Source organism: Phoenix dactylifera, chromosome 5 (genome assembly GCF_051530095.1).
Source record: "Phoenix dactylifera cultivar Ajwa chromosome 5, Ajwa_hap1_PhDact_Kaust_v1.1, whole genome shotgun sequence".
In the NCBI taxonomy this organism is placed as follows: Eukaryota; Viridiplantae; Streptophyta; class Magnoliopsida; order Arecales; family Arecaceae; genus Phoenix; species Phoenix dactylifera.
The window spans coordinates 5,238,120-5,382,298 of NC_143194.1; the positions used below are offsets into that span (position 1 = coordinate 5,238,120).

Here is a 144,179-nt window from a genome sequence, read left to right on the forward strand (position 1 = left end):
GGATGGTTTTATCATTGCCAACACTGTCAGTTATATTTTTATGCTCTGTTTATAGCATCAAGTCGGGCGTTCAACCAATCAATGATATCTTTTGCTATGTGATCCCTTTCAGGTTCAAAGAGGAGATCATGCAAGAAGCCTTCATATAGTTTGATGGACTTATCTGTCGATGAGGCTTCATTGTAGAGTCTTTGGGAGGCTTCAGGATCAGTTACCGTATCGGCTGTGCCATGAAGGACTAGAAATGGGACTGCAACTTTGCTCAGGTTCTGCTGCAAGTAGGATGTTATGCGGAGAATCTCATGACCAGTCCTCACTCTGAGAGAACCAGTGAACACAAGTGGGTCGGAATACTTGGCCCTCACGGCCTCGGGGTCACGGGAAACAGGCGGTCCACTCCTATAGGAACCACTAAATTGGTATTTTGGAACCAATAGGGAGAATATTGGAGCAATGACCTGCCATTCAGAACAAAATAAAACCAATAATAAAAATCACATTCATATAGGTAGATGCAATCTTTCATTTGCAGCAGCAACAGATGTGATTGCCCAATGAGACTATTAATATGAAAGAGGTATTTTAACATTGAAATTGAGCAGCTATAAAATTTTTCTCACCAAAAATGAAGGTGTATTCCATTTATATATTACCATATTCCCATTGAAAATGCAGCATTATCTCTACTAACCTAATCTAAATCACCAGTGGCCTTTCCATGGATTTATATTATTCAAGGATAAGCTTTCCTTTGACTCATGATTATTAATGAATAATTAATAATGACACAAGCAAATACAAACTAGGCATTCCCCAGGCTCATATATCTATCTAGTGCTTTTGAAGACATCAGCCACTCTTTAGTGTAAGAGGCATGCAGAATGACAATGAATTATTTAATAATTCCAAAGGGCCTGTTTTTTGGATTCTCAAGATTTAAGCTTGCATGATATCTGATAGCGCTGGAAAGGGCTTCGAAATGAACTGAATCAGGAAGACCGCTGATCCCATAGTCCCAAGAGTTCAGGAATATGAGAACTTCATGTGATTTTCGGCATCATAGAAATCTTGGGATTATGGAACAGGTGGCCTCCTTAATTCGGCCAATTTTATCCTGAATCTCTCTGCTCTTTTCAGCCCTTCAGACTCAGGTATACCCCACAAAAAGGAAAGTTGAGCATCCACATGGCCAATAAATAATTCAGTCCTCATCTCAAGTGCAGCATAACAATAATATAGAATTGTTCCTAATCCACAAAACTAGGTGTAAGGAAGAGCACAAAAAGTCCAAGAAACATATTACGATGTCCAGCTAACTGGAAAGAAATTTCAGATTCAAAAATTAATACAGGCATCAAACAGCATCTTATTAATTATTTTTCATAATGCCTATTCTTTCCTATTCAAATGAGCATATAATAGGAAAACGTTTTGTGGCAATGTTACCGGGAATATCTTTTTATAAATTAGTAGCTAAAATTGAGAATTTCCTTTAAGATTAAAACTCTAAAATAACAAAGAGTAAACGTTTAAAGCTTCATCAATTTATCATGTGGTTCACAGGAGCACATTGCCGTATGTTTATTTATATACCTTAACATAGTTTAGAAACCCAAGAAACAACCTGTGAAAATTTGACATAAGAAAATCTTAAAAGCATGATGTATACAAACAAAAGATTCTTTATGCTATAAAACTGTGATATCGGGAATCATAAGAAGGTCAAATTTCCAGCCATGGTGACTGGGGGATCTTCCACTTGATATAAATTTGGCAAGGTTTTGAGGATTGGCACCACCCTTTTCCACTTCAAGTCATTCCTTATTCATAACAGCATAAGAGTTTACTGGTAAACAAAATTAATTCAGCTTTATATTGCAAAAACTCTGGAAATCACATTGTTAATATCTATTGCACTAACACCCACAGTGGCGTCAACACCCATTGCAGCCACTCATTGGACATTTGAGGATAACGCAGTCTAGAACATGTGCCTGTGACCTTCTGATTTCCAAAGAGAGCAATATACTTACAGCAACAATTGGATGAGATGGCTGAACCCCAATGGCAGGTGATGTCAAGACCACACCTTCAACACAAACTTTTACCTTTGGATCCAATGCTGCCTTCAAATATTCAGAAAACAGCAAAGCAGCTCAATGTAAATGCACAGCACACATGGCAACATAAGGTGTAACATTAGGCATAATGACTAGATGCAAAACTTAACATAGAAGAATCTGAATGCTAACCAATATAATAATCCTGAATGTGTCATACCTTCAGAACAATAGCACCACCAGTAGAGTGACCAAAGCAAAAGCATGGCAACCCAGGATTCTCCAACAATATCTTTTCCAAGAATGCTTTCTGTATACACAAGAACTGTCAGCTGGAGAATTCATACAGTACAAATGTATTTTGTGCTTCATTATCACAAGTTGATCAAGTGACAATACCAGATCATCAACTGCATAATTGAGAGAATGAACATAACCATGCAGCCAATCACTTCCTCCATGTCCTGTGGAGAAAACAAAGAATGCAAAAAATAATATTAGAACGGTAGAAGACTTTTACCCAGACATTGAAAAATAAATTGTCATCTCTTTTATATTTTTTTCTTTTTTTGGACTAAACAAATTCTGCCTTTCTGCTCTGCCCAAATGAATAGTCACAGATCCACTGTTTAATAGTTCAGACAGTTTGCATTTTAACCAGTGAAGAAAACCTCACATCTGACCAATTCAATATAGAACCTTCCAGGTTGGCCTTATTATCAGAAGTTTCAAGACCGTCCATAGAGGGACTATTTGTTGATAGACATAAAACTGTCAGATGTGACGGTCAAAAACTTATATTATATTTCAGTGATGTTCAACCTGACAAAGGCCTTCCAAATTAACCAGTCCAGAATGGTGGATCAGCACAAGGATGATGATCAGAAAAAGAAACGAACAAGCATTTTTTTGGAATATAACAGCAATCTTCCTATCTCAAAAACTAAAAAAACAGCTAAGCAAGCAGGATGTTTCTGCTATACAAAACTTATTCAAAATTCAGTAGTATGCAGACAACTAGCAGCCTTGCCTTGTCTCAATGAAGATCGAGGACAATATTTTTCAGTCATGGTTAGCAATCAGGTCAGTGTATATATGTCGGTTTGAAAAATTGATTATCCATTTTTTTTGGCAATAAAATAACCACTCATTACTAGTAATCCGTGTCGCTCTCACTATATTCCATATCCATGTGGATATTCAGTATATCTCCATGAAATAAACGGTCAGACCACATTATAAGTCTGAGCTTCCAATATTATTATTAGGACATGCAGAAAGAACAAGTGAATCTAGCTACAAGTTTTTATTATATATTGGCAAACTTCGATATTCAACTGTATTCACAAATGACTAGCTGACCTGACTTGTCTCAATCAAGATAAGGAATCTTAATCCAAGTCATGGGTGATACAGTACTTTGAAAACCTGAAAACAAATTGAATCAAGTACTCCTGAAAGTCAATCAACAGCAATACTCAAACAAGAGTTTCCAAACCAACACAGAATCAAGGAAGTCATGCATGGAATGTTTCAAAATTCAAGTTCTTAAGACATAACATTTCATCAAAAAGCTATATAAGCAGAAAATGGAAAATAAGAAATTTAGAAAGTGAATTGTCAAAAGATAGAAATTGTAAACTTTATTGCAGGGACCTTCGCATTAATGAACATCATAATTGCCTTACATTCAGTAAAAGGAAAACATACATGATAACTACACATGATTTGGAACTCTTGTCCGAGTGAAGATATTCTTAGACAAGTGAAATGTTGGAAAAGAGTGATCATCAGACAAAGTCATTTCCAAAATGTGCTTTCCTAGGCTCAGGAATTCATCTCAATTATTTCTTAGTGGAGACCTACAAATCCTTAGAAGCCTCATCAAAGTTTGTAGTAGGCTAGTGTGAGCTACACAATGCAGGCAGCTTTCTACAAAAACAGGCCACGTGGACCAGGACAAACAGACAAATACGCCAAATTTCTACTTTATCCACATGAGATCCTGCACAAACCACTTCATGTCATACATGTCCACCAAACCCACAACTTCTTGAAAAACACTGGGGCTTCAAACATAGGTTACGCACTAATCTGTGGAATTGTAAGGCAGTCTCATCCCATGAATAGATTGTGAAGATGATATTTTGCAAATAGCAGGACAGAACTTTCTTAAAAGATGAACACGAATGTAATTTTGACTGAATAAGTGATTCTCCAGGCTAAATTTCCAACCAACAGTTCTTGATGCATCAGGCATCCTAAATTCCCATGAATATTAATTTCTGACAAGCCCTGATAATTATAAAATAATAATTGTTGGACAGAAAACTTTATGCTTAAGTAGGATACGATCCAAAAGAAATATAAGCAGTTGATTAAAATATTTCATCCATAAAGTAAAAAAAGATTGACCACATATCGGGAAACTCATTAAGGAAACTTTGGGTCCTTCACCACCCGTAATTTTTCCAATACCAAGGGACATAAAGATTGAACATATTCAGTATAATCATTCAACAGAATTTCTAATGAGATGGTGCTATATAAAATTTTGTCTTAGTGCTGAAGATTGGACAGGAGTCTTGTAAGAAAGGCTAGTTTAGTATGTGTTGAAGAGTGTAACAGAAAGGGAAGAACTAAAGTAACCTGAACAAAGGTTGGTAGAAAAGAAAATGGAAGTACTTGAAATAACACTAGAGGTAGCCCTGAATAAGATACTTGGTTAATGAAGATTAACAAAGCTGATCCTAATTGTGGAGATGATGCTGAATATGGTTATCTAGAAGTGAGAAAGACTGACTAAAAATTAGATTTTTTTTGCATATCACACCTAGGATTTTGCCAATATTGCATATTAAACCTTCCCTTATCCCAATTTGCAAATCAACCAAGATAAAGTTGTATTTATTTGTAAAATGGCCCTTGGGTTAGGTTCTGTTAGTAGAACCCGGAGAAAGCATTACTATTGGCATTTGCAGGAATTAGGGCTTCTTCCCCTCTTCCTCTCTACTTTTATTTTTCCTTTATTCCCTCCTATTAGTGCTTCTTTAATTTTTTTCTTTCAATGAAAGTTTTGAGTTTTAGAGCACTTTCATTTGTAGAGAAGGGAGTAAGGGTGTGATGTTTCATAGGCAAATTGCCCATGTTTGAAATAAGAGTTATGTACTAGGGAAAAAAACAAGAACTCAAAGTTGCTCTCAAGAGGGCACATGTATTGGCTCCCAGATAGACATTTTACCCCAATTTCTGATAATTATGCATAGAGTTTGAAATTGGGTTTCAATTGTAAATACTTTTAATTGAACTTCATAAAGTTTTCTTATATGAGTACTCTTCCACCTTCTTTACACGTGGCATTACGAGACATCAAAAAGATTGACAAACCCTACTAAAGCCACATGTCATATGCTCAATCAAAGCGATGCTCAATTGTTAGTTCTAGGAGTCTAGCATCAAGACCTACATGACAATTCGAGTATGGGTAAGGAGGGCTGAATACACCATGGTGCACCATACCGGCCTGAACCGGATGGGACGGAGCATACCATACCGTACTAGTTTGGTATCGGTATCCGATACGGATGGCATACCGATACTCGTACACTAAAAAAAATTTCGTACCATACCGTACCGACACTGTGCTAGTGTGGCACCAGTACGGGGTCCGGCACCGAGACGGCGAACCTATACACTATAAATAATCAGGCTAAATATGTATATAGATAATGCAGCCATGTAGCCTTTCCAGGTTCAAAATGCTTAAACTTTAAGGCTTGTGATTCACACATTTATTAAGTATTACTATATTTAATTCTTCAAACTTGGTATTATCATTAGAACTCAATTTATTTGTATTTAAATTTTAGTGCTTGTTTGCACAAAGCCATATTTTGGTGGCCTAAATTTGGTTCCTTGAGAAGCTTGGCGATAGTCTAGAGGATGTTGGTGGGGCAGGGCTCGGCACTACAAATGCAGAGAAGCTCGACGCCAAAGATACAGTCAAGGTGGTGGCTAAGGTAGGTGATGGACCAACAAAGGATGACAGGAGAAGGATCCTAGTGGAGGGGGCTCGTAGAGGGAGGTGATGGGGCGCTTGGAAAGGATGAAGTAGAAGTGAACCATCATTGCCAATGGTTAGCGATGACATCGGCGATGGTGATAAGAGTGAGGAGGCGGGGGGAGTTATCAAGGAACCATAACTAAATTAGGGAAATGGGAAAGTAACAACAATGGAGTGAAGTTTTTTTTTTAACTTTACTGTAAGTGGACCCTAATTGAGAGTAACTAGGGGTACAACTATCTTTTAGCACCCTTGGTTTAGTTAACCAGGATCAACATTTCAAATCAGAGAGGGTAGCCTAACAACAAGCACTTCTTGCAAATAAATATAACTTTGCCTGGATTAATTGGCAAATAGGGATAAGGGGAGGTTTAGGATGCCATATTGGCAAAATCCTGGGTGTGGTATACAAATAAACTCTAAAAGTCAAACATTCTTGTGGGAGATCGCAGAAGAATTTTATGGTTGTAAGTTGTTGGAGAGCAGATATCCTAGCTGTCATTTAGTAATCTATACAATTCACCAGATTTAATATGATGTGAGAATATCTCTCACCTTGCATACTTCAAATGCCACCATCACCATTTGTGTCAACCACTAGACGTCCAAAACTTAAGCTATTAGGAAAGAGGTCAATAATGTATAACGGGTCTTAACACCCCCCCTCCTCACGTGCGGCATGGACCATGCACTTGAAGGCATAAATGAGTCAAGAATGACTTAGAAAGAACAAGTCAAGAATGACTCAATCAGGAACAAGGTTAAGAAAAGAAAAGAACAAGGTCAATCGGACCGGCTCCGGCCGCGCCACTGTCTGTTGGAGGCTCTGGACTGCTATGGCTAGTGCCTGCACCTTTAGAGTGAGCAGGTTTAATTGCTCATTGTCCACAGGCGTGGCGGGTTGTTCCGACGTAGCAGGTTTCGGGCTCTATGACAACCCTCGAGAGGTTTAAGCGCGGCATTGCGAAGCGCGTGATGCGTCGCAAGCTCCTTGTGACTTCATACTAACTGTCTTTCCCTTCGATGAATGTTGATGTTCCGAGGATTGGTACCCTTCCTCTAGAGCTAAATTATTGCCGCCAAATCTGAGCTGAGGTCGAAGTGCAGCTCAAATGACCCTGAGGTTGGTTGGAGATGAGCTGAGCAGGCTGGCCAAGGGGTGAGGAGTTGAATCTCCTCCGGATGTGGCCTGCAAAATGTCCTTTTGTCAGAGAGTTTCCGGCGAAGAACCCTCCGATGCCCAAATCAAAATAGCTAGGCAACAACATATAAGTAAGAGAATTTCAACAGAGTGTGGTCTTTGTGAATAATATTGTGTGCGTACCTGAAGTCCCCCAAGCTGCCTCTTTATATAGGAGAGCCTATTTTGTCATTACCTGATCTGACGTGGCGTGTAATGATGAACAAGTAACGGCCTGTAGTACGGCCGAGGCGTGGGTGCTAATCCACATAGGCGGCAGGCAGCACTAGTGGGATGCAGACCGTGGCGTTGCCACGGCTATGGGCTGCTAGAGCTGTTGATTGTTAGGACTGTCAGTTCTTGTCGATACGTTCTAATTGTTCTCTTTGGCTGATACCAAGGAGCTCACTTCGGTTGATGCCGAGGAGCTCCCTTCGGTTGGTCGGTTGCTTGGCTAGGATCGAGGTTGTTCTCCTCGGCTTATATCCCACATAAAAGGGGTAGGTCTAGCCCAAGATCGAGGTATCCAATATTTTTTCCAACACCACCCACTTCTTGAATCTAATATAAAATCTAGCCCAATCCTACTGAATTTTCTAAACAGACCCTTACTCTGATAAAGATTCTAGAAGAATGCCAAAATGGTGACCATATGTCTATTGCCAAAGATAAAAGATGATATATGACATATCAAAAATTACATATTTATCTAAGTAAAGCATAGAATTGACCAACTTCTAGAGAGAACTATCCAAATAATAGAAGATGATGCCCTGTCAATAACTTACCAATCCAATCCATTGCATACACTTTAAATCCATTATCATTCAGTTGCTTCGCGAAATAATTATATCTTCCACTGTTGAACATAAAATAGTTGCCTTCAGCAGAATTTGAAATTTTTTACACAAGCTCCTACAGCTGCCTTAGTAAATTTCCATGGAGAGAGATATTTACACACCTGTGCTCATTCAGGCCATGCAAAAGAACCACCAGTCCCCTACACCAGAAAAACAAAAATCAGCAGGTGACTTTAACAGAGAGGTTTTGAAATCCTGAATCTGTAACTTAGAAAGAAAAAAAGGATAAACCATTGGTGCAAGCCACAATGGACATGTACAAGGATTCTACATCATTCCTCCTCTATGACATAGAGTCATAAAATTTAACTTCTGATGGTTATTTACACCAAAAATCATGGTATGTCATATCGTACCGAACCAGACAGTATGAGGCATACCGTATCGTACCAGTTTGGTACCGATATATGATACGGAAGGCATACCAACACTTAGTACGCCAAATTGGCCTCATACCATACTGTACCGATATAGTGATAGTGTGACACTATGACATGTCAAATATATTTTCTGTCACATGAATTGTACATGTCAAATACATGAATGCAAGCCCATGACAACATACAATTTTACTAGAGGCACAATTTAAGGTTCCATCAATGCATGCTTTGTGGGCCAAGAAGCAAATCCGATGGCCTAACAAGTCCTGATGCCCTTAACATGCATGCTGGTTGGTGCATGATTCACTAATCACTAGGGCCATCGGACACTCCAAGGCCCACAATATATGCATTGCCTATTACATGTAGGACCTATGAAAGCAGGTATCAGCAAGGTAAGCCACATCTCTTCAATTACCACCACTAATCTGTTGGGCTGCTCATGTGGAATGAGATGCAGTAGAATCTCTAACTTGCAAATGACCCCAAGAGAATAAGTAATAACTCTTATAAATGAGGATGCTCATAGCAATTGATTGCTTTATCCAAAATGCCTACATGATGATGCCATATTCCTTGCATCTACTTCCTTTTCCCCAAGTCAAATAATTCCTATGTAAAGGATTGGCATAAGAAATAGCCAGCAAGGAATCACCCCACTCTTATATGCAACAGAAAAATAATTGATGCTCAAGGAATCAAGCTTTAGGTGCTCAATTCTTAAATAATGATAACAACAAAAGCATCTTTTGATGCCTCATAAACCTACTGCCCAATCTACAACGGTCACAAAACCAAACAAATTAATAACATCAACTACTAGGTCGCCAGAAAAAAGCCACCCCCTGACAGCTTTCAGTCTTCTATCTTTTATGTTAAAATAAAAAAAGAAAAAAGAGGACCACAGCTTTGGTTTTTCAACCATACCGTGCCAATAGAAGAATGTTCTCTTGGCAGAAGGGATTATTAACGGCACGATTAGAAAAGCCAAAATGGATGGTGTGGGCGAGTGAGGACAAAACGTACCGTTGGTAAATATAAGAAAGAGAAAGATAAAAGATTTCACATTACGGTATCTATAACCATATGGGACCAAAAACCTTCGAGCTAGACGGGGCACCGTGGATTATAAATAGGATGAGATTGCTTTCCAAGACGATCTGCTGACTCTAGCTGAGTTTACCATCTGTTGTACATCACTTTTAAATTTTCTTATTTTCAAAAAATAAAAACAAAAACACTATTTTTATATACTTTTTTTAATTTTCAAAATATAAATATATTTATCTTATTATTTATTTTTAAAATAATAATAGCGGCAGAAATAATAGGCAGCAAAAAACGCGCCAATAATATGCCGGAGCTGATAATGGTGTAGGCACCGTTATGGTGGCAGCAAAAGTAATGAAGTTATAAGACCGAGGCTATAACGGTAATGGTAAATGGAGAGCTAGCAGAGATAGCAACGAAATTTATGGTGCGACCATGAAAACGGCGAAGATGTTGACAAGTTGATAACGATGGAAGGAGAAAGTGTTTGAAAAAAGTATTTTTATTCTAAAAATAATTTTAAAAAAATATCATATATCTTTAAAAATAAAAACAAGATCAGGTACAAAAAGCAGGTTCTCACCGTTTGACATCACCTGTGTCGCTCTGACCGTAACATATATTTACAGTTAGTAAAACATTTAAATATAAATGAAAGAAAGAAAACACTAGAAGCCCGAAAAAAGTATACCGAAAAATATTCTAGTGGAACCCACAATGTGACACGGAGAAAGCGACCGCCTTCTACGGGCTTCTCGTTCTGGAAATAGTATTTTTTTCAGTTGAGCGCAACCCCAAAACATCCGCAATTCTAAACTGCGCAGTGATGCAATAAGCCCAGACTGTGAGACGGGTCCGGATTCCTGTTTCTTTTTTTGGTGCCGTTTACAGAAATCGATAATAATACGTTGAAATAAATAAATAGATAACAAAATTCCTATCAAATAATCTTAAGTAAAGTAATATAGTAAATTTAGAAACTTTAAGTAATATTTTTTCGGAAAGCGAGAGGGAGTGCGTACTTGGTTTGAACGGAAACGGGCGCCCACGACTGGGTGAAGAGCGTATCCCCTCTCGCCGTCGTGAACAGCGCAAACCCCCGCTCGCTCCTCCGGCCCTCGTCCTCCTCCTCCTCCACCCCCATCCGCCGGATCGCCATCCCCCGCCTCGCCGCCGCCTCCTGGGATTCCCTTGGCCACCACGGCAGCATAGCCGCCGGAACCGTCAACACCATCGCCCCTCCACTCCCTGCCCCCTTCCTCGCCCCGCTCACCACCTCCCCCGCCACCGCCACCGTCGCCGGCGGCCTATCCGCCGCCGACACCACCACAGTCCGCCGCCGGAACGGGAGGAGCAGCAGCAGAATAAAGCCGTTCAGGAGCTGCAGCAGGCTCCGGAGGGCGTGGAGCGAGACGAGCGACAGTAGCGCGTTCACGCGCCCGCTCGACCCCGACGTCATGATCAGGGGCCGCGGCGGCGCGATCGCTGTGGCCGGCTTGATCGCGGAATCCATTTCGATCGACGATCGCCGCCGCTGAATCCCCAAGCTCCGGCTCCTCTCCTCGTGAAACTGGCGCTGCTGGGGGATCCTCGTAACCGCAAGGCTCGCCCCGATACAAAGCATATACGCCGATGTAGAGGTGCACAATTCAATCTTTTCCCTGAATTCGTCCTCTTTCCCCCCGGGAATCAGAGGAAATGCAATAATTCTCGAAGAAACGAGAGATTCCCAGAAGAATTTTAGAGCTAGGGTTTGAGATGGAAGGATTTGATTACCTCGCCCTCCTTTGGTTTTATATGGGAGGAGGGAGAGAAACGAGGGCGAGGGGAGCCGAAGGAAGAACCTGGGAGGGCTCCCCTGTCCTCTTTCGTCATGATATCGAACGGAGGGCCATGAGGGCGCCAGGTGTCCTGTTTACGTCCGTGTGATCACCTGGCCCGTTGCGGCGCCTGGCCGCGTGACGTTGGGAAGTAGCCTCGCGTTTGGCTCCCCCGGTTGATGTGCGCCACGTGGCACTCGCTGTCGTGAGGTCCACCGGGTACGTTGGACCGGTCGGGTTTATTCTCTTTTCTCCGGTCCGGTCTGGCCTGGTCAACCGTACTTCCGTTTCCTTTGCGTCAACTTACTCGTCCGGCAAGGAGAGGATTAGTAGCTGTCTTTGGACAGCTATGAACCTTACTGCATGGTTGGGAACTGGTGGAAGCGGGACCCACGAGACATGCATGCGCCAATTATAGCTTGACACATCATCATAAAAAACGATGGATGCTGTCTTCAAGATGTGAAATTATTGGACCAGGTCCAAACTAGATGTGGTGTGTTCCTTGTGCCGTTTGGGTTGATTTAACAGCCAGCTTGAGTCCAAGAAGACCATGAAAACAGGGATCTAATTTAATCCAAATTAACCAATACGAAAACAAGCTTGATCATCCAAAACTCAACTAGGCCCAACTTCAAAATTTTTGACCAAAAAAGTTAGATAAGTTAGATTGAGTTTGATGCTCTTTGATCAGGTTGGTTCGATTTAAGGCCTAGGTTACGTCGAGCCAACAATTATATATTTATATTATATGTACATAGGTTTTCTTAGAATTGACTGTGATTGGAATATCAGCAGCAAATATGGGTTAGTCTCAGGTCCGAACATGCGCAAGCTCTATTATGAAAACCTAAATGGATTTTTGGTTGTGTTAAATAACCCAAACTTTCAACCTAAATCAAGCTCAACTTAAATTTGGATGGACTTATATCGATCCTAGACTAATCCAGGTTTGGTAACTGTTGATTGCCTAACCCAATCCAAGCAATGAGTTGGTTAGGTTCAGTCATGTCAAACTGTCCTAAGTTGCAGCCTGAATATGGGTTCTAAGAGAAATCGATTGTTAAGGAAATGCAACAATCGTCACAAAGTATGTAAGTTTAACCGCGCTGCAATAATATGTTGATTGATGCAAATTCTAGGCAAACTCTGCCCATGGTAATCTTGATCAAATCAATATTTGTCCGGCTTATCAACAGTCATAGACAAACAAGCAAAGAATCAAAAGAAGAGAAGCATTTTTGTTTTTATATAAATAAAACTAGTTAGTTGTTTTTTAAATTAGTGTAGACTATATGCAGCCTTCTTCAGACAAATAAAACTGGATAGATAGTCTATTGAGGTTGAACACCTTTTCCATAGAAAATTTTCTGATACTATATTCAAGAATTTATACTGTCAAAGAAATTAGTGGGATACAGTAAACAATAACTTGTGAAGACCCTTTATACAATGACTTTTATTAGAACAAGATAGATAGTTGGTTGCAAGACAATAGGTCAAATTAACCATAACCCACTTTAATTCAGTAGTAGATTGTTTTGCCTCTGTTTGGAGAAATGATGCCGATTTTAAAAAAGGTCCCTTCGTCCTCTGCAAAAATAGTCTGCGAGTGTTTGGCAAGATAATTTGTAATAAGTCAAGTCTTCTCATTTTGTTCCATTTTAATCTAAAACCAAACAGGATCAGTAAGTGTTGTTTCATGTTAATGGAATGTCAAGATAAGTTCTTTGACAGCATGGAACGGACGCATGGATCATGATGAAATATGGAAAGCGATTTGGTTATGAAGTTGATCACCGTGACTTGAAAAATATTTCAGTACAAGCACATCATGTTGGATCATAAGCATAGCTAGTGGCCAGAAGCAAGATAGCTTTCACTTTCACTTGTGCTCCTCGATGTGATATATTATGTGTTTTGGCAAAGTGAACAGCACTAGCAATAACTGCCAAATTGAAGATAGCGAGGCCTTAGCTCTATACAAGGCAAACTTTGCATGTACATTCTTCAAGATGATTTTCTCACACCATCATCTTAGCAATATATATATTTGGTGGATAAAAAAAAACAGTTAAAACAATATAAGAATACGTTTTACTATGATTTAAACTTTAAAATTTATTAATTTTTAATTTTTATATATATTGATGTATCTGGATTAGGATTAATAAGCTAGATTCTTAATTTAAATGTATTAATTTATATTTTAATATAATAGTACTATGAAAATCGCCCATTTTATATCCACTTGATGCAAAAAATATATAATTTTTGATTTCTAAATATTTTTAATGGTATAGATTATGGTTAATAATGCAAATCTACAATTTGGATCTTTTATTAATAATTTTGGACTTAAAAAGAAATAGATTAGTTCTTCTTCTAGGTTTTTTTAATATATATATATATATATATATATATATATATATATATATATATATATATATATATATATGTTGTGGCTCAAATTTGGCCTGAGGGTGACCACGCCGGAGGAGTCGAGGAACTGCCGAAATATTGGGAAAGAAGGTGAGCCATCTTCCGTGCGACGGCGTACCTGCACAAAGCCTCACCGGTGAGGGCTCTCTGACGCTCCAGTTAGGATGGAGTTTAGTTGATCAAAAAAGTCCTTTAGGTATTACCTGATGGGGCTATTTATAGTCCCCGTAGAGGTGCCAAGGTGGCGGAGGTATGACCCATCTTCATCATGGGAGGAGATAGCTTTTAGCCAGATAGCGCGCAGTTAAAGTTTGCTTGAGGCACACGACATAGGCCGTTCTTGTGAACGGTAACGTTGGTAGATGTGGCAGGGCATAGCAGAGGAAGCAGGGCACGGTCCCTGATTGATATGTCGTGGTGTGGCCAGCAAGTAAAGTATGGTGCGATGAGGCTGCTGCAGGGCATGGTCGCAGCATGTGGACGACGAGATCGACCTTCTGAGGTCGGTTCAGTCTTCTGAGGTCGGTTCGGCTAGAATTGGATGACTTCATACCGAAAATAAGACGGTCCATTTTGCTCCCACATATATATATATATATATATATATATATATATATATATATATATATATATATATATATATATATATATATATATATATATATATACAGGTTGTCCTCTTCTCACCTACTATCGGTATACCGTCTTTCTTACCGAGCATCATGTTGGGTCCAAGAGGTGATGCTATTAGCCACTGAAGATTGTTTTGGGCGGCATCTGAACGGTTGATGTGATAGGTTTTTAGTGGTCCATGAATGTTTGATTTTTAGTAGTGAAATGAGGTCGAATCACCAATACTGTGTACCCATCCTCGTGGAAAATTGCTTAATATGTCACTTCTATAAAGGAAAAGAAAGGTACATTTCCTATTTCTCTAGAATTGTTCATGAATGGGCTTAGAATGGTGAATCAACCTAACTTGCTAAATGGTAAACTTGTGAAATCTATCCACGAGCGTAAGTAACTATCATGCAAAATTATATGCTTTAGGATCATTTAAAATGAGCCATTCATAATAAGAAATGGATTAAACAATTTTCTTTTACTTATGTCCAATGCCTAATTAAATATTGCCTTCAACTCAAGTTTAAATATATTCCACCTTTTAACCTGAATTCTAGAGTTGAGCATTGGTGAAGCTCCCCCAGTTCCACGGCTCTTCAGGATGTAAGCATCACATGTTTTATATTTTAATATGATATTGTAATAACCCCAAATTTTTTTTTTTTATATATAAAAAGGGATAGAATAGTTCTTTAAAATTGATATAAGGGGTAAAATTGGAAAGAATCAAAAGATAATGGCATAGTTGTAGATGCATTGAAGTGGTAAGGGTAAAATTGGAAGGAATCAAAAGTTAATGGCATAACGGTAGATATGTTGAAGTGTTAGGGGCAAAATAGGAATTTAATAATATTAAACAAAGGGTGAATAGTGTTTTGATGTGATTTAATTGGAGGGTTTGAGCTGGTGAAACCGAGAGAAAGAGGGAGGGGGTTCTCAGGCGTGAAACAGAGGAAAGAAAGAAAGAAAAAGAGAAGAAGAAGAAGAAGAAAGAAAAAGAGGAAGGGGATTCGAGGAGGAAAGAGATCCCGGTTGCACTTCCAGCTGAAGGGAAAAACGTAGATCTCCTTCCCCTCTACGCAAGGACCTCGATTTCCAAAAAGAAAAAGGTAAATATCCATCCCTATCTAGTCTTTTGATGACATTAGGCTATACAAAGGGTGGATATAGTCTAGAGGGGTCGGATAAGGGTTGTAGAGGCGGTTAAAAGAGGAAGAATCGGATTTTGACAAATTTTTCCGGCACTACGGAAAAACTGTGTCGAAGTCCCAACTTCGGCGAATTATTTAGGGGGTCAAACGGCCTCCGATGATGATGCATGTTATCTCTTTGGAATTCTCTATGAGTGTAGAATGTTAGGTAAAAATTTCATCAAATTTGGAGTCCTGAAAGTGGATCAAAACCGGGATGAAGTAACCCACTGTCAGTTCGGATTACTGTTCATCCGGGTGGAAAATAGGGGATTTCATGCTATAATAGATATTAAGCCCAGATTAAGCTAAGGGGACCTTGTACTCGTGCAAGGGAGTCCCTAATACACATAAATGATGAGTTAATTAATAGAAAAAGAAAAAGAGAAAGAAAAGGAAAGATTTAGGGACCGGGGGAGTTGAATTAATTAAAGTTCTCTATATTATAATTGGCACGTAGATTATAGCCCTTGATACAAAACTAAATGTATTGTAAATGCATGTTACAGTTGGGCAAGAAGCTAGGGAACAAGAGGAAGAAGTTTCCTACTGCCAGCTGTAGATTTTTGGAGGCATATCAGGGCTGTGCCAGATTGACAGGTGAGTGGGAGTCATGTACTTTGCACTATGAGCATCCTTAATTCATTTTCATGAATGTCGCCAAGTGTGAATTGATTCCACTTGAGCATATTGATTGATATTGTAGTAGATTCCTCTATAATCTTGATTCTCCATGCTTGATTATTCTGTACATGCATTTGAGGGAACATTGAGAGGAATTACGAGGGGTTGATGAGTAATCAAATTGATTCCGAATTGTGAAATGATTTCTTTTGTAAATTGATTTCATTTCCTCTATTTCAAAGATTTGTAGAGCCCATTTCAGTGGTATATTGAGTTGCATTGTACATCCTTGACCCCTCACTCCCAACTCTGATGTTAGTTTATGATTGGGTCGGAGTCGAGTGAGCGGTAGTCTTGATCATACTCCTTTTTAGTAGAGTATTGGGAGGGTGCATTATGGCATTTATGCATGGCTTGGCAGTATCTGCAGGACACCTATAGTCGATGGGGGTTGAACATCGGCCTTTGTGCACATAGTAGCCTTCTGGGTGGGCGGAGCCCAGTCCCTTCCTAGGGGGGACACGGCCCTAGGCGTAGGATCGGCCGGTCCTACGACTTATATTCTGCTTGCCGCCGGGCATAGTAAGACCCCGCGAGGTGCAGTATGGCTTTCCGCGGATGTAGAATTCCCGCGAGGTGCCGTTTAGTATGTAGATGTGAGATGGATTTCTGTTCTGGATACTGGCCAGCATTTATATGATCAGTGTGGTGTCTTATCCTCCATATGCATGTGACAGTAGGGAGTTGTTGCTGGTTCGCCTGGGGCGTAAAACCCACCTCCCGATAGCTGTCTAGCATTTATGTTATCGGTATGGTGTCTTATCCTGCATATGCATGTGACAGTAGGGAGTTGTTGCTGGTTCGCCTGGGGCGTAAAACCCACCTTCCGACAGCTGTCTAGTGATGATTTACATATTGGTGTGGTGTCATATTCGATGTATGCATATGGCAGTAAGGAGTTGTTGCTGGTTCGCCTGGGGCGTAAAACCCACCTCCCGATAGCTGTCTTGTTGATGATTCAGCCTATTGACACCTGATTTATATGATTCAGTACTATGACCTGTTGAGCATATTCATGAGTAGCATATATGTTGACTTGATTATTCCATATATGCTTCAGATGAGTTGATATTGATTGTGGTGATATTGATGACTTACTCCATATTCTCTATGTTGAGATCATGTTCATCTTATTATTGATCTTGAGATTTCACCTCGAGCCATGATTATATCTGGTCTCATGTGCATAGTACTCTCTACTCCACTCACTGAGTATTTATATACTCACTCCCCAGTTTTGTGTTTTTGATTGCAGGAAAGGTATTGTATAGAGAGGAGCAGGATTAGTGGTTGCCTGCTAGCTGTGCCGCTCCATAGTATAGTATAGTATAATGTAGATAGAGGTTTATCCCCTTTTGGTGTATTATAAACCTTCTATTATATATAGTGCATAGTTACAGTCATAGATCCTGTTGTGGATATGGGTTTGACCATGGATGGATTGGGAAGCAGGTATATATATGTGTGCAGATCAGTTGTGTGCCTGTGATAATGTATTGCTATATATTGTCCAGGTTTATATGTGACAGATTATGTGATTGCTGCTCTGACAGGTAGTGTGTTGTATGTATTGAGATAATCCTGACAGGTCACTATAGGAAAAGTGATCATTTTGTGCATGCATCATGCCAAATTTTTCAAGATTTATTGATGATTGATAGGTAGTAGGGTTCTACGCGGTGGCTGGTGGCCTTATGCCTACCCGCACCCTAGGACCGTCGCGGCGGCCCGCCGGGAACGGGGCGGGGGTCGTGACAGATATGATTAAGGCTAGCCTAATATTACAATCCAGAATCTCACCAAAAAGACCAGTGAGAAAGTGTTTTTAAATTCCTTGCCCTTGTATAAACACCCAAGATCTACCCACTATATAGTCAATATGGAACTACATGCATACCAGCGCAAGTCCTCATATAATGTAAGGACGATATGGGCATGTATTTAGTCCCATGTCGGCTACACATTGGGCAGACTTTGGGTATTTATACAGGGCTAAGGAATCCTATAGCACTTTCTTGTTGGTGTTTTTGGGTGAGATACCTTCTGGCTAGTCTTTTTTGGGTAAGGTCCTAAATTGTTACAAATAATATTAGAGCTTGGGTTTATGAACACTAAGGATCGTGACAGAAAAAATCCAATCCATGGCCCATGTGGACTAGTCGCCGCCGGTCGTCTATTGGCCGGTCGTGAGTCTTCTGACTCCAAGCACCACCACACTATCCTTTTCCTCTCCTTTCTTCTACCTTGGCTAGAAAGAGATTTTGTTCTCTCTTCCTCTCTCCTTTCTCTCTTCTCCATATGCTCTCTCTTATTTCTCTCTCCAATGGACTTTCTCTGTACTCTCTATAGAGATGATAGATCCAGTAAAATACTCTTCTTAGTGATTTTTGAATCAACTTTGGTGAATGGCCCTGATTCATGGTCGTCGAGCGGCGCGCCAGTCCCACCTTGGCCCTTCATGGACATTGCTATAATTGGTCATCCCTTATCTCTGTTGAACCATCTGTACCCTAGTCCGAGCATGGTTCGATGAAATCACCTTGATCGGACCGACCTGGATGTCAGACACCTCTACTTCGTCATTCCTATGAGAATGTTAGAATTTAGAAGTTTGATTTTTAAAATAATTATAATAAAATTTTAAGAAAATATAATTTTCGAATATTGGGCTCTGAGAGAGATTTTTATGATTAATTTGATCTATTAGTTGGATTGCATTTGCAAGATAAGTAATATAATTCTTTTTCTAAATTTACTGGCAAACTATAAATATTTTCTAAATCAAATTATTCTCGATTTTTGAATTTGATGCATGGTGTTTTATTATTATATATACCTCTTCCTACAATAGTATAGAATTCTTGATGGAACGTATTGGTTTTGATATGAATTATATTTGACTAATTTTGATATTACATCTTATGATGTGGAACACAAAGTATGTTTTGAGAAAAAGAGTTTTGAATCAAAATAGATTTGGACTCCCTTATCAATTTGTAACTTATCTTGTCGACCACTTGCAAGCATTAAACATCTCTCATGCATAACCTAAATTAGTTGCAATTTGCTAATGCAACGAAATCAAAGCTAGATATTCCCAACTTGCTAACTACAAAAGGTACAAATCAAGCATAAATCCCAGAGCATCTGATGGCAGAGCCTTCACTGTCCCAACCAATCTAATGGTACCACCCTCTCCATTGGATCAAAAACTAGTTAGTATAGCCCACAAAAATTGATGGCAGCCCCAGCATCATTAAATCTTATCAATAACGGTTTTCATACCATTTGATCATATTCGATAGCACTCTGTCCACTATTTGATCAAGGAGGCCATGTACACTTAATTGATGCTATGATGAACTGCAAGGATTAATAGGTTGGGCAACATAACATAAATAGGACCATTAGATTTATTTTGCAATGGATGTGACATGCATCACTAGATACACTTGAATGAAAGGGTGACTAAGGTATAAAACATCAACACCATACAAGTTTGCCACATGGCGGCATGTTACAGGATTCAAATAGCAGTGATCACACCCATGCAAGCTTAAGCCACATTTGCAAAGTTAGGAATAAACAAGAAAAAATGGTAAATGGTAAGAAATTTTCCTTAATAAAGCTTTTTTTTGGTGGTAAACTTCCTTGATAAAGCTTTACTTAATTAGGTTTTATTTCATTTTGTTGTAAGGAACTAAGCAGCTTATGCATATTGGCTATATGGCTATAATTTGCTTGTTTCCATGTCAATATAAGACATTAAGTAAGAGATTGGTGGTTTTTATGAAAAGAGGCAAATTATCTCAAGTATCTATTGATATGAGATAATTTGTAATACAAGGGGCAATGCCATAAGATGCTTATCTATTGATATGAATGTGTTCCCCTTCTATTCCTTGCATCCTATTATCTCAAGTATCCAAGCATGCTTGATGCAACAACACTATAATGGACTTGCATTGGCCTGCAGATCGTCATCATTACTGTGGTATGAGGGCCCTGATGAGTAAACTAATGACATGCAGGGAATGAGAAGGGGAACACACCTCTAAAAACAATCCACATTCAAAATTATATACTGAGTAGGTTGCGTGGGCTCCAACTTGATCTTCAATGTAAGATAGAGTCATCATATCCTGATCAATAGAATGTATGTTTATTTTGTCTTTTAATTTTATTTATTTTCTTTTTTTGGTAAGGAAACACTTTATTAAGATCCCAAATAATATTAGTAGTGTAGCGAAACTATGTTACTTTAGCATTACTTATGCTCATAGACAAGTAAAGAAATTACTAAAGTTCTAAAAAAAAGATTTTTTTTTGGGTCTATAAGAATTACATGAATACCTTCATAAAATTATATGTATACCCTTAAAATCTTTTTGCTAATCTACCCATTATTGAGATGAAATTGGAAACGAAATGGGTTGCACAGGATCAGTTCACAAAACTGCCTGTGCACCCATAACCATATTGTGATTGCTAGCTCAAGGATATGCATTATTTAGGGAAGCCTAGAGGAAGATGCTAGGATATCTCTTAGATCAATTCCAACAACAAAAGCAATCACCTAACTATCATCTTTTTCTCTTAGTTTATTTAAGGAGTAGCTTAATTCTTGTAGTGCTCTCAGCTCTCTATAGATTAGGAGGAGCCTATCCTCAATTGAACAAGCGATAACCATTTATGCTATTTGATTAGTAAGGAGTAATGGAGGTGCTAGTTTAATTTTTTTGTTTTATATTATCTTAGAAGTAGTTGTAACTTAATCTCTCTATTTGTTTGGGAATGTGCCTCCAAATATATCCATCGTTGCTTGCCTTTCAGCCAATCCTTGCTTGCCATCCGAGCTATTAGACTACCTCTTGTGCATTATGTGAGCGGGCTTTGACCTTGTTAAGGGAGCACTAGCCTCCTGCGCAAAATAGAGGGTCAACAACAACACTTACATGTGAGCCCTAGCACGTGGAAACTTCTTTTTGGAACCTAGATTTTTGGATTATCTATAAGTGCTAGTAAATCTCTCAAAGTGATGTAATTCAATCCCCAAAACTCTAGACTTAGAATGGTGCTCAGCATACGGCATAGAAACCACCTAGTCTTTCCCTATTAGGCATAATTATGCATGGTTCCATCAAAAATTAAGTTTTTCTTATTTTATGACGGTGAAGCATGCGAGTGATGATAAGTTAAATTAATTCACACCTTAAAGAATTCTATGCCCAACCAAACTCAACTCTCTATTTCTATCAAAATATTTGATATAGAAAACTTCATAAACTACTGTACTTATTGAAATTATGACATTGTTTGTCGTATTTTTGGTTCCTCATAATTTGAACAACTTATTTATGAAGCCGATGATTGGAGGTCCATGTTCAATGAAATCATATCAAAACTAACATATTCGTCACACTCCATAGTTCTAGGCTTTCACAAAACCTAATCTAATATCCGGCAACAACTATAACTCCGGGAGGAGAGGGATGTCAAGGGATTGTTCAGACCTCAGGTAGCAGAACAAGACACTGTGGAAGCAGCAGCTCTGAAGAAGATGAAGATGAGGAAGAGAGAGACGAAGGCAAAGTACTGGCAATCGATGATTGGAGGTCCATGTTCAATGAAATCATACCAAAACTAACGTATTCGTCACACTCCATAGTTCTAGGTTTTATGGCTTTCACAAAACCTAATCTGATATCCGGCAACAACAGATTTTATAACTACCATGTAGAAACATTTTAAGAAAAGAAACTATTTATCTATTTAAGAAGTTAACAATTAGAGGTCCATATTTAATGAAATCACACCATTGAAACAATATATTTTCTGCACCTATGCCTTTAGTTTTTTCCGAATTGTAGTCCAATTTTTATCAATAAATTTTACAATCACATGTATGAATATATCAAGAAAAGGTACAACTTGTGAAGCTAATGAATGGACGTTCACATTCAATGAAACCATGCTAAAGAAAGTAGCTAATGATTGGATATTCGAATTTAACGAAGCCATGCCAAAGAACGATATGTTGGCTGAACTCAATGATTCTAAACTTTCACAAATTCCAATCCAACATTCGCTAATACATCCCATAAACCATAAATACGAGAAAATCTCAGTAAAATTAAAAATCTTCTATTTAAATAATCAACTAAATTTTCACCGTATAATATTTTCTAGCTAGCAAGCCCTAGCATATCAAAACCTACCTAAACTTTTGCTCTCGCGAAAATACTAGCAAATCTTATATATTCACTCTTTCTTATTTACTTTTCAAACCTCACTTAATTATATTTATTTATAAATTATTTTTTATTTTAAAAATTAAAGTGATATCAATTCTCACCTATGCAGTCCTAAGTGATCCAGTGAAGTGGAGCCAGCCCATGGTAAAAGTGGCCCATCCATCGTGGTGGTTACGCAAGCCTACAAAATCACACTCCACTGAATGCCGTCCGGGTGGAGGGGATTCACTGCTTCTCGTCCCCCGAGCCGCCCTCCCCATGCCACCCCCGTTCGCGTCCCCCGGTTTGGGCGTTTAATCCCTTCCCCTTTTGCCACACGATTTTTTCGCGTCTCTCCTCCCCTTATACACCACCTGTGCCCCGTCCATTCGCATCCGTCACAGGTGAAGTATTAGCGCCCGAGCAGCGAGAGAGAGAGAGAGAGAGAGAGAGAGAGATCGAGGCCCATAGGAATCCTTCGGTGATCGACCCCATTTCTCTCTTTCTTCCGATTTTCTGATGTGAGCCCTCCCTGAATCGCTACTTTTTCTCCTTTTTTTTCCCAAGAATTTTCTGGTTTTTTTGGTTTTCTTTGTGGTGTTTGGATCGATGGGTTTGCTTTTTTTTTTTTTTTTTTTAATAGTGGAAGGGGTTGTTTTGGTGGTGGATTAAAATTCTTTCGCTAGTTTATGGATTCTAGATTTCTTCGTTTTATTTGAGTTTATTCGGTGGATTTTGATGGATATTCGATTAGTTTCGCAGTTTTAGGTTTTATTGCATGCCTTGTGCTGTCAAATTGGCCTTCTCTTTTTTTTTTTGGGGGGGGGGGGGGAACCTTGTTAAAGGATTTGGAATCTGTGGGCAGAAACCGAGTTGAAGGAGCTGGCAAAATGGAGTAGATTAGTGAAAGGCCCATTTGGCATCGCTTTTGTTTTCTGTTTTTTTGTTTCTAAAAACCCAAGCAGAAAAGTGAACTAGATTGAGCAACTTGTATGAGGAAACCCTTCTGTCTTTTAAAATTTCTTGCAAAATTTTTAGAGCTTTTTGTAGCATGGTTTTCAAAAAGTATTTTACGCAAATACTGTTTTCGACATCAATATTTGTGGGGGTATTTCACTAATTTGTAGAGAAGAAAGCACAAAAAACAAGAGCTATACCTAACGAGCCCTTACGTTTTTTTTTGCTTGGTTGCATGTTTTTGAATTATTCTTTTGCTGTTTTGTCTATTAAATTTGCTTCCTTTTGTTTTGCCCTTTTTTCGAACGGTTTGATTTTCATCCATTATTCATGAAATCACTCCCTTTCTCGGCGAACTTTGTTCTGCAATCCCAAACCCAGTTTTAAGAAACTCATATACTCCTTTTGGGGCTTACTTTGCCTTCTTGTTTGTAGAGTATATTTTTATATATCTTTGCTGATACTTAATTTTGCCATATCCATGCATGCTTTTGGAGTTTCTTTTCATCCTTTTCTCGTGCTATTTTGTCCAGTTTAATTGAATATCAAGGAATCCTATTTTAATTTCACATTGTTTATGTTTCTATGTTATCGAGTGTTTGTATAATGATTGCTACTCTACCAAATTCTTGTTAAAGGATTTTTTATCGAGACAATTGCGAAAACACAAGAATGAATCAAAACTATCCTAATTTTAGAAATCTATTTTGAGGTTTTCTAGTTGAACTCAAATAAACCATTAACTTAATAGGAAAGACAATGCAACTATTTGTATTTTGTCTTAGGAAAATAATAATGTTTGCTAGTGCTTGTGAGACTCAATGGGCTGGTTTGCTATTGGCAGGATTATTGAATCTGCTGCTCTCAAGGGGAAGATGGTGGGAGGTCTCTAAATTCCTGTTCTATACTAGGGACTTTCCTTTCTTTTGTTGCTTTCTTGCCAAGCCATCTATCAATGGCGTCACCCAGTGAACCCTGTGGTTCTGCTTTGAAGCGCAAGCTAGCTGAAAGTTCTGGATTAAGAGATAGTAAGATTCCCCGTGTCGGGGTAGAACATGGACCATCCTCCCGTTCTAGTGTCTGTAGCTGCCACTGCTGTCGCATGCAGCCCAACCTTACTGAGACTTGCTTCAACTATCTCAACAGTGGCTTGCCGCGCCGTGTGATGTTCTACAACCGGGGCGACTGGTCTGACTTTCCAGAACCAGTGAAACAGTCTCTTATAGAAGGGTTCCGGGATGATAAGTCATGCGTAATGGTCATGGTGAATGGCCAGTCTCTTCTTGTTGATTTTGTGTCAATGGTCCTGGTCAACTTGAGAACTAGGAAACAGTGCTCTGTGGCATGGATTGATGATTCTGACAAGTGCTTCTTTCCTTCCCTTTTTTTTGATGATATGGGTGAAGAATTCCCTGAGTTGGGTTCTGGCATCAGGAACAGCAGTTTCCACAGACCAATGCTGGCAAGGGCGTTATGTCCTCCAGCTGAGGTGGTAAAGCGTGTTGTTATGGAAAATGCAGCTTCTGTTTCACAGCAGCCTTTAACTGCAGAGACATTACGCTTAAAGATTGAAAACGTGGAAAGGGACAGTGAAAGCTTTCTTTTTGTACAAAACCTTTTTCTCTCAGGAATGGGTCCTTTTGCTATACCCCAAAACATATTGCAGATTCACCGCTATGCCCCAAAGGATCTTCCCACACAGATTAGATGTGAGGCCTTTGAGAGACAGATACGGTCTACTAGAGTGCAGCGTGGGGATGCAAATGTACGTTATGGATGGTTTGGTTCAAAGAAGATAGAGATAGCTGAAATTCTGATTCGTGGTTTTGGCATGGGCGGGAAGCCTACTGAGGGAGTTTTAGGCACTGGTGTTTATCTCACACCAGATAACCGTGCCTTTGCCAGGTGCCTAGTATAGTTTTGACATGTTTTTTATTTAATACCTATAGCACTTGCCTTTTCTGTTCAAACATTTCCAGTTAGTTCATGTTGCTTTGATTATATATTTCATCTTCAGTTGTGTGAGCAGAGCAGATGTTACTTTCCATAGTTGAGAAGTATAGAGGAATAAACAAGTTCTGGCCTGCACACTTATATTATTTAACCTTGTGAAAAACCTGCAGTGTTAATCTTTGTGATGTTGACGAAAAAGGTGTACAGTGCATGCTGTTATGCCGAGCAATCCTGGGAAATATGGAGCGAGTCCAGCCTGGGTCCAGACAGTGCTTTCCCAGTAGTAGGGATAACGATTCGGGTGTAGATGATTGCCTGAGTCCAACATGTCATGTTTTGTGGTCTACCCACTTGGGCAGTTATATTCATCCAGAGTATGTTGTTAGTTTCAAGCTGTCCCCAAACATCCGAGGTAATTAGAACTAAGAGGGCTGATATAGTCATCTATGCTGTTGAGTCATATAGAGATTGACAGACAATTTGGTTCCTTTAAATATTTCTTTCTTAGAGTACTTATTTGGACTGAAGGATGTACGGTTCCAAGTTGCAGCAACAAAAGTTGTACAAGACTTTTCCTCTCTTCATCCTGTGAGTCAACCTATCCTTCTTTTTGCATCGTTGTACCTTTAGAATCATTCTGCTTGTTCTGTGTTTATTTGCTACATGAGATGCTTGTTCCGTGTTTATTTGCTACATGAGATGCTTGTTCCGCAACTGCAGCTGACAAATGGAAGTTTCCCTTACAGAGGCTGTGCTTTACATCTAAACTATACTTATTTGTTTTTTTTTCTTTCCTGCTGAAAAAAAGACTTTGGATTTGTCATATAGGTAATATTATTCTTATTTTTACTTAATCTTTTTGTTCAGATAAGATGTGAGCCAACAAGGGGCCCAACCTCACCATGGATACCCTTTACTGTGCTGTTTGCTGAAATACAAAATCATGTATCTCCATTAGCAAAGGAGTTGCTGCTTCGCCATTATGAAGAGTTGAAGGTATTGCTTGACAGAATTTAGGTGTTATAACTGACCAAGTATTTAGTCATTCAGTTTCCTTGTTCAGTTGGATTAACATGCTAGTTGGGCTATCTCTTAGAGTAAAGCAATAACTCGAGAAGAGTTAGTGAAGAAGATGAAAGCAATTGTTGGAGAACAGCTGCTGATGTGTACACTGACAAGACTTCAGCGCAGTGTAAGTTGTTTTTTTGATTTAACACAATCTTCAGAATTTGTAATTTAAAATAATCAGTGAGTGGAATACTTTGTTAATTGATGAAATCTGCATTTGGATTTTATTAGGAGTGTGCATGGTTCAGGTCGGGTTCGTTTAGAGGTATTCTTGAAAGTTGAAACCGAACTGATTTAAATCGGTTTTCTAAAATCGAAACTGAAACCAAGGCAATCGTCTACAAAAATCGGTTCAAACCAACCTGAGAAATCTGGTTTGGTTCGATTTATCGGGTTGAATAGGGCTGGGCCAAATGGGTTTCTTTCAAATGGGCTAGGGCCATTTAAAATACAAATTTCCTATGACTAGTTCAAAATGATGCTAGGTGGTGGAGCTGTCAAGTGCATTTTAGGCTAGGCCTCGTGCAAAGCAAAAATTGTTCACCCTGCACGAGCACCATCCGGTGATCGACTTTAGCATAGAGGAACAATTGCTATGGGATGGAGCAAGGTCTGTCATACCTGCAGTTGCCATATGTACAATAGCCATCGGAATGATTGGACACCAACCAGCCCCACCACAGCCATAGTCCCCATGAAATATCCAAAAAGAAACGGAAAATTAGAACATTAATCTCTAATAAGGACCAAATAACGCCGTTATGTTGCTATAGCATCATTGATCACAATATTGGCCATTAGTTAAATGCCCGTTGAGGTATCTACAAGCCCCTGGATCCATTACGATGCTAGTCTTAATATTCCTTTTTTAGTTAAGATTTCAATTCCATGAATTAAGGAATACAATTAATAAAAATAAATAAAGGTTAATCAGGTAAAGAGGTCGCACTCAGATTGGAGGGCTGGTGGAGCTGGATGAAGCAAGATCAAGGGCCTCCTCTTCTTTGTTGTCTTCCTCGTTCTGATCATTTCCTTTATCCTCCACCTTTTTTCTTTGTCGATCCCATCGGCATCCTCCACGTCTTCTCATCGTTGCTTGCCTTGTAGCGGAGCGGTGACGGCAACAGCTATGTTGGTGGTCAGGGAGGGGCTAGGAGCAAAGATGATGGGGGGAAGAAGTATGGTGGAGTGTGTGTGTCCATGGTTCCATGGATCTATGATTTTATGAGTAGAAGCTAGGGTTTTGAACTTTTAAGCCAAAGTTTGCAATTTCGGTACTGGACCTCGTATGATACCATCTTTTTACAGTGTTGGTATGTGGTACGTTACGAGAAGACGAGGCTACCAAATGTCGGTACGGTACGAGAATGCATGTTGGTTCGGTTCTGGTACCGATATGGTATGGTACAATACCGACCGGTACGGCGAACCTTGTTTTAATCTATTTTTGGAAGAAGAAGAGAAGAAGAGAGGAGAAGAGATCTCACCTGAGTTGCTGAGCAAGGGGTTGGAGGAGGGAGGCAAGAGAGAGTGGGCAGCTTTGGCACAGAGAGTGGTGAAGAGCAATTCGAGTGGCAGAGTGGGATGAGACATAGGAAAGCATGAAAAGAGGGCCGCTGCGGCTGCTGAATCCCTGAACCGGCCATCGAATCAGTGAACCCATAAGTGTATGTGTATAGATGGGTTGTTTTGATTTAAATTGGTTTTTTAAAACTTAAGCCAAAACCAAACCGATTTTTCTGGTTCGAAAATTTTTCAAACTGAAATCAGGCTGGATATGAAAAAATGTGACCCAAACTGAATCGAAATAGCCGGTTCGGGTCAGTTTTGTGGTTTGGTTGGTTTTCTTGCACACCACTAATTTCTATAGCATCAGACTTTTGCTTTTTTGTTTTTCAAAACAGCAACTCATACACAGGCTTAAGCATTTGGTTGCATGACAAAAAATACTGAGCATAAGCTTTCTGAGAATTGGTATTCTGTCTGTTGAGGTGGAATTACAATTTTCATGTCCTAGACTTTGTTCTCACTATTCGGTTCCTTGTTCCATGCTTATCTACCTCTAGTATTATAAATGAACAAATCTCTGATTATCTCTAGTATTATAATGTCAAGGCTTGGGGGTTGGTCTCCACCCGATGTTGGACTCTGCTGTCTTTTTTCCCTCCCCCTCATTCCATCTTTCTGCCCATCTTTTCTCCATTTCTAGGCCTACATGAAATTATTTTCAAGCAGAAAATCTCTAAAATTGGCTGCTTGGGAAGGTTTTTAAAGACAGAGATCTCGGTTATCTTGGCAGGTGTTGAGATTGAGATGAACCAAGATTTTGGTTTATATTGGCCAATATGGAAAGCGGTCAATTTTCAAAGAAACCTAGGTCTTCCAAGATCCCGGCTGATATTTTAGGACCGAGATATCGAAATCTTGTCCAATATGGTAAATCCAAAATCTACAACTCTATAAAGCTACTAATTTTGAAATTTATTCTTTGTAAAACTATATAAAAAGGGTAACAAGGTGCTTAAAAAAATATCGGCCAATATGTTTATATTGCATTGGCTGATATTTCTCGATTTCTTGGTTTATATGGCCGAGATGTTTAGGCCTGAGATCTGTTCTATATCATATCAGAAGGTGCCGTACCAATACAAATGAAGATTGCGGTTGAATCTTGGCCAAGATGAGAACTTTGGTGCCTGGCTGATTTTATTGGCTTTGAACTCTAGGTCTCATCTGATACTTTAGGTAAATATAGAAACTTCATCTGGATATGTTTTGGGTTGAACTACGACTCCAAACTTCTCTAGTCTTTATCCTTAATTTATTGTTAGCATTAAGTCTTTTTTCGGATTACAACATAAAGTTTAGACTTTTGCCAGTCACCTGAATTGCACATGCTATACTCTAGAAATATCATAATGGTAAAATCCTCTTAATATCAATATTATATTGTTAGTTTTCAAGACCAGCTTTATAGTAAATTTGAGTGACAGTTCCATGCTTCTGAACCTACCTTTTATATTTCTTATCTGCAAAGCTATTGATCAAGATCATCCATTTTCATGGTTATTACTTGAAGTTGTTAGGCACGTACGGGGAAACTTGAGTGATTCTATATTTATTGTGTCTACCCGATGGATCCACGTTTGTTGTGGTTCCAGCACACTGACCACTGCTACATTCTTATATTTTGGCATTTGAAAAATTGCACTCTTGGCATACAAATATCATTTATGACTCATGAACTTTTTTGATGATAAATTAGTTAGCCTTTATTTGTCAGGTCGAACAAACTTGGTTTTTGAGCTATCCCACTTTATTTGTAAGTTGATTTGTTTAATTTTCTTAATTAAGCTATTTTTTTTTAGTACGACAGTCAAATCATGTTGTTGTTTGATATGATTTTTGTACAATATTCAAGAAGTAGGTTGTCGAATTTGTTATAACTCAATTCTTTTAGGGTTTTTTTTTTCGTTGCAATTTTCAGTTTTTAGTTTGATGGTTGGATGAGATTAAATCATCTAATGGACAATGGGAAGCTAACTTAGGCCCCGTTTGGGGGAGCTTTTAAAGGGCCACAAAGTACTTTCTGGCCATCTAAAAGCACTTTTAGATAAAATAGGGATGTTTGGTAACATTTTTCGGAAGCTGTTTTAGCTTTCTTAGAAAGCTAAAATTGCTTTTTCGGATCCGATAAAGCACTTTTAGGAATTGTTGGAAAAGCTGTTTTGAGTTATAATTTTTGTTCTTTTTGAACTAAACTACCCATAATAAAATAGAATAATTACACAAAATGTCCTCTTATATTATAATACATTAATATGTTATGTTAAATAATTTAATATTATGTTATATTATACCACAGTCATCGAGAGGATGAAAAATTAATTTAAGCTTATAATTATAATATTTTATACTTTTATTATTGTATTATGCTATAAATATAATATTATATTACATTATATCATAATACATTGATATGTTATGTTAAATAACTTAATATTATATTAAATTATTATGCTATAGTATACAATATTATATTACTATATTATAATGATATTATATTACATTACATTTATATTATACTATATCATATATTTATGTATTAATACATATTATATTTTATTATGCTATGTTGTATAATACTATGCAACGTTCTTTATGGTCATTTTGTCATACTAAAAGTACTTTCTCAGTTTGTTTACAAACGCATGTTAAAGTGCCGCAGCACTTTAAAAATGTAGTTATCGAACAACAAACAACTTTTTATAAAAGCTTTATTTTAAAAAGCTCTACTTCCAAAAATTCCACTGCCAACAGCTCCTCCAAACAAGGCCTTATTTTTTCATCCATAACCAAAGATTTATAATAGCTTCACTTAGTAAAAGAAGAAAGGTTGGTGGAGACGGTCAATAATTCTGGGCCTCACCTCTTAAGAAAGGAAAGAAAAGGCTATTGGAAGTCTTAAGAATGGAGGAGGAGGGGTTGCTTGGAAGAATCAGCAGATTCTGTGGTGGAACTTTTAGAGGGAGAAATATGGCTGCTAGAAAGAGTTTGCTGTTTGTGATAGCAGAAATGCTATATCAAATATCTTTTTCCCTTTTAAAAATTTTCACCTCCATCCCAAGGTTGGGTGTTAGAATGACCCTTCCAATCATTGCGAACTTGATTTACTGCATTGTTTCTGTTACTTTTAAATTTTAGACTTTTTTTTTAATGGAAAAATAACGGACTGTCAAAGGAACACAACTTCCAATGTGTTTATACCGTCAACTTTGTAGTAGACCTAGCGTCATGGGGAAGGACTCGACCGACAGTTTTATATTTCTTTTTCAGCTAGCATTTCACCGTTATATTCAAAATATTAGAATTAGCATGTGACACCCTCTTATAGTCTTCCATACATTTTGCAACTTACAATTTCTTGTTATCATCTGTTGTAACTTTATTTGTAATTATGTATGACATCAAGAATTTACTTGGGAAAAAAGGAAAGTTCTCAAGCATATTACACCAATTTTTAATTTTTTAATCATGATTCTTATGTATTTTGGAATTCTATGTCTTGCAATTTAACTAAAATTACTTTTTCTATTTTTTGATTCTTGGCAACTTTTTGAATATCTATCATGCATTTTAACTAAAACTCGAAAACGGCATTTGTTTGGGCTTAAACTTTATTTGATAGCTTCACATCTTAGAAGCTCCTATGTGGAAGCTGGTCTATTTTTATATTTGATTGTCATGTTGTTTCTTTTTGACTTTAAGCTTCATTTTGTTTTTTGTGCTTAATATAATAACTTTACTTGATGGCTACTGATCTTAAAAGCTTCTATTTGAAACATTTTACTTTTTAATATTTCTATGTTGATCTATATGTTGATTTTGTTTCTAACATTGAGCTTTCACAACCTACTTATCAAAATCTTTTTTAGCTTGCTTACAATAGTTGAGGCGTAGAAACTACTTATTATCTATGGTAAGGTTTGCTGAACTGGTATCGAGGCTCATATTGGCCAGTGACCGAGCCTTGCTATTCTCAAGTGTATTGAAACAAGGAGAGGGAAGGGGAGAGACTTTTGAGTTTTGAGATTAGAGAGAGAGAGAGAGAGAGAGAGAGAGAGAGAGAGAGAGAGAGAGAGAAGGGGGGAGACTTACCAACGATGGTTGGCATCGAAGAGTAGGGAGCGAGCGACATCTGGCAGCATCAGTGCCATCGAAGGCAGAGTCCGGGGAGTGAGCAAAAAGAGAGACCTCGAAGGCTCTCAAAGCAGGGAGGATTTCATATATAAACCAACCCTAGCGACTGAACTTTCCTAGGTTCGTGTTGGTACAATTTAGTACGGGCCGAATTGCCCGGTTTGCGTCGGTTCTATGATCACTGATTTAGTGTTTTGTTTCTATTTGTAGAGTCTCATTATTTGAAAGGAGTTTTAGAGAAAAAGGTTTGGATTCTATGTGTTATTTCTTTGAATGAGGATTTAAGTACCAGTGCATAGTTTTCAGTTTCTTTAAAGTATTGATACCAAATATACCCTGATCCCCCACCTTGTATGTCACCTCTGTTTTTCTGTCGATACTAAGAGGTGTATAGTTCATCAATCGTACTGATATGTTATTGGGATGGGTACCGGTACTGATACTTCAACCCTTGGCTTCAAATATATTGACTTCATAGTTTCTTTTGGAAATTGGCAGGTTTCTTTTACTTGCTGATGTGTTTAGATGCTTTTAATTTGTTCTCTGGTTTGGCTTTTTGGGCTTATAATATGTGGCAAGAAGATGGATATATGCTCCTTACATCAGAACCATGGTTTGCCGTACCAGTCCGAATCGGACGGTATAGAGTATACCGTACCATACCAGTTCAGTACCGGTACTCGGTACGGGTGGCGCATCGACACTCGGTATGCCAAAAGGACTCTGTACCATGCCGTACCGACACAGTGCTAGTGTGGCACTGGTATGGGGTCCGGTACTGAGATGGTGAACCTTGATTAGATCTCACCTTCTTTCCTTTTCATAATGTTTTTTCTAGTTGCGCTCTTTAAATGCAGTGATTTCTATCTGTCTGGGCTAGCTAGTCTTTCAGAGTCCATTATGGACTCCTTTTTGCCCAAGTTTCTTTGGTTAGGAAGTTGGTTCCAAACACGAAAGTGTTGGTGTGTTGAGAGCTAATTGTAAAATACTTGAAATTTCTATTTTATCATGTGTTGATGTATGTTTATAAATAGTATGAGGCTCGACGATTTTTAGGGACATATTGGCAGCCTGCTCTTATCGTCCATCTCTGTCTGTCTGGCTGCTTCTCACTCTCTCACACACACCCTCTCTCATAGTAATTGTGAAATTCTCAACAATTTGTAGAAGGTGTTATGTTTTTCATCTTATGCTCAAATGAGAGTAAATCGATTTAAGTTCAATAACAGAAAACCTTTTATGGTTTTCGCCTTAATATTCATAGAAGATCCAGTTGAACCTGATGTAACTTTTGTCCCGTACTTCTGAAAAGAGGATTGGATTACTGACATAACTTCTCTTCAGTTCATTTTGCTTGTTATACGACCATTTTCCCTTTGAAGTTATTAGCTATTTTAAATATGGATTCTCATTAACTTGCTAACACACCTGTTGATGTTTCAGTTAGACACGTATTACCAAAATATGATGATTCTATCAAAGGTATTCAGAGCATCCACCGCTTATGTGCTCATCATATGACAACTTAAACAATGTGGTGCATAACATAGTGATATGGCTGATATGACATAATGAAAGCGATAAAACTTCATCATAAAATAATAAAATTCAAGATATGGAGGGCTCACAGATCTTCACTCAAGTTAAAAAAACTGATGTGGCACTTGTGTATTCTTTTACTTTTTCCATCACTTGTGCATCCCTCGACCTCCTTAACCATGTGGGAAATGTAGTCTGGGGCCTTTCGCCTGTCATTTTTCCTCATGTACGTCTCTTGCTTTTCTGCCTTTTTTTGTTGTATTGTCTTCTCTTCCCTTTTCTTTACCTATGTGATTCACATTATCAATCTTGCTCCATATCCTTTTTCTATGCCTTAATTGCCCTTGAAAACATTGAGCACTGTAAAAGTCTTTGAGGCTGAAAATTGCACAGATTTGTCAATTTGATTGAAACATAAATGCTGGCTATACACCCTTATATTATTTTTTCATACTACTGCTCTTCAGAGCTTGGTGGTTGGGTATTTGAGCCCAGTAATAGTGTTTTCTAAGTAGCAACGATCTCTTTTGAATTTCATTTGTCTTTTGTAGCATTATCTTTTGTTTTCCTACCCATCTTACTTCAGCTTGTACATATATTGCACTTACATTTCAAATGCGAACTTGTTAAGACATTTCTTGTTATCTCTATGCTTACCTTAGCGCTTATGCTGTATTGCCCCCTAGTTCATATTGTCATCTTATTATCTGGCTGTAGCTTTTTTCCTATTCTTTGAATAATTTTTAGTTAATATATGGTTTAAGTTCTTAAGTTAGAATTTTACTTGCTAGTATCCTGTAGCTTGGTTTGCTGAAGTTTTGGGACAGTCTTGCTAATCTGAAAATTTATATGTAATTTTTGATTGCAAAGTTCATTTTTAATGTTTGCAACGTGGCTCTTGGACCATAGGAATCATCTTATGGCATCAAAACTGCATAAGCTTTTGTCTTTTGAGCTATAAATGTTATATATTTCAATCAACAATGAGAGAACATGCTAATTTGATCATCGATGAAACCAATCAGGTTATAGTGACTCGTGTATTTAATTAAAATGCTTCTGAATTTTAATTGTAAGTCCTTCTATGACATTTTATACTATTTTATGCTTTTCAGCAAATCTCATGTGTTGACATTACCATGCTTAAGGCTATGGATATTGGAAAATAATATAGGTTCTACCAAGGTCTGCTGAACCGACTGGTACAGGTCGGTTCAGCCCGTACTAGACCGACTGGCACCGGTCCGATACGAAGGTGGAAATCGGTTTCGGCCCAATCTAGGTCGAAACCGGTTGGTACGGGGCTCGAACCGATGCGAACCGCTCGGTTCGCACCGATAGGGGGAGTGGGGGTGATTGATCATACTGTGATACGAAGATCTTCTTCCACAAGTCAGTTGATGCTTCGGATAAGGTGCACAATGCCTCATACATCCTCAGACTTATGGAGGAGGTGATTGATCAGATTGGAGAGGAGAATGCGTGCAGGTCGTCACTGATAATGGGCCGCAATATAAGTTGGCCGAGGAGATCTTGATGGAGCGGCGACCACAAATTTTTTGGACCCCATGTGTTGCACATTGCATCGACTTCATCCTGATGAACATTGAAAAAGCTCCGTAGGGTGCAACATATGGTGGAGATAGCCCAACGCATTACCAGGTATATTTATAGCCATACTTGGGTTCTTTCATTGATGAAAAAGTATACAGGGGAAGAGATTCTGAAACTAGGAGTCACACGGTTTGCTACGAACTACATTGCATTTGATAGCCTTATCGAGAAAAAAGGAGCCCTATGTCAGATGTTTGTCAGTCCCGAGTAGCAGAAAAGTAGATATGCCCAGGCTGGCACTGAAGGAAGTAGGATGGAAGACTTGGTAAGCAGGCAGTCATTTTGGCAGCGAGCCAATGCGATAGTCAAGGTTATCAAACTATTATATGAAGTGCTGCGGGCCGTGGATAGCGAGAGGTACCCCCAGATGGGCTTTTTGTATCACATGATGGAGAAGGCAAAGGTTTAGATCACGGAAGCAGATGTAGCCCATGCCCACGAGTACATCGACATCATTGAGCGGCTGTGAGGAGCCCAAATGGGTAGAAAATTACATCTAGCAAGTAAGCGATAATATTGATAATTATACTGATGGATATATTTGTATAATTATAGTAAGATGGTGTCGTCTATGTGCAACATACTACCTGAATCCCCAGTTCCAGTACGAGAGTGAAATTGGTATGGATGATAAACTTCTTGATGCTCTGCGTAATGTTATTTATAAGATGGAGCCTGATCCAGAAGTCGCCGCGTCATGTATAGAAGAGGTAACTATGATTTAGCAGCATATGTAAATATATCGGATCTTATATTATTAACATACTACAACAAGATTCTTTTTACAGACCAAATTATTTAGAGAGGGCAGCCAAAGCTTTGGACAGCGACTAGCTGTCGTGAGCAAGACAACTATGAATCCAGGTACAATACAAATCTGCAAGACATTTTTGCAGCTGAATTATCTTCAACTATGAGGCCATCATATATGTAAAATGTAATTATCTTCAATATTTTTGCAGTTTAATGGTAGATTTATTTTGGCGGATCCGCAAAAAATTATAAGCAGATAGCTATCCGGATTCTCTCCCAAACAATCTCCTCGAGTGGCTGTGAGCGCAACTGGTCCACCTTCGCCCTCATCCATAGCAAACAGAGGAACTGTTTGACACAAAAGCGCCACAACGACCTAGTTTATGTGCATTACGATGTGCAGTTGAGGCTAAAATGTATTCAGGAGGAAGTAGAGCTCAAGTATGCAGATCCCATCTATAGAAGATGATGATGATAATCCTATGCTCGACTGGCTTGCAGCCCAGCAGTAGGAGCCCGAGCTTGATGAGCCAGGATCGCCTCGACGACCAGCCAGCATCATAGCCACCGAGGCTATGGTCGGTCCACAGCAATGGGCTGAGCGCAACATTCCACGTACTCGTACAGTTGATAGGACGTGGCTAGAGGGGAGCCAGTCACCACATGACTGGTACGACGTTCTCGTTCAGAGAGATGATCCTCTCATGTGAGAACGAGGATACTCTAGTACCCAGTCGACTCGATCAGGAGGACGTCAATCCCAGCAAACGAGAAAAGAAAAGAAAAGGGCCCTAATGGAGAGTGTCGAGGAGACTTGGACCAGCAGCGATGAAGGTTCTAGTGGTGATGGATCTACTAGCCATGGAGGGAGTGGAGGACAGTATAGTACTACTTATGAGACACAGCTGGAGGAAGATTTTCGATACACCGGTGAGCCCCAGTTTACGCATGCTACACAAGATACGGATCATGGTAGGCCGTCTAATATAGGCCAGTTGGATACCATTGCATATCGAAGATGGGCTCCTCGAGGTCGTTCAGGAGGCCAGGATGCAGCTGCAGATGACCTTCCATGTGGAGTAGTATTCATTGATGTATCAAGTTCCGAGTCTTTCTATTATTCGCGGCCTCAGCCAGCCTATGGATATGGTGCATCGGAGTCATCTTCCGGTGGCTACTACCCTGCGCAGACCGGAGGCTCTTACGGGTCGGATTTTGGTGCCGGCATATTCGGACGAGCCCCTTCACAGCTATATTGTCAAGACACCTCTCAGAGCCAGAGTTTCAGCGAGAGATCCGAGAGTTCTTATGACCCGACGTGCATTCCTCGGGGATTGAGCATACAAGACTATAACATCGCTTGGTTAGAGGGATGGGTTGATCTGTCTCCGTATTATGCTGATGATTCAGATATCGACGAGAAGGATCGCCACTCGACCCCGTTTTAGATATCCGAGAGTGCTTTAAATGTATGTAATTGATCGTATCTTAATTTGAAGATATTTTATGCTCTTCATCTCATTATTTGAATCATTTGGAAGTAATAAGATGCATCATCTAGTTTAAACCTTAAACATAAACATAGAAACATCAAAAAAATATCCAAAAGTGAGAGAACTCCCCCCCCAAAAAAAACGACGACGGGGTCGAAACCAGGCCGAACCAGCCCCATCGGTACGGTATCAGTTCGGCTCGGTTCGGCACTGGTACCGTATCGGTACCGAATCCAACCGGTACATCGGTATGCTCGGTACTGCGTACCTTGGGTCCTACAGTGAGCACACTTAAAAATTCTAGAACAAGGTACACTGTCTTGGTACCAAGCTCTATATTGATGCCATCTTGTTACTATGTCGGTATGCCGGGTATGGGAGCTACTTTGGTGTGCTGAGTGTCAGTATGACTCTGTATTGCATACCGATTTGGTACAGGTACGTATGGTATGTGCTGTACCACCCGGGATGGTATGGCATCTTGTTCTAGAAAGCTAATACTTAATGATTCTCAAAAAATATTATCATTTGCTATCTGTTTTGTGTTGTTTTCTTCATTCTTTTAGAAAGAGGCCATGATCAAACAAGATTTATGTTTTGTTCTGTCATAGCCTTTTGTGTTTCTTTGAGGACATAGGCTTCACGTTTCTTTCGTCTATTGCACCATTATTTCTTATATTTTTCTCCTTTGTGACTTTTTCAAAGCTGCAAGGTCATAAACTTTAAACGAATGTTGCTACTACTGCTGTCTTGGGATAATATCTCTCTGTCATTTTGCTCTTGAATTCTGTTAGCAAGCTTGGAAAAATTTGATTTCTTCCCATGGACCTCAAATTTGCTTCTTTAAAATTTTTTTCTGAAAATGTCCTAACGAGTACTATAATCTTTTTCTTCTTTAATCCTTCAATTTTTTTACAATGCAAAGTCAGAGTATTATGCCCTTAGTATTTCCAACTCAAGTTTGTTGAGTCTAAAAGATCTCTCTCTCTCTCTCACCCCTCCCTCCCTCCCCCCCTCCCTCTCCCTTTCTCCCCTCACCTCACCTACCCCAATATGATGTATGAGATCTTGAAGAAGATTACAATGCGGTGTCTTATTTATGGCTTAAAAAAAACACTATGACAGCAATATATTTCTTTTAAACTTCCGCTTTGGATTTTGTACAATTTCTTTGTATATTTGTCTTTTGTGCTCTCCTTTTCCTTCTTTCACAACTACTTTGATGCTCGTTCAATATGTTTTTGATTTATGAAAGATGTAAGGACATATCAACATCAATAAATCCTGCCATTTTTGAACTTCCACTTTGATGATTACAAAATCCAAGTCGAAAAAAATTGACATTACCAAATATCCTATAGGATGTTTTATGCTATTGGCATCTTTGCAATGTTATAATGATAAGAACGTTGCAAAAATGACATCTATCATCGCGAACTTTAAAGGGAGAAAGGTTTGCATAAAAATCCCGATCATGTGTAGAATGTTGACCCTTCTTACCTCTAAGGTGAAAATGACCATTAGAAGTTTTTTATTATGCTATCGTAAAACTAAGAAAAGATGAGATAGAAATGAAGTCTTTGTTGAAAGGTGGAGGTAGCACCAATGGAGGATAGATTGAGAGAAGGATGGCTTTGTTGGTTTGGATATGTATAATGGAGATCGAGGGATGCACTAGAATAAAGGAGTGATTTGATATATGTAGAAGAAAAGAGGGATAGAGTTCGACCAAAAATTACATGGGATAAAGTAGTAAGGAAGGACTTAAAATCGCTACATCTTTCAGAAAATGTGGACCTAAATAGAGCAGAATAGAGGAAAAGGATTCATATAACCAAACCCAACTAGTTTGGGATTAAGGCTTAGTTGAGTTGAGAGCATCTTAACACTACCCACCTTGTGACTGTTAGGAAAAAGGCAAATATGGATTAATATTGGAGAATATCTCATTCTAATATTAGAAGGTTGGGAAGAATAAATATATGATTATAATGATGAAGTGATCCTCACTGGAAGTGCTGAGATGTTTTTGCTTAGGTCAGTTTTCTCAGAAGTTAATCAGCATGTAGTAGCCACAAGCCTATGATTATATTGATGCCGAAGAATTGTCCTAACTCATTTCTAAAAAAAGCACATTTTTCCAGAAAATTACATCATTAAGGTCGCTTTCTTAGATGATGGATCCTTAATATTTTGCTTATGATGATATTGCTTGTTGGTGTATGTTTTACACACACAGAGTATATGTTTAAGTATGTTAGCATATTATGTATGTAATATGAATTCATAGAGATGTTTGATATGCAATAATTTTAACCATTTCTAAGGCTCTTTATTTTTGAATGATGGATGATGCGTTTTGTTCTTTTGAACAGTTTCTCGTCTGTATTTCCAAAAACTGCACAAGCATGCCATATTGTGAATGCTTTGAATTTTGTGATTATTCCATTTTCAAGTTTAGCCAGTGAGAATATAAACGTGTATGTACAAAAAGATGTGAATGTTAAAGATGGAGGTGATGATGTGTAAACTAATTATAGAAAAAAATTCTGAATGTAATTGTTGAAGCCATGGTAATGGTTTTAATTTAGAAGGCTATTTCATCATTCTTGTCTCCTTGACAGTGAAGTGTATATCTTTTGCTTATGGAAAACATGCTCAGTTTTACGAATAAAACTAGCATGGTAACCATAAATTTTTCATGCAGACTCGTGTGCTAATACAACCTTCTAAATGTTCCATCCATCTTCACTCACCTAGTTTTGCTAGATGATATACCACCTATGGTTGAATGTCCAGTCACACATTTGTCAAGCCGCCTCTGGACTTGGTCAACTGCTAAGTGAATACCTGCAATCCTCGTAGCACCCAAATAAAATATCAAAACTAAAATTGCCCTTCATCTTGGTGACTGGCTAGATATGTCAATATTCCCAGTGTTTCTCCTAATTTGCTGCGACTGATTTAAATGCTGCATCCAGATGTTGCTCACCTTTTACATGCAAACTCTTGAGTGCTTGCTCTTTTTTGTGTGTTGGAAGGTGGGGTGTTTTATGAACATATCACGCTGTCTCAGAAGTTAATGCAATTAAATAATTGCGTGATGGATCATCTAATATACAGGTATACCGTTGGAAGCATTTCATATCAGTATAGCTGGACCAAGGTTAGGCTGATATGCTTTTGAACCCTGATCAGGTTGTCCTGTTTTGGAAAATAAGAGTCTGAATTCCTTTGCTCTTGTACCCAATAACATTCAAACCACCATCCAGGAAAGATTCGGGTGATGTCTTTTGAGGAAAACTTAAAAAAAGGGGGAATGCTACAAAAGAAAATAATGAGCGGAAAATTATGAAACTATATGCAAAGATAGGTAGCAGAAATTAGTCTTATTTCATCTCATCACATGTTCAAGGTATAGAAATGGAAGTATCTGGTGATACTCTCATTAGTTTGATCAGTCATGGAATCTGTATATCAACCTGAGCTGCCATTGGCTGTTCTGAACTTGGCCAAACCATCAAAGACATTTACTCCTCGGTTAGTCCATCATCGTTATTGCTCTTAGTTTCCTTTTTGCCCAGTTGCATTGTATTCCTAGTTCTGTTACATTTCTTTTTTTAACATTCTCTAATCACCTCCTGATATTCTGACGTACAAAGACTATGGCAGCCTAAAAACTGTGCCATTAGATTCAGTGGTTTTCTGAATAGCTGAAATTTGACATCTAGTATAACTGTAGTTGACGGGATTGTAAAATTTTTGGAGAAAGGAGTTCCTTTTTAGACCCAAAGAGAGCAGATTCACATTCTGGATGCCAAGCTAGGGCAAAATGTATCCCCTGAATGTTTAATACTTGGTCTACCTTCTGTAGATATGCATATATTAGCTGAGAACAGTCGTACGAACAGAGATTCCAAATTCTCGAAGAATTTGAGGATAGATTAATGGTACTAAATTATTATGACATCTCAACCATATAATTTTTGGCAGGCTTCATTAGTACAAGTTAAATATTCACATGTTTAGGTCTGATCAATATTGAATTTCATCCTATGCCAGAGACTCTGATATTGCTCTCAGTTGTTTATGATGCTGCCAATGCTATAACTGGCATTTGCCCTACAGATATTATATTTTGCATTTCAGGACGCTTGGCCTTGAGAAGTAGCGTACGTGAAGCTAATCTCACAAGGCCCTCCTATCTGTGTGTTATGCTAGATTTGGATGAATATAATGTGGATCATATAGAAAGAGCACATTTTTTTGCCATCTTGAATTTCCAGGATTTTTAATTCTTCTGGGAAATGAAGATGTGCAATTTTTTCCTCTTATCTTTATGAAGCAAGGAGTATGTTCTGTTATGTTTCCTGCTCACTTGCCTTTCTGTAATGTATTATAACTTCTAGTGAATTTAAAAAATCAGATGCAGATCATATTTTGTTGTGTAAATTGGGTCTTTTTTTGTCCACCAAAGATGCATGAACTCAAGTTACTCTCCCCAATAAAAATATGTCAAACTGCATAGAGTCACTGCCTTGTTTCTTCTATGTCACATTCTTTTGCAATGAGCGCACATTTTCTGAAATTTTTATATAAAATTGACCTGCAACTAAAGAAGAGTTAGTGAATCTTCTAAGTTGAAGCTCACATGGATGTGCATTACCATGTTCAGGTAATGTTTGCATCTGTCAAATCTTAATTATGTATCTTTGGTTTTGAGTTCTTTCTTCTCTTTGCTCACTTTGCAGCCATCCTCATGGTACAATAACTCTACTGCACAAGAGAAACCTGTTGGTCCTGATATACCAACATCAGAGGCTAATGGCTCTGCTACAATGACAATGGAGCCAAATGAATCCTGTGCACTTAACATGGTACCTACCGATGGTGTTGCACCAAACATGGCACCAACTGATGCTGCTGCAGTGAACAAGGAAAATGATGACTTTGCTGCGCCAAACATGGAACCAGTTGACTCTGTCAACCTAAACGTGGAGCCTAATTACTTTGCCGCACCAGACATGGCACCTACTGACTTTGCTGCAGTGAACATGGAAACTAATCACTTTGCTGCAAACATGGCACCTGCCAGCTCTGCTGTGCCAAACATGGAAAGGACCAACTTTTCTGCACCTAATATGGAGCCTGATGATTCTGCTTCACCAGACAGGGCACCTCCTTACTCTGCTATGCTGAACATAGTGGGTAATAACTTTGCTTCACCTAATAAGATGGCTACTGACTCCGCTGCAGAAAAGATTGTGGCCACTGACTCTGCTTCTCCAAACATGGTGGCTACTGACTTTGCTGCATCGAAGATGTTACGTACAGACTCTGCTGCACAGAAGAGGGTGCCTAATGAATTTGCTTCACTGAAAGTGGCACCTAATGAATTTGCTTCACCAGAGATAGGGCCAAATAACAGCAATGCGCCAAGGATTGCACTTCCTGAATCTGCTGCAGTGCCAAATGACACTGCTATGCCATGTATGACGCCTAATAGTTCTGCTGCGACAATAATGGAGCCTACTGAAATTGTTACACCAGGTTTGGAGCCTAAAGACTCTGCTCTACCGAGGATGGGGCCTAATGATACTAAAACTCAATCCATTGTGCAAACGAGCGAAAGCTAGTGGACAGACTCCAGCTCTGAGCCAGGTAATTTATTTACATTTACGATTTACATATACTACTTTAGAGTCAGGATGACTTACAAAAGTCATTTCCTTATCTTACTTTGGGAATATGATTTTTTTTTTGCCTAGTTTGGTGCTCTGTTAGGTGTTTTGAGCCCCGGTGGATGCAACAGGAATCAATCATTTAGTGCCTTTTCTTTTCTTTTTGATATATGAGCATTAAAGCCTCAGCATATGTATATGTGCATTGATGCACATAATGAAATAGACTTGTGGACTCTGAACCAGCACCTTCAATCTTTTAAATTATGTTTGTTAAAATTTAAAGCATGTGTTTCATCTTAATTTGTCTGTGAATTTGGTGTGGCTTTTATTTCCTTGTTATCCAATTGGAAGCTTGTGTTTCTTGTGCATTGAAGCACACATTGATATTTATTATTTATTATTTATTATTTATTCTTGTTATTTGCTGTTTTTTTGAATTAATGGATGAGAGGTTTTAATCTGATGGAGATTCCTATCAACACTGGCTTGTTTGTCTCCATATAGTTGGTCAGAAGCCTATTATGGTGAATACTTGCTCGATATCGACCAAATAAATTCTAAGTCCTGCACAGATATGACCGTTGATGTGATTCACCACTATGATATAATAGTGATTAGACATGCTTCCTGTCAATGAATATTGTGAAAACAGTGATCATCAACTTAAAAATTGCTGAATGTGGTTATCTGTACATTGAAGGAAGAAATATGTGAAACTGATCTTCTTGAATCCATATCTGATGTCATGGCCATTTTATAGATCATTATTTCATGCAACTTCCAAGATGACATAAAACTCCATGGCACTTCATTTTTGGTTTAATGCTTAAAGGTTCCCTGCATTACATGGACACACTTTAATGCTCCGACTTATAGAGTACTTTGGATACTTGGACATGGCACAACCTGATGTGACATACGACACAACACTCCATGGCACTCTTCTAAGGGTTGTCTTGCTTATGTCAGTTAAAATTGTTTGATATTTGGCATGTCTTTTTGAGTACCTTGTTGAAAAGCACCATATTGCAATTAATCCCACATCTATTTTCAAATCCTAAACAGTTCTAATGTGTTCAGGCTCCATTAATGAAGTGTCTCACGTAATTCCTTGTTTTTATAGTGTTATTATCACATGAATGTTAGTTTTCTTTAACAAAAATTGCTATCGGATAGTGAACTTACTTTAGTTTTTAAGTATTATATATTTTTTATCTTTATATTTTATTGTATGAACATCTCCATGTGTTGAGATTTTTGAAGGTTAAAGCATCAGATTCTGGGGGACACCTGGGGCACTTGTCCCAAGTGTCTAGGTAAAAATATTTATTTGTTTATGAGATTATCAAAGCGTTATGCTTGCTGTATGGTTCCATGGATTCTGCTTTATAAGAACCTATTGGTTCCTTTCCAGATTGTACATGAATAACAAGCAGGACACACTTCTTCTCTCTCCTGTCTTCTGATGGATTCTTGTAATTTTCGGTTGCTGATCCTAAGCTTTGTGGGTTGCTTCTAATGTAGAGTCAGTTGATTCTCTATGTTTATTTCAAAATCTTAAGGTCCTATGTGAACAAGCCCCCAGAGGTTTTCGTTATGAGATGATGGCCATTGTCAGGCATGTTAGCTGATGTTGTGCCTTTAGGGGCTTGTTTTTCTTGAATATGAACTCCTATTAAACCATGCAAGTCAACATAAAGCCCTTAGATGCAGTTCATTGACGATGACTATTGTTAGACAAGCAAAACTCAACATGATGACCTGTTGTGCCTGCTTGATAAAGTATCAGTTTCATTCCCTTTCACTCGATCAGAAAGCCTAGTTTAGGCTTTCCACAAGAAATTGGGGCCACTTTTCAGGCTATTGTACTCTATGAATTGGGCATTAAATCCTTCGCATGAATTATGTTTGAACTATATACTCAGATATGATGCCTATTGGAGCATGTAGCAAGAATTCTGCGCAAATAGATCAAATCAAAATGGCCTTACAAAGATATCATAAGAGCTACTTAATATTGATATATTCTTTTGGGCCAGTGTTTTTTGCATTTAACTGAAATAGGTAATTCCTAGGGCTTGTTCACAACATTGGGTCAATAAGTGGGCGACTTACTTCAGAAAGACATGCTGAATTGACCCTTCCCTTACATTGAGCTTGACCCAGATAAGAAGCAAAGATGCTTACTAAAGCCTGCTTAATAAATTTTTTGGCCAAAGTGGACGGATAGTTTATAAGAAATTAGCCTTCATGGCCTAGTTGTGTAGCTGCAAATTATCGAGTTTATGTTATTTTTTGAAAGGCCGACTAATTTGTTAGGCCTTGGATTGTTTTCACGACATTGGGCCAACCAAGGTTCGCCGTACTGGTACCGAACCCCATACCGGTGTTGCACTAGCATAGGCATACCGAGTGTCGGTACGGTACGGTATGCGGTACGTCAGGTATACCGACACTGGCGTACCGATATTGGTACCCATCGGTATTGGTACGATACGTTCGGTACCGACCGGTACAGCATACCATCGGCCAACTATATGTTTATTTTAGCACGCTTTCTTGAACCTTGGTGAATATGAAATTTGAGCTTTGATACTGGAAAATCATGGCACTATTTGATAAACACTTGATTAGGAATATTCCAAGGTTTTAGACATGAATCCATTTGTAGCCTTTGGTACAGCAAATCTCACCCTCATGCCTGTAACTGAGTCAAATCATCCTAGATTTATGGATCTTGAATCTGTAAATAATTTGGGCATGAATACCGCAACATGTCCTTTACATACTTCAAACAAAGTATGGATTTGTTATGGATTTGGTCCTTGTACTCATACCATATCTGGACTCTATAGACATGATCACTGAAATTTAGCTTTAGTTTTGGAACATGTTCCATCCCCCTACTAGAATTCCCAAACAACCAATTGCTATCCCTCTGTTGGTCCATATTAGCGTGGCAATGGGTCAAGTCTGGTCAGGTCTAGTAAAGACAACAACATACAAAGCCTTGACTCATACCTGACTCGACCAGATATTAGGTCAAGACTTCTTGACCCATACCCACCCACCGGTTAGTTCAGGTCACCCATTTGACCGTAACCTAATTTATTTTATGAAGCTCAATCCTTGCTAACCTATCAGATCTGAATCACAATTCTTTCCATCTAATTTCCAAAATGATTTGAACAACTATTATCAAGAAAAAGACCAATCACTTAAAAATTCTTATCCAAATCATGACTCAACCTATTTGGACCCATAATAGAATACTACCCTCATGACCTGAGTTGGGTGAAAACTTCAACCGATGCCCGACCCGTTTAAAGTTCAGGTCAGAAAATCCGAGCGATACCCAATGATAACTAAGAAAACTTGACCGAAACCTTACCCAAAAAGGTTTAGGTCAGGTTGGGCTTTTTCAGTTGGGTTGATTTTTTGCCACCCCTGGTCAATGCTATAGTTTCAGTCCCTGCTCTAAGAAGTTAGTATTGGTACCTAGCATAGCTGAACGTGGCACTTGTTAGTGTATCTTTTGTATACTTAATCTAAATGGAGCGTATTTTTATTTTTATATTGGCGTCTGCACTGAATGACATATGTGCTAGCATGGGCTATGTAACCAACATGCAAATCTGTGGTACATGCCCAATTTGAATTACTTAAAATTTTGGAACCTTTTCTTGTAACAACCATGGTGTTTGGAAACCACCAAATTTTGCTCCTCATATGTATACTGTTTGTATCTGTAAGGATTCTGGTTATGGTAGAGACTAAACTGGGGCTCAGATATCACTAAACTCCATTACTTATTTGATTCTGGCACCTTCCTTGGTCCGATACAACTGCCTGTGTTGGGCTTTAATGTTATTAAAATCTCTCTGTAATTTTATTTATCCTTTATTTGAATGGCATAAGGCCCTTGATTCTCAGTCTACCAAATTTGACCTTATATTTCACCAAATGATACTTCTTATGTTTTGTACCAAATCTGGATGGTCAAAAGTTTCTTATTCCAAGCCAGATAAAAAAAGAATCACTGAAGGCTACCGGATTTGAATTTCTACCATATTTATGCTTTGGTATCTCCAGATATTTCCCTTCCATCAAAATTTGAATGACTTGTCAGGAGCCTAGCCCAGGAATAAATGAGATCACTTCTGTCGTAACTGGTCATTGAATTTGATAAATGATACTCTGAATATCCGATCTAAGCTACGTCCTAGCAAAATCTTAACTGTTAAAAACATCTTCAGATCATCCGCATGATAGAGGGTCTCTTGCATCAATTCCGTGAGGTCTGGGAGGGTCTGACATTGGCAAGTAATGTGATGATGTGGTTAGAATCAGTTGATCTCCACTGAACTGTTGCGTAAAGGTTTGTCTATTATTGTGATAGAAAAATCAATTATCCCAACTGAGCTAATGAATTTAAAGGCTGATTTCTGGACTGTGAAGCAAAACTTATGTAAGGTTTATGGACAGCCATTCCCTTACCCCGCTCTGAAGTCTGAAGAATTGCTCCAGTTTAAGCCTTTTTAATTACTTGTTCTCTCGGAACTGCACAACCCTTTAATGTGCTTTATAAGATATATGTACCTTCCTGCTATAACGGTGTCGGGCTCAAATTGTATATTAACTCGAGCAACTTGGAGGTCAGTCTTCATTTGATCTTGAATTAGATGCTTGTGGAGCAAAAGCTCTAGCATTTCTAGCTAATCTATGAAGATAGATTTGGGTGAGTTAGTTGATTAAGGCTGCATATCTAGATCATGTCAAATGTCAATGGTGGGGGAATCTTGTTTAACAATAATTTAATTTTCTTGGAGGGAGTTGCAAACTGCATTGACCTTCTTCCAAGTCTGATGCATTACTAATTTAATATAAAATTCTTCACCTTTGTCTTGGAAAATTTATGTGAATGATTTTTTGGCCTCCTATGGCATTATTATAAAAGTTTTAATTAGGTATTCCGTCATAGATTATTATTAGCTTGTATCAGTTTGTCATCCATTAGAGTTTCACCAAAAAATTCTTCAAGGATAACTTCTATTCATAGTTCTTCCTCAAAATTGGCTCCTTCACCTGGCATTCTATGTAAGAATCTTCATCAGATATTGGTTCATTAAAGACTGAGAATTTCTTGTAATTATTGTACAATTGATTGCCTTAAAATTGGAAATAACTAATTCTCTAACAGCGCTGCTGAGGCTATTCTTGAAGCATCGGCGTTGGTTACAATTCATGAACTGGCAGAATTGCTCACTGGGGTTTGCCTGTATGTTCATCCATAAGATCTTGGACATCAAAGTTGCATCCATCTTATAGTGCCATCATATAATCTTCTGCTTCTTTACTACTCCTTAAAGTTCACATGATTAAGACAATCTTTACTTGTATCTATGCAATATCAATATGGAGGTTCCAGTTTGTGCAGGACATCAAAGTTGCTTCTATCATACAGTGCCTTCATATAATCTACTGCTGCTTCGCTACTCGTTAAGATAACCTGTTCAATCATCACTCATATTTACACAATATCAATATGATTCACTGGTTCCTGTTTGTGCAGTCGGTTTTTACGTACTACATTGATGAAGTAACTGGTAAATGTCAGATTATGATATTATATGGTGCTTTGATTTTAATCCAAATAAGAAACATTTGCCGGCAAAGAGGGGCCATAAATCACTAAAAACCTAGCAAAATTCAACATATTTCAAGCTCACACGTCAGAAACTTGTGGCACCACCAAGGCATGATTTTGGACTGCTGTTTTTGCAACCCAACTTTACATATGACTTCCAAGTTAATGAAACATCCATAAATCAGAAAAATGGAGTCTGATGTAGAACAAAAGAACAAGAAGCTAATAAATTGGCAATAGATTCAGAAATCTATCAGAATTTGGACTGCTGTCTGCAAAAGAATTCTAATACTCTAAACCCCAGAACAGAAATTGTTACATAGATACCGAATTGGGTCTTACATAAACACTATGCTTTGAGACCTAACAAAAACTAATAAGGTGAACCTGGCAAAGGACTGCTGGTTCTTGACAAACAGCAGCCGGTATCAATTTTAGATTTTCTCTTGACCTAATTGTAGCACCAATTTCTGCCAACAGATTGCAGTAGTTGCCTTGAAAGTTGATGCATAATGTCGTCGGAGTACTAGTATACGAGGCAATGTGAATTAAAGACACAATTGGATCTGTTTAATGTCTGAGATTTATCCCCTTTTGTCTGCTCCAAACATCTTTAGTTCAATTACACTGAAAGAGAAAGAGGAGCTTAAACAGGAGAGAGATGAGAAAAAAGGGAGCTGTTAGAGAGTATAGGATAAGCATGTGAGGGGATGAAAAGAACATCATGATCCTAGTTCTCTTTCTTATTCAAATAATACTCAACATCATGATCCTAGATCCTAGTTCTCTCTTATTCGAGTAATACTCAACATCATGATCCTAGTTCTCTTTCTTATTCAAGTAATACTCAACATTCTTCATGATCCTAGGTTCATGCAGCCACCCTAGTAAACTCCAATTTTGACTCTTCAAATAAGAAATATGGTAAATAGCAAGGATTAAATGCCTTTTGCTGTTGGCATGCAGCATAGCACTGGCTTGGTATGTGATTTGTGCCACGACGGCACTTGGTATGCTTGGCATACACTGGAATTGCAACATCCAAGTATTGGCATGCAATTGTTAACATGCCAGTGTGTTGTACATAGCATCTCATGCCTGTGCCAACTGGCACTCAAATCCATCCTAAACATAAGTAGCCAATGAAGATCTATACTTAAAGTGGAAGGTTAATCACTTGTTATTTTTTCTATTCGAATCCTTTATTTCTTTTTAAAATTATAATACGAGGTCTCCTTTTGAATTCTTTAAAAGGATAATATCCAAGATGATTTTATTGCATAAACTAGACATTTTTGGGAGTTTATGGCATCTGAACTAAATCAGCTAAAAGAGCTGATACTTCCTATTTCCAAAAGTCCCCTAAAATGACTTCTAATAAAATCAGAACACAAGCTGGATATATACTATTGCTGAACTGAACAAAGAAGATTCAGATAAGGAAACATGTGGTTCAATAAAGCTTATCAAAGCCTTATCTGCTTTCCTTGACCAACAAGGCTAGCCAGTGGCTCCAAGGGTTTGGTTGGGTTTTTTCCCTTGACCAGCAAGGGCCATACAAGGGCTCTAAGAGGGTTGGTTCTTGGCCATTTTCAGCCACACCAATTTGCTTTCACTGCATGCAGTCACTGCACACATGATTGTCCCTGATTTTGTTTGGGTGCCCGGGTTGGCTTCCAACCTGAATATAGACCCAATATGTTCCTTCGTCATGATTAAGTGCAATCATCCTGGCTAAGCCCAATTCAAAGCTGATATTTATATAGATCCTATAACTTGATCTTGGCTGCAGAAGCTGGTATTACGGGATTATATATTGTATCCAGCTTACTTCTAGCCTACTTACTAACCCATTTTACTCTTAATTCAAGTTTGGATCTTGCATGAAGTTTGAGATTTCAATATCTATCATGAATCAGTAACTCAAATAGGGGAAATCAGGTTTAGATGCTTTCTTTTCCAAAATTGTACATGTGATTATTTTGAAAGGAAATTGTTTATGTTCTAAGATACAACTGCATGCACTAGGCACAACTCGAAGCAAGATTCAACTTTTTCTCTGTTTTTTTTTTTTTTTGGTGGGGGGTTGAGAAATGAATGTTCCTAATTTCTCTATCAGCCAAGAATGTGGCAATTGTGCAAGGAAGAATCTCCAGTTCAGTTTTCATCTGTTCTTAGCAAGTGACATTGTCCATATCCTCCAAGCATGTCATTTTTTTGAATGAAAAACTAATTAATAGTCTCATTGCGGAAGATCAATATTACAAATCTTTGCAAATCATTGTTCTAAACCTTTAATCTTCTGTATCATTCATTTTGTGTCACATTAAGTGATTTATATTTCCTCAACAATCTGAATAAATTTAGCTCTGCAAACAACTGTGGCACCATCTTTTGTATCCTTGTTTCCCACTTATTTGTTCAAAGAACTTCGAATTGCTTTAAGATAAAGGGCACCTGGATCTACATTCTTCTAGAACTAACCCATGTGTCACAGATGGAAAAATTATTAGTACCAATGCGTAAACAAACAAGTAAAGTTTGTCAACTGGTACAGGTCATGCAGATGAAATGTATGAGAATCCTGCCTGGCCTATTGTGCCTTCCCCTCCATAAGCATTAGAGTTGGCTGCAATTAGATAATTCAAATGAAATATACAACCAGCATTTTTTCTATATACGAAAAACTTATCTAATTGCTACATAGATTGAGAATGTATAGTCTACTATTCTAATTATTTTTGTCTGGTGTCCGATGAGTAATCCGAGTAACACTGGACTCATGCTTGCTCTTGTAGTGATTAAATACCGGCTTCTCATTCAATTTAATGCATGAAGTAAAAGAGGTCAAAAATGTAGTCTTTAGGAATAAGGACATCGTTTCTATCAACGTGATCTATCTACTGATATTTGTTTGCTGAAAAGGGCTTTAGTGGTGTTAAACATGCTCTTAGACTTTGGTTTGGATGAATCTTCAGTGCTTTTAAATAGCATGGATCAATGAACCCAAGTTGATGATTATACTGTTTTTGTGCTTTTTCTTGAAATCTTACCATATTATTGATTTATGTTGTATGTCATCAAATTTGAAGTGAACGATCAAAATATCTCATCATAAGTGAAACTTAATCAAAGAATTAATATTTTTTAGAAAACATCAAAGAATAAATGTAAAACACAATTTCTCTCAACATAACTTTCTTGGTGTTTTTATTAAGTATGCTTTTTATCAATCTAAATATATTGATGTAACTTAATAAGTTTGAACTTCATATCCATGTCTATTTCACTAGATTTAGTTATTTGAGAATTTGCTTTCATGAAGTGGTTCTTTCTGGGATCCTGCAGTATCTTAAGTGTGCTTGGTGGACTACAGTATCTATGCCTCACTAGATTGAACATTGGTTTTGCTGTAAGTAATATACAACATTCATCATTTATGCTGTAAATAAGATAGAGCTTCTTGTGCCTTAGTTCTCCCATCTTCAAGCAGTATAATGCATCCTTTGTTATCTCAACTGGAACATGTCTTGGGTTCCCATTTAAAGATTTTATATTTTGGTTGAAATGTGATTTTGAGTCATCCTTTTTGGCCAAATTGAATTTTTTTGGGTTAGCGATTTTGGCAAACGACAGTGGAGGTGGACTGCTAATTTTATTTTTTTAGTAATTATTGTTATTTTTGATTAGTTATTCATTTCTATGTTTATTTTGGTTTTATTTTTTTGGATTATTTATTTGTTTCATTTAGTTAAGACTAAGGAGCTTACTCATGGGTTATAATTTATCAATCTTTGAGATGAGTTTTCTTAGCAATATTCTCAAATGTTGCAAGTTTTGAATTAGAATCATTTGTGTGTGGCTTCAAGAAGTTTAAGAAAATTTCAAAGTTTGATATATGTTCGGGAGCTCTCAGATATTTTACGAGTAATTGAGAAGATGTTTTTGTAGCTGCCCCACCAAAAAGTAGCTTAATGAGGTTTGAGCTTGGCTTTGCAAGGCTTAAGCTCAAATGCCGCAAGAATTTTGATTATCATGCATTAAAATGGTAGATCATGCTGTATGATGATGCGAAACACAATTTTAAAGCTTTTTCCCCCTATTTTTTGATAATTTTGATTTTTTTTAACTTGGAACTGCATAAAACATCCAATGAACAGAAGAATACAATTTGCTCTTTACATGATCCAGTGCTATTTCACTCTTAAATTTACACCACTGCTTCTCATTTACTCTGGACCCCTAATTTTCTACAAATTATATGTTTCAAGATTTTTTTTTGTTATATTTGTATATAATCTGAGTAAATATAAAACACTGAATTAATATGTTTTCAATCTGAATGGTCCAATTGGTGATATGGCCTTCAGTTCAATCTGATAAGGATTCTGAATAATCAATAATTGGTACTTTGTCATGATGAGTCTTGTATCTGGCTCTCATCTAGTTTTATTCACCTTTTCATGATTGTTGTCTTGTATAGACTGTACAGATTTACATACTGTCGGTGCTTCATTCTATGGTCTAAGGTACTGAGAAAATTATTTTGTCTGCATTGTTATCAGCAAGCATTTAATGCAATTTTTATGCACCACTATCAATCATTCCAGGTTCTTCTACTTTGTATTATGGGAGATGACCAGGCACAGCTCACTTCACCTCTATATGTAGGCTCGTGGTTTTAGGTGTGCATTGGTGTAATGTTTTCTGTGCTCCTTGTTTCTTTCATTGAGCTCATCAAGCCTATTCAGGATGCCATGGATATCTTAATCTTATGCTTTCCCTCAGTCATTCGGTATTTCTTGGTCCAATATCAACTGAGTTGCCATTTTGTCATTTCGTTGTGATTTATGTGGCATCTCATGCTTGTCTACCTTATCTCAGGTTTAGTCATTGTTTGACGCAAAGTGCAATGACAATATTACTAACTGGTATCGTTAGTCTTCCTTTTCTTCTGTGTGTGATACATGTGTATGTGAAAAGATTATAACTTATTCCTCTCTTACACAGTCTAGAAGTAAAATATCATGTGCTGTCAACGTTTATCATTTTTTTTTTTTGAACTTGTTGTTTTACTTAGAATGGGAAGTACTTTCTCACTTCCTTTTCATCTTTGTGATTTTTGGAGTGCCTTCCAAAGTACTATGACCCAAGGTCAATGATGTGAACTATGGAAGAATGGGGTTTTTGACTTTTTGCAGTCTTTTGAGGCACTCTGGAAATTGGATATCGTGGACATAATAGTGGCACTTCATGCTATGACCCTACGGACATCATGTTTATACCAACATTGGTTTGAACTGATTTTGAGTTAGCAACATTTAGTAGATTATTATCGAAGGTTGAGTCAGATTAAGTTCTGTTGCGCTTCTACGAAGAAGTCTGAAAAAGTTGCAACACAAATAATTGATGTTGTTATCAAGCAGATATAGGTCAATTGTAATTTGACTCTTATCTAAGGACGAGCCTTTGGAGTTTGTTTAACCACCACTACTGTGATCTTCTTACCCTTCAACTATGAGATCCCATCCATATAAAGTCCATATCTCTGTTTCCCTTGTTTCTTTGGTCTAATTCTAAGCCTCCTTTGAAGTACTTAATTTTAGGTGAATCACTCCTGAAGTCCTGATTTTAACAAACATTTACCTTTGCATCTTTATTTCTTTTTAAGCTTATCTTATGCATTTAGACTCTTTTTATTCTAACAACAAATCTATGGATCACTATTTCTTTTATTTCCAATTTGTTTTTTAATGCTTGGTCATCTCTTTGCTATAACCATCCTGCTTTGAACATATTATGGACATCCCTTTCTGTCTCCATCCAAGGTAGCAGAAATTTCTCTGCATAGCACTTGCTCACAATTTCAACTATGCCCCAACTTCTCGGTCCACAAATAATCGCTATGAAGTTGTATCATGTTCCTATTTTGGATTCTGGCTAAATTTAAAAACTTTTGAATCGTTTCTAATGTTCCATCTTAAGTTTCATCCTATCTCAAGGCACATAGTAGCATTTGCATTTGCTAATAACATACACTAATTGCCTCTACTTGGTGCATATTTGAAACAAGTGAATAATGGTTTCCTCACCGAGAGCGTCAACGATTCCAATCTGAAAGCTGCTTTAAAAAACACATGGCCTCTTGCATGCATAGTGTACTTGTGTATTGAGATAGTGGGTCTCCATTATGGCACTATATATTTGTTGATTGAAATTTGTAACGCTGAGAAGGTGAAATTGCGTAATTTCTTGCTCAAATATTTAAGAAAAAAATAAAGCTAGGATGAATGCTAATATGAATTGCTCTGGTTGATAACCCATTTCATTGAGATGAAATGTTTGTGTCAAGTAGTATCAAAAATTGCTGAACTATTTATTACGAATGATCAATGATATAGTGAGTGGAATCAACATATTATGATCTGTTGATGAGTCGAACTGTTTAGATTTGCTTTCTAAGCTGCATTTCTTTATTACTTCAGCTTTAGAGAACTTTTGAAGATTTTGTAGTCAAATTATTATATTTCAACTCTGCTGTTGATCGCCTCGTTCAAGGCACTTTGCACACTTGCACCATGTCTAAAAACCATTCAATTTAGGATTATTTTTAAGAAGAAAGTAATGTTAAGAAAGTAATTTTTGAAATTTATTACTAATCTATTACCTTTTTTGTTGCATTTCATTATATGTAATAAGTTGTATGCATATTAGTTATTAAAATGTAAAGGCTAACATGTTTAAAAATTTGTATATAGATAAAGAAAGTTCTTGAGCTTCTTGAGAAACAGAAATGTAGGTTGATAGGTTGCTAGGATAGGTCGAGAGGAATGCCAATTGATCTGGTCGATTGAGATGTGAATAGTTCATCAAGTGATATATGTTTGTTGCCTCAAACAGGACTATCTTTTCTAGTGGAAGCCAGAGGCAAAATAAAATCAGAACACAAGATTAGGGTAATAAACCTCAAGAGATTGAACCTAATTGAATTGACAAACTATTTGACACACAAGTACAGAGTTTGAGATTCGTTAGTCTATCTACAAGCTTTGGGGCAGGTTAGACCTTTCCATCAGGACAAGTCCAAATCCTAAGGTACATGGGTTTCATTTAGATGATGCTTGATGTTGGCAGTTGCTCTATGGCTCTGAAAGTATGTGCAAGAGAGATTGTCTTCCTTCAAAACTTTCCTTTTTTACCTAATTCACTGCAGTAACCATTCCTTATAAGCAGTTGCTCTCGAGTAATACTTGCTATGGTGAATTAGTTAGTAGTGCTAAACTCCTTGAAGTTCAACTCGTGCTCCATGCCTTCTTTGCAGATGACCTTAACCATTATTCTATCAAATGAGCAACTTTAAGAAGCACATGACATCCAGTAGCCGACGTCGAAGTTTATACTGATATGATCACAATTATCATTTGACATGTGGCCTTATTTCTTTTTGTTCTAACTGTAAGGGTAAACATATGCCCCCCTCTTTGGATATTTATATTGGTGAACTTTCGATTGTCTAAAACCAATATAGTCATTGGAATTGTTTAATTGCTATAGTTAGCCAACACCGCCATGTTTCTTTCCAAATAATTTTGTTGGGTTTCAATAGGATATTTTGAAATATTCATAATGATAGTTCTAATGTTGTTCGAACTCTGCTTTATGCACACTCTTTTTTTGCCTTTACCCTTTATCTTCATCTTCAATGTGTCTAACCCATCCTCAATCTAAAAACCCTAGATACCTTGAACTTGAGTTCTATTGTCCAGTCCTCTCTCAATCTTCTGTTATAAACATGGTTACTCGCTGTAACAATGTTGAAGTAAGATGAATTCATGCAATCCCTTGACTTCAGCCTCTTTTGTTTATAGGGTCAAACACATTGTGGTCTTTTCCTTAGAAGGTTTATCCCATAATTGGCCTAGGCAACTTATCTACTCTATGGACGTGAATTGCTCTTGGCACAGAAGGATTCTCTTGAGTGGACTAGCTGAGACCAAAAGCTTTCTGCTTTGCCTTATTGTTCCAGTTATTAGGAAGAATGGATCAAGTGTATGGAGGCTAAAGGTGGAGCTTGGTAAAATGCTAGATTTTTTGAATTTATTCAGCTTTCAAGGTACAAGATACCCTAGATCAAGATATCTGTAGTACTGCTATTTGTTTTTGGTCATCCTCCATCAATGCCTTCCATTTTCCTTGTGGACTTATTCCTCATGGCTATTCTCATGTCCACCCTCATGGGATTTCTAGGTCGTGGTGCAGAAGGCCACTTACAAATCAAAGAAATGACAGGGTTTTTTGATTTTAGAGTTCCTAACAACCTTTCTCTTGGCCATCTTTCTACAGGTCAAATGGAAGAGTGAAGGTGATGTTATTGGCTAAGAGCATTGCTTCTTCATCTTACTATGATTAAAGAGTGTTGGATGCTAGTCACTATTGGTGATTAAAGGGTTGGTCAACATCACCAATACCTTGAAAGTTGCGCGATGCCTTGCTATAGCACCGTTCTGCTAGCCTATCTTTATCATGCTCTACATTAGATGGTCGATGACAAGTTTATTATCAATATTGGCGGACCAGTCTATCTTCTCCAGGCATGGCTCTTTGCTTATTTTCTAGAACTTATGTCAGGGAGAATGATCTCTGGATGCTTTAGGACTCTTTTCTCACGTACGACCATGCATTCTACTTTAGAAATTGTGCAGTTCCAATCTCATGATGTTCTAAGGCTTCGGAATGATTGTGATAACCATCTTTTCTACCTTACTTTTGGTTTCAACTTTTAAGTTACATCCAACTTGGTTCTCCACTTGAACTCAAGTCCAAGGGATTGGAGGTAGTAGCAGCAGCAGTTGACCTGCGGGAGCTTAGGTGACCAATGGAGGAGTTCCAATTTCTGCAGCTTTGAAAATATAAGTCATGGACAAATTTCATTAGTGCCTTTGGCTTGCACTATGGGATTAATGCCCATTCTAATAGTAAATGTGGGTTCTAATCTTAACTTTCTTAGCAATTCGGCCTAAAATTTGGTTTAGGGAAAGCAATCACATTTTTCGTCAATTGCAATATTCCTTGGTCGACCTGAGGTGAAGAGCCATTCATGTAGGCATATCTCCAAGTTAGGACACTACTTCATTTTGTCCATTTCAATGTTGTTCTTTTTCTGTACTCTTTTCTTCCTAGTTAAGAATCCATTGGTCCTATGGTGAAGAGGGTTAACACTTAACACAATTGGCACTCATCTGGCCAAGAAAGGCTCATTCAAATTCTTCTTAGTTGATCATATTCAATAGTCAACCAACAGTAGGAACTAAATTTTGAGAAATATTGGTACTATCATTAATTTATTAGGTAGCTTATATATAAAACTAAATTTTCATGCCTAGGCACAATCTTCCATTGCTCTTTTTGGGGCTGCTATCAGTGAGTAGCCTTAAGAACTGACACGGCTTGAGTGGACCTTGACAGCAGTAGGAAAAAGTTGATTTTGCGTTAACCTTCTTTCTCTAATGATGATTCGCCTCCATCAAGATTAATGCCCAGCCCTCAATTGTCCAAGGGAACCACCATCTTGAATGGAGAATCCGGCATCTAAGCCTAGAACATTGGTGGAAACATTTGCAACCTCATCACGTATATCTCTTGCCTTACGGTCACCTACATATGCTGGTTGAGTCCCATATATTGGGGTTGAAGGTCACAACTTTGCACCTTAGCCTCCTAAATTAATCTTAAAGTAGCTTGACCACCTGGTAATTCCCACAAATTATAAAGAAGCAATGAGGAAGAAGCATCATCTTCCTAGGTTGTTAAAAATTTCTTCTTTAGCTGTTCATCTGGACATCAATGAGATGATTGTTCAGCTTCTATCACTAAAAATTTAGGGAAAAGTGGTAAGTTTGTCTTCCCCTTCCGAGGTTTCTTCCTTGCCATAGAAATGTTCCAAGGTAGATTTCACTTTTATCATTGGGTGTTCCTATCACCTTTTCATTTTTACTATTTTCTTCTACAGTAATTTTCTTTTTTTTTTAACATGTGTTAAGGCATTGAAATCTTTTTGATTCGTGGATCAATCAATCGTGATCCCTTCTGCATCAGTTGGGGCAGAAGCTTCTCCAGTCCAATCAATGAGCCATTACTTGAACCAATTCATGCTGAGAAGACTATAGCTCAAAATATTAAAGATCCCATCCACATGCTTGTGGTGACAGATCAAGCAATCATGGAATAGATGAAGGCACATGATATTGAGCATTCTCCAGCTAATCAAACTATTCGTGATTGAATGATTTCATAGAGTGATGTTGATGATTATGGCTGCTATAGTGGCTGCTATCACTTCTCCAGCTATAACTCAGGTCTGTTGTACTTTAACATGGATTGTTGACTTCATTTTCTTCTTTCTTTCTGATGTCATCCAAGGAAACCATTTAATCGGCATCTATAAAAAAGCACTCTTACAGAGGCAATGACATCGCGTACTCTGTATGCATCTTCCAGAGGATCATCCCTTTTTCAAAGTGGGGAACTATCACAATGTTAGATCCTCAAATTCTAACTGGAAGCCATATCCGGTGCAACTATTTGTAATATCAAGAGTTCTCATAGCACATCCTTGACCTTGGGGTCTTAAGCTTAACATCTTTGGCTTGGTTCGTGCGTCTTAATAGTAATAGAGACATCTTCGCCCTTCTCCCTTACTATTTCTTTCTTGACATTCCCCTTATATTCTATCATGTACTGAAGATCTTTGGCATTAGTAGTGCCATATTTCATGTAAGAGCTTTTCGAAAGAGATCAATAAGCATGCAAAATTGGTCTGGTTGATCAATAATCTATGGTGAAAACAAGAACTTAGAATTTCTCATAGAGGCAAAGGCAAAATAAAAATTTTCCTTTAATACCCAGCCGGCAGCTGTAACTATTCCCTTAATCGTTGCTCTTGGTGAGCAACCAAAGTGGTGAAGCAGTTAGAACTGATCTCCAGTATGTTCACCATGTACCCCGTGCTTTTGCTTTCTTCCTGCACGACCTTAATTGCTGTTCTGCCACAAGACTAACTCCAAGAAGCAAATGACATCCCATGATTGACCTTGAAGTTTTTAGTCACATGATCACCATGCCATTTGAGATGCCATGACATAAATTAGTGAATGTATCCCAGCTCGGCGATTTCATAAACTATGGATAAGATTTTCAAGACCTTGTGTAGTTTTTATAAAAGTAATAAACATAGAGAAGAGAATATTTGTAAACATTTACCTTCTTTAAAAATTTCCTCCCATCTAAGACCATTATTTCCACATTATTATACTTGTTGTTTACGATATTATAATCTTGTTTAGGTGTTTCTCATATGACATGACATTACAAAAATAAACCAAAATTGATTTACATTATGCCCATATTAATTTTACCATTTATTGATACAACTAATTGGTCGATTTGATTAAATTTAATGAAGTTAGTTATTTTAAAGAATATATTAAAATATTTTTGGGGGTTTCGCACATGCATATGCATGTACAACTTTGAAGTGCATCAAAGAAGAGAGTATTGGTTGTATATTTAAGACAAACCATAATGAGCATACAAAAATGTGATCATCTACTGAGTCTATTTGACATCCTTCGACTGTTGGAAACCTGATCGCAATATTGTTACCAAGCCAAAAGAGGAGTGCAACAAATTAGAACGAAGGAATCATCGGTTTTTGGTCATCAACAATGCTCGGGCTGAAGAATGAGATGCCAGGCCAAACTCCTTTGAGGGAAATGACTTAGTAAACATAGCCAGAACCTACTTTAGTGAACAACATTGAAAATTACCAAGCAATTTTATGGCTTGGGTCATTCTACTAGTGCTAGAGCATCACAGATTTTGAGGCAAATAATTCAGAAGACTCAATCTTTCATTAGACTAGCCATGAAGTGGTTCCTGACCTAGTGATATTTTTATGGGGATTCTATCTATCATTGTAGTATCTCTATTCAAGATCACTGCAGTTCCTCTTCGGGCGGCTGCAAGACGGATGACCGCTCATAGGTAATTGGGTACGATGGGTGTTACCTCTCAGATTGTGGCCAATATTTCTAACTGTGCGCCGCTCGGGCTTAGAGCATGTGAAACCTTGTAAGGGTGTTGAGACCATAGCATGTTACAAAAAAGCCCTTTTTTTGAGACCTCAAAAATTCATGAAATGGATAGCTCATTTTTTGCTAGAAGCTAAGGGTATTTATGCTGGACTCGTAACGATAGACTAGAGTTAACTTGGGAAGAGTAGAGGCGGTTTCGATTGCAGTGGCAGGGACGAAGCAAGAGTAGCTGACAAGAGACAGTAGATCTGGATAGAGTCTTGCTCATAAAGGAAGAGTAGCATGCTAGCGTGGCTTGCTTCGCTTTTCGACGCTCTGCTCACAGCTGTCGAAGTATGATGAAAAATGAAAAGTGTGTAGGATTGGTGCTACAGTTCTTGGTGCAACTATGGATTTCAAACCCTTTTCGGATCAAGGTCTTGGCAACCATAAGTTAGACCATTGGGCCCAACTAAAAAGTACTTAACCTGCATCAAATATTTAAGAAATTGTTCTAAAGTCTTTTCTAAGACTTCAAGCTAGAAAGGGAAATATGTCATGAAAGTTTACGAGCCATTTCCTTATTTGTTCATTGCAGTTTAAGCCAATCAAAACTTTACACGGACTCGGGAACTTATTGCATCAAAATAAAGATGGCAAGCTGTGATGCTTTGAATCGAATTCTGCTTGATGTATGATGAGATGACTATATGTATAGGGATTCTTTTCATCATTGAGTAACAAATTATGAGCAAGGGAGTCAAACTGAGATACATTCTGATTTTGATCGTAAAATGCTCGGATGTTGATGGAGATGGGTCAAAGGGGCTTAATGTGTACCCATGATACGTCTTGTTTTCAACTTTTAACTAATTATACACGTGCATATCAAATTTGATCCATTTAACTCTGCTGAATTTAGAAGAAGACTGGTCATCCAAAAGTCCTAAAAGATGGTGGGTTTTGGATTGGTTCAGATGAAATCAAACCATTTCAATTGTTTTAATTTGATATAAAACTTAACACCATGGTGCAGATGAATCTATTATGTTGGAAAATATACTTCTGAACTATGCCACGAGATTGTGCGAGGGTTGTGAACTAAGGATCTTGACAGGAAGCTGATAATCACTTTAGCTTTATGCAAGAGGGGTCAAATAATGAAGTCCTTTTTCTATTCCAGTGCTTGGGGGGGATTTTTAGAGGAGCCCCAAAAGCATATGATTAAGTGCTGCAAGCAGTGATTTGAGCAGCGTTAAGGTAGGTTAGGTGATTGGGTGAACTCAGATATTGTTGATGCATACTTAGAAGCAGATACTGATAAATAGTTTTGAAGAAGTACTAATTGTAATCAAGAACCTTGTTCTCTATATGCTTACGTTGTTGACATGGCTATGTTTTTTTCTGGGTATTGTCTATATCTAGGATTGGATTACGGTGTAAGACAATAAGATACTGCTGGAGAAAAAAAATGTCAAACAAAAATGAAGTTCATAGATTGATGTGAATGAGACTCAAATTGAGACCCAATAATTTCATTTCTGAGATCATGGAGTTATATTTCTTTTTCTTTTTCTTGCCTTTATTGTAGAAGAGTGGTGGAATGTTTTAGAGGCAGACAAAACTTGTTTAATTTCATAAATGGGACTTGGTTACATATCCACTCAGTCACATATCCAGAATGTTGGGCAACAAATGTGGTTGGCAGGAAAAGATACCCATTGAGTGATGAGAATATTAAGGTGGATGCATCATAAAATTGTGAAAGATGGAACTAGAATTGTTAATTAGGATAATGTGCTACTGTTCAATGAAGGAAAAACAGTAAAAGATAATTTGTATGGAACAGACAAACAAAAAGTGAAACCAACCAAATAATGGTTGTTATCAGAAAAGAATCTAAACAGCTTGTGCTGACAAGGGCTTTGGACCTATAAGATGCTCAAGAAGGATTTTGAAAGCTGCATCCAGAAATAGGGGTCAAATTTATTGATCTCGCTAACAGTAGTGACTACTAGTTGTCCCACTCTGATATCAAAATGATGTAACTTTTCTTTTATGAGTGTATGCTAACAGTATGAAACATGCATTTGTCTTCAGAAGTCTGTGGATATGAACTTTACTATTGGCTTGACCATGCATACTTTCTTTTTTTCTTTTGATGGACAAGATGGTATTCACCACTCTTTCTGACATCTGGCCCCTATTTGCTGACTTGTAGCTTGAAAAATCTTGCTAAATGACCAGCGTTAGTAATAATATCCTGGTGGGTCATAGCATCCTATAAACTACGATTAATTGAGTGATATTTTCTCCCAAGTTATTCTTGTTTGTTTCTAACCTTACATGATAGGATAGTTTGATCATAATTTTGTTGTGGTCTTCATAGTGCTTGTTATGGTGCATATATAGGTATGAGTTGTGTGTTACATCTAGGTTGTGTTATGGTATATTGACCACAATGGTGGATATAATACTTGTATGTATCTTCTACTGTCCTATGGCTTGCTTTTCAAGCTTTTTTTTGTAATTATTGTAAGGGTTTCAAAGTTGACCCAATCCAAAACAACCCCTTTTTTTTTTTGGTACATCGGCTCCTCAAACCAAACGTAAATGAGTTCAACCAAGAAATCAGAAAAAAGAAGCTGGCTAAGCGAGTAGGGAACATCCGCCTGGTCCCTCTAAAGAAAATTTTCTGAGTGCTGCGCCGTGTAAGAGGCTACTTAGTTAGCAGCTGTGTTGGCCTTCCGATACATATGCGTGGCCCTAAAGGAGCCATAGTCCCCTGCCATCCGCCGAATCCGAATGTCACAGAGCAGGGACTACCCATCCGACTCGGAGGGTCGCCCGCAGATTTCCTTTATCACCGCAGTCGAGTCACCCTCCATAAGAATGTACTCCGCACCCAGAGTGCGCCTCACGAAGGAGAGCCCATCCTACGCTGCCCGCAGCTCCGCTCCAATAGTAGAGGTGTCGAAGATCCATTGACCGCCAACCATCACAAATCTGGAGTGGTGATCCCTAATGATAAAGCCCACACCCCTCTTGCCTCGTTCAGCAGCACTGCCATCAAAATTTATCTTGAGAAAGCAAGGGGATGGGGGCTTACAGGAAACATAGACAAACCTGATCGTTGACTTAGCTGGATGAGAGACCCAGATGTCCCTAGCTGTCTCAGGGGAATTAGATAGTGCATTGCTGATGAACTCCGACGCATGGAGCAAGGCTGGCCGCCACCAGCCTCGGATGTAGCCACTTGTCCTCGAAGATCCGGGCGTTCCTATCTAGCCAAGTATGGTGGGCCAAATAGGCACACCGGCCCCCCCACTCCACCGTGTCAGGCCTCCTCGCAGATAGCCGCAAGAGCAAAAACCTCCCTTGATGACCTGCCTCATCCGACGTCGAGGCCAAGCCCCGCGCACGGCCAAACTTGTGTTGCACGCGGACAATAGAAGAGGGCATGGCAAATGGTCTCCTCCGTCGCTGGGTAGGCCCCACAGGTGGGGGAAACCTTCAACCCTCTGCTCGCCAGCACACCTCCGGTCGGTAGGCACCCCCAGGCCACCTTCCAAATGAACAAGGCAACCCGAGGGTGGATCCACAGTTGCCAGATCCACGTTCCCTCTATCTGTCGTGTCGGAGCTCTTGCTATCAACTCACGGAGGTCCCGAACGCTCACCCTTGGTCTACCGAGTTTGCTCCAGACCCTCCTGTCAGCCCTCTCCTTTTAATCACTTTTGATGATCACTGGAGCCTCTGTTGATTAGCCCAGTTGTTGGATTTGATTTGTGTATGCTTTGCCATCATGGAAAGTTCCGATGGATCATGTCAAAATAAGATGACTGTTTTTTGGACAGCAATTGCTGAGTGAATTGAGTTTTGGAAAACCAGTTTGGCTTGTCTGGAACGGCACAAAATGGATGCCAAACACTGATGATTCGAATATTTGAATTCACCATGATTGCCAGCTGGAATTTCTTTCGCTTTCTTACCTCTTTAGTATATGTTCCTCCCCAAATTAATTTGGGAAGGTTGGTGGTACGATTCCATGCCTTTCTTAGCATGTCTCCCCAGCCATGAGGGCTTCAATGATTATTGGTGATGATGCAATAGGAAAAGGAAGAAGGGGCGATTTGATCAACGAGGTTATGCTTTGAAGATCAACATGCAAATAGAAGAAAACTGAATTGAAGAATTTTTCACTTGGTGAAAGAAATTCTCTTGAAAAGAAATTTATTAAGATCTCAAAGGTTGTCCCTTACAATGTATTACATGCATATTTATGGAACATGACACCTTAACCCTAATTCGGGCATTAAACCCAATAGGATCCGACAATAAGAAAATATGCTAGAATTATTCTATTATAAATATGGAAACATGACTAAAAGTTGATACCATCCCTAATAGAAAATTTATAAGAAAATCTGCTGAAAATGTTTGAAATAAATCAAATTTTTTATTTGTAGTTTCTGCTCATAAATGTGCTGACTTCTTCGGTGCTTGGCATGGTCTAGTTGGTCATAGTACCCGTTGGTTGCACTTTGTGCTGTATCAGATGATTAGTTCTGATAGCTCTGCCCTGCTTTTAGGATTACAATGCTATTTTGTGGGCTTTGGCCAATGAGCCTTGGAATAATCCACCTAATTTTGCACAAGCTTTTGTTCAAACACCATTTTTTTTTTATTCTTGTTTTTGGTTTTTCTCGCTTTGCTATTTTGCTTGGTTTCACACCAGATGCCTGCCTTTTGTTGTATATTAGCTCGTTGCCTATGTTGTGTTTGATTCCTGCTTCATCATGTAGGCTCTTTCTCACTATTATTCTGACATAACTATCTTGCTAGGACACTCTTTGTCTGTCTTTTGACCAATCAGCTTGTTGACTCATGAAGTGGCATGCTGCTTGGATTCTCGATCCTCCTTTATCAAAATCTTGATGTTTGAGAAAGAGAAGTTCATTTAGATGTAAGTGATATAGGTTATTCTTAATGAAGGCTTTATGCTTGCTTTCCAACTTTTATTCTGCAAGTCACATGCTTTGGGTCATGTTATCCTTGCTGCCAAGGATAAAGTACTGGTCTCTAGCCATTCGTACAGACTGTAGTGAAGTAGAACAATACCTGGAATGCCTTTGGTACTAGTATCCCAGAAAAGGAAAAAGGAGAAGAAAGCATTAACAACAAACCCAATTGGGGCTGGCTGCTTTGCTTCAACTAACATTCTGACAGCACTTACTGGTGCCATACTGGAAGGCACCCTATTGGTATGGGTCCTAGTTTTGAGAATTTATATCTTGTTTGCTATGTAAAAAGAAAAATTCTAGACTTGTATACGCATGTTTATGTGTGTGTATATAGATACACATACATACATACATATATATAACCGATTATTGTCGTCAAGTTCCATCTCCATATCCTACTCCTAACCAAGTATTCTTTATATCCTTTGCATGCGAAACATCAACTAACTTGCTTACATTTATTTCTGGTGCATTTTTTTTGGTAAAAGGTTTGGACAAGCTACATTGACTTCGGTAACAGTATATAGATTTTTGGATTTGCATCGATGCTTCATCTCTGTAATTGCTCCTGGATGGTTTTCTTTTATATCCTTTATGTCTGAAAAATCAATCATTTTGCTATAATTTTTGGTACTACATAAGAGTTTCTATTAAAGGTTCTGACATGCTAGATAGTTTTACTTTGTTATGATATGTGTGTATATATATATGTGTATATATATATATGTGTATATATATATATATGTGTATATATATATATGTGTGTATATATATATATACATTTTTTTTTCAAATTTGGTTCCTATCTCTATAGTTGTCCTTTTATTTTTTTTCTTCAATGTGAAATAATATTTAGAGCTTATTTCATATGTAAAGAATATAAAATTTAAATGCATATTGAACACTGAAATTCATTTTAAACTTTGTAACCATGTCACCTAAACCTTGGAAACTCATAATTTGCTTGCAAAATTCTATCATCATATCCTAGGTCTCTCTGAGCCATGATTTCTATAATTTCATAACGAATCATTGCTGCAATTTCTTTTTCTTAAATCCACTGGCATTGTGTTGAGCATTTTGTCAAGTACTATAAAACACTGAACTATGGTGATTAGGACCTTCTTTGGAAAGAGGAAACTTGAGCACAAATTAGAAGCTATCCTGTTATGAGATTTAGAAGGGGCTTTGCATAGTAATGCTTTAGAGAAAATCAGTAATGAGGTTTGACAAGCATCACAAACTACTTGGTAAACCTGAAATAAGGTACAGAAAAAAATCCATTGTGCTGAATGTTTTATAAATTTCAAAAAAATGTTATGAATCACATGACAGTATAAAATGCGTCTTTCGAACTGGTGTTTCTTCCCTTTTTGGGGAACGGTAAGTGTGCGTACTAGGTCATTCTAAAGGAACTTTATCTCGGGAAAAGATGGAGGAAAAAATTAATGATGAACCCAACAGTTAGTATGTTATTTCAGAAAAATATCTTTCTTTTTTTTCTTTTAAGTTCCTTAAGCAAGCAATAATTGGTCTTTTTTTTTGGGTGCGGGGTGGGGGTGGTAACACCATGTACAGTCATTATAATGTGTGCATAACATGCATCTCAAATGAAGTTAAGTGGACCGACGATTGGGCGGCTGTGCTAACATGGGTTGGTTTTTGTTGAAATTCAAGTAGGCCTGGTTGCAATTTGAAGGATTAGACAGCCTGACCTGGCTTGAAGTCAAGTCAGATTTGATTTTAGGCTGAAGGCTCAAACAATCTATCCCAACCTAGACCAACAAAAAAAAAATCCCTACAGCAGGGCTCCAACCCAAACCTAACTATAATAAGAGGGTTCACATCCAATCATGGTATGTTGTACGGGCCGGTTCAGCCCATACTGGACCGGTCCGGTCCAAGCGTGGAAAATGGTTCCGGCCTCAAGAAGGCTGGAACCGAGCGGTACAAGCCTGATACTTGTGCGAACCAGACCTATGCGTGGGGGGCAGCATGCTCGTGTGGGCGCTCTTGGAACCGCGCCCGCACGCGGTTCCCCGCGCAATGGGGAGCTCGCCCGGGCGCTGCCACTCTGTGGCATAAAACTTCGTGTGTGCCTCACGCATCCACCCGTGCGTCTGTTCCGCGCGTCCGCTTTCCGGTTCAATACTGCTTCAAACCGGTCCGAAATGGAATCGTATCGGTCCGGTAGGCGATCGGTACGCCGTACTGATACCGGTACGACGTATCTTGCATCCAATACAATCTAAAACTGCCCCAAGTAATGCTATGGGGCCCAATCTTGTTACCAGAGAAGGCCCATCACAGCTGGCATGCCATGCGACTGAAAGGGATTGGTGTAGAAGGGCTTTAGTGGTAGGGCTAAGGAAGGTTAGAAAGAAAAGAGAAGGGAAGTCATGGTTAAAAATAACGGTCGTTATAATGTTAATAATGATTTTTGAAGTATGCATATTAATAGTTGGTTTTTAAATCATGGCTATTATTTGTCTGTTGTCCCCTTATAACAACTATTATTTAACAAGAACAGTGCAATTATTTGACATTTATTTCTTCATGAAATAAAATAATTTTAAAATTTAATCTTTTTTTGACAATTTTTCTTCACAATAGTTTGTACCCCAAGGAAAAGAAATACATTTTGATTGAATGAAAATTCATGGACACTAATGATTTTTTTAATCTTTTATTGCTTGTTATTTTCTATTACAATGTCATTTTATGGCCATTATAGTAGCCATTATTATATAAATATATCTAAATCATATTAGTTTGGGGCAAATAATGACCATTTTGGTGGTCAATAACAGTTTTGGTGACGTCCATTGTAACATAATAATGTTATTATTGAAACTTGGAGAGAGTGTTGGTAATGATGGAATAAATGATACGCCATTATTTTTCTATTATTTTCCATTATCAGGTCATTATAATAGCCATTCGTAACCACAATTTTAAAAATAATAACTCCAAATCAAATTTGTTGGGGTAAATAATGGCCGTTGTAACCGGTTATAATGATCAATAATGATTTCAATGAGGCCTGCTAAGACATAATAATTCTGCTATTGAAACCTTTATTGTGGTCTATTAGTTTCCATTATAATGCAGTTATAACAATCATTATCATTGTCATAGTGTTTTATAATAAATAGTTCCAAATCAAATAGGTTGGAGCAAATAACTATAACAGCCAATGACAATTGGAATAAGGTTTTGTTACAACAGGGCAACGTTTTTATTGAAACCTCGGGGGAAAGAAAGGAGTAAAATAGAATAGGAATATAGGTCAAGAAAAGAATAGGGGAGGGGAAGGAATAAAATAAGGAAAAAGGATTGAGAATTTCCAACTTTGAGGAGAGAAATAGAAATGGTAAAATGGCATTTTTATCAAACTGAGTGAACAAAATTTATATCGATAAGCCAGAGGATAGGGGAAAATGGATATATAGAGAATTTTAACAAATATTGCAATTCACAGGATACATGTAACCAGATTTCTATTAAGATACAAGTCTCCAGCTAGTCTTGATCTTTCCCCTATTGACACCAAAAATGATTTGGGTTTGAAAATTTTGGAGTTCGTTTTATTTTTGTTTGGTCGTTCAAACAATTGTGTTGGGTATGTGCATTGCGTTCGTCTGTTTTGGTGCTTAAGCTAACCTATCATGGACCTCTGCAGGGGCGTAGACTAATGGAATTATTTTAAAGTTATGACAATATGCATTCGTAAAAAAATAAATCAGCTCATTGGTTGCCTTAATCAAGTTTTTGCTGCTATTTCTATTTGCAATTTTTGCATGACCATCTAACAGAACATGGGACCTGAGACCTTCCATGGTTTATCAGATCCAGACTCGACATTAATGTGGCTGAAGAGCTTGGTCATTAGATCAATTGCCTATAAGTGAAAATAATGGACATTTATTGGCAGATTGTTTAATTTAAATACCAAAAGTGTGAAACATTTGTGTCTTAAATTCATAAGTAAAGACTTTTCCTATGTCAGTTAAGATACCAACCTGTAACTAATGGAATCAGTTAAAATACTTACATGCTATTGGATTGGTTTATATAAAGTAGGATTAAATGGACTAAAAAAAATCATCTACAGCAGATTTGAAAAAAAATTCCAATCCCCTGGATTAAAACAGAGCAGTAAGGGTTTCCTCTGATTTTCTTTAAAGAAATTAAATTACTGTTTGAGACTGAGAGAAGGAAAGGTTGATTAGATAGAAGAGGGGATTATGGGTAGAGAGTAGGGAGCGTACTTGTTTCTTCTATCCATCATCGTGCCTTCGAAAACCACTCTTAGTGCTCCTTTTCCTCATTTCTGTTTTCATCCTGCTTGGGGCTTGTTGCTTTTCTTGACTATTTCCTTGAAGAATTGGGTACTAAATGGCTTATCTAGTTTATTCAAATTTGTTGGATGGCAGATTTGTAAAAAACCACAAGCGCAGGTGCGCGGACACACACAGACACCCCAGGATGAAATAAAGATAGAGGGACAGAGGGAGGGGGTGGTAAATGGGTGATACATTGTGTTCTGTCATGTATACTGTATTGATTAAATTGAGGCCTTAAGCCTTGCAATGTTGAGTTGAAATCTTAAATCCGTTTTTAGGTTCTTACTGCACTTAATAAATTGATGTCTTATGCCTTGCACCTTTGAGTTAAAAATATTGCTATAATGTGTCTGCCTTTAGCTTCTTATATTGGACTTCACTGATCAAGAGATCAGAAGAATGAGAAGAAAGAACAAAAAACAAAGCCTATAGTCCTAAGCTTCTTTAAGCTGGTAGGACCTGACTGGTATAAAGTGATACTTTCTACTTTGATCTACCAAATGGTGCTGACTCTTTGGTTGCTTAATGTTACAATACTCTATACACTACAATTTCTCTTTGACTGCTGCGTACCTTGCTGTTCTATTAGATATTCAATTGCAGGCAGGTGGAGGCTTGCCAACTTTGGCTTGCTGTGCTGTGGAACTCAAAATTGTGGACTCGTTGTTATATAGTTCTTATAGTTTTATGAACTTCTGTATCATTCTCTTAATTGCTATTTTGTTGCTCCTCTAGCTTCTACAATAAATGGAAAAAACCTTTGAGCTAGTCTCCAGCCAAGGTCTCACAGAGCTGTCAGTATTCTATCCTTTTTCTTGAAGGAGATAAAAATGAAAGATCCCCCAACTTCAGATTGTATTCATTGAGTGGTTAATCTCAAAATCGTGAATGAATAATGAATTTGTTTGGGATTCTTGATGCAGTGATGCTGTGTGAATGACCCTGTAAATGGCATTTGAAGCTCCCCTTGGAAGACAGGTTGCTACGTTTATTATTATCACTTTTCGCTATGGGCTGCATCTGAATCAGATTGCTAGATTTATGAGTATCAGCATCAACAGAAAAGCAAGACCATGTAATTTATGTCGGCATTTTCTAGTCGAAGCCTAGAAGAACAAAACTAGATGTACATGACTTCATCAAGAAAATAGTAATCATAAGCGAATCCAGGTCGTCTACTGTTTGTCTTCTGTGTTGATCAAGCTTGAGAATTATGTCAAGATCAAAGTACATTTAAAGTTGCATGCATCAGCATGTAGATGGTGTCACTTGCAAATGACCCTGTTCGAATGGTTTCTTGCCAATGTTTTCGCCAAGGATATCAGGCATGTTTTAGCAAGAGATATGGATCATTGTTTTTCAGAGTTGTAGCTTGTAAATTATAATGAAGAGCTCTTCTTTGTTTCTTTTATTTCTTTGGTGTTTTGTGTTTATTTCCTATTGTATTTTTTTTTTTTGGCGCTGTTTGGTGGTTGATTTGTGTAGAACCTTTGGTTGTGGTTTGGAATCGATTACACTAGAGGTTGATTTGGTTTTAGATTTTTATAAAATATATACATGGTACTCTTCTATAGTTTAACAAGCTTTTATGGTGTGGTGGTGCTTTGGCAGTTTGATATACCATATTTAAGTCCGGGGTATGTTTTAATTAATAAAAAAAAGGTGTGGGTAGGATCATTTACACTGCGATGATGCCCTTTTTAATTTGCTATCAAGTGTGGTCTAGCCTAATTTGTTTAGGGTTGCACCATGTTGAGCTGCAGTAACCCTAAACACAAGCTTAAATGCAACTTAATAACAAGCCATGAACGACGAGCCATGTCTACTTGGTTCACACGGTCTGGATGAATAAAAAATATGAAAAAAATGCAACTCATAAGATTAACTGATTGATAAGTTTAAAGATTGAAGGAAAAAATACGGGAGGCTCAAATTCTGTGAGCCATCATTTGGATGTTTAGGCTGTATAATTTGCTTGCCTCGCCTACTAACACCGTCTTATAGCTCGCCAGTAATCATTTTATGAGGAACATGGCTAACAAATCATAAAATGGCCATCCTATTAGTCATTAGGTGACATTCTCGAGCCTATGACTATCACTAGTCACTTCTAATCAGAATTCTTTTATGAAAATTCTCAAGGCTATGATCATTAGCCGCAAATCAAAATTCTGATGCAAGTTATGGGGAAAAACAAATAACCGTGTACTCAATATTTTCTGCCTCTAGAAGCCATATTTTTGTGATAATATAGAAATGAAAAACAAGAAGAGAACCACCTAAATGCATTTATGAACTACCAGTCCCTGCATATATGCAAACTACTTTTCCTACCACACTCATGAAATAAAAAGAGGACTAATGTTAAAAGGGGTTTCGTTGTCTCCAAATTTATTTTAAACCTGAATCATAAAACATGATTCTCTGCAGAACGGACTTCATAAACAAAAATAAAATACTTGTTTTTAAGGACACTAATTTTTCGAGTCTTATGACTTGTCAAATAGGGTACAAGAAATTTTAAATAAAAGAAGCGAATAGCCATATTCGTAAAATTCATTCATGTTGAGTCTCTTTTCTGCCTGTGATAAACTAGTCAACCAAAGAACCCCTTTGGGAACCTATACTATGACCTTTTTGTCAGCCCATGCAGTTAATCTATGAATTAATTATTCTTAGATAAGAAACTGTCAAGAAGCGAATCTAATAATTGAGAAAGTTCAGGATTCCACTGCTCGGATTTATAGGGATATGAAAGATCATGTTTATATTATATTGATCTCTATTATCCCTATAAAATTGTGATGATTTATTCCGACCTCCTGCATCCCCGAACTTTTCATTTCAAGTTATTTCTCAACATCTTTCCATGCCAGTAAATTATATTGGGGAATCAGGTGTCTGCACGTCCAAACCGGCCCCTAAGAGTAGAGAAGATGAATGAGGTGGGGGAAATACTTTTTTTTTATAGAAAAAAAAGCCATTCAAAATAAAAGAATCCATCACGTCAGGTACAATGGCAGCCCTAAAGCATGATAAGATCGAAGTGTACTGCTGCTAAAGAATGTTAGGAAACCAATTAAGTTGGGCTGGAAGCTGATTGAAGCCTCACCGCATGCTACCAAAACTGAAGGAAACAAGAAGACGAAGATTTACAAGCCCCACGCTAACAATGTTGGTACGGTAAACAAAAAGCTGCGACGAATATGCAGATTGATCGATTTTTTCACAACAAGAAGAATAATTGTTATGAGTGGAAACATTCGATTTGTCACCGACCCTAGCTCATGGACATTCTTTTCGGAATATACGCAAGAATTGGAAGACAAAGTATGGCAGTGATTCATTTGGAAAGATTTTGAATGAAGCTTCTGAAGTTGCACTGGGCATGCGTCTTCCGCTGCATTTCCAAAGCAATCATGTCAAATTCTCTTCACGTAGCAACAATTTCGTATGAAGATACTTTCCGTAATTGCCTCAAAAGTAACATAAAATAGCAAACTTTGCATAGTGATTGGCATGTCTTCATGGTTTGCAGAGGAGCTTTTCTTAACTGGAAGGAGTAGAGATGAACTTACCGAACTTCTTTTTGGGTTTAGATGGATACTTTTCACAATCTACACATTTATCCATCATGAAGTACAAACAAAATAGTCTAGTCTGAAAATATTTGAACTCGCTTGAAAATGGTTCCATGGATGATCTAAACATGGAGCAGAATTCTAGATCAAATAGACCAAGTATATTAAAAAATCTGATATAAGCAATCCACACAAACAAGCTACCGTTGAGAATGAGATGCAGAGAATATACAAAAAGGCTTGGCTTTTCGATTGACTTCAATCAGCAGACTTTGAGGACACATCACGTCGTGCATGCCGAGAAGCAGAATATGCTGAAATTGCTGAACTCGTCATGCTCAAGGATTGCTTAGCGAGGTTCATGCTTTTTTTGGCAGAAAGCCAGACAACCCAAAAAAATCCAACCCACCCTGCAGCCAGATGTTTTGACAAACTTTAGATATTGATGTAGTAAAGAAATCTGAAGCAGGAAAAAACAAAAATAAAACCTATTCTCCAGGGGAAAATGTTAAGTAATCTTAAAGATTTTCAAATTAACATTCAGTAATTAAAATCTCTTAGCACCCCTGGAAATTCCTTATCCTGAACTACTTTAAGGTTCCATTAATTGATTCCATTTTAATATTATTGGTAACCCTTGTCTATAAGCAGAATATATAGATTACTTGTTAGTGGCAAAGAAAGAAAACTATATATAAGCTATGCACATGAGAGGTAGGAAAGATGGCCGCAACTTCCAAATCTGATTACTTTTCAATTCAGGTAATTTGGTAAATGCATTCTCAATTTGGGAGGTGCAACTGTCTCATTTTGTTCCCCCAAAGAACAAACTGAAATAGTGGGAAATCTTTATTCAAGGTAGTAGTTATCATGGAGGCTTAAGAAGTGAAGAAGAGCAAGGGATAACTCAGCCTCCCTGACAAATCTACACTTGGGTGTTCAGATGGAAACCAAGGACAAGGCAAGTGTGTGGAGTTTTGTGGAACTATAAGAATTTTTCCCAGTCCCATAAAAAAAAATCAAAAGTAAAAAGGGAATCAAGAAAATTTAATATTAGCATTTGACTGATGATAATGGCAATGAAACAGTGCAGTAGTCATGTCTGAAGAGGTTCCCATCGTACTGAAATGAGAAACATAGCAGGAAACTAGGAATCAGGAGATAGCATGGCTCAAAGATAGCTAGAATAAATGCATGCTCTAATGACTAGTATGTGCCATATATTCTGCTCACAGCACAGAAAAAGAGGTTGTGAGAAGCAAAGCATTACATGGCCAGACCCAGATAATTTCATTATCGACAAGAGATTCAACTGAGAACCTATTGCAACTCACCAGTGGCAATCATGACAGCGATGATTGTTGAAATGGTTGTTGTAGAGATTATGAAGACTGCAACAGATAATGCTCCAATATAAATTGCTGTCAAACAGGCAAAGAAAAGAGCTAAAAATCCTCCAGCAGCTGCCAGAGACATGAGAAAAGCAATGATGATAGCATTCAGTGTTGCTGCCAAAAAGAATAGCATGAAAACCAGCAACCCTGTCAAAGCCACAAGTGTGATTGTTCCAACCTGCCATACAGGAAAGAAAATAAAAAGTGAGAACTGTACATTTATCATGAAAATATTAAGATACACATATTTCTTGACTCTCCATGGACTTGCATTAGTCCACTCAAATCTTCCTATCGAGCATCAAATATATTTAAGTATGTTTAGTTGCATGTTCTGGTATATCAAACATTCTAAAACAAAGCAAGCACCTATTAAGGACTCAAATCACCAGAGAAGTTGCAAATATCAAATTCTTCTTCTTTTTTTTTTTTGCTTCACAAAGATTGCAGTTTCAAATAAGAGTCCTGGAAGCGTATTGGTTTTCTACGGGCTTTCAAGACCCCAATTCAGAAAATTTATTCTGTAAAAGCAGAAATGTTGAATGACTGAAACATACAACATAAAGCAGATCATCTGATACCCATGTAACCAGATATGTCTGGACATGCAGATACGTGCCACTGGTGTCTTCTGGATCTTCGAAAAATGCAATGGTTGTTTGTATTTAGCTTCACATAAGGAGTGCTAGCTGACCATTTTTTAGATGCATCATAAATATTAAATGCATTTATTTAGACTGAACTTAATGAGTCGGGATGGGCCAGTGCTGGCGGCCGCAAGGTCATTACTAACTGCTATTGTATGAAAATTAAACTTGATTTTTCAAAATACAAAGTGGTGTTCAAAATGTAGCTGACATATGCAGCTTGTCAAGGAACCATATAGAACAAAACTGATGTAAGTGACATGCGCGTGCATACACAGTTGATAGTTTTGAATAAAAAAATCAAATAAAATACATAGAGATGATAATGATGTTGATGACGGCGATGATATAAACAAGATTAATTATGACAACAACTAAAACTTAGTACTTAGAACTCAATACTAACTAGAAATAATCATCGCTTTATTAACAAATTAACATGATTATCAATAGCCAAATTTGGCCCACCCAAAACCCATGTCCAGCCCTGCCTAAACCTACCATTCTACAAGGGCCCACATACGAGTGGGTTGCATAATGCTAAGCTCTACCTATTTAGCCCGTACAGCATAAAGGGAATGCAGATGGTCAGGGGGATTCTCATATACAACATCATGGGCTGCTTAAATGATGTTTAAAAGTCCAACTACAGATGATGAATTGTGTGACTATAGGATAAGTCAAGCTAAGTCAGGCATAGTCTTGATGTCATCTCAAAGGTGGAACTGCAGATCCAGCCACAGCATTTCCCAAACAGAGTCCAAGGGTACTGGGCCCAAGTGAAACCCAAATTATGGTATTTCATTTGGACAAGCCAGGCCCTAATCTAAGCCACATTCACATTTTAAATTTAGTTCTAAGCTCTAGGCTGGCACAAAATTCCAGGGCTTCCAAAGTTTTAGGCCTAATCAGGCTTTAAGAATCGAGGTACTAGTGGTGCTGACCTATCGCGCACTATCCCATTCAACACAGAAAACAATATACAAGATGTGTGTTAGGACATAGGACACTGGTTTCTTCATGCAGCATATTCCTCACCCATCCTGCTTGAACACGGACTAAGCAGGCGGTACAAGGCTTGTTTGCTAGGTACCAAGCATGACTCGGCCGGTTCACTTTTTTGGGAAGGAAAAAGAAAGAGAAAAAGAACAGTAATGGGGGCACATGCTTTTTTCTCCTGGGTTCTTTCGTGGATGTGTCTTAGGTTTAAAAAGAGAGAGAGATGTTTAAGGACATTAAAACATAACAACATTCATTAACATTTCATGTATGATAAGAAGTTTAGAAAATTTTAAAAAATATCAGTCCAATTTGCTATAAGGGTGCCAAACCATCCCAAGAGTCGAGGAAATAGCATCCCAGTGCCATACTATTCTAGGACCAAACCTAAACAAGTGTCGGAATTCATATTTGAACCCTTCTTTAAGGCATATAGAAAAATGAGCTTGGATGGAGCGTAGTCTGTGGATGGGAACCTATCAGAGTTTAGGACTCAATCTATATGTTGCTAGAAAATCCAATTCAAAACTGATTTTTTGATTAAGATTGAACTATCAATTTTGGAATTAAAGCACCAAATTGATAACAAATTTGGTCGTAAATCTAGGTAACATGAAACTATGGCTAGACTAATGGGGGGTACGATGTAATACAAAAGAAAGGAGGACTTGGAGGGCTATTGAATGACTTATATGTGTAGTATTATTTATGATCGGATGATGGACTATTTAAATATCAACAAAAGTAATTTGGGATCGACACATTGCAAACAGCAGTAAAAAAAGGAATTAGATAGGAAAGTAATTAAAAAAAAAAACCTAAATTATCATGAAAAGCATAAAGAGAAAGAAAAAAAGGTGACATCGGACTTTAAAGAAATAACACACAAAAAAAAATAGACTCACTCCAAATGCCTAGGAATCACAACTAGGGTTACAAGCCTCATGCCTTTTTTAGAGGATCACCACATAATTTTATTAATATTCTGCATCCTCATCTGATTTCATAACTCAGTTTCCATACTTAACGAAAAAGAAAACCCTAACAGGACTTTTTGACTCCCTAAAGTACCCATTGAAATGCACTATTTAGTACAGTCACAGTTGCTGTAGCATAAACAGTCATAGGCAGTAAACACTACATTATTGTTTCCCTCACAACTTATTAATAGTTGAAGTGGCTTTTATTATCAAGTTGTGCCACATCATTGCCTCATCTAACTATTTAGTATGGCTTTCGAGATCACTTAATCTCAGACATACACTTGTTAAAAACTACTAAAGCACAAAGAAAATAGAAATAAAAGAATAAAAAGAATAAAAAATCAAACTAACAGCATATGCTGAATTCAAGCTAAGTCCCTATCTCCTGCAGCCCTCTAATTCATCATGACAACCTTGGTCTCCGTCATTCAGTTCCGCTGCGTAACAAGTTGCCTCAAGTTTTTTGAAGTTAAAAGTTTGGTGATTGATTATCTGGATGATGAATGCCTAAGATTGGATGTCACATTATCCTCTCAATAGAACTTGAACTCCAGTTGATGCACAATCCAATCAAACATGGTGGTACTAGATTAAAATATATATTGAACTGCTTCAAATCAAGCCAAATTTCATAAATTTTTTTAGTTAGTTGTGCCCATTGTGAAACTATTTTTAAGGCATAAACGCTATTATTTGTTTTATTTGAGGTGACAAGTTCTTCAAACTTTCTTGGGTCTTGTGGGCTAGCTTGCTCGTTAAACTTTGGAGTATCGAGGGAAGTAACTTCCCCAACTTCTGTAAGTTCTTGTATGAAAATCAGCATCCAGACATCCCCTAGTTATCACCTCATATTCTTCCAGTTTGGTTGTAAAATCTCTAACATCCATAATTATTTCTTCACCAAACTCTAGTATATGTGAATCTTGTGAAGTTTATCAACCAATGTATTTTTTTCGAAAATGTTTTTAGAATCTTGCACATGTTCAGAATTTTAGAGAAGTTGCTTGTTCTCTTCTTTCAATACCATAACCACACAACTTGACACTCTCTTTACTGCATTAGGTCCAAATATCATGCAAGGATATTTTGATACTGCTTTTAAATGAGAATGCCTTCATCGTTGTACTTTTGTCCATGTCTGAAAATACCCAAAGATGTTAGGTGCTTGACTTCTTCATGCACCTTGTTTTTCAATAACCCTTCCAGTGCAAAAGCAAGGCCATTTGCTAATTGGATCTATGATCTTTTGGAAGCTTCTGGCTCTTGTGCAAAATACTTCTTTTAAAATCTTCTCGGAAATAGGTTAGACATATTTCTTGCTACGCTGAATGATGAAGATAGGGAAGAAAATACCTCTCTTTGAGCAACTTCTCCATCTCTTCCCAATTGATAACAAGATGCAACCTCAATAATTCATCTAATATTCTATGCTTCTCCACTTTAAGTTTCATCTTAGTGAAGTGGACGCACACTGGTTAAGCATGATGTACCAGTCGAAGAATCTTCTACATCAGTGATTCAATTTAAAAACTCAAGTGGTTCAAGTTCTACAGAATCTTCATAAAGGATATGCTCATAAGTGCATTGTTGATAATCAGATATGCTCCATGCTTTGGATTGCCAGTATGGTTGAACATCGTAGCACATCAGAGCTCTAATATACTAAATTGATATAGGACAATCTAGGGATAGGATCCTATCAGGCTTTAGAACTCAACCTAAATGTTGTAGGAAAATTCAATGGAGACCTGAATTTTGATTAAAAATGAACTATGATTTTCAGAATTAAAGCACCAAATTGTCAACGGATTGTGAATCTAAAGAACATGAAATTAGGGTTGATTGGTGGAGTAAGGTATAAAACAAAAGAAAGAAAAGACTCGAATGGCTATCGAATAGCAATAGCTTATCTATGCAGTAAAATATATGATTGGATGATGGGCTATTTAAATATCAAGAGAAGTAATTTGGGATTAATATTCTGAAAAAAATATGGAAAAACAGATTTAGATGTGAAAGAAATAAAGAAGTAAAAGAAACCATAAATTATCATAAAAGAATAAAGAGAGAAAAGATGATATGGACTTTGAAAAAAAAAAAAAACTGATGTAAAAAATAAAGAAGAATCAAAAGCAAACACAAAAGGCCACAAGAAAAACTCAGGGGACAGAAAGAATAGAATCGGATCCACTCATGGAACCTAGAAATCATATCTAGGGTCACAAGTCTCATGCTTGTTCTATGACATCATGTGATAGGTTAAAAGATAACTCTGAAGGTTTCATTCAAGTTCTAAAAGACCTACAAGACTTTTTGACCCTCTAAAAACCCCTCATAATGAACCTGTTACTACTATTCGTACTTATTGTAGAACGAATAATGCCAATCATACAAAATTTATCACTTTTCATGAACCCATATTTATAGACACTTAACTATAAGAGCAGAGCATCAAATCTCGACTGTACCATACAACCCCATATCATTCACTGTATTGACCCATACTGACACTAAGTATTGTCCGGTTGGGCGAACCGTGAGTAGATACAAGTCCTGCACCATATCTCACATTGTACTAGTATGTGACCTACATGGGGGCATCTGCATACCACAAGATTTGAAACGTTGTCTAAGACAATGTCTTCACATTCTAGGACCCGCAAGTTATTTATGATGAACCTAAACTCTAACTAGTATAATATGATGAACTCCTAATCAAAGACTTCGCTTCATTAAAACAGTCCACTTTACAAAATATATCTCACTTTAGCCTCCTAAATATGACTAAGCAATCCTCAGACTTCGAGGACTTTCTAGTAATCACCCCAAAAAAATCTGAAAATATTAAAAATATTTTAGTGCATTACAACCTAAGCTATTCGTGTGCAAAATTTAGCAGAATCCATCCCTATAACTTAGACTTTGTCCTCCCAAGAAATTGAAGTGCAAACTAAGAACATACATTTTAAAATTTTAGCTCCAGCCATCTTCACCAAAGTGCAAACCAAACTAAAACATTTAGGTTTGGCTACTTGAAATGTTAAAGTGTAAGCAAATGCACATGTGCATGTGTCAATTTCATAACATTGGACTTTGGCCATGTAACAAACTTTATTCGTCCACACCAAAAGGAAAAAAATAGATTATCGTGGGCAAAAAATTAATGAACAAAATGCTATTCTCATGAAAGCAAGAGACATGTATGAGTGCATTTTGAGATAGCAGGCATGTCTAATAGGAGCCCTTTATTAAGCCAATCTACTTTTATGTAACTTCTCTTGTCACAAATCCTTATATTTCATCATTCTTCTACTAACACAAAAAGCATCTTGCTTTGCAAATAATCCACCCTCACTTTGTGGTTGCTTTCCCCTTATTTGTACGTCCAGGAATTTGATAAGTGCTTTAAAATTATTGAACCAGCCACTAATGACCCATTGACCAAAGAATTAAAAGCATGCTCCCTAATCCACTTTTGACCTCAAACCTTCATGAATGATCCAGAAACCTTAAATCAGCTGTCAATAATCCTTGGATCACAGCATTAATTACTACTTCCTACTTAGCTTTCCTAAGATCTATTTTTTATGAATCATGGTGAATACCTCGAAAACATAGAAATAGTGTTAAATAATCCATCAATCTCACTTCTCTAACGACATAGAGCCACTTCATGAAACACAGAAGAATTCCTACCCTTAAATTTCATTAAGTAAATAATATGTATCATGTAAGCATTCTCAATGTCTTTTATAAGAATAAAGGATGAATTTCAATACTACAAACAACTGAAAGAAATGGCAACTGCAAAAGAATGTAATAAAGTAATACTCCTTCAAAATGATACACAGCAAGAAAGAAATACGGAGGCATTTTAAAAACTATTATAATTGATCAATTATGTTTGTAAGATGATTTAACATAACCTTGATGACAAGTTTAAAGAGGGGTATGACATTAGTTAAATTTAAATTGATTTAGATAAACCAATGGCAGCAAATGTTATTTGCATAAAATTACAAAGTATTGGAAGTATCTAAGAGCAAGACACGTTTATGACTTCATGCTGCACCAAAAGAAGCTTGTTCCTGCATGTAGTTCATGATGTTATCAGGTGTAAATTGGTTAGCTGGCCCATTTATATAAGCTCCAGAAAGTTCCACTAACATGTGTCTCAAGAAATATATCCCATAAACTCACTAGCATGCAAATAAAGGGATTCTCATGAAAGAGGTGCCAAAATGACTTCTCTTACATATAAAAAACAAGAGGAAGATTTTAAAAAAAAGCAGAAAATAAAGAAACTAGGTTCCCATATTATTAGCATGCCAATAATATTAAACTATTTTAGCCTGCAGGTCCCAACAAGGAATCCCGGAAAAGTTAAAGAAGGGAAACTAATCAAGATTGTGCTAAAATTTAAAAAGTATGATATAAGTAACATTAGTTTACATAGTACATTTAAATTTGTGCCTCCAAATATAATTTTCTTGTTCTTTTAAATTCCAAAATCTGTTCTTGCCTAAATGCAACAGTTATAGACAATTGATTTTCCTATCTATTCCTTCATACATATAAAGTTGTTCAGCAAGAGCAAACAAGTTGTATCTACAGTGCTTTGATGTTCACTTTTGAAATGTTTGTATGAAGATCAACCTCCTTAAAAGCATTTGCACAGAAATCTTCACTCTCTTTGACATCAACTACTAGTAATACATTATGATCAGCATTCAACTTTCTTGGATGGTTAGTAACTAAATATAAGCCCTTTAATTTCATTAAAAACATTCATGCCTTCACATATAATTTGGTTAAATATGTGTCTGAAGCCCAAAAGATGACTTAGATGCAACAAAAAAAAAAAAAAAGCCCTTTGGTGAAGATAAATGCAAATTTTAACTCCTTACCACTGAGGAAAAATAATCATCGGAGTGAACTTTAAAATTGTTACTACAAGCCATTCTTCTAATGTAGCAAGCAAACCAAGTTGCATTGATAATACATATCAAAAATTTGTTTAAAAAAAAACAAAAAGAGAAATCATAAAGCTATATCATCTGGTTTCTTAAGTGTTAAGGCAGAAAATGATAATATTTTAATCAAGATGTGACAGATCCAGATAGTCAACATATTTAGTGCCTAATATCCCATAACTGAAATGCCTCGAAAAAAGGTCTTTTATTGACTCTGTAATGTATAATTAGACTCAATCCCAAGTATCCTATGTTTGGTTTACGAACATCTTCCAATGACAGGACTTCCCCATTCGTAGAGTACCAAAATAATCAACATCTCTATTTCAGCATCAACAGCATGCAACGGTCTGTACAGCAGACAGTCGCAACACCAAAATTATCCATGCCTTTAGTTCTTTCTGCCATGTTTTTATCTTGTCTGAACATAATTTCATGAAGCCACAACTAGGCAAGTCATGGTGCAAAATTCTTTAATTTGCCAAAGGAATCACCTCATGAGCAATCAACAACTAGATCTTTACAACTTCTACTAATTGATTATGATTATGTGTACCACAGTAACCATATCAAGCAAGCTAATCGACTATTATCCATATCTTCCCCAACTTTATGATTTTGAAACTCATGCATTCTTGAATAACCAACCTGTGATTCATTCTCCAACAGCAAGTTTTTGAATTTCATGCCCCCACACCCCCTCTTTTGGGGACAGCTGGTTGGCGAAATGACACAACTTCATTTTTGAAGAACTATGTAGAGATACCGGAACCACCAACCTTTCTACTGATCCTTGGAGGAATCTCTTCCATCAAGCAGAAGTTGGCATTCTTCGCAATAAACTCAACGACACCAATAATAATATCATAATCGTCATCATCTAAGTGATCTGTTTCCTCCACTACTGGAACAACAAAATATATATGCTACTAGTACTAAAAGGAAAATCACAAAAGCAACAACACATCCTTATCATCAATACACTCATCAACCTTATCCACAAATTTTGCACCCAAAGGTTCCTTACCATCATTGCCATTTATCTTCACGCCCCACTTGATGTAAAATCTACTCACTGGCTACCTTGTACACAGACTAATAGTGAGCAATTGATTAATGTAACAGTTCTGAACTTGAGATTTCTCATAACTTTGAGACTTGCCATATGTTTTTCTGCTTCCTCATCTTCATTATAATAGGTATTCTACAATCATGACCAGAACCCCAATTATGGCCATTGCCAAATTTACAATATTATCTACTTCCTTGTTGTCCTCCATTTATCTCGTCAGTCCAAAACCCAAGCCTCTTTGGCTTGCTTAATCAACAACAACGGCAATCGATGATCTAGTAGATGTTTATTGACTTCTGTGAACCCATGATCACTTCCCTGATCATTTATTCTATGGCCATAGGCTAATTGGTATCAGAAAGGAGATGATTCAATCTCCCAATGGGAGCCCCCAATATCTTATGACTTTTACATCATCAATTTCTCCACCCTTTACACAGAATTGATCAGATATGGCAATTAGTCTGCCCAGTTAGTCCATATGTTTGCTATGAACTTCTATCCTCAAAGCGTCAAATTTTCTCTGAGGATTTCAAGGTGCATGTTCTTTGCTCCTTCTAGCTCTCAAGTGGATCCCATTCATTCTTTTCTGTTTTTAGCCTCTCCCTGCAAGTCTGATTGCGCAATTATCTATGATAAAGCTTTATTGTCCTTTTGCTGGTTTTCCCATAACGCATCTTAGTCCCATCGGTCAGTTATCTATAGTTCCATATGTCACCATTCACCAAATCCAGAAGTACCCCAGACCCAAAAGGACACTTTCACTTTGATGCAATTGAATTATTCCCACAAATGACAATGATCTCTCTCTTTTAATGTTTTACACAAATGAAGGGGTGCATGCCAATATCCTCGAAATTATGTGTCTCAAATGTCAATCGTAGTAACCAATGGGCTTCTCCATCTTGAGTAAACAAAATGAGAGAACTACCATGATTTCCAAGCAAATAACCAATATCTGTTTCGAAGCCATCCATACCAACACTAGAACTAACTCCTAAACTAGCTCCAAACACTGCTTGCTGTCCAACATTATTTAACCCATTTCTCTTATTCTCCATTCAAACAATGAAATGGTACGATTTCATGGAATCTATATTTCCCAAGTTTGTTTCTAAAGCCTAAGAATTTCATTCTTCCATATTCAACAGTAAATATATATTATCATTTCTAATCAAGATCATCAACCATAGATTTCCTCTGCGAACTACTTCACAAACTTTTTCCCATTAAGTCAAGACCGTCTATCAACAATTGGCACTCCAGTGCTAGATTCTCACAAAATTCGAATTCACAAAAAAATAAAAAATCATTACAAATTCAAAAAATGAATAAAAATAGGAGGCAAAACAAAAAAAAAGAAAGGTGACTACAGCCCACACTCATTTCTCTATAAAAATATTAATAATTTCTTCAAGGTGAAAATTTTGCGCTACGTGCTTCTTCTTCAAGCAGTTTTACAAACCTTTCCGATTCGATCAAGATTTTCCGCCAACAATCGGTAGCATAGCAAGTATTTCACAAGATTTTCAACTAACTAAAACGTTTAAAAAATCATAAAAATTCAATAAAATCAAAGAAAGATTTTTTATTTTTTTTTATTTTTTTTTTAAAAAAAGGAAACCCTATCTCACATCATGGAATTATGGAATTCAAATAGCTATCTATATTTTAAACGCCTGTACCGAGATGACGAGGAGGGCCCGAAGAGGGCTTCCCTGGCGGGTCCAGAGGAGGAGATCGTGAGCAGAGTTCCGAGACGCCTCCCGGAGACGGGGCGCCGCCTTCGCGGAGGAGGCCTTGATCCGCTGGATCAGCGGGGGCGGCGGCGACGCGGTGGCGTCCGGGGCGACAACGCCGGCGACGAATGCCCGGAGGACGGCGTAGAGCGTCTCGCCACCGCATCCGCCGCCGGAGCTCTCGATCTCGATCGGCCGGGGAATATAGACCCTTGAGACGCCGTTGGTACTGCTTCTCCCCTCGTCGGTCTCCGCCATCGCCTCTCTCTCTCTCTCTCCCCCTCCCCCTCCCTGTCTCCACTAGTTACTTCACTGAAGAGCTGCTACGCGAGAGAGGGCCGCGGAAAAAGGGATGCGTGGCGGATTCACGGCAGCCAAGGTGCCGACTTGTGTTAAGAGAGGTCGCCACCGTTCATTTCGTGGGCGTGCCAATCGTGTTGGAGGTGTCCCGCGGAGCATTTTAATTAAGACCAATGCCCATGCCACTTGGGATTGCTAGAGTTTTGTATTGGTGACGGTGATGTGGACTTTTGAAGTTGTTCATGCGATCATCTCTTTTAGATCCATGTTTGCAGCACCACCAGAGTTTGAGTAGAGCCGTTCATCACTTGATCTTCCTATATGGCAGTTTGACATTGGTGTGATGCACCGGATCATGTGATTTTAACTGGGATCAGTTCACTCCCAGTATATCATATCTGTACCTGCGGATCACGACATCAGCAGAGGGAGCGGACCAGGGAGAGCTGATGTTATTTCTTGATTACTATCCACTATAGCAAGTCAGACGGTATCATGGAGGAAGATATCCGTCAATGATTGATCTTCTGACTTATTCTAAATTAAGGAAAATTGAGTGCATAAATGTATCCATTAGTGTGGATGCCTTGTAAAATATCTATCCAGTTAGCGCCATCATGATACTAACTTCTATGAATTGCACTTGTTTTGAAATGAAATGCCTATCATAAGGGACATTTTTTTTTTCCTATAGTAATTTTGCGAAATTATAGTTCCAAATAAAGTTTTCTGTCTTGGTGTCGGACCTCACACTAGTGCGACACTAATACAATGTCTGTACGGTACGGTACGAAGTTTTCTTGACGTATCGAGTATCGATATGCCATTCATATCGAATATCAGTACCGAAGTAATATGGTACGGTACGCTCCGCACTGCTTGATTTGGACCGGTACAACATACTATGATTCCAAATAAAAAGCCCAGTATATGATTTTGTATTTGGAAGGCTTATCATTTGATCTATTGAGTATTCAAATTAGGGTACCAGACATCAAAGTTGAAACAAATTTCAAAAATGTTGCTAAATCATCTCTTACAAAATGTAGAATTATATCTTCTTAAGTGTTAACCCTCAGCAGGATGGAAGATTTCTTGCTTAAGAGATTGATATAGCAGGTCTTTTTCATTAAACCAAGCAATGTCGCCATCAGACACTGTTTCCAGCCAAAAAGAATTGAGTTCTAGAACAAGGAAGTTTGTTTTTTATAACTGTTCGAGTTATTATGGATTACAAATGCTTCGTTAGAAAGTTGTTGCTTTGTTTTAAGAGCTTGCCTGCATGGCTGGCCCATTCACTAGTATGGATTTGTGCTTCATTCTATCAATGGATTTGTGCTTGTTGCTATTTACTATACCTTTATGGGACAATAGGTCATTTGAGGGTCATCATCTACTTTCTACTTGTGCTGCCATTGTCAAAGGTCATGCATCATTCTCGCATTCTTTCTCTTCTTTAAATAAAGTGAGATTGTGACAAGGAAAAGGTTCAAGCAAAGGCATTTAAAGCTGCATTGACGTGTGCAAGCGACCACCAAAAGGCATCAAGAGAAGGAAAAGAAGGATGCACTTCACGATATGAGGCCACAAGCATAGGACTCATTCAATGTTTGACGGTACAAATGTCCAGGATTCAAAAGCATAGGGCAATGGGAGTGACATTGAGGCCAGGGTGACAACATGTGATCCGTCATCTGGGACCATGGTTCTACGGTAGGTGATGGGTCTATATCTCACCTTCATCTAAGTAGGTACAGCCATGGATACTGCCGCATTCATTCTATCAGCCCTGTGGCTGCATTGTATGCGCTCATAACTATATCTTGGTGTTGTCTAAAGTGTTAGTGATTTTAGACTAACTCATGGCGAAAGCCTTAACTATTTAGAGCTTAATTGGGAAATCTAGTAGACTGAACTATTAGATTCATGGAACTATTGGATTCATGAATTGGGCAATCCATTTTCTTATGATTGGTATCAATTCAACACCCTCTTAACCTGAATCTAGCACAGCTACAATGCTTCCAATCTGCACCTAGCATGTTCAGCAAATTTAATATCAATATAAAAACAATTTATTCCTCATCAATCACTTCCAATATTTAAAAATTAATTATTCAATAATTATCTAATTTTAGAGTTCTAATATTTGAATTATATATATTATGTATACTTCTTTAATTAAAAACTATAATAAATAAAGGATTAGGGCCTTACGTTAACTTCTCACACAACCCACACATTGTTTAGAAAGCGCCGTGTCAAGAACCCTCCTCAATTGTTCCCCTGTCTTGCAAGTCATTCCTCTATAGTACCAAATATACTATTAAAGTAAAAATCATAAACTGAAAATCAACTATCCAGAACCCTCTATTGGGGTTCACCAGGGGTCTACAATCACGTACCCTAATCTCTCATCCACATCTCTTCAACCTATTACAGAGAAGAGAGAGAAAGGTTTGAGAGGGGAGAGAAAAAAAGAGAGAAGGAAGCGAAGAGAGAGAGAAAGCCTTCTCTTCTCAAATAGGGAGTCATCTCTCCTCCCCTCCCACTCGACACGAACCATGGAGGAGCCAATGAATGGCGGCCCACACTAGTCCAACCCAGGTGATGATGGTTAGCCTAGTGACATCGACGGTGATAGAGGTCGGCCATACAGAAGAAAATGGGAAAGAGAAAAGAGAAAAGAGTGAAGGGCTCAACCCTTCTCTCCCTCCCTTTCCTTTCAACCATGGTGGGTGGCCAATCACTCACCTTGCAGCCAAGTGATAACAAGGGCGACGGTGGCCAGTGATAGTGATCGATGGTGGCCAACGGAGGTCGGCAAAAGCAAAGAGAAAAGAAAAAAATAGGGAATGCCCTGTTTCAAGCTATTCCGGCAGCTCGCCGGCCCAAATCCACGACCACAATAGCCACCGAACTGGAAAACAAGGAGGAAGAAGATGACAAACACATACCTCGGTCCGACGAAGTGGCCCAGTGGCTCTTTCCAACAATGAATCCTAAGAAAGAACTCGACAAAAGGAGATGATTCCCCAGAATTTTGGTGGTTTTATTGTGGATGGAGTCCAATAGAGGAGATGGAGAACCAAGTCCCTAATCTCTTCCGGCTAGTAGTTGGATCACCCCTAATCTCTCAGAGTCATCAACACGATCGGAGAGGTCAAGAGCCTTCACTACAAGAAAATCAGGTATTGCCGATGCTTTTTATTGTATATACCGATGCTTATAAGCATCGGTAGTTTTATTCCTGATGCTTTCTAAAGTGTTGCAAAAGTGTCGGCAATGTGAGCGTCGAAAATTGACTTGCTGACGCTTTTTGAAAACATCACTACTAGCCGACGCTTATAAGCTTCGGCACATAGCAACACTAATAAGCATTTATAAGCGTTGGCAAGCGTCGGCACATAGCAACACTAATAAGCATTTATAAGCGTCGGCATATAGTGACACAAATAAGTGTCGCTAGTCACATATTATAACGGTGCTTTAAAGCGTCGTAAGAGTTTTTTTTTAAAAAAAATATTTAAAAAAATTTTAAAACTCTCTATACATATTTACACCAAACACATACACAACAAAAGATATAATAACACATGTCACAATCAAACAAATTATTCAAAATATTCATATTGTCAAATATGATTATATTTACATTGTTAATTTACATTGTCAATTTATATTTACAATGTGCTTTGAGAAACATAAAAAATATACATATAAAACTCCTAAATAAAAAGTCTAAGAGCGCTCAGGGATCAATGGCATCATCGTCATCATCATCTCTACGAGTAGAAAAAGTAGCAGTAACCTACAAGAAAAAGATAGAAATTTTAAAAGTTAAGAATATAAAAATCATTATGTTAATACAAAAGTGTATGATAATTATATAAAATATTTAAATGGATATAGTTATTTACCTGAGGAGGGACAAACCTATGCAATATAGATGCAATCTGGTCAAGTTGAGTCCTTAAAGATTATATCTTTGTTTGATGGCTCTGCCTCTTCTCCTCCATTTCTATTTGATGGCCCTGTCTCATCTCCTCCATTACTGCCTTCAGACTACAAACCTATGTAATGCTAGTACTTTGTTTGGCATCTTGGATATACCTGCTAACTATAGTGTTGCCCAAGGTGACAAGCCAGAAGGGGGGGGGGGGGGGGTGAATTGGTTTCTCTTAATTTTTATTATCTTACTTTAGTCAATTGATGAGTGAGTGAAATTAGAACAATGCACAATACAAACGCACAAGAAGTATAGTGGTTCGGTGCTTTCCTAAGCACCTACGTCCACTCCCCAAGCGACCCCTTGGGAATTCACTATAATCCCGCGGATTACAGTTGGATTATTTTCCGGGCTCACAATCCAAAAACCTTTACACTTTGGTTTTCCGGGATCACCAAGAACCTATGTTGGTTTTACGGGCTCACCAACGAACCTTCACAATTGGTTTTACGGGTTCACCAATAAACCTACACCGTTGGTTTTACGGGCTCACCAACAAACCTTTACAAGGTGATTAAAAAGAAAGAAGAATGTTGAAACTCCTAGATGAGCAAATATAACATTTATAAGCTACAAAGAAGAGTTTAGAGAATAGTTATCCTTGATGAAACTTCTCTCTTCTTTGTCAGGAATGCTTCACTCTTCAAGGGTGGATGAAGCTCTTAATATCTCTTGGAATCTGCTCAACCACTTCCTTTTGACTCTTGAATGAAGCACTTGGATGAAGAAGATTAGGGCACTTGTCTTTCTTGTGTAAGCTTTGATATTTTGCAAAAGGATGTTTCCTCTGATGAATAGTGTCACTTTAAATAGTTTCCTTCATCCATTGGACAAGCCTCAATGGTTAGAATTCAAAAACTAGCCGTTACTCACTGTTGGGAGGTCTGAAAGTACTTCTGCAGAACTAGCCGTTATGCTTCTGCCCGTGCTTGGGTCGACTCAACTTTTACTAGGGTCGACCCAACTTTCACTTGGGTCGACTCAAGCAACATTGGGGTCGACCCTCTCAGAAACCACAGAATCTTGTATTTCAGCATTCCTTCACTTGGGTCGACTCAACACTTTTTGGGTCGACTCAAGGTTCAGTTGGGTCGACTCAACTTCCACTTGGGTCGACCCTTTCGGGGTTTCCAGAGAACCTATTTTTGAATGTCATTGCCTTTGGGTCGACTCATGTTAACTCGGGGTCGACTCAAGTTTCATTTGGGTCGACCCTCTCAGGGTTTACAGAGAACTGTTTTCTTGAGGCTTGAGGATTGGGTCGACCCAAGTACTGTTCATCCGTGCCATTTTTGCAGAAGTGTGCCAGATGGTTTCTTGATGTGCCGGGGTCGACTCAATCAATCTTGGGGTCGACTCAATCAATCTTGGGGTCGACTCAATCCACACTTTACTGCAACTTAAGGTTAGATTCATCCATATAATCAATGAAATAAATTTTAAACAATTTTGAATATATGTCATGGTAGTGCTACATACTCCAAACAATGAAAATTACTATTGTCCACTTAAGAGTATGTTTCACTTGAAAATTTGCCGAATTAGAATTTAGAATTCACTATCCCTTTTCTATCGCAAATTTTATCTCATTAATAATCATTGAAATACATCTTAATCTCATTATACTAATGTATCGAGAGTGACAGACTTATTAATGATGTATCAAATTAACTTGTAACATACTCTTAATTATTGTATTAATCATCAAAATACCACTATCATCCTCAATCTCCCCCTTTTTTATGATTACAAAATATTGAGTATGAGCCTATTGATACTTATCTTAAAATTAGTTTTAGAAGGGCTCAAGTTGCTGAATTTCAGCTTTTCAAATTTGAGAGTGAAGTCTCCCCCTATTTCATCCAAATGTTTCCAATTTGACCTTTTGAGTTACTCCCCCTTTCTTTTATATTTCATTAAAGATGAAACTTCAAAAATTTGAGATAATGCATGAGTTTCAGATTATGTATCGAGGTGTGAAAGGTATGTGTCAAATTCTGAAATTCTATGTGCCAAATTCTGAAATTCGATTTAAATCTTAGACTTTAACATTTTCATTGTTACAGATTACTCCCCCTTAAATGTACAGTCTTTTCTAATATAATGTTCAACCTTGTTTGTCAACTTATTTCTCTTTCCTTGCTTCTCCCCCTTTTTGTTATCATCAAATAGACACAATAAGTAGACACAATAAATAATAAACAGTTCAATTTCATTGATCAAAATGGAACATTGTAATACATTAATGCCAAAACAAAGCAATGTTCCTCAATCAAAGTACAAAGTACATGATCAACACAAAATACATATGAGAACTAGATAAATCCTAGGCACTAATACCAAAGGTGCTAATATCAGCCTAGGGGGTATCTAATGGCTGTGATCTAGTCCTCATCCTCCTAGCATAAGTGGCAAGGGAAGGTCGAGCCTGATGGGACTGAGTCTGGCGTGGAGCTCGGTGAGCTGGATGACTCTGTGCCGAAATCTCTGACTCAGCTGCCTGGGGCACAGATGGTCCATGAACCTCTCTCTCTCTCCGTGGAGCTCTTACCTGCTCTCTAAGATCGCTAATCTCAGCAGTCATAATATCCAATCTGCTCGTCAGTCCATCAGTGATAGTCCTCGCCTGAGCTGACATAAGCTCAGTCATCCTACTCCAAAACTCACTGTGTTTCCCGCAGGAACAGATGACGAAGGTCCAGCCTCTGAAGGTGCTGTAGGATAATCCGTAGGCTCCTCATCCTCAGGGATGGGGTCTCCAATCTCTGGTGCATCATCCTGAATCCCAGCTCCTGCACGTACCCACTGCTCGTTCACCTTCTCATAACCCATGCGAATAAGGGATCGTGCGTGTATGTGTCAGTGAATAGTAGATGCCTGGAGATCTCTCCCTCTACTGATATGTCATGTTGTCGGAAGATCAGGGTGAGTATCATACCATAAGGCAGGAAGACTCTCGAATTGCATATGACCTTTCTCATCTGCCTAAGTATCATAGCTGGGAAGTTCAGGGGAATGCCCTGAATAATGTGCTCCATGACGACCAGGTCTCGCTCAGAAATGAGATCAAATCTCTAGCTTTTCGGAAACAAGATCCGACCTATGAAGTTGTGCAACAACCTTATTCAGCTGAAAGAGAGCTTGCTATTACATTTTCGGAATAGTCAAAATCATCATCCTCAAGAATCAACTGTAGAGCTCTTAACTTATTTTCAGGCTTTTCTGGAGTTGCTCCTTCGCAGGGAAGATGAAGCAACTCACTTAAACTTTCTTCGGAAACCCTAACCCTTACTCCTCGGACTTCAGATATAAGCCCTCCCATTCCAGTTTTCAGGAAGGCATAGAACTCACGAACCAATCCTGGGTAGATCACCACATCTAGAGAGCAAAGATACTCCCATCCTTGCCTTCGGATCCAATCACCCAACCGAAACCCTTCTTGATCCAAAAACTCAGAGTAGATCCTTCTTCCCGTGGTAACCGGTCTCCCCGCAAATTTCGCAAGTTGGACTGAAGGGGAGGGAGGAGGAGGAGGCTCTACACGTGTCTCACCTTGTGGAGACACTGTAGAAGGCTCTGTAGCATCTCTTTCAACACGGGTGGTCCGTGAAACCCTCCTGGATCGCTTGGCTACGGCTTTCTTGGGTCCCATTTCTTCAAGATCTTGATCTAACGGCTTGGGGAAGCTTCCTTCTACTGTTTGGAGATGATTGGAAGAGATTTGAGAGTGGAGAATAGGGTTTTTGGAAGAGGACAAAGTGAAAACAGTGCCCTAGATTGCTCACGGGTCCCCCTTTTAACAGTGGGGTCCCGTCATTGGGTCGACCCTAGATTTTTCTTGGGTCGACTCAATGTTGGGTCGACCCCATTCTGGGTTGGGTCGACCCTAGTTCAGAAATTTTTCTTTCTCTTCTTTTTTTCTTTTAAAAATTTTCCTTTCTTCCAATCCTTACAAATTCTTACTGGGACAATGATACATGAGTAAGGAATCTATAGATGACTAGTTTGACTAATGTTTCTTGGGTTTTTAGAAATGGGAGGAGAGTATCATGAGACAGCTTGCTCCTTTTTATATCTTCTCAATCAAAAGGATCACATATGCCTAATTTCCTTCTAAGCATGCAAAATCTATCTTCACTCGAAGGTTTTGTGAATATGTCAGCTAATTGTTTCTCAGTACATACATGCTCAATACATATGTTTCCATTTTGCACATGATCTCTAATAAAATGATATCTTATTTCAATGTGTTTGGCTTTAGAGTGCTGAACCGAATTTTTAGTAAGGTTGATGGCACTAGTATTATCACACTTTATAGGAATGTTATCTAGTTTAACTCCATAGTCCTCTAGTTGTTGCTTAAGCCATAGTACTTGAGCACAACAACTGCCGGCATCTATATATTCAGCTTCAGCCGTTGACAGTGCTACTGAATTCTGCTTTTTGCTAAACCATGATACTAAGTTATTTCCTAAAAATTGACATGTTCCACTAGTGCTCTTCATATCTAATTTGCATCCAGCAAAATCTGCATCTGAGTAGGCAAGCAAATCTAGACAGGAGTCTCTTGAGTACCATAATCCTATGTTTGTAGTTCCTCTTAAATATCTAAGGATTCTTTTAACAGCACTTAAATGTGACTCCTTTGGATCTGATTGGTATCTAGCATATATTCCCACACTAAACACTATGTCTGGTCTACTAGTGGGATTCATTGGGGTGCCTATTTCCTTGTGATTTTCATTCCCAAACTTCTTTAATATTTTCTTTGTATACTTAGTTTGATGAATGAAAATACCTTCTTTGGTTTGCTTGATTTGTAATCTGAGAAAGAAACTTAGTTCTCCCATCAAACTCATCTCGAATTCTCCGTGCATTAAATTAGCAAACTCTTTGCAAAGATTATCATTTGTGGCACCAAAGATTATGTCATCTACATGTATTTGTACCACTAGCAGATTTTTGTCTTTTCTTTTGAGAAAAAGTATTTTATCTACATTTCCTCTACTGAAGCCATTATTTAGTAGAAATTTGCTTAGTCGATCAGACCAAGCCCTAGGTGCTTGCTTCAATCCATATAATGCCTTATGTAGTCTAAACACATGATTTGGCAATTCATGATTCTCAAAACCAGGAGGTTGCTCTACATATACTTCTTCCTCTATAAAACCGTTTAAGAAGGCACTTTTTACATCCATTTGATACAATTTGAAATTCATGAAATATGCAAAAGCTAGAAGTAATCTAATAGCCTCTAATCTAGCTACGGGAGCAAATGTTTCCTCAAAATCTATCCATTCTTCTTGATTGTATCCCTTAGCTACAAGTCTAGCTTTATTTCTTATAACTACCCCATTTTCATCTAATTTATTTCTAAAGATCCATTTTGTTCCAATTACAGAGTTATGCTTTGGTCTCTCAGTTAATGTCCATGCATTACTTCTTTTAAATTGATTTAATTCTTCTTGCATAGCATTTATCCAATTGGTATCTTTTTCAGCTTCTTCATAAGTCTTAGGTTCTAACTGTGAAACAAAAGCAAGATAATCATTTAAATTTCTAAGAGAGGATCGAGTTCTTACCCCTTGAGATGGATCACCAATGATTAAGTCTTTAGGGTGTCTATATGCATACCTCCATTCCTTTGGCAAGTCTTGAGATTGTGGTGGCACGCGATCATTTTCCTTATCTTGATTTGGCACGTCATCAAGATTCAATTTTTCAAAGTTAATAATTCCTGCATCATCATCAAGGATATTTTCTTTCCTAGCAGACTCACTATCAGACTCATCAAATATGATATTAACTGACTCTTCGACTACAAGAGTTCTTTTATTAAACACTCTGTATGCCCTGCTAGATGTGGAGTATCCTAAGAAGATACCTTCATCTGACTTGGCATCAAATTTACTTAGATCCTCCTTGCCATTGTTTAAAATGAAACATCTACATCCAAATACTCTAAGATATTTAGCGGTTGGTTTCTTATTCTTCCAAAGTTCATAAGGAGTTTTCTTGGTTATAGGTCGTATTAAAATCTGATTTAGAATATGGCAAGCAGTGCTTATAGCTTTAGCCCAAAAGTACTTTGGAAGATTTGACTCGCACAACATCGTGCGTGCCATTTCTGCCAAGGTCCTATTTTTCCTTTCAACAACCCCATTTTGTTGAGGCGTTCTAGGTGCTGAAAATTGATGTGAGATACCATTTTCATTACAAAATTCTTCAAAGTGTTGATTTTCAAATTCAGTTCCATGATCACTTCGAATTGCTATTAATGTGAGCTTCTTTTCATTTATGATATTATTATAATATTTCAAGAATGCTGAAAATGCTTCATTCTTATGTGCCAAAAATGAAACCCATGTATATCTTGAAAAATCATCTACTATAACTAGTCCATACTTTTTTCCTCCTAGACTCGCAGTTCTAGTGGGTCCAAATAGATCCATATGTATGAGTTCAAAAGGCCTAGTTGTTGATACTATATTCTTTGATTTGAAGGATGATTTTGTTTGTTTTCCTAATGAGCATGGTCCACAAATTTTGTCCTTTTCAAAGATCAATTTTAGCACATCTTTTATTAATTCCTTCTTGACTAGTTTTGATATTAAATCCATACTAGTATGCCCTAGTCTACGATGCCAAAGCCAACTTGTTTCATTTTTCTTTTCTTCATTAGTAATTAAACATAATCCATTTTTCTTGCCTAATTCATGAAGATCTACCATGTAAATATTTCTTTGCCTTTGTCCTATAAGTACAATGCTATTATCTTTAGGATTTGTGATTATGCATACTGATGCTTCAAATGTGACTTTAAACCCTTTATCACAAAATTGACTTATGCTAAGTAGGTTATGTTTCAAACCATTAACTAAAAAGACATTTTCTATGAAGGTAGATGGAGTAATGAAAATTTTACCCTTTCCAATGATATACCCTTTTTCATTGTCTCCATAGGTTACTACTCCACCCTTCTTAGACTCCAAGGTGACAAATTGGTCTACGTCACCGGTCATATGTCTTGAACAGCCGCTATCTAGATACCATCGTTTATCCACCTTATTAGCTGCAAGACACCCCTGCAATCAAGATCAAGAATGAGCTTTAGGTACCCAAACTATGTTGGGTCCTTTAGGGTTAGTACTTGATGTTCCTTTTGGAACCCAAACTTTCTTGGATTTAAGCTTATAATTATTACTCAATTTGTTGTATATAGACTTTCTATAGTTACATTCATATGCTTTATGTCCTAATTTATTGCAACAATGACAAGTTATATTTTCATTTTTAGCTTTTACAAATATGTTCTTTAAGTATTTTTGTTTCCTATTTGTTTTATATCCTAATCGAGCTTTATCATATACAGCTTTTTGACTATCAAGAATCATATTTAATTTGCTTGAGCTAAGTGTAAACTTGTCTACTAAGGATTTATATTTTTCAGCATCTTCTTTTAACTTGACATTTTCAGCAATTAGATTCTTGGTTTCATTTGTGAGTCTCCTACTTAATGTTTCATAGTTATTAGATAGTTTCAGCTTATCTTTGATAAGAGATTGATTTTCTTCTTTTAGAACTTTATTTTTATTGATCAATTTTTTGTGTTCTTCCATGAGTTCTAAAAATACATCATGTAATTCATCAACAGTAAAATCACATTCAAGTTCAGAATCTACCTCATCGTCATTGGCCATATGGCAGATTTGGGCCGTCTCTTGATGATCTTCCTCTTCCGAACTTGACTCCTCACTTTCACTCCATTCAGCCATGAAGTTCTTCTTCTTAAGTTTTCTTGCCATCCACTTTAATTCCGGGCAATCTATCTTGAAATGCCCGGGCTTGTTACACTCAGAGTTAGTATAAGACTTTCCTAGACTCTTTAGCCCATTTATGATTTCCGTGAAACGAGTAAATATTTTAGTTATGGATTCAGTGGATTCCATTTTAAACAACTCATACTTATGTACTAATATGTTTATTTTTGACTCCTTAACTTGATTAGTTCCTTCATATGTGACCTCAAGTTTATCCCAAATTTCTTTTGCGGAGATGCATGTAGATATTCTATTGAATTCACTTACATCTAGTGAACAGTAAAGTAAATTTATTGCTTTAGCATTTAATTGTGCTAGTCTTCTATCATTCTCATTCTAATCCATTTCTGGTTTGGGAATGATAGTGCCCTCTATACTAATTGTGGGTGTGTGAGGTCCTCTAGTTATAATATACCACAATTCATAGTCTAGAGCTCGAATGAATATCCTCATCCTAGCTTTCCAGTATGTGTAATTAGTGCCATTAAATAGAGAAGGTCTATTTGTGGATTGCCCCTCACTCATAGAACATCCCACTTGGGTTGTCATGATCTTTGTTTCTTGATTGTGAGATCAACAAATACTATATGAGCACCTAGCTCTGATACCACTTGTTGCCCAAGGTGACAAGCCAAGAGGGGGGGGGGGGGGGTGAATTGGTTTCTCTTAATTTTTACTATCTTACTTTAGTCAATTGATGAGTAAGTGAAATTAGAACAATGCACAATACAAACACACAAGAAGTATAGTGGTTCGGTGCTCTCCTAAGCACCTACGTCCACTCCCCAAGCGATCCCTTGGAAATTCACTATAATCCCGCAGATTACAGTTGGATTGTTTTCCGGGCTCACAATCCAAAAACCTTTACACTTTGGTTTTCCGGGATCACCAAGAACCTATGTTGGTTTTACGGGCTCACCAACGAACCTTCACAATTGGTTTTACGGGTTCACCAATAAACCTACACCATTGGTTTTACGGGCTCACCAACAAACTTTTACTAGGTGATTAAAAAGAAAGAAGAATGTTGAAACTCCTAGATGAGCAAATATAACATTTATAAGCTACAAAGAAGAGTTTAGAGAATAGTTATCGCTTGATAAAACTTCTCTCTTCTTTGTCAGGAATGCTTCACTCTTTAAGGGTGGATGGAGCTCTTAATATCTCTTGGAATCTGCTCAACCACTTTCTTTTGACTCTTGAATGAAGCACTTGGATGAAGAAGATTAGGGCACTTGTCTTTCTTGTGTAAGCTTTGATATTTTGTAAAAGGATGTTTCCTCTGATGAATAGTGTCACTTTAAATAGTTTTCTTCATCCATTAGACAAGCCCCAATGGATAGAATTCAAAAACTAGCCGTTACTCACTGTTGGGAGGTCTGAAAGTACTTCTGCAGAACTAGCCGTTATGCTTCTGCCCATGCTTGGGTCGACTCAACTTTTACTGGGGTCGACCCAACTTTCACTTGGGTCGACTCAAGCAACATTGGGGTCGACCCTCTCAGAAACCACAGAACCTTGTATTTCAGCCTTCCTTCACTTGGGTCGACTCAACACTTTTTGGGTCGACTCAAGATTCAGTTGGGTCGACTCAACTTCCACTTGGGTCGACCCTCTCAGGGTTTCCAGAGAATCTATTTTTGAATGTCATTGCCTTTGGGTCGACTCATGTTAACTCGGGGTCGACTCAAGTTTGGGTCGACTCAAGTTTCATTTGGGTCGACCCTCTCAGGGTTTCCAGAGAACTGTTTTCTTGAGGCTTGAGGATTGGGTCGACTCATCCTTTGCTTGGGTCGACCCAAGTACTGTTCATCCGTGCCATTTTTGCAGAAGTGTGCCAGATGGTTTCTTGATGTGCTGGGGTCGACTCAATCAATCTTGGGGTCGACTCAATCCACACTTTGCTGCAACTTAAGGTTAGATTCATCCATATAATCAATGAAATAAACTTTAAACAATTTTGAATATATGTCATTGTAGTGCTACATACTCCAAACAATGAAAATTACTATTGTCCACTTAAGAGTATGTTTCACTTGAAACTTTGCCGAATTAGAATTTAGAATTCACTATCCCTTTCCTATCGCAAATTTTATCTCATTAATAATCATTGAAATACATCTTAATCTCATTATACTAATGTATCGAGTTGACAGACTTATTAATGATGTATCGAATTAATTTGTAACATACTCTTAATCATTGTATTAATCATCAAAATACCACTATCATCCTCATATAGATAACTGAGTGGGGTAACTCCAATGCCATAATCCCTCACTCGATCATAATGCTTCGGACCTATCAATTCGGAGAATACCTGAGCTTCGATAGGACTAGTCTTGTTGGATGATGATGACTCTTTGGCACGCTCTAAAATAAGGAATGCAGCAATATCCTATATTTTAGAAAAAATAGTCACATATTAATGTTTTAAAAAATAAAATTAATAAAAAATTGTTGGACAAATCAAAGATGAAAAAGTGAAGAAGGTTGAAGCATCAATGTGTTAATGGTTAAATATTTTAGCCTAATTTGGTGTTCTATCAGATGACAAACACCAAAAGAGAAGCCTTTAAAAATCAGAAAAAGGTCCAAAATACCCGAAGAGATATTTCACATGATAGATATTTTACAGTGAACTGATAGCATTTAAAGAAAGATTCTTGGCTGGAGAATTTTCTGAAAAGAGATTACGTTCAGGTCATCATATGATGGCTATTCGGTTACAAAAGTAATATGAAAGTATATGCAATACGTGACTAATCTAAATTATATTTTTATTCATTTTCTGTGATAACATGCCGTACTATAACTCGAAGCATGAGTTAAGCTAAATGGTTAATTCTGAATTACTTGGGATATGGCTTATTTGTTGATTCAAGATTTTTTTACATAAATACCCTCTGAAAATTTCTTATTTATTAATATTTTAAAATCTGATATGTATGTATGTGTGTGTGTGTATGTATGTATGCATGTATGTATGCATGCATGAATGTACGTAGGTATGCATGAATGGATGTATGTATGTATATGTATATGTATTTCTTCCAAGGCCTAAAACTTGTATGCCTTGCCACATTATGAAACTTGCATTATATGTCATAGAAATCAAAATTGAATATATAAACCTATGGTGACATGGGCCATATATATTAGAAGCAACATTACCATTTTATCTTTCCATGCTGTCTCTCCTAGGATTTTTACATGTATACTTTCAAAAAATGCATAGATAATTTAAACATCACAAATCAAAAGTACGTGTAAACATTGGTAATAAATTTTGGACATCTGCTTTAATATGCTACAAAGTTTATTGAATCAAGGTTAAATGGCCTATACTTGAGATAAATAACTATTAACATAGCCAAACAAAGGTTAGAATTAAAAACGAATGAAAGAAAGCAAAATGATGTGAACAGTTTATATACAAATTTTTTGACTTTTTAGTAGTGTTCATGCACTATCAACATTTTCAAGGGTGAATATAGAATTAAAGAATTTTATAGACAGTATACTTTTAGAAATATGAAAAGGGAAACAAGGAGACGTGCAAATAGGAAATAATATTTATATAAAAATGTTATGAATATTGCTGATGCAAAACTTGGTCAAGTCTCAATTTTTTTCATTTATAAGATATCAAACTCCTGCTTGTCTTGCATGTGTGATCCTGCTCGATCACAATATCTGTGATTTACATCACACATGATCGAGAGTTTTTCAAAATGAGGTTGTTTAAGTTGGCGAAGAGTTGGATAAGCTCCTAGTCAGACCATAAACTCCAAGCGTCCAAGGCACAAATCAAATAAGATAAATAAAATGAGCAGAATGTCCTGGGGCTTTTCATTGGGTATATTAGAGATATTGGTTATAGAAATTATAGAACATGCTTGATTTTGATCTTGGAGTACCTTGCCAGATAAAAGTGTTTCCCTATACATAACACATCAACTATTTCCTATAGTCAAAGGAGGGGAAAGAGCAAATATGACACCTAAGTCATTGTTTAGCTTCCAATATGATTAATGTTTACATGGTTAAGTGCTTTATTTTTAGTCCCTTATGGTTAGACTTGTTTTTCATACAATTATACTTGTTTCTTTGATATATTTTATGCAATGTCTATAACTGCATAGGTTTTAGGAAAATGAAATAAAAGGTTGGTAATAAAAATAGTCATCAACAACGCTGAAATGCTAAAAGATTTTTTTTGCATGTACACCCTTATAAATATCAAAAAATATATCTATACCCACACTAATTCCCTATTTACATGTATACCGTTAACTCAATAAGAGTATACATGCAAATATATATATATATATATATACAAAAATAGTAAATTCGAGGGTATATATGCAAAAAGAAATATGTTATAAAGGTATATATTCAAATAGTAAATTTGCAATGGTATACATCAAAATTGAGATATGTATGAGGATATGTAAGCAAATAGAAAATTTGATAGTATAATTTGTAAGAGTATACATGCAGAAAATTCAATATTAAATGGCAATCAATCCAAGTGAAAAGACTCAATTTTCCAAGAGCATGACTTTGGTATATCTTATTAAGATATTGAGCTATGCCGTGCTAAGTTGTTGTTCGCCATATGGTGTTTTAAATTTGAACTATACTTTTAGACTAATCACTCCCCTCCCCCCCCCCCCCCCCCCCCCCCCCCCCCCCCAACAAAAAAAAAAAAAAAAAAAAAAAAACTACACTTGCGGAGCACTAAAAAAAATGAAAACACTAACATGTAAGTATTTGAAATGTAAAAATGGATGGGCATCTAATGCTTCTACAAACAAGAATGGAATTGAATAAAGTCTTTCAAAAATGAAATTCATATTTCCAATTTTTAACATCTTAGTGGCCTTTTTTTTCTTTTTTTTTTTCTTGGGAGTGGGGTGCATGAATTAGAATCCTCGAGTCCCATGCATCTGGATCTTGGCTACCGATCGATAGATCTGGGGTCACGACCCATCAAGATCCTTTTTGAATTATGGAAATTTGGATGGGCCCACGAACATAGGGTCCTTAGTATATATGTTGAGTTTTTTTTTTAAATAATATCTTTTGCTTTAGAAAAAAAATTTAACCATTAGAAAATACTTTTGAATAGATCGCATCTAATTCGATAGGGGTCTCGTGTAGCTTGTCAATTGAGTGGTAATAGTACCTCTACTCTAGTATCTTTTCATATGCGTAATATACTTTATATGTATTAAGATTTGATTATAAATATTATTCATTTATCTATATATTATATGTCGTATTCAGTATGTTATATATGCTTTGCTTAAATATCCAATTATAAAAATATATGCTTAAGCATGAAATGATTTATTGAGTTATGAATTTGCATCATTCGTGCACCGGGGATATTGTTGATTTTCTTTCATTATGATTATTTGTTCTCTAGCCTGACTATAAACACACGGGTTACTGATAATGGCCTACCATGGACCGATCATGGTCGACCACAGAGCAATCGTGGCTATTGTTGCAAAGGCTAGAAGAGAATGTGAGTGGTTAAATATATTTGACTGGATGTATTATATATTTTCCAAATATATAGTTTACATTCTTTAACATGTTTTTAATTATAATTGAAACTTTATATTATGAAGTTGATATTCCGTTCATATTATGCTTGATTGAACTAGAGATAGAGCTAACTTACTAAGCTTTTTAGCCCACTTTCATTTCTTTTATCCTTTTTCAGATGCTAACATTAGTGCTAATGGAATGTCGTGAGCAAGAGGATTAGAACTAGGGGAAATTTTTTTTTCTTTTGTATAAATATCTAAGAAATCCATATAAAACGTGTTTGAAAGCTAATATTGGACTTTGAATTATAAATAACTAACATTTTATAAAAAAATTGTATTTTAATTTACTTGCATTAATATTATATTTAACTTCTTCTTTAGATCTTATATTTTTTATAGGTTAAATTTTGCAGGGCATGCGGCCGGCTGTCCTCGTTTATATTGGTAGGACGGGGCGTGGCAATGAAGAAAAGAAATTTGAGTAGTCATATTTCTCGTGTCCTGACGGCACCACATGCTTCGATGGGTGGACTTGTCACTTTTCACTTTTCACTTTTCTTCCTCTGGGGTCACTTTCATTCTATGGTCAGAGGCTCAGAGGTCCCCTCTTTATACATTCCCCTATTAATTTGGCAAAGACCGGAAAAACAGTATGAACGGTGGGAATGAATACAAACAAAAGCTATATATCTTCAGTGGTGGTATTTAGAAAAGATACGACATTCTTTAATGAAGATCGATACAAACACGTATTTAATACCACATAGATTATTTATTAGATAAATTTTAAGTATTTATACAAAAATCAAATAATTCAGATAATATTTTTTGGCTAGATTTTTTAGATAAGATCCTGAATTGTTACAAATGATATTAGAGCAAACATGTCCAATAATCTATATGGACTAGGGGACACTGCAGCACAGATTTATTGAGGCTGACGAGTTGATCATAATGTTTTTGATTAGATTTGAATGAATTTGAATCTTTAGCCCGGCGACGATCAGTGTTGGTATGTATTTAGTTCCATATCAGTTTTTCGCAAGTCCATTACTGCATACAACCGATCATCTACAACTATTTGCACGTGGACAAAACTAAATAGTTCTGGCTCTGCATATCATTGCTACCACACGTAATAGCTGATTAATAAGTGTTTAGATCTTCAGGATTTGAGATATTGATAGATCTCTCCTAGTGCAATCAGATCGACCTAATGCCGTGAATTATTGGGAGCTGACCGCAATTGAACAATTGTGATTGAATCACCCGATTAGCCGAGCTAAATATTTTGGTAGAGCCCGCAGGTTGATAAACGTCATGTCAGCACATTTGCAGGAAAAATAGTTGTACTTATAGTTGACTAGTTTACTGGTCATGGGGATAGATGTGCCTCTTAAGGAAGGGATTCTATATGAAAGTAATTTCTTAATGATTTACAAGTTTCCCTTTCCTCAACAATATATATACAACATTGCACGTTCTTTTTTTCCTTTGGGTAAAGATTCAACATTTCAAGGTTAAGCAGCAAGTCACAGGGTGTTATGAACCCTAAATGTCATACACGATGTTCATACTAGAAAATGAAAATACTTTTGAGGCAACATATGCCTTCAATTCTGCACATTACTTTGCAACTTGAACCAATAAAAGAAATACTTCCCCACTTCATTTAAGATCCGGGAAATAAGCTTATCTCCTTCTGTTAGATGGCTATTCCATTGAAGTTATGCAAAGACCTTGCAATCATTTTTCATGTAATAAAAAGTCAAGTAGGTTGCCAAATGTAATTTTCGAGAGGAAGAACTTGAAAAGTGAACAAATTATAGCATTTGAGCTGCCTTTTTGGAGCTACAGTTTGCATGTGAAGTTGCATTAATGACAGAAGTAACGCATCCAAATCTAAACATGTTAGTAAACGTACATGAAGTTATTAAGGATTGGTTGTGATTCTCACTCCTCATAGACATTTTTTTGGAAGAAAAAGTTGGCTAGAGAGTGACAGTCAAAGCGCACTCATTCCTCTCTCCCGTCGTCAGTGTTGGGCATTCATGCAGCTCAGGGTCCGGCCTGGGGGGGAGTCCAGTAGAGGATTTGTCAGTGAGCTTTATGGCCTCTTGGGCAGCCCCAAGCCCTGTAATGGTATTAGGATTAAATTCACAAAAACAAGCTCATGAAGAGGAAACAAACTTAACAAAGTGGACAGGAGAGAGAGAAAAAAAAGGGGCAGTCTTGGATGGTGATAGAACAGGGAAGAAGACAACCAGACCGTAGGCCCCACCTGGTCAGCCCTAATGTTAGAAAATAAAGGCTGGGAGAGAGAAGGGAATGAATTATAAGTGGTAAAAAGGGAGGGAAGCAACACTAAGTCCGTTGAGGATTATCTCTATCATAAGGCCATCATAGCTTCCTTTTTGTCAGAGAAAAGAAAAAGGAAGAGAGCGAGAGACACAATTCAATCATAAAGCAATGGATTACAAAATCATTTCCAACACCCCCGACCCATCCTTCTCTCTCTGTGTCTCATTCTTTCTCTGAATTAATGTCAGTCTGTTTATCTCTCTCTTTGTTCAGTTTTCTTGCTGACAGAAAAATAAGGAAGCTAAGCCATGCTCCCATCTGACTTCCCTTTAATGCTCTTCATCCTTTCAGCGACTGTCTTGGTATCAGGTCCACCTTGGCCTTTCACTGTGTTATATATGCACCTTATTTTGACCCCTTCCACGTAAAAATTTTACTTGTTGCACTCGCAATCGTGAAAATTTTGTACATGGATGGGCCATTGGACCTGGACATTTGTGGGCATTTATTAGGGGACATTGGTTCAAAGAGAGGGTGAAAGGTGCAGTACTGATGGAATTTTAGCAGCTAATGTTTCTTTCCTCCTATATCACTTCTGCTTCAAAATTTTCCTATTATACCGTTCCCTCTTGCTAGGACGAGGGCTGAGCAAGACTAATTCCATGACGAAGTAAACTGACTAGAGAGGGGACCTTTTGTTTCGTTTTCTCTTACCTTGCTGCAGGTATCGAAAAATTAATTTTCTAAAGTAAACTTTTCAGTAAACTTTTGATCACTTTTCTTGCATGGGAGGATGTGTCTTGCCAAATGGATCCAAGGCAAGCTTGATGGGTCGTGGACAAGCCTTCAACTTGCTTTCATTAACTTCACAGTGATGTAACTTAATTGTAGCACCTTGTTGTTGATAGAACCTAATTTTAGACTAAGAGTGGGAACAATTTTCTTAAAAAAAGGTGGCATCTGAAGCTAGGAATGGAAGTAGTTCAATTTGATCCCCACTCAAAAATTGAAGAGAGGACAATGATTAAATATTTGTCATTAGACATTTGGTTGCTGGTGGTGTGACATGGGTCGGACAGAAAGTGGGCTCTTTAATTAAATCATTGACTTGGTCGGTTCATGTAGAGTCTTAAATCACATAATCTCCATTAAGATAATTAATCAAGTGCAAACTCTTTGAGTTAGTGCTTTTAATGGCTAAATAATATCAGCTACCAAGTAAAAAGCATCCCGTAGTTCCATCTGGATCCAAGTACAAGTTCTTATGGGTGTAACCATCCAAGATTATACAAGGCAACTCACGTTTCGAAGGAAACGTAAAGACATATAGCTAAAGCTGCAAAACAAAAGAAGCCTAGTGAGAATTAGATTGAAGCCCATTCATCCAATCCTATTCCCTTTCCCATATCCCAAGATCCTATTCTAGTAAATTAGAGTAAAAGACCATGCGAAGGCTCCAAGGCAACAAGTCACACACCTTAAATGCCTTGCCACCTTGTTCCCATTCTCCTTGGATTCTTTTACCAGTCCATAACAAATGTCATGTCATTAGATTTAAGGCAAATTAATGGGTTTTTTTTTTTACCTTGATATATGTGCCCATGTATATATAAGAGAGAGAGAGAGAGAGAGAGAGAGAGAGAGAGAGAGAGAGATTCAGTTTGGCTATCAAATGCGTAACTGGTCAAAGTTGGTGGGGACATGGAAAAGAAAACGAACTACAATACAAAGTAGAAGAATGGATGATGGAAATAATCATCAATTAAATAACTTGATGAACTGAAATACAAAGTGGAAGAATGGATGATGAAGCAATCATCAATTAAATAATTTGATTTCAGAACGAGGGGCATGCCACGGTTAAATTATGCCTGCCACCACTATCGTGCATTTAATTTCTTCTTTTTTTCCCCCTTTTTTTAAAAGAATTTATATTTCTCCTTGTCCCTTGTTTCTTTCCCACGCTTGAATTGCTCGAGTCCTGAGGGATGCAAAGTTGACTCAACTTTTGACACCATATATTCGACCCAAAGTTAGAAAGAGTCCTTAATTAGTTGTTTGCTTGTTGACTTATTCCAAAACCTGAATTTAGGATTGGCATTGTGGGTGTGCGTGAAGGCTCATCTAAGGCGTGCGTGAAGTCTTTCTTTGGGCGTGCGCAAGCTAAGATTCCAAGCATGAATGAGATTCTTATTCCATGCGCCATGAAGAGTCCTAGTCTAGTAGGAGTCTAAATAGATTGTTGGTTGAATTGGTCAAATATTTGATTTAATTTAAAAGAGTATATATTAAGTAGTAGTCCTTGCTATCCAAATTTTTGGTTGTAAGAGTTCTTATTTTGCCAACCTTTTACTCTACATAAAGATAAGGTTGAAGAATAAAATTTAGAATATAATTGATTGGAGTTTAGAAGAATTGAGAATAATTCTCTTTCTCCTTGGAGTGCGATGCTCCATCTCCTTTTCTTGGTGAGATACCAAGCCTTTGGCAGAAGTTGGTGAAGGTGAGACTCCTCCTTCTTCATGCCAACCCTTGGATTGGAGTGAAGGTGAGACTCTTTCATCCTAATCTGTAACTATCTTTTCTCACGTCACAATCTATTTCTCATGCTATATTCTTTCCTTAATTAAGAGTCCTAGTAAGAGGACTCCTCTCTTTTTCTCACGCCATCTTAGTATTTTTTCTGTCACACCGTATTCCATATCCCACATTCCTTTAGAGTCTAGTTCCATTAGAATTTCTAATCCTTATCCATGCCATCAACTCATCACGCCCCTAGCCCAACCCCACTTTGGGTCCCAACCAATTCCCAACACATTCCAAGCCCCCTCACGCACAAATCAAACCCCCTCCTCGTTCGGTCAACCCCTATTAAACCCAGTTGCACTCCAAATTAGCCATCATCCCATCATCTTCATCCTCCATCCACAAGGAAACTCTAACCGTCATTGACAAAAAAAAAAAGGAGGAAGAAGGATCAACTGCCATCATCCCCTAGCTCCACCTCCTACCCATCCCCGTATGTGTCACCTTGGCACATTATGACAAGGCATGTTTACTATTTAATTAATTTTACTTCTACATGTAAGGTCTGGTAGCCACATGCATGGGGTGCTTGGAGATCAAGGTGCATGCAAAGCCATGCATTATAGAGTTTTATGGAAACCATTTTTATTAGTTTTTCTATTATTTCTTGCACGTTTCTTTGAAGTTCTCACTTATGTTTTTGCTAATATAAGTTGATTAACAATTTGGAAGATTGAATAATTTTCCTTAAAAAAATAATTTTTCCTTCATAACCAAGAACCACTCCTTTCTTTTGCCTTCTCCTAGGGGTCCTCGACCTGGATAGCCACGACCGACCTCTTCTTCATTCTCCTCCTCTGATGAATCAATGTGAGGTTGGTCTTCATGGCAGCAAGAACTGCAAAACCAAGGATGATGTTAGAAGAGAATGCAACAAGGTGGAGAGATAGAGGAAGAGTTTAGGAGGATCCTACCCAGGATGTCGGCCTAGCTTGGATCGATGTTAATTAGAGTCTTCTTAGATAATAGCTCCTGCAGGGTAGGAATCTCATATCGAGATTCCAGAAGCTTGTACAAGGCCCTTTGATCGTCACTGAACAACCTTAGGGGCCGATGCAGGTCTTGCTGAGGTGCCCTCCACACGATCTCGAACCCCAATGGTTGCTCAAAGTGAACCAAAAAAAATCTTTCTTTCCATCCATGGATAGAAGAGGGAGTACCTTAGAGCAGCCGAAGATCTTTCTGAGGAGAATAGTACCACAGGATACTATCTCGACGATGCTTCTTCAGAGTGAAGCACCCCCGAAAGAGGAGAATCGAGGCTAAAATGTTCCAGAGAAATCAAAGAGAAAGAAAACTAACTAAGACCTACAAGAAGTTTGGCACCAGCTGGGTCGGAACAAGGCTGTAAGACCTCATAAGTTGCACAAAGATGGGGTGGAAAAGAAGCCTCAGCTTGGCCCGTAGAGTCTCCTCATAATAGCCAAGCTGAAAAGGATGTGGGTTGGTCATCTAGTCACTAGGATCAGTGAGCTCAAAGATGAACTCGGAGGGCACAAAATGCTGAGCTTAGATGAGGTCCATTTTCTCCTGAGTAAGATGAATGTCTCACAATCCGAGCCTGATCAGACCTCGGACTTAGCCTCACCCATAGGTGATGGCTGCCAACCTCAAGAAAAGTGGTCAGATGGCTGACTTTGCTCCAAAGCATTGGCCTCAGCCTTACTCATGGTAATGATGAAAAATATTAAGGAAAAGACCAAACGGCGAGGGGGAAGACAAGGAGAAGTAGCCAAGCAGCCAAGGAACGAAAACCCACTAAAAATGGAGAAGCATGAAGGGTGTTGGAGCCGGAGTCGAAGGGCTTTGATGGAGCACTACCTGGTAGCCTGGACGCTTGAGCACTCGAGCGGAGAAGCAAATAAAGCAAGAAGTATAAAATAAGGAGAGAGATGATCCTTATATAGAGGCACGAATGACCTTGATCAAAGCTCCGATTCGGCTATCGGACATATCAAGCAGCATGTCAACTTCGGCTACGGCCTGACGATTTGCTAGGATCACTACAGTAGTGACACCTCAAAGAAAGCCTCGCAATGATGACACTGTAGGATATCCTAGATATTATGACGCTTCAAGAAGATTGATCGGCGTATTTATTGCACCTTGACAAGGATTTCACCATCGATTGAAGTGATGACTCGACTTCCATCGCTCGAACTAGAATACAGTTCGATCTCGAAAGTGGAGGAAAAGTGATGGAAAAAATATTGGCCACCTTGACCTCAGGCCAGACCTATCTCTTTGATCTTAGACACAAGTTGAGGGGAACAACTTCATACCCATCTGAGAAGCCAACCAACTGAGAAAAATGACTTTGGCCTTGCTCGAAGAGCCAATCCTGCGAGACCAGTCATGTCAAAGCTCAAGTGTTTACTGAATTGATGGGCCGAGAGCGATATAATCGAATGAGGGATTATGGCATTGGACTTATCCCACTTAGTTATTTGCAGTGAGTAGATATACCCAAGATGCCAGACAAAGTAGTAGCACCGCAGAGGTTTGTAGTTTGAAGGCAGCGATAGGGGAGATGTGGCATAGCCATCAGAGATGGAGGAGATGAGACAGAGCCATCAGACAGAGATACAATCTTTAAGGGCTCAACTAGACTAGATTGCATATATGTTGCATAGGTTTGTCCCTCCTCAGGTTAGTAACCACATCCTTGCAAAATATTTTACATGATTATCATGTATTATTTTATTAGCATAATGATTTTTGTATCCTTAACTTCTAAAGTTTCTATCTTTTTGTTGTAGATTTTTGAGACTTTCTCTACTCTTTGAGATGATGATGCTACCATTGACCCCTGATAGCTCTTAGACTATTTATTTAGGAGTTTTATATGTATATTTTTATGTTTATCGAAGTACATTATAAATGTAAATTGACAATGTAAATGTAATCATATATGACAATATGAATATTTCAAATAATCTATTTTATCATGTAATAATATGACTCTTGTTGGGCACGTGTTTAGCATATATATGAATATAGAGTTTTAAAATCTTTTTAAATATTTTTTTAAAAAAATAATTATAATGATGTTTTAAATATTAGCGACACTTTTTTGCGTCGCTAACTGGTGACGCTATTAAGTGTTGCTATTAGAGCATCGGCAATAGGCAACGCTAATAAGGGTCGCCAGTTAGCGACGCTAATAAGCGTAGCTAAATGCGATGCGTATAAGCATTAGCAGTTAGCAACACTTTCTACAAATGTCAGTAAATTGATTTTCAACGTTCACACTGTCGAAGCTTTTGCGATGCTTTATAAAGCATCAGTAATAAAATTAACAAAGATTATAAGTATCAAAATAGACGATAAAAAGTATTGTCAATGCCTGATTTTCTTGTAGTGCGCACTTGGAATACACATCACATAGAAAAACACTGAAGGTACATTTTGAGTAGGTTGTCCCTGGCATATGCACTTGGAAAACACAGTCTTACAAAAAAAGTCTAAAGGTGCCATTTGACTAGGTTGCCCCCCAACTCTCATGATGGTTATGGATAGTGCTATAAAGCTATTATAATTTTACCCTTTAGTCCGAGACAAATGATCTTGAACTACTATTGGCATGGATTTGCTGACTTCATTAGCGATCCTCTACGGTTCACCATGATCGATATTCTCCAATATTAGCCAGATTTTGATCGTAGCATCCCTCATTAGTTTGAATTATCATAACCTTGTTGGCATAGTTTCCAAGCTACCTCAGTCGATGCATTACAAGGACTTCATTGAATAGTCTTTGGCCATTTTCTCTTGATGAGACGAAGTTTCCATTTTGGATTCTTCATAAACCATAGTACTTCCATGTAAAATCAATTCATCCTCCACAAAGAATGTACTTTGGTTGAACATATTAGTTTCCAACAATAGAAACAAGTTTCAAACTTGTTCTATTATTGATGTTGAAGATGCTGCATATTTCATGATATGTGGTAACTATTTTCTTATCTTTCTTCTGTAATGATATGTGGTAACTACGTAGTGTCCCATCGAGTATGCTAATAAGCTTGTTTGACCTTTTTGTCTCATCAAGCACGCTAAAGAGCTTTTTTGCTCTTTTTGCCCTACTGGGAATGCCAAAGAACTTGTTTACGTTTTCATATCTCATCTAGGTTTGCCATGAAACTTGTTGGTGGAGGGGAAGGGTGGCAACTCAGATGGAAGTTGTTAAATGTGTACATAGAAATGCCACTGATGTCAGATCAGCTAAAAAGATGGTGATTGAAGGAAGGATAGAGAGTAACATAGTTCCAGATACTTTGACCTTCAAGGACTTTTATCATTGTCACACCATTGATCAAAGGAGATGGATTTGGATAGAGATAAGGGTATATAGTACAGGACTACAGTAGGAAAGATTCTATGTTGTAGCTACTTTTTGCATAAAAACTATTGATAGACTGAAAACTTAGATAAGATAAATTGCATTGGTTTGGATTATCAAAGGACCTTTACAAAGTACAATTTTTACTTATTTATACTAAAAGATAATAACTACCCACTCTAATGGTTACCTCGATTGGCTTCAAGTCCTGGCGGTTCCAATAACCAATGATAGTTGTCGTCCCACTATGTACGTTTATTTTTATAGTTGCTCTTCACCAATTGTTGGGCCAATAATCATATCTTTTTGACCTTGGTCTATTTAGATGTGTTACATTGGCTATCTTTCTTTACTCTAGCCAATAATACGATCTTCTTTACTTTGAAAAGATCTTAGAGACCGGTTCAGTCATTTCGATCTATTCCTACTGGCCATCAGACTTTATATGCCTTGTATTCTGATTAGTCTATCGATCAACTTATAAACATCATGGCCAAATTCTACCTCTTCAGTTTGCACCATCATAAGTGATATTTCTTATAGTAGGACTCTATCCAGCCTAGCAAGGGTCATAAGATTTTCATTTATCTTTACTTCCTCTATCCTTATTCATGTGCTGCTTACTCATGTCTTCTAGCTATAAGTTGTTAAAATGGGGTGTAAATAGTGTTGTTGCTTAAAACCTAACTAGAAAATGATCAGAGGGTCGCTAGAATATGTCCAGCTGGGGACCTTACAATGCTTAAGATAGGCAGAGTTTCGAGAGAAACAGGAGGGATAAAAAGAGATAGAAGTATGAGAGTGTAGTACTTAGATACTTCTGTAGTCCCTTGCTTGGTATTTATAGAGGAGAGAATGGGAATCTGTATGGTTAGGATTGCGATATTTGCAGAATGGAAGTTGAGCTCTTTCCATATTCGTTGATCAGAAAGGTGCGTCGTGATCGAATGCTTTTCTTATTTACTAATCGGGGCGGTTAGTATATTTTTTTTGGGCATATTGAGATCATGCTGAGTTATAACCAATTACGCCGATTGTTCCTAGATTTAATTGGCCGTTGATTTCATTGGATATATTGTCGTTTGGTGGGCGAGATTTTAGGGATGGAAAATTTGAGCCATATCAAATAGCACCATAACTTAAACATTACAAGTCATAACATGCTTGTGCAAGTGGGTCTTTATGAGGCGCCAATGCTTGCTTGCCCTTAAGGTCTTGTTTGAGAGAGTTTTTTCTTGTTTTTTTTTTGAGGGGGAGGGGGTGCTTCATTGAGAGAGTCATTAGGCCTTTTATGGGCATTTCCAGTGGTCATGTGGACCTGAGCCTATAAAATTGCTCTTGATCCGAAATTTCAGATATAACACAATACCCTACAGGTCTTGTGCTACTTCTTTATGAAAGCCTGAGAGATAGCTCCTCTATTATTAATTTTTCATTCTTTGAATGTTTTCTAAGCCAATTTTGATCTGTTCCCTAAGCAACTGAAGGAGAGTTGATTAGGACAAGCCTCCCACACGATCGTGATCATGATAGAAGGATTGGATTGAGCCATGTTTGTTGTACCTTGGCGATGATCTCACCATGAACCATCATAACGAGATGAAATTCATTTTTAGGGTTCTATTTTCACATACCTTTAACCAAGCACGTCTTCTTTTCTATTTAATTGTGCAATTTATGTTATTATTAAATTTGTTGGAATTATTATTTTTAAGCAATATTGACAATTTATGACAATCATACCTCTAACATAGTATTCCTTCCATTATCCATGTATCATGTGTTTCATCTTGACACATTGCCTGCATGTTATGCGAGTGGATATAGTACGATATTTCCTCCACTTAGATCATTTTTATATTGTGCTTAAGGGAATTGGTATGGATCTTGGTCAAAGCTTTTACACTTTAATGATAAGGACTGAAAAGGAGCCGCTAACATAGGAGACACGGAGAAAAGTTTAGAAAAGGAAACAGAAGATGAAAATTGATATTGTTGAGATTCCTCCATTAGAACATATTCCTTTTCCTTCTTTCCCACTTTCCATTTGCATAACAGCTTCCAACTTCATCTTTCGCACTCCACAATGACTGTAATTCGGCGACAGAAAAAGAAGAAAAGAAAAAGAGATGAATGCCTGATGCAATAAAGTTTGCCTCTGTACCCTCAAATTCATTAATATAGGCTTCCCTCTTTCTAGTCATCTTTAGTGACAATGAGGGCATCGTGATGCAAGGATTAAGCTTTTTGGTCTTCTCGATCTCTTTGTCCATTTCTGAAACAAGTGAGCCAAAACCATGAGGATTAGGCTTTATTAGCATCAATCATGCTCTGCGCCGCACCAGTCTGGTCTTCCCAAGGTGAACTCCAAGCTAGGGTTTTTGAGCTTTTGTTGAGAAACTTGCAAACCATTAAATCGGCAAGGATTGTTATCCTGTACAAGTTAAAGTCATTACTCTGCATGTTCCTTCATGCATTTGCTTCCACACCCTTAAGTACAGACGAGAGAGAGAGAGAGATCGAGGAGGAGGAGGGGGAGGAGGAGGAAGAGGGAGAGGGCGGTGTTGAAGCATTTAGTAGGCTCGATTAGTTGTAATGCATGCCATATAAGAATTGAATTGATGATTGCATGTAAGTTAATACCTCAATCTGAGATGAGAACATTGTTGATCTATGCCCATCGTTGTCACTTAGGTTTGTTTGTAGCCATGTTCCTCTGCTGAAATTATTTAAAGGAGCTTTTGTCATGCAAAAACTTTTGAGATTCATATAGCAACGAAACCTTTCTCAACCAAAGCATGCACCATTTTCCAGAAAGACCAAGCACATCATGTCAATCATATAAATCATGTACACCAACAGATACTGATGTTGGAAAAAGATAGACAATTAGAAACTCAGAAGACCAACTTTTTTTGGTTGTGCCTAATTTTATATCTTGCTCGTTAGATCAATATAGGAGGAGATTTTTTTTTCTTTTGTTTTTCAGTTTTAGCCAAAACACCTCTAATGCTTCAGTATCATGTTGCATAGCCCATCTTTTGCACAAGGTCTATCATTTCAAACCATGACTAGTTGCAACTACCACCAACCAGATAGATGAGTATAATTTCTTTGATATCCATGAAAAACATCTCTTATTCTTTTTTTTTTCTCTCGAAAAGATACCCATTTAAGCTTTGAATTATTTCCTGAAGAATATCTAGGTAGAAGCCTCATTTATAAGAATATTATACAGTGGACCACTTATTTTAGTGATTACAAATTCAGCCAAGCTTGTATATCGCCTGTTTTAAGCACTGATACCAAAACGAATGGATCTATACATTTTGTGGCCATCCTCATGATCATCAGAAACCCGGGCATTTATCTCACTTCATTCTTAATTTCAATAATCACAACTGAGCAGCATTATTCCAACCATTTGGGATATGATCTACAACTCCAATTAGCTGCTCATTCAAAACCTTCTAAAAAACTGTCATGTACATAAATATCTCATTCCTTACTCTTCCCTTACCTCTGCACAAAAACCTGAAACCCTCCTTATTTATTGATTGAACATGCACAGAACCATTAGTCAGTATTACATATTTTTGATTATATTGTTGACCTGTTCAACTCTTACACTTCTTCTAAAATGCATTTTAACAAAGTACAAGGCAGACTGTGGTTCTTTTCTTCTCTAGATAATTTACAAGTAGAGATACCACTAAAAATGTGCTACATGTTAATTGGTTCACATCTGTGTCTATCCTGACATGGTGTCATTATGCAAGATCAGGTTGCTTTAAAGTAGCAAGTTTCATATAGTTCCTAAAAATTACTTTATGTACATTTGTTACAATAATTAAATTGAAGGGTGGGTGTCAGCCTTGAAGTTGTTAACATCGAAATAAGTTTCATAATGAATGATTAAACTCTATTTCATGCATAATTTGTGCATTCTATTCAGTTTTTCAAACTTGATTTCTTCATCATAAAGAGTGTAATACTTCTCATCATGGATGGTAATGTTAGATATAATTTCTTATGCTTTAACTTTTCTATTTAACAACTAATATTTATTAGCTTAGATCAAAAAAGTTTCCAAATGCTCCTTTATATACCATAATGGACAACAATGAACTGCTTAGGGACTATTTCATTAAATAATTTGTAATGTTAAATAAATATCTGTGTGATAAAATTGCAGAAATGAACAAAGATCTTCCAGTGAGATTTATGTGATGTTCACCAAATTCCCTAATATGAGATTCTTCAAGTATTGCTTAGTATTCATGAACAAATCTGTAACTCCCATGAATAGTTTCAGAATTTTACAAAAAAATAATCTATTTGATAATAAATGTTTGTCCTAAAGTTGCCTTTGCAAACAAGAGCAATAATACTGCATATTGTTGACCTATCTCATTTTGCCTACCTATGCTAGCGTAAACAGGCAAAGTCAATTTCCTAGAATGGAAGTATTTCGGAAGTGGTCAAAGGACTTATAAATTGGAACGTGCATTCTTTTTCCCCATAATCTGAGCCTACTAAGATTTTTTTTTGTCAGAAGCCTATTAAGAATTCATTATTGAGCACTGCCCGGTGATTAATTTTTATTTGTTATATCTGAAGAAACAACTTTCGCTGTTAGACTGTATAGGACATGTTAATGATATGTTAGGCCAAATTTAAAATATATTTATTTTCTGAGATCTATTTTATTTTGAAATGTAGACTTTTATGATGCAAAATTCAAATTAAGAACCATACAAACTCCAGAAACAAAACTGAAAAACGAAAAAAATAAGCACAGTACAGTGATTAACATATAAATAAGACTTCATCACAAGAAGTATATCAAATTCAGTAAATTCACAGGTTTTAGTGCAAAGGCTACTACATGCATCCATGTTAAAACATGAAGCAAGATCCTTCATTAAAATGAAGGATAACCGAAAGGCACTTATTGGGTTCCTTAGTCACGTATAGATGCCCAAGATCTTCTCGACGAATAACCAATATGGGACTAAATGCATGCCCGCATGGAATCCTCACATACTCCCCCCATTCAAGCCCTGACATCCTCGTTAGGTTAAGAGTTCAAATCCATTCAAATCTAATCACAAATACCACGATAGGCCCGTGTTCAGCCTCAATGAACTCGTACTGCAGTGTCCTCTAATCCACATAGGCTATGAGCCAAGTTCGCTTTGATACTATTTGTAGCAATCTAGGACCTCATCCAAAATAAATAGCCGCAAGGTACTTTTTGGATTCCTTAGTTCTATATAAGTACCCAAGATCTCGATGAATAACCGATGTGGCACTAAACACACGCCTGCACGACTCTTTGAACTTATATTAAATTGTAAAAAATTAAGTATAACTTTGATAGATTAGGAGTTTCATTCAGATTAGGAAATGTTTTCACTAACTAGCAAGGTTAATAAATCATGAGTACAAGGATCTTCAATAGTGAGGATAAGGATATGTACACTCATAGAGATAAAAATCGAGCTTTTCTTTTATATGAAACCTAGCATGGGAGGAAGCCTGGCCAAAATCAGGTTGAAGGTGGGATGGTACCCACAAAAATCACGGGCATCCATTGTTTAATGACTTTACCATCTCAACTAATTAGCATGCTTACTCTTTGATGGTGGCTACGATATATATGAAGCAACTGGCTCATAATTAAGCTCTCTCATCATATTAATATGATATATAAAAAATGGGGTTCCGTCTATGAAAAGTTTCCAATGACTTAAGTGAGTAAAAATAGAATATTTCTAGTTAGCAAGGTATATGGCAGCAGGATTGGCTTACATTTGGCGCAACCACTTTCCTCAAAATGAATGTTTACAGATGCAATTCCTACACCGAGGAGTTGTAGCATATAAACTTATTAATGATGTAATAGATGGTGCTTTGCTTTTCAGATTTCATTAAGTTATTAGAGACAATTCTGAACAAATGCTAGTTAGTCTTCAAGAATCTTTTAAAATTTTGCATGTTAGCAACTTTTGTGTGAAATCCATTATACCATTCTCTTTATCTAGCTACCTCTCTCTCTCTCTCTCTCTCCCTCTCCCTATCTACATGAATCTACATATGTATGCATGTATGTATGTATATATGCATGTCTGTACGTGCGTACGTATGTACACGCCCGTACATGCATGTGTGCAAACGCATGCACATGCACACAATAACTGAATCATTGTTGTTTGTGTGATATCGATCATATGAGACTAGATGTTTGAGCTCTTTATGGAACTTGGTAAATGAAAAGAATGGAGGGGATAAAAAAAAGCTTCTTGCTTACCAAGTATCACAAAGTCTCTTTTCAGTCAGAAGTCGTATTTAATAAATAATTTCACAAGTTACGAAATTGGAGATAAAATGCACTCGGGAAACCTATCTTCAATTGTTTTTTCTCGGAAACAAGAGAGCAAGATCTTGAAGAAACCAAATCAGTTCAGTTAAATTTCTTTTTAACAGTTAACGTTAAATTATTCGTTGCCTTCTGCAGAATTGTTTTTTAGAAAGATCTTTTATAAAATTTTGAATGTTTGTTTTATACTACATGATATATTATTTTTCTGTGTTTGGATCTAGACCTCCTCTTCCATCAAGAAAACAATAAATATTATTTTTGTAAAATGTCTTTTATTTCTCACTTTGAAACCCTAAAATGCATGTGTTTTTATAACAACGGATATCTATGGAACAAAGCAAATGGATCCACAACCCACCACTTTTGAAGCCACTGCTCATGATTTTTTGAAAAACTAGCAAGTAAATAATGGTCATGACGCTATAGAAGATGAATACTTTGCAGTGTTTGAATGCTACTTTAAAATACTTATGGATCAAAATGACTTAGCAGCTCCAGTTCCCAAGTTTTCATTCTATTTAGTTAGATATTTTTTTCAGTCATATATTACCAAAGGGAATAATGTGTTATTTGAGCTATAAGCAGTTGAATTTTATTGAAAGTAAATAATGAACATCTTCCACCCATATGGAAATGGCCTTCACACCCAGAAATGATTTCCTTGTCAAAGATTCTTTTCCCCTCACTTTAAATCTATGCTTCAGAAGTAATCTTTTATCAACTGACAGTACAGGTTTTGATTATTATTGTAAATCAGTTTGAAACATACAAAAGGATAAGTTTCTGAACATACAAAACCAAAAGTTTGCTCATAAAACAATCATCTGACGTAAATAATATGTATAATTCAATAATTCATTTCTCAAGAAAATATTTGGAAATTTTTTTTCCAGCTAAGCTTATTTGTCGCATACCCAATAAAAATAATCTCTTACTCCGAAGCAAAAAAAGGTACTAATAACAGGTCCAGGCTTTCAACATAATCGTCTCTGTACTAAGCGAAATAACGTAAGATTGAAAATCCATTCTCTATAGTTTAGGAGTTATAACTGGCAATTACGCTGCATGTATTAAGTGCCCAAAGATATAAAAAAGACACAATACTCTAATATGTAAGATGAGGCAGCTTTACGAAGTTTTTCACCACATCTATCCCTCCAAGGCGTTGAACTTTTGTGAGGCAGAGAAGAAAAGGAAATAAACCAGAAAAGATAAAGGAAAAGAAGCACCAACTGTAGTGCGAAACTGGTTCGAGCAAGATAAAAAGCAAAGAATGAGAGAGGAAAAAGCGCATAAACAATACACTTAAAAAAAAAAAAAAGAAAAAAGAAGAGCAGAGACAGAAACATATTTCTATGAATTAGGGCTTGTCAGGTCAAAACATATTCCTGGAATCAGAGCCATGCATTGGAAGGAAAGATAAAGTCATGTACAAGAGGAGGAAAACGACAAAGCAATGCCCAAGAAACAAATAGGACGTCCCAATATTCTAATATAATAAGTATACACAAGTCAAGGCCTCAAGGGGCGTGGGGGTCTTTTTGGTCTTATGTGACAGAACATTAGCTCCTTTGAGATGCTATGAATAGGGGCCTAATGCCAAGAAAATCTTATCTTCTTAATGGTAGAAATAAGCATAGGCAACCCAACTCTTTTCCTAAAAAATGAACAAGCATCCCTATAATAAAGTTAGATGCTCTTTGATATAGCCCTCTGAGCTTGTAACTTGCCAGTTGCCACTCTTCTTTTCTTTCTTTAGCTTTTCTTTTAGGTCGTCCAAGCTAAGCACTATATGCGCACATGAAATCTAAAACCCAAAGAGGGGGAGAAAAGCAAAAGCTGCCATCAGGCTCCTTTTATTCCTCATGTATGTTTGCTTGTCAATCCTCTAACCAAAGCCTAATTCCATGCAATGAAGAAGTACATATCCCTGCCAAAAGATCACAAGGGAGAAGAGGTGTGGTTACCTTGATGAGTTGCTCCACCTTATAGTACTGGGGGCATCGGTAGCAGTGGTTGAAGAATAGTCCATATCTTGTGGTTGGACAGGCCTTTCTGTCGCTCTCTGCTTGATGAACCGTCGGAAGTTTAGACCAGTGGTGCCGGGTCCAAAATCTTCTTCACCGGAGCCGTCTGATTGACCTGCAAATATGTAGGATAGGAGAAATACAGTGAGGGAGTATCAATGGAAATGTATTATACTGATACATGGTTCAAGGAAATACTTATTTGGAGACAACCAATTAATACAGTATGGTTTTAGTGAAGATCTCCGACGAAGTTTTAAGGCCTCAGGTAAACAAAAGAGAGAGAGTAAATGAGGAGAATTACCTGAGGAAGCTGCAGGCTTGTCAGTGGTCTTCACAGTCCTATACATCTGCAACGGAGAAAAAAAACCAAAGGCCATTAAAGAAAGAAAAAGAGAGAGAGAGAGAGAGAGAGGTGGGTAGATAAGAAGAAAGGAAAAGAGAAGTGAGGTTGCTAGAAAAGAAAAAGAGAGAGAAGACAAGCATGGAGGAAAAACCCAACTCTCAATCCAAATGTATCCTTTCTTTTTGAGGGGTCTTCTTGCTTTCCCCATGCCATTACCCACGAGGTTGACGCTTTGGGGCGTTGCTTCTATGTATGGTGTTGTATTATTGTGAAATGATGGCAACTTTTCTTACCACTCCTCTCTCTCTCCACCCCCCCGCCCCCCCCCCCCCCCCCCCCCCCCCCCCCCCCCCCCTCTCTATCTCTCCCCACCCCCCGCCCCCTTCTCTCATCTTTTCTGTGTATGGCAGTCTGTTGTCTTGGAGAAGCACACCCATCTATTCATTCATTCACTCAGTCAGTCACTCATTCACTGCATCCATTAGCTCTTGTGCCCCCCTCCCCTCGGGAGAGGGGGGTTGAGGGAATGGAAGAGCGAGATGATAAAGAGGAACACAATGCGAAGAATTATAAGGGAAAATACCTGCAAATGGCTCTTGACATGGGCCAGAGTAAGATCTTTCACATCCATGAGCTCAAGAACTGACTTTGGAGTGGCCCCTGAAAAAAAAAATCCACATAACAAACATAACACTCAAGCACCAACATAACCAACAAATATAAGGAAGAAAAGGAAGAGGACAATGCATTCCAAAATACTAAACAAGCAACCAAGCACCAAGTACGATATCATCAATGGGAAAAGGAAAAAAGAAAAAAAAGGGAAAATTAGAGGTGAAGAGGGGAGGAAGGAAACGGAGAGTCATACTCTCATGCCCGCCGAGGAGCTCAACAGCATGGACAAAACGGGCATGGAGGGTGCTTGTCCACCGCATCCTTGGCGCTCTCATGCTCCTTCTCGTCGGGTGCTTCGACATGAACCGCGACCTTATCATGCTGTGTGGGGCGTCCAACGGCCCCATACCATACTGATGGTGGTGGAGCTGGTGGTGTGACTTGAATGACTCCGATGACAACCAATTGAAACTTGTCGGCGCTGCGACCAACCGGTGGTGGTACGATGAGCCCATCGGCGGAACCCCACCTGCTCGGTGGAGAAGGGGTGCCGCATGGTCCAAATTGGAGGGTGAGGCCAACGAGGAGGACGACTGCATCGATGAAGACGAGGAGGACCATGTCGGAGGGTAGGCGGACGCTGGGTGGTGGAATCCTATCTTGGAGTGGTCCAAGGGGAGGAAGTGAAAGGGGGTGTTGTTGTAGATGGGGATCCCCTTAATTGGCCTCGAGCCTTCCGATGATGTGTGGACCGATGACCCAATTCCGATACTGTGGTGGTGGGCGTGGTGGCAGTGGTCATTCGATGGCGGTGGCGCTGCCGATGGGCCCTGCCGCTGCTGCGTCTTCTCAGCCTCGAAGGTGGCCGAGGGGTGTGAGAGTGAGAGCTCGGGGAAGGCATTGGAGCCGTAACGGTGGGACTCCGGGGAGTCGGCCCACCGTCGCAGGTCGTGGCCGCGGTCGCAGTCAACGGCACAGGCTATGCCGGAGGTGGAGGAGGGGACGCTGTTTGGCGGGCTGATGTGCAAGGAGAGGTCGGGTGACGGCATGGAGGTGGCTTCCATGAGGACCTCTTCAATCGGCATTCTATCTTCTTCACCTTCACCTTTTTCTCTCTTCTACACTTGATGTATGAATTGATGGCTATCTGAACTCACTTTCCTATTTCGAAATTCAGCATCCACAATATGATCACTAGCAATTCTCATGAGAATTCTACCTCATCTCCTTTTTTCGGTCTCCACTTGAGCTATTGAAGAAGGGAAAGAGAAGGAGAGGGAAAACAAGAGGTGTGGGAGACTCTTCTATTCTTTTACAGGAAGAGTAATTTCCCGCAGAGACTAAGTGCGGTAAGGCTTTCCTTTGATGGGAAGAATGGAGATGGTAAAGGGATTTTGGAAGCTCAAGTTATACTCATTATCTCCTCCTTTTGCTCTTATATCCCATGATCCAGAGAACACAATTCAGAGAGAGATAGATGGGGAGAGAGAGAGAGAGAGAGAGATTAGATTCAGCTTGGTGTGTGGTGGTTTTGCTAGGATTGTAGAGAGGAAGGACGAGAAGAGTAGACAAGGGGAAGAGTAGAGAAGGAGAAATCAGAATAAGAGTTTATCTGTCTGTTTGGAGCCTTGTTTCGATGGCAGGTCTGAAAGGAGAGCTCAAGGAGAGGGTAAGGAGGGTGAGTGAGAGAAGGAGAGGAGGGGTTATCAATGTGTTCGAATAACCTTAGTGGATGTGGGGGAATGGAGAAAGAAAGGGGCATTTGGAAAGGATTTGAGGTCTTCCCTCTGAGAGAGAGAGAGAGAGAGAGAGAGAGAGAGAGAGAGAGAGAGTATATGTGAGAAAATGACACTCGAGAAAAGTATAGTGGGAGAGAGATCCAAATAGTCAAAACACTAAAGAAACGGGGGGCCTTCGGATCTGCTACCCCGGAGACGTCGGGTTATAAAACTACCATTATCAATTCAAGAATAGAGAGACAGAGAGAGAGAGAGAGAGAGAAGGGAAAGAAAGAAGGGAAAAGAAAAGAGGAGGGTTTGGAGGCTCGTGCGGGGATTCCTTTTCCCCCACACCCTGCGGTTTGGGACCGTGATGACTCGCTCTATGTCGGTCTCTCTCAATCCTTTTTCTAACGGGGAAAAGAGAGGAGTCGGGAGCTCTGCCCATCCCTTTCTCACCCATAAATTGGATTGGAAATGTGGGTGGGTTCCAATGTCCCATGAGTTTGCCGAACAGTGTGCGGCCGCTTTCAATTATTCACTCTTCCCACCGCATATGACGACAGCGTTTGCATGGTTTTTATTCCTACTGTGCGAATAGGAAGTTTCAGTTACGTATAATTAAGTGTATAATTGTTGATCTGTTTATATATACTGTAGATCAATATTAGAAGTGACCTAATCAAATATCATATCATTATCCACAGTTGAGCTTATCCTCTCCACATTTCGATTACTGAATTTACAAGCTAGCTTGCGAGTAAGTTTTCTTGATGGTGTACAAGGAGAAGAACCTGCCTGTGCCAAGATTGGGTAGCTAAGGAGCTCCAAAGGCGGGCTAACTCATGGTTGTATGGTCCACTAATAATCGAGCAAAATTAAAATTCAATGGCAACTGATTGAACCAGGGGAAAGTAGAAACGAAAAGGATTTTACAACTTCATTAATAGTGTTTGGACGATCTAGGATTTTGAGGCCTTGATCATTTTGGTCATATTTTGTAATGACCCGAAATATGGGAGGGCTGATATTTCTCTCCTGTTTCATTTCTTTTTCTCCCTCACTCAGCTTGCCATTTTTGGCAGCCAGCAAGGGTAAAATGGTAGGATCCATTTTAAATCTCGTCATTATCTCAATTTCTTTTTTTTTTTGCTTCGTCTAACCGTGATGGAGACCATCCTTTCTTTTTTTTTTTCGCTTGACACAGTAAGAAAGGAGGGCAAGGGTCATGCCTCCTTTTCTTATTTGCTAGATAAAGCCGAGGAGAGGCGAATCATGCCGTCCTCCTTTCTTTCTTTTCCTATGTGTGCGGGCGAGATTGACGCCCATTATAACATTAAAATCAAGCCATTCTCGTTTTCAATCTATCAAGCCTTTCTTTGATTGTCACCTCATGCAGTGCCCTTTTTCTTATTCTTCTTATACTTAGATCACTGATGAGGGTGCCGTTGTCATGCACGTCCAAGGAGCCACGATGTTGATGAGCCCTCCATCACCCACTCTTTTCTTTTCATGCAGAGTCCTTAACTGTCTGTTTTCATTGATCCGAGAACCTTTCCACTTTTTTCTCTATTTTGTCCATCTCCGCCGGCCATCATCGTCGCTGCCCATGACCAAGCCTTCCACCACTGCCATATATAGCCAGGCCGCCAATACTCCTTGCTTCTCCTCTCTCCTTCCCTCCTCTCCTTCCATGGATGCTTCTCTCCCCCACGCTCTCTCCCTCCCTCTCATTTTCCTCTCACATTCTCTTTTTGCTATGTTCTCTCTTCCTTTTTATTTTTCTTTTCGCTCTCTCTCGGATTCTCTCAAACTTGAATGATCGGCATAGGGCTGACCCCCCATCTTCTCACTCTCTTAACCTTCATCTATGTTCCTATGTCTTTCTTCCTTTGCCTCTCTATCTTTCTCTTTCTCTATCTAAACTAGTTTATTTATTTTTATATACGTGTAGGAGAGCAAGGAGCACCAAATCTTGGAGGCATGTGAGGCTTTGCAGACTGATCCCACTATTGAGGTAATTTCAACCACTCTTGCTCTAACTATTTATAGATTGGTGGTGGCAGGGGGGAGGGTGGGGTAGATAGTATCATGAGAACTAAATTCGATTCAAGGCATGCATTCATATCCTGGCTATCTATTGATAGACTTGGGATCCCGACCTCTGATATGGATCATTTTTGAATTATGAAACTTCGGGTGAACCCCACGAATGTAGGGATCCTCATTATGTGTATATAATTTTTTTTTAAAATATTATCTTTTTCTTTAGAAGAAAAAACTAACCATTAGGAAATACTTTTGAATAGATTGTGCCAAATTCAATAGGGAAGTTTCTTGTACTTTGTTGGCTGAGCAGTAAGTACCTCTACTCTAGTATCCTTTCATATGTATAATATAATTTATATGTATTGAGATTTGATTATAAATATTATTTGTGCATTTGTATATAGTCTATATGTTGTTTATGCTCTTCATAAATATTCAATTGTAAAAATATATGATTAAGCATAAAATAATTTCTTATGGTATAAATTTGTATCATTGTTGCATTAGGACATTATTGATTTTCTTTTGTTGCGATGATTTGCTCTTTAGCTTGACCTTGATCACAAAAATCCGGATCTAGCCTCTTTCATGGACCTACAGTGGGGCAATCACTAGCACATATCGATTGCTAGGATGTTGTAATCAGAAGCTAGGTAGTGAGAGTGGATAGAATGTTGGGATATGAAGAACACCTTAGAATAATATCTTTTTGAGCAAAAAAAAATCTTAATACTAAAATTAGTCTAATTAAATAATAATTTCAAAGATAATTTTTTTTTTTGTGGATATAGATTGAGATGGCCTCAACCAAGACCCGTAAAGTTGCTGACCTTGCTAAGGGATCTCTAGTGGCTAACAGTAGCCACACTATGAATGCTACTCGAGCAAAGACTGTAACATTCCAAAATAGGGGATGGTTGATTTTTCTTCTTTCTTTCCATTACTTTTTCTCCCCCACCTAGCTTGCCATCATTGGCCAGCAAAGGTGAATCCGAGAGCTTCAATTACCTTCCAAATCGGTCTGAAGATATTCAAATATGGCCAAAATTGTTTGAAAATGTACCTATTTTTCTTTCATTCTTGCTACTTCTAATAAGGAAGGAGATTTCCTTCTTTCTTTTTTGTCGGAGCCAGCCAAGGAGGGGTAGATTGCACCCTTCTCCTTTCTTTTTTTCTCCTCAACATGTGGGTGAGATTGACTCCCATGATAACCTTAAAATCAAGTACGTTTTCTTTTGTTTTTCAACCTTCTACATCGGCCCCTTCACTCATTCTTCTTTTAATTTCCTCCTTGGATCACGGATGAAAGCACCGTCGCCGTGCACACAGGGGCAGCTATGACACCGGTGAGCCCTCTATCATCCTTATTTTTTTTTTTTCAAGCCAAGCCTATCCCACTGGATGGTTGATTTGAGACCCTTCTGCCCTCTTTCTCCCTCCCAAATTTTGTCCATCTTCACCGGCCATCATCCTTGAGCCCACAAGCAAGCCTTCCACCATTGTCCTAGCTAGACTGCCAGCATCTTATACTTCTTTTCTCTTCCCCCCTCCTCTCCTTCTATGGACACCTCCCCTGCCTATGGCTTTGTCTCTCATTTCCTTTATCATTCTTTCTCTTTCATGTTCTCTCTTTTTCTTCATTTCTCTCTTTCACTCTATTTGTCTCTCCGCTCTTCCTCTTGGATTCTCTCACACTTGATTAATTGACATAAGGCCGACCCCCCTATCTTCTCACCCTCTTGACCTCCATCTATAATTCTATATCCCTATATATCTTTTTCTCTCTACTTCTCCATCTCTCTTTCTCTCTCTAACATGATTTATTTATTTTTATGTAGGTCTATGAGAGTGCAGAGCACCAAATCTTGGAACCATTTCAGGTTCTCGAAAACTTTCCCACCCCTGAAGTAATTCCAACCCCTCTTGATTCTACTATTTTTAGATTGGAGTAGGTAAATGGGATCATGAATAGATTTGAAGCATGCACCCAGATTCTACCCATCAATCGATAGATCTGAGGTCATGACCCTTGATGTGGATCTTCTTTGAATTATGGGACTTCAAGTGGGCCCCACAAACATAGGGAGCATATTTGCTGCATTTTTTTTCTTTTAAAATAATATCTTTTGCTTTAGAGGGAAAATCTAGTGATTAGGGAATGCCTTTGAGCAGTAAGTACCTCTATTCTAGTACCTTTTTATTTGTATAATATACTTTATATGTATTGACATTTGATTATGAATATTATTCGGGCATCTATATGTTATATGTTGTATTTTATTTTTTGTGTATGCTCTACAAAAATATTTAATTCTAAAAATATATGACTAAATATGAAATACTTTATTAATATATTAAATTATAGTATAATTATTAGGACATTGTTGATTTTCTTTCATTGCAATAATTTGCTCTCTAGCCTGACTATGATCATAAGGGTCAAGATCTAGTCTCCTTCTAGGCCTCTAGTGGGTTGATCACTAGCGCATGCCGATTGTCATTATGTTGTAGTCAAGTGTTAATTTTCTTTTGGGTATTGCTGGCATGTTATTGTAGGTGATTTCAAAATTAGTCTTCTTTTGGGCTTCCATAGAGGTGATCATTGGCACATGTTTATTGGCAACATGCTGTAGTCAGGTGCTAGTCACTTTTGAAGCTTTTCATAGGCCGATCGTGACCATAGTCATAAATGTTAGGAGGGACTGTGAGTGGTTAAATAGATTGATTTGGAATTTTACCTTTGACCGGATGCATTACATATTTTTAAAATATATAATTTACATTCTTCAGCATATCTTTAGTTATAATTGAGACTCTTATATTTTGAAATTGATATTATGTGCATATTACTCTTGATTGAACTAGAGATAGAGGTGACTTATTGGGATTTTTAGCTCACTTTCATTTCTTTTGCCCTTTTTCAGATGCCAACATTTAGTATGGATGGGACCATGGGCTATGAGAGAGAGGACAAGGAGTAGAAGCAACTCTTTTTTTTGTAATAAATATCTATAAAATCCATAAAGAACATGTTTGGAAGTAATATTAGACCTTGAATTATGAATAATTATCATTCTATAAAAGCTTGGTATTTTAGTTTTCCTGCTTTAATACTATATGTAACCTTTTCTTTCGTTTTACATGTCCTACAGTTTATACCTTATTGGCGCATGGCCATCTATCATATGTCGTTCATATTAGCGGGGATGGGGCATAATAAGGGCATGCACATCATGCCTTTTCTGCCTCTTGGGTAGTTGATAGCCTGTCGATTGGGGGTGGAGGGGAGGGGTGAGAAGGAAGGATGTTAACTTCACTTGCTATCAAGATGACACCTCAATCAATGCTGACAACAATCAAAAAGTTAGTCGAGATCTAAGAAATTAAGGCCAAATGGCCAATTTTGTTTGGGTCTTGACCTATCTTCTATAGGAGATGTAGCCAAGGATTAAGGCGGGAAAATCAACAAAGGTGGAGAAAGGCATCGTGGTGTTCAAGAAAATGGCACCACCAAACTTTGAGGGATCTCCTAAACCTTCAGAGACACTAAAATGGCTAAATGAGATGGAGAAAGCCTTTGTTGCCTTGGACCGTACAGATTCAAGAGAAGGTTTGCTTTGCAGCTTACCAACTATAAGACAAAGCTAATATTTGGCTAGAAGTTGTGAAAAAGAATGAAAATGATCTGAAGCCGACCAACCTAGATATAGTCTGTAGTTTTCTTGGGCTAGCTAGATATTACAAAAAATTTGCTGAAGGTTTCTCCAGGTATTGCAGAAGTTGAAGAACTGCCTAGTGATGACTCTTCTTCTCACTCTGCCTTCTGAAAATAGCGGATTCATGATGCTTCCTAGAAGAGCTTGGGTTGTGTATTAATACAAAATTGAAAAGTTATGGCTTATGCCTCAAGACAGTTAAAACAATATGAACATAATTACCCAACGCATGACTTGGAGCTAGTAGCGATTGCTTTTGCCTTGAAAAATTAGATGCATTAATTGTATGAAAAACTTTGTGAGGTTTTAACTAACCATGAGAGACTCAAGTTATTTTCACTCAAAAGAAGCTGAATTTGAGACAGAAAAGATATTTGGAGTTATTAGAAGACTATGATTTAACCATTAGCTACCACGTAGGGAAAGTTAACATAGTCGCAGATTCCTGAAGTAGAAAATCCTCTAGTGATATAGCAGCTCTGATCACTTCACAGAAGTTCTCTTAGAAGAACTAAAGAGATCAGGGATTGAGGTGCTGCTACACAATTTTGGATGTTAGCTTGCTGCCTTCATAGTGTAGCCTACCCTAATCGAAAGGATTAAAGCGTCTCATAGGGAAGAGCCGAATTTAGTGAGAATTAGAGCAGAAATAGAGTCTAGTGTTTGAAAAAAGTTTAGGATCCATGAGGATTCTCTCTAGGATTCAGTAATAGGCTCTGCACTCTAAGGAATACAAAACTGACAAAGTTTATGTAAGAGCCTCATAGATCTGCCTGCACTGTTCACCCTCGTGGTACGAAAATGTACAGCGATTTAAGAGAGAATTTTTGGTAGAGTGTCATGAAGAGAAAAATTATTTAATATGTTGTCCAGTGATTTTGACTTGTCAGCAAGTTAAGGCTGAGCACCAAAGGCCGGTAGGACCATTGCAACCTCTTTTTATCTAGTATGGAAATGGGATCATATAGCTATGGACTTCATGTCTATGCTACCCAAGAATCATAAAGGTAATGATGCAATTTCGGTGATCATGGACCGACTCATGAAGCCAGCATACTTCTTGCCCATCCAGAATGGTTTCTCACTTGAAATACTGGCCAAGCTATATATAGATGAGATTGTGAGACTCCATAGTGCTCCTAAATTTATAGTATATGATCAAGAATTAAGGTTTGTCTCTAAATTTTGAAAAAGTTTGCATCAGGCCATGAGGACCAAGCTAAAATTTAGCATGGCCATCCACCCTCAGACAAATGGATAGTCGGAAAGCATAATTCAAATTTTAGAGGACATGCTAAGAGCTTGCATGCTAGATTTGAAGGGTTCTTGGGACAAACACTTGCATCCTGTGGAGTTTACTTATAACTACTAGCATCTAGATGGCCTCATTTGAAGCTCTACATGGAAGAAAATGCAGATCTCTAATTTGTTAGAATTATGTATGTGAGAAAAAATTGGTAGGCCCAAAGATTGTTCAACAAATAGTAGATAAGATCTAGCTCATCCAGAAGAGACATCTCATTGTTCAGAGTAGACAAAAGAGTTATGTTAAAAAAAAAGAAGAGAACTAAATTTTCAAAGGGAAAATCATGTATTCCTCAAAGTATCTCCTACCAAGGGTGTAATGAGATTTGATGTTTGAGGCAAATTGAGTTCCAAATATATGGGGCTCTTCGAGATCTTAGATAGGGTTGGAGAGGTAGCCTATCATTTGGCTCTTCCATCAATTTTGGGAGGGGCGCACAATGTGTTCCATATCTCCATACTGATAAAGTATATGCCAAATCCTAGTCATGTCGTAAGGTTCAAACTTCTGCAACTTAATGATGATCTTTCTCATCAGGAGTAGCCTATCAAGATTATAGACAGAAGGGATTAAGTTTTGAGATGGCATACCACACTACATATAAAAGTCCAGTGGAGCAACCATACAAAGAGAGAGGCTACTTGATAGCTTAAAGATGAAATGAGGTCTAGATACCCTCAAATTTTTGAAGGCCAGATTAGTCTTAAATTTTGGGGATGAAATTTCTTTTAGGAGGTTAGGGTGTAACAGCCTAAAATAGGGGTGAGCTAACTTTCCTCCCTTATTAAATTTTTTTTAATCCCTCACCTAGCTTGCCAACTTCGGCAGCTAACGAGGATGAATCTGGAGCTACGACTACCATCCAAGTTGGCTAGATCCATTTTAAAATCCCACAATCTCCTTCCTTTCTACTTTGCCTAACCGCGATGAGGCCATCTTTTCTTTCCTTGTTTGCTTGACCCAGCAAGGAAGCAGGGCAAGGATCATGCCTCCTTTTCTTGCTTGCCGGAGGCAATCGAGAAGAGGCGAATCATGCCCACCTTCCTTTCTTCTTCTATGCATGAAAGTGAGATGACATTTATAATAACATTAAAATCAAGCCCTCTCCTCTTGCAATCTATGAAGACTTGCTTTGATTTGCACCTCTTGTGATGCCCTTTTTCTTGTTCTTCTTCTTCGGGTCACCGGTGAGAGTGTTGCTGCTATGCACACCTCAGGAGCCTATGACACTGCTGAGCCATCCATCATCCTCTCTTTTCTCCCTAGGCTACGCACTTATCCCTTCTCTTCCTTGTTTTGTTCATCTCCATCGACCATCTTCCCCACCGCCCACGACTAAGCCATTTGCCACTGCCTTAGCCATGCCACCAGCACCCCCTGCTTTTCTTCTCTCCTTCGCTCCTCCTTCCATGAGAACCTCCCCTGCCTCGTACTTTCTCTCTCTCTCATTTTCCTCTATCATTCTCTCTTTTCCTTGTTTTATTTTTTTCTTTATTTCTCTCTCCAATCTCTCTCAAATTCTCTCTCACTTGGGTGATCGGCATAAGGCCAACCCCACTCTTTTTGCTCTCCTAACCTCCATCTATGTCCTTATATCTTTCTCCCTCTGTCTCTCTATCTTTCTCCTTATCTCACTAAACTAGTGTATTTATTTTTATATAAGTTTAGGGGATCATTATGAACCAGATGTTGGAGGCCTGTCAGGTTTTGTGGATTGATCGAACAACTGAGGTAATTATAACCCCTCTAATTCACTATTCTTAGATTGGAGACATGGATAGCATCATAAGGACTAGATTAGATTTGAAGCATGCGCCTGGATACTGGCCACCAATCGATAGATCTAGGATTAGGACCCTTGATGTGGATCCTTTCTAAATTATAGGACTTTAGTCGCCCCACGAATGTAGGAATACTTAGTATATGAGTTGAGTTTTTTTTTTAAAGAAAAATCTAACCATTAGAAAATTGTTTTGAATAGGTCATGCCTAATTCAATAAGGGGGTTTCTTACATCTTATCAGTTGAGCAGTATCTCTGCTTTATTATTTTTTCATATGCATAATATACTTTATGTGTATTGAGATTTGATTATAAAGATCATTTGTGTATCTATATACTGCGTTCTACATGTTGTGTATTTTTTGCATGAATGTTCAATTCTAAAAATATATAATTAAGCATAAAATAATTTATTGAGGTATAAATTGCATCATTGTTGCATTAGGATATTGTTGATTTTCTTTTATTGCAATGATTTGCTCTATCCTAACTATGATCATACACGTTAGGATTTAGTGTTCTTCTGGGCCTTTGGTGGGACGATCACTAGCGCTTGCCATTGCAGGCATATTTTTCTTATGGTTTCAAAATTAGTTAGGAGTTACCTTTCTTACATGCTACATCAACAGCGGGATTACTGGCTCATACTATTGCAAGCATATTTTCCATATGGTTTCAAAATTAGTCTCCTTCAGGTCGTTAGTGAGCGATCGCTGATGCATGTTGATTAGCGGCATGTTGTGGTCAGGAGCTAGTCTCTTTCGGAGCTTGTCATGGATTATTTGTGGCCATAATCGTAAAGGCTAGAAGAGAGTGTGAGTAATTGAAAACATTGATTTGGAATATTATCTTTGACTGGATGCATTACATATTTTTAAAATATATAGTTTACTTTCTTCAGCATGTTTTTAATTATAACTAAAACTCTAATTTAATGAAATTGATATTCTGTATATATTATGCTTGATTGAACTAGAGATAGAGGTGACTTGCTGTGTTTTTTAACTCACTTTCATTTTTTTGCCCTTTTTCAGATGCTAACATTTAGTGCGGATGGGATCATGGGCCGTGAGCGAGAGGACTAGGACTAGAAGCAGCATATATTCTTTTATAATAAATATGTATAAAATACACAGAGAACATATTTGAAAAATAATGTTGGATCTTGAATTATGAATAATTATCTTTCTATGAAAGCTTAGTATTGATGCTATATGCCACTTCTTCTTTAGTTTACCTATAGGTCGAAACCTGCAGGATGTCAGGCCGCCTGTCACGTTTACTAGTGGGATAGGGGATGATGCATTTTCTCATGATAATAGAAAGATAACTTGTTGAATGACGAAAGTAAATTATCTGGTATTCTACTGATGAATGCCACGTCGATGGAACACAAAAGATCAAGTTGTTGCTGTGAGGACCCGTGCGGGCGTATGTTTAGTCCTACATCGGTTATTCGCTGGGTAGATCTTGGGTACTTATACAGGATCAAGGAATCCAAATAATACTTTCCGGCTAGCCATTTTGGGTGAAATCCTGAGTTGTTATAAATGGTATCAGAGCGAACCCGGCCCATAACTTATGTGGACTAGGGACACTGCAGCACGGATCCATTGGGGTTGACCACGGACTGATCGTGGTGTTTGTGATTAAATTTGAATAGATATGAACCCTTAGTCTGACGAGGACGTCAGGGCTTGAACGGGGGGAGTATGTGAGGACCCGTGCGGGCGTATGTTTAGTCCCACATCGGTTATTCGCTGGGTTGATCTTGGATACTTATACAGGATCAAGGAACCCAAATAATACTTTCCGGCTAACCATTTTGGGTGAAATCCTGGGTTGTTACAGTTGCCTTATTGTCTTGTTTTATCTTAGAGAAACAAAGGTAAACCCATCAAAAGTTCATGTTGCATTACCATTGTTATCCTCCAACTTTAAATGGTCTCTACACAAGATCTTGCATTCTAGATTTTCAACCTATGATAGTTTCTAGGATGCATGACTGTGCTCTTTTTGCTTGTCGAATTGCAAAAGATAGGCACAGATAAGTTATTTGAGCTAGCCATGGTGCCAAGTTAGGACACACCATCTTGTTAGCGTAAGCAGCTTGTGTTTGAGTTTAATGTAACCTATTATGTATGACTTAAAGCCTACCAAAATAATCATACCTAATTAAAAAGGAAGAGGGGCATCACTTTGTCCAATTTGATCTAACGTTAATATTTATTTATTCAACAAAATACGGCCCAATTGTCAAAGGACATTGGAGGTTGCGATGTAAGACATCCAACTACATGTTTAAAATAAACAATTTTCTGTATTTGTCCTTGATAGGATTATAAATTAGGGTTGTCAGGTGCTTGGGGTAAACCCCATTGACCAAAAGGGTGTATTTTGGCTTCCAAGTGTGCTTAAAATAGTTACATATTATAATCATAATCATTAGTAAAAGCCCTTATGCCAGAAACCTTCTAAGTTCTAATTCCCTTCTCATACTCCCAAATATTCCCTTCCAATCTTGCAACAAACTTGCCTACCATTGTTATGTCATCTCCACATGTTCACCTCCCTCAGACCCAGTTGACTGTCTCTTCCTGACAAGTTTTCCAAACCCTAGGCTCCATCAAGGCATATAAAGAAAAGGCTTTCTCATTGGAAAGTACAATTAGCTGTTTAATAACTTTCACTTGAGCTAATAAACATACCCCACAGAGTGCCTTGGGAGATCATTGGGGGTTCCACCGATGCCCAAAGGGCCCCGATTCCAAAGCCTTGGAGACACCAAGCAAGGCCTCAACAACCCAACAATGCACACACAAAAACACAGGTAAAGGTTAGAAGTAGCAAGAAAAAACCTATAGCTTGCATTCCCAAGTTATGTGTAGGCCATTGGAATATAAAACACTTCAGACTAATCTTGTCACCCGACCACAATGCTGGCTGCATTTATGAGATATGAAGAGTCCAGCCAACCCACTGCAATTCAATACACAGATACAACAAGACTGTGTGTTCTATACATGCAGATCCAATGTGTAGTTGCTCAATTGCAGCAGTTTGATCTGGTATATATAGTTGTGGCTGGTAGTTAATCGAGAGGAAAATGTTTAATCTCTGTGTTAAAATCATATGATTGATTAGGTCCATTGATTGATTGATTATGCTAAACTCAGTTGGCCTTACGTACTAAATTTCGTCAACCTTCTAATCTATATAAAGGCTGCTCATGTGCATTGTAAAGACGGGCAGAAATATAATTCTCTTATTTTCTCTTCGTCTTCGCATATTTCAACACTCTTGACTCATATTTCTCTACTTCTTATTGCACCTTTGATTTGCATCAGTTCATACTAGAATTGTATTACTTTATGGTCTGTGCATGTTGTTGACAAGCAGGTGTTTCCTAATGCACCTTTGACCTATGACAGCCTTTGACAAACTTTCTTCCAATTTTGTTTTCTTCAACTTTAACCTAGAAGTAAGAGTTGCTGACATTTTAGACTTCTTGATCGATTTTGGATCTAAGCCTTTTAATCCTACATCCTGGTGCAAGCCAATGGCATTGAAGCTCGACGATCAAGTTGCATGGGGTGAGAGTGTGCTGGTAGAAGCAAAAAGGTTATCCCATTTGGGTTGTCAAAGTGGCTTCAGGTTATGGATGTGTGCAAGTACAAAACAACCTAGCTAAGGTGCAAGACATTAGGATACAACTAATATAATTTAAACAAGGACTCTTATATAGTAGAACAATACCTTGGTTCTCTAATTGTGAGGATTCGTGCGGGCGTGTGTTTAGTCCCACATCGGTTATTCGCTGGTTAGATCTTGGGTACTTATACAGGATCAAGGAACCCAAACAATACCTTCTGGCTAGCCATTTTGGGTGAGATCCTGGGTTGTTACACTAATAAAGAAAAATAAAATAATTTTCTAGTTTTTATAATTATTTGAGATGCAGGGGAAAATAAAGTAAACTAGGATGAGCAGAAAGATATACTTACATAAAATAACTTGTTGGACTCTTATTGACTGAATCCCTCAACCTAACTAAAGCCACACTAGTAATTATTCGAGCTTCCAACATCTCCATCAACATCATGTCGACTTCATGTAGGATTTTTGAGTTGCACCAATATAAGAGACATTGGAGACACACCAGAACTGTTAAAGAGTCGCACTAGAATGTAGGTAGAGTCACCAATGAAAAACACTCACAAGAGTTCCAATGCTTCAATCAATTTACTATTTCATGTACAAGAAAGTAGTACTAGTTTATTTATAGTGTTTTTAGGGCCCCTTGTAATGAGTAGCACTCAAGGTATCCCTAGAATTTGACTCCATTAACACAAACTAAGAAAAAAGAGGTGCAGAGGTGCGAGTGATAGTAGGTTCTACCATCTTAAACTTTTAAGGACTTTTACTACCAAGGTGTCGCCTTCTTGGACTTTCTCTACAAATCTAGGTACTAAGGACTAGGGATAAGTAAGACAAATGAAAGTAATTGGAAGTTAGAAAAAAACAAAATAAAATAATTGGTAATTGTTTGATCGGCGAAGGGCCTCCTTAGGATTACATCTTCGAGCTCGTTTTGTTCGCGGAAAAAGAAGAGGGGAAAGTGTGGTCAACAGAAAAATAAAGAGATGCCTCTTGTTTGGTTGGAGTTTTCAAAAGAGAGAGACGGAAAAGTTGTATTCCCGTAGGAATATAATTTACACGTTTCATGGAAAAGTCTTTTCCATGAGAAATATGGGAAAGTTACTTTTCCGTAAGCCGAAAATCGAAACATTTTTATTCTTTTCCAAAAAAACCCTTCAGCTATCCTTAATTGATCCAAAGCTTTAGAGACTTAATTTTTATTAAAGGTATAATAGGAATTACACATAACTTTTGAAGAAAAGTGATTGATCAATCAAATATAAGCACTCTGAAAATATGTCACTTTTCTATAATCGGTCAAACATACTAAAAATATTTTTTCAAGCATTTTTTTTTTAGGAATCTGCTTTCTATAACCATATTTCTATGAGAAAGGATGCTTTTCACGAACCAAACCAGCCCTTTATATTTTATAAATTTCCTCTATAACTGCTATGTTTTCTTTTAATACCAGCATCTGTCACTTAGCTTACAACTACCAACCTATCCACCATTTTACAGTTAGTGCTCATTCTTACTTGTGCACCTCACTTTCTATGATTAGTCATGTCAATACTGGCTCCATGTTCTGCCTACATGTCTTTGCTTCGTACGTACTTGGCCAACGTGCTGAGGTTGTCGGACTTGATCGGCCTATATTCTCCAAATAGATCATTTTCACAATCAGCCTATATTTGCAACCTCTGTTTCTAGGCATATATCTTAGATGACCACTTAGCTTGCCTTATTTAACTGTTACTTGGTTAGATTATGTCTCCAAATTAATCGAACATCCACTCCTATTGCAAACACTGTGACATATACCACCACAAAAAAAGTTTGAGCTTTTTATTTTTATTTTTATTTTTATTTTTTACTACGAAAAGTTAGCTCTCCAGACAGATCAAGTGCCACTAAATAGTCAAGCCTCACCATTTTTTGAAATTCCCTAGAGGTTGCACACGCAACAATGCTTTTGAACTAATTATTTGAGCTTAGCATCAATCTCAATGGTAAGATTATTTTCAGCATGCATCATCCAACCTTCCCCTTTACTTTTTAAGGACTCCCCGAGGTGGATATAGGTTCCATTTGGAGTTTATTCTATCAAATTCATTTTCTATACTTTCGAAGAAAGATGGTAACTATTGTGGTTCAAAAATTTATGTAGTGTTACCTAATGGGGCTATTTATAGTTTCCGTAAAGATATCTAGGTGGCAAAGGTATGACCCATCCTTATCATGAGGGGAGATGGGTTTTAGATATATGGCGCGCAGCTAAAGCTTGCTTGAGTCGCACGGCATAGGCCGTTCCTGTGAATGGTAGGGCATTGATGAGTGTGATGAGGTATGGCTAGAGCAGCATGGTGTTGTCCTTGGCTGTTGTTGGCCAACAAGTAAAGCATGGCACGGTGGCGTTACAATGTACGGCCACATAGGTGGGCGTGGGCACACACATGGATGCGGTTGTGGGCGAGGCCGAGCTCGATGAGAGGCCGCATCATATATTTAGCGAGGTTGGCTTGGCGGGTGCTGAGGTCGGGGCGCGTCGGCGAATATAAGGGGTGCCCCGAGCTCGGTCGGAGCGCATCGGCGAACATAAGGGGCGCTTCGAGCTCGGCCGGGGCGCGTCGGCGAATAGACCTGTGGTCGAAGGAGTTCTTGGGCTTGTAGCAGACACAACAGGGCGTTTCAAGCTTGAGCTCGGGCTCGGGACGTCATTATAAGTATCAGAAGAGATTGTCGCAGGTCGTAGCAGCGGAGAGGTCCGGCCGAGGTCAATTGAACCTTCGGCGGAGTCCGAGATCGAGCTGGTTCTGAGCACGACCGATGTCCTGTCTGGTCAGTGTTGTGGTCTGCCCAACTAGGATGGGACGATCCCTTGCCCTGAGCAGAATACTCCATTTTGCCCCCCATCAGTAACAACTACTTGATTATATCATAGCATGTAAAGATTCATGATGTTAGTAAAGGTAAAAGTGTCTAAAATGGTTGGCTATAAAGAATATTTCCACACGAGAGATCCTTCAGAAGAAAGAGTGGAACCTTAGAATTCTCTCCCTCTCTCCCTCGTTCTCTCTTATGTTCCCATCCTACGCCTAGGATTTTAAGGCATTGAAATCTTGAGGAGGTCTCAACCTCTTCTCTAATGAATAGTGGTGACAACAACAATGCAGCGATGTCGAAGAACTTCAGCGATGCAGCTAGTAAGGTGAGGAAGCGATACATGGTAAACTTCCATATCTTCTCTATTTATAATGATAGAAAAGCAAAGAGAGTAAAGGGGCAAGGAGTACAATGGGAGAAGGAGAGTGTTCTACAATAGTGCAAGGCCAATGAACCTAAGTAGTGACCACAAATTTCCTAAGAGAGTGTGTCAAGTCTAGATGAGTGATGCGGATCAAAATTTGTGATTGCCCTCTATACTTTTATTATAGTGGATCTCTCACACGGACAGTGTAGTCCTGATTTTGAATGAACGATATTAAATCTTAATTACTTTTCTTATTTTATTTGCATTAGTTTTTATTATTTAGCTTGCCACGCTCCTGAACCCGAGTTTGTGAGTTAAAGGACGCGGCAACCGCCGCATACTCATAAAAAATTCTTCCTACAAGCATGCAAGACATCTCATCATGATATCATAAACAAATAGAGGAGTAAATTTAAATACAGTAAGCCCTAATTCAATTAACTACCAAATTGAATTGACAAATAATATTTCAAAGTCTTACATCAACTAAACTTTAAATAATAACTCGATAAAAAGATTATAATAACATTAAATCTAAACAATGTAGATATTGTTGAATTTCACTTCTAGTCTCACTTCTAAAGTCGGACCCATATCTAGAACTAAGTATTTGCTTCCGTAAAAAAAAGAAGAAATAATGAGCTCGACAGCCCAATAAGTAATGAATACCTAAACTAGATATTTCATGTAAAATATGAATACAAATTACAATGAATCAATGTTGACCCTAAAAGGTTGATTTTGATGATGCAAAATAATTAGGTAAAAGGATCACTAATCTATTGCCTTGAGCATGCTTAATTGATTTCAGAAAGTCAAGAAAAAAGCCCTCAGTAAATTTCTATTGAAGATCATCTATCTGAATCTCTACACTAAGAAATATAACTCCAAAAAGGCCTTGAAGCAATCCTTGGAAGCTCACATCCAAGTACAACGAATTTTGTTCTAAACTATCTCAAGAATCAACCCTGATTTAACCCTGACAGACTGTCACTAACTAATACACTTTTATGAGTCAACTCCAGCAGATCACGAGTCAACTCCAGAACAATCTCAGAAGATAAACAAAAAGCCATTAAATTCATCATATTAGCAAGTCGCCCCATGAAGAACATGAGCTGACTCCAATCTAACACGAGTTGACTACTAAATGGCCATAGAGAAAAGAAAGAAAGTTAAAAATTTCATCACATTGGTGAGTCGACCCATAGAAAACTTGAGCCGACTCTAGTCGAGCAAGAGTTAACCCTAGAAATAAGTGAGTAGATCTCTGAATGGCCATAGTAGAAAGACAAAAAGTAGTAAAATTCAGTCCGTTAAAGAGTCAAATCTTAAATATATCAAGTTGACTTTTGTCACCAGACGAGTCAAACCCCTAAACTAAAAAAACCGACTCTATAACCATTGCAGAAAAAAATACTAAGTGCAGCAAAAATAACAGCAAGTTTAAGTCAACTCCTGAAGATCACGAGTCGACTCCTGAAAATTAGGAGTCGGCCCTTAAAAATGTCGAGTCGACCCCTCTACACCTGACAATAGTAATGGCTAGTTTTTCTGTAAATCAGAATGATTTTTTTTTTATCTCACAACGGCTCTTTCAACCTATCTATCGGTTAGAAGAGTGTTCCAACCACTTTCAAATGGTATAAATATATAGAAATACCAAAACATACAGATGAGAGAAAGAGAAAGAAGGAGAAGTGCAAAATGAAATCAACAAGAATAAGAGCAAAAAAGAGATCACAAAAAGAAGAGAGTTTCAAAGAGAAAAATACTCAAGAGTATTTACTGAGAAATGAAAGATCATATCCTCTTTAACTAAGAGTTGGTGATGTGCATTCAAGATCAATCAAATCCAACCAACTGAGTCAAGCTCCATTTATTGCTTTGTATTTATTATTTAGGAGCTATATTTTGTTATGTTTACACATTACTTTCTATACTCTATTGTGATAAGGTTCAGGAACTAAAATTTGGGGATTGGTCCATCCAAATCGTGAATTAGATTATGTTGACCTTGGGGATAGGCTCGATATTGGTTTTTCTTGATTACGTATAAAAATCAATTGGATTGATTGTGAGCTCGGATAAAACAATCAGACTATAATCTAAAAAAATTATAGCAAAATTTTTTAAGAAGGGTGTCTCAGAGAGTGGACTTAGATATACAGTTGGCCCCAAACTACTATAAATTTGTGTGTTTATATTTCTTGATTTATTTGCATTAATTTTTAGCATATTTACTTATTAGTTAGTTGCTGAATTTAATATTCACTTATCAAATTTTTATTTTGCTGTATTTTATTTAAGTTTTTGAAAAGCCCAATTCACTCTCCTCTTGGGCAACATAGCTGGGCAACAAGTGGTATAAGAGCCTGATACTCAAGCCTCTCATTGACCTAACCATCAAAGAATCAAAAATCTATGGTAAGCCCAATTGAAACTTCTTTTGTCGAGGGATGGTCCAAAAACTGACCTTTACTTTTTAATGGCATAAACTATACCTATTAGAAAGCACGTATGTGCATCTTTGTTCAGGCACTAGACTATGACATGTACAATATCATATTTAATGATCCTTACACACCTATAAAAATTATTGATGGTGTGTCTCCTCCTAAACCCGAAGGAGAATAGGATGAGTTTGATAAAAAGATAGCACAGCTAAATATTAAGGTCATGAATGTTCTTTATTGCTCACTAGATCCTAATGAGCTTAATCATATATCAACTTATTATTTTTGTTGACCCTAAAGGGTTGATTTTGATGATACAAAACATTTGGGCAAAAAGATGACTAATCTATTGTCTTGAGTTTGGTTGATTATTTTTAGAAAGCCAAACAAAGCTTTTAGTAACTCTCCAATGAAGATCATCTATTTGAAGCTCTACATCAAGAAGCTAAATTCCAAAAAGGTCATAAAACAATACTTGGAAGCTCACATGAAGATCCAAAAAAGTTGTTCTAAGCCATCTCAAGAGTCGACCCTAAGCTTGAGTTGACCTTGGCACACTATCGCTAACTGATATGCCTTCACAAGCTGACTCTAGTAGATCACGAGTCGACCCCAGAATAGTTTCAGAAAAAAGATAGAAAGTTGTGGAAGTGATCGCATTGGCAAGTAGATCTATGAAGTACACGAGCTGATTTTAGTCTAACAAGAGTCAACCCTAGAGACAAGTGAGTCGACCCATGAATAGGCATAGAAAAAAGACAGAGAGTTGAAAAATTCATTGCATTGGCGAGTCGATCCATGAAAAATAGGAACTAGCTCTAGTCAAACAAGAGTCGACCACAGAAAATAATGAGTCGACCCTTAAATGGCTACAGTAGAAAGATATAGAGTAGTAAAACTTAACCCCAAAAAATAAGGAGTCGACTCTTGTCACCATTCGAGTCGACCCTTGAACTGAGAAAGCTGACTCCACAATGGTCATAGAAGAAAGACAAAACGCAACAAAAGTAGAAGCAAGCTCGAGTCGATCTCTAAAGATCACGAGTCGACTCCTAGAGATCATGAGTTAACCTTTGAAGATGTCGAGACGACCCTTTTACGCCTGACAATAATAACAACTAGTTTTCTGAGTCAAAATGGTTGTTCCAATCTCTTCCAAATGGTATAATGCATGAGAACACCAAAGAATAAGAGGAGCTCAAGCGGTACAAAAAGAATGTACTAGAGCAAGAAAGAGAAAGCAAAAGAAGAGAGCTTCGAAGGGAAAATCATTCAAGAGCATTTACTATGAGCTGAACGATCATATCTTCTATAGCTAAGAGTTGGTGAAGTATATTCAAGATTAATTAGAGCCAACTAGCAGAGTCAAGCTCTATTTATTTTTTTGTATTTTTTGTTTAGGAGTTATAGTTTACTGTGCCTGCACTTAATTCTTTCTATGCTCTATTATAACAAGTTTCAAAGAATGAAACTTGAGAAAAAGTGCATCCAAATCTGGAATTGGATTGTGTTGATCTTAGAAAAGGCTTGAAAAAAGTTTTAGTTGATTGTTAGAAAATTCAACTAGGTTGATTGTGAGTCCGAGAAAAATTACTTACCTTACACGAACAACGAGCAGGCAATTCAACTAATCCTGAAATCCTCCTTCATAAGCTAATATCCAAAATTGGATTATTATTTTATTAAAATTTAATCATGATTAATTTAAGAATAAAAATGCTAAGTTTCGATACCCTCATAGGTCTGACTATGCAGAAGTGTCTAACACTCCGGTCGGTTCGATCAAAGCGAAGTGCATCTGATCATGTTTACACTAGGGTATAGGTGGTTCAATAGAAATTAGGGGTGACTGATTCTAATAATGTTTGGCAAAGGCTAGGAGGACTGGCATGCCACCAAACAACCCTAGCTCCGGATCTTTCACCCGAGCTGATGAAACAGTCAGTGAGAGATGTCCTTACTAGATCTACTCAATGAATAACCGATGTGGGACTAAACATACACCTGCATGGGTCCTCACAACTCCTCTCATCCAAATCCATTCTTGTGCTGTGGCGTAGAGAACTGCCCTTCCAACAAGGGAGCATGAAGAAGATCCATTTGTTATATGATTGCCCTGCATTCTAGAGTGTCACATCCTGAT

At 37.9% G+C, this 144,179-nt stretch overlaps 4 protein-coding genes and 2 long non-coding RNA genes across 19 annotated transcripts in view; 3 read left to right on the plus strand and 3 right to left on the minus strand.

The window, feature by feature from the left end:
* Positions 1-11,443, minus strand: part of LOC103719255 (uncharacterized) — an 11,688-nt gene extending 245 nt beyond the window's left edge. The window contains exons 1-7 of one of the 2 annotated variants that reach the window (XM_008808405.5): positions 10,616-11,438; positions 8,265-8,303; positions 8,092-8,162; positions 2,460-2,524; positions 2,281-2,370; positions 2,034-2,126; positions 1-458 (exon numbers count right to left, since the gene is read on the minus strand). The exon at positions 1-458 is cut by the window's left edge and continues 245 nt beyond it. In XM_008808405.5, coding sequence (XP_008806627.1) covers positions 39-458; positions 2,034-2,126; positions 2,281-2,370; positions 2,460-2,524; positions 8,092-8,162; positions 8,265-8,303; positions 10,616-11,217 — 1,380 coding nt within the window. In that variant the 5' untranslated portion in view covers positions 11,218-11,438 and the 3' untranslated portion in view covers positions 1-38. Of the gene's footprint in view, positions 459-2,033; positions 2,127-2,280; positions 2,371-2,459; positions 2,525-8,091; positions 8,163-8,264; positions 8,304-10,615 lie in introns of both variants that reach the window. The other variant, XM_088721454.1, reaches the window with a different exon arrangement.
* An 11,339-nt stretch (positions 11,444-22,782) lies between these two features.
* Positions 22,783-71,972, plus strand: LOC103719254 (inactive poly [ADP-ribose] polymerase RCD1-like). 11 transcript variants are annotated; one of them, XR_015986921.1, is made up of 10 exons: positions 22,820-23,107; positions 24,388-25,448; positions 25,667-25,908; positions 26,005-26,084; positions 26,364-26,492; positions 26,593-26,688; positions 42,415-43,324; positions 65,911-66,031; positions 71,171-71,229; positions 71,359-71,846. XR_015986921.1 is itself a non-coding variant. In XM_008808401.5 (8 exons), the coding sequence occupies exons 2-7, from the start codon at positions 24,499-24,501 to the stop codon at positions 43,297-43,299; spliced, it is 2,382 nt and encodes a 793-aa protein (XP_008806623.1). In that variant the 5' UTR covers positions 22,783-23,107; positions 24,388-24,498; the 3' UTR covers positions 43,300-43,324; positions 43,432-43,629. The 11 variants fall into 11 exon arrangements, 7 of the variants coding, with proteins under 7 accessions (XP_008806623.1, XP_026665107.1, XP_038985291.1 ...); XR_015986922.1 differs by lacking the exon at positions 71,171-71,229 and having other exon boundaries at positions 71,359-71,972; XR_003387917.3 differs by lacking the exon at positions 65,911-66,031 and having other exon boundaries at positions 71,359-71,972.
* LOC148703332 (uncharacterized) lies at positions 35,990-36,511 on the plus strand. Its single transcript, XR_015986924.1, has 3 exons — positions 35,990-36,127; positions 36,206-36,281; positions 36,380-36,511. It is a non-coding gene; the product is annotated as an uncharacterized LOC148703332 (long non-coding RNA).
* A 2,119-nt stretch (positions 71,973-74,091) lies between the features above and the next one.
* Positions 74,092-86,205, minus strand: LOC103719253 (voltage-dependent L-type calcium channel subunit). Its single transcript, XM_008808400.5, has 3 exons — positions 85,770-86,205; positions 75,351-75,588; positions 74,092-74,426 (listed from the first exon to the last, which is right to left on the minus strand). Exons 1-3 carry the CDS (start codon positions 86,079-86,081, stop codon positions 74,275-74,277), a joined length of 702 nt encoding a protein of 233 aa, XP_008806622.1. The 5' UTR covers positions 86,082-86,205; the 3' UTR covers positions 74,092-74,274.
* A 28,499-nt stretch (positions 86,206-114,704) lies between these two features.
* LOC103695513 (putative transcription factor RL9) lies at positions 114,705-124,234 on the minus strand. 3 transcript variants are annotated; one of them, XM_008776868.5, is made up of 6 exons: positions 122,372-124,234; positions 122,087-122,163; positions 121,462-121,507; positions 121,098-121,272; positions 115,389-115,464; positions 114,705-115,179 (listed from the first exon to the last, which is right to left on the minus strand). In XM_008776868.5, exons 1-6 carry the CDS (start codon positions 123,201-123,203, stop codon positions 115,066-115,068), a joined length of 1,320 nt encoding a protein of 439 aa, XP_008775090.3. In that variant the 5' UTR covers positions 123,204-124,234; the 3' UTR covers positions 114,705-115,065. The 3 variants fall into 3 exon arrangements, with proteins under 3 accessions (XP_008775090.3, XP_038985293.2, XP_038985294.1); XM_039129365.2 differs by having other exon boundaries at positions 115,389-115,461; positions 122,372-124,216; XM_039129366.2 differs by lacking the exon at positions 114,705-115,179 and having other exon boundaries at positions 115,388-120,937; positions 122,372-124,191.
* Positions 124,235-125,094: 860 nt separating this feature from the next.
* On the plus strand, positions 125,095-128,996 carry LOC113461111 (uncharacterized). The gene is made up of 3 exons (XR_005513108.2): positions 125,095-125,853; positions 127,724-127,792; positions 128,810-128,996. It is a non-coding gene; the product is annotated as an uncharacterized LOC113461111 (long non-coding RNA).
* The last annotated feature ends 15,183 nt before the right edge of the window (positions 128,997-144,179 follow it).

Coding starts and splice junctions, on each gene's coding strand:
- LOC103719254 (XM_008808401.5), top strand. CDS start 24,499: ATGGCGTCACCCAGTGAACCCTGTGGTTCTGCTTTGAAGCGCAAGCTA. Junction 26,085..26,363: donor ACTTTTCCTCTCTTCATCCT/GTGAGTCAACCT, acceptor CTTTTTGTTCAG/ATAAGATGTGAGCCAACAAG. Junction 26,493..26,592: donor GCCATTATGAAGAGTTGAAG/GTATTGCTTGAC, acceptor GCTATCTCTTAG/AGTAAAGCAATAACTCGAGA.
- LOC103719253 (XM_008808400.5), bottom strand. CDS start 86,081: ATGGCGGAGACCGACGAGGGGAGAAGCAGTACCAACGGCGTCTCAAGG. Junction 75,589..85,769: donor GGGCCCTCCTCGTCATCTCG/GTACAGGCGTTT, acceptor CCTGTATGGCAG/GTTGGAACAATCACACTTGT. Junction 74,427..75,350: donor CGCTGTCATGATTGCCACTG/GTGAGTTGCAAT, acceptor ATCTGGCTGCAG/GGTGGGTTGGATTTTTTTGG.
- LOC103695513 (XM_008776868.5), bottom strand. CDS start 123,203: ATGCCGATTGAAGAGGTCCTCATGGAAGCCACCTCCATGCCGTCACCC. Junction 121,508..122,086: donor ATGTCAAGAGCCATTTGCAG/GTATTTTCCCTT, acceptor TCTCCGTTGCAG/ATGTATAGGACTGTGAAGAC. Junction 115,465..121,097: donor AGGTGGAGCAACTCATCAAG/GTAACCACACCT, acceptor AAATAATTTCAG/CAGAGGAACATGGCTACAAA.